At 37.6% G+C, this 121,896-nt stretch overlaps 14 protein-coding genes across 23 annotated transcripts; 7 read left to right on the forward strand and 7 right to left on the reverse strand.

Moving 5' to 3' along the window:
- Positions 1 to 2,113: 2,113 nt before the first annotated feature.
- LOC133983683 (uncharacterized) lies at positions 2,114 to 6,979 on the forward strand. Its single transcript, XM_062422844.1, has 4 exons — positions 2,114 to 2,692; positions 4,356 to 4,622; positions 5,282 to 5,372; positions 5,824 to 6,979. Exons 1-4 carry the CDS (start codon positions 2,305 to 2,307, stop codon positions 6,242 to 6,244), a joined length of 1,167 nt encoding a protein of 388 aa, XP_062278828.1. The 5' UTR covers positions 2,114 to 2,304; the 3' UTR covers positions 6,245 to 6,979.
- Positions 6,980 to 9,974: 2,995 nt separating this feature from the next.
- LOC133983476 (protein rapunzel-like) lies at positions 9,975 to 16,410 on the forward strand. 2 transcript variants are annotated; one of them, XM_062422566.1, is made up of 3 exons: positions 9,985 to 10,033; positions 12,630 to 12,716; positions 13,610 to 16,410. In XM_062422566.1, exon 3 carries the CDS (start codon positions 13,666 to 13,668, stop codon positions 14,347 to 14,349), a length of 684 nt encoding a protein of 227 aa, XP_062278550.1. In that variant the 5' UTR covers positions 9,985 to 10,033; positions 12,630 to 12,716; positions 13,610 to 13,665; the 3' UTR covers positions 14,350 to 16,410. The 2 variants fall into 2 exon arrangements, with proteins under 2 accessions (XP_062278551.1, XP_062278550.1); XM_062422567.1 differs by lacking the exon at positions 12,630 to 12,716 and having other exon boundaries at positions 9,975 to 10,033.
- Positions 16,411 to 20,459: 4,049 nt separating this feature from the next.
- Positions 20,460 to 21,755, forward strand: LOC133984140 (protein rapunzel-like). The gene is made up of 2 exons (XM_062423422.1): positions 20,460 to 20,953; positions 21,065 to 21,755. The coding sequence occupies exons 1-2, from the start codon at positions 20,460 to 20,462 to the stop codon at positions 21,753 to 21,755; spliced, it is 1,185 nt and encodes a 394-aa protein (XP_062279406.1).
- Positions 21,756 to 33,186: 11,431 nt separating this feature from the next.
- LOC133983649 (protein rapunzel-like) lies at positions 33,187 to 44,993 on the forward strand. Of its 4 annotated transcripts, XR_009925379.1 has the most exons (4): positions 33,187 to 33,261; positions 34,876 to 37,812; positions 42,155 to 42,218; positions 42,374 to 42,404. XR_009925379.1 is itself a non-coding variant. In XM_062422804.1 (3 exons), the coding sequence occupies exon 3, from the start codon at positions 42,400 to 42,402 to the stop codon at positions 43,573 to 43,575; it is 1,176 nt and encodes a 391-aa protein (XP_062278788.1). In that variant the 5' UTR covers positions 33,222 to 33,261; positions 42,155 to 42,218; positions 42,374 to 42,399; the 3' UTR covers positions 43,576 to 44,993. The 4 variants fall into 4 exon arrangements, 3 of the variants coding, with proteins under 3 accessions (XP_062278786.1, XP_062278788.1, XP_062278787.1); XM_062422804.1 differs by lacking the exon at positions 34,876 to 37,812 and having other exon boundaries at positions 33,222 to 33,261; positions 42,374 to 44,993; XM_062422803.1 differs by lacking the exon at positions 33,187 to 33,261 and having other exon boundaries at positions 36,150 to 37,812; positions 42,374 to 44,993.
- An 8,309-nt stretch (positions 44,994 to 53,302) lies between these two features.
- LOC133983770 (uncharacterized) lies at positions 53,303 to 56,885 on the reverse strand. Of its 2 annotated transcripts, none has more exons than XM_062422950.1 (7): positions 56,832 to 56,885; positions 55,656 to 55,852; positions 55,195 to 55,305; positions 54,945 to 55,001; positions 54,652 to 54,822; positions 54,164 to 54,280; positions 53,303 to 53,818 (listed from the first exon to the last, which is right to left on the reverse strand). In XM_062422950.1, the coding sequence occupies exons 2-7, from the start codon at positions 55,827 to 55,829 to the stop codon at positions 53,750 to 53,752; spliced, it is 699 nt and encodes a 232-aa protein (XP_062278934.1). In that variant the 5' UTR covers positions 55,830 to 55,852; positions 56,832 to 56,885; the 3' UTR covers positions 53,303 to 53,749. The 2 variants fall into 2 exon arrangements, with proteins under 2 accessions (XP_062278934.1, XP_062278933.1); XM_062422949.1 differs by having other exon boundaries at positions 53,303 to 53,821.
- Positions 56,886 to 57,661: 776 nt separating this feature from the next.
- On the reverse strand, positions 57,662 to 63,220 carry LOC133983695 (membrane-spanning 4-domains subfamily A member 4A-like). The gene is made up of 7 exons (XM_062422863.1): positions 63,132 to 63,220; positions 60,251 to 60,419; positions 60,037 to 60,147; positions 59,723 to 59,779; positions 59,399 to 59,569; positions 58,559 to 58,672; positions 57,662 to 58,298 (listed from the first exon to the last, which is right to left on the reverse strand). The coding sequence occupies exons 2-7, from the start codon at positions 60,353 to 60,355 to the stop codon at positions 58,221 to 58,223; spliced, it is 636 nt and encodes a 211-aa protein (XP_062278847.1). The 5' UTR covers positions 60,356 to 60,419; positions 63,132 to 63,220; the 3' UTR covers positions 57,662 to 58,220.
- A 719-nt stretch (positions 63,221 to 63,939) lies between these two features.
- LOC133982852 (transmembrane protein 176B-like) lies at positions 63,940 to 68,947 on the reverse strand. Of its 2 annotated transcripts, none has more exons than XM_062421696.1 (7): positions 68,801 to 68,947; positions 67,167 to 67,361; positions 66,608 to 66,724; positions 66,045 to 66,101; positions 65,628 to 65,852; positions 65,135 to 65,260; positions 63,940 to 64,684 (listed from the first exon to the last, which is right to left on the reverse strand). In XM_062421696.1, the coding sequence occupies exons 2-7, from the start codon at positions 67,341 to 67,343 to the stop codon at positions 64,619 to 64,621; spliced, it is 768 nt and encodes a 255-aa protein (XP_062277680.1). In that variant the 5' UTR covers positions 67,344 to 67,361; positions 68,801 to 68,947; the 3' UTR covers positions 63,940 to 64,618. The 2 variants fall into 2 exon arrangements, with proteins under 2 accessions (XP_062277680.1, XP_062277679.1); XM_062421695.1 differs by having other exon boundaries at positions 65,140 to 65,260; positions 68,801 to 68,943.
- A 276-nt stretch (positions 68,948 to 69,223) lies between these two features.
- Positions 69,224 to 74,630, forward strand: LOC133982853 (uncharacterized). Of its 3 annotated transcripts, none has more exons than XM_062421699.1 (7): positions 69,224 to 69,340; positions 70,374 to 70,568; positions 70,724 to 70,837; positions 71,788 to 71,844; positions 72,086 to 72,310; positions 72,678 to 72,805; positions 73,355 to 74,630. In XM_062421699.1, exons 2-7 carry the CDS (start codon positions 70,392 to 70,394, stop codon positions 73,416 to 73,418), a joined length of 765 nt encoding a protein of 254 aa, XP_062277683.1. In that variant the 5' UTR covers positions 69,224 to 69,340; positions 70,374 to 70,391; the 3' UTR covers positions 73,419 to 74,630. The 3 variants fall into 3 exon arrangements, with proteins under 3 accessions (XP_062277683.1, XP_062277681.1, XP_062277682.1); XM_062421697.1 differs by having other exon boundaries at positions 72,678 to 72,800; XM_062421698.1 differs by lacking the exon at positions 69,224 to 69,340 and adding an exon at positions 69,638 to 69,758 and having other exon boundaries at positions 72,678 to 72,800.
- Positions 74,631 to 76,499: 1,869 nt separating this feature from the next.
- On the reverse strand, positions 76,500 to 82,896 carry LOC133982849 (membrane-spanning 4-domains subfamily A member 4D-like). The gene is made up of 7 exons (XM_062421691.1): positions 82,770 to 82,896; positions 81,376 to 81,570; positions 80,817 to 80,933; positions 79,106 to 79,162; positions 78,637 to 78,867; positions 78,150 to 78,272; positions 76,500 to 77,201 (listed from the first exon to the last, which is right to left on the reverse strand). Exons 2-7 carry the CDS (start codon positions 81,550 to 81,552, stop codon positions 77,136 to 77,138), a joined length of 771 nt encoding a protein of 256 aa, XP_062277675.1. The 5' UTR covers positions 81,553 to 81,570; positions 82,770 to 82,896; the 3' UTR covers positions 76,500 to 77,135.
- A 2,157-nt stretch (positions 82,897 to 85,053) lies between these two features.
- On the reverse strand, positions 85,054 to 91,332 carry LOC133982850 (membrane-spanning 4-domains subfamily A member 4D-like). The gene is made up of 7 exons (XM_062421692.1): positions 91,224 to 91,332; positions 89,830 to 90,024; positions 89,272 to 89,388; positions 87,492 to 87,548; positions 87,023 to 87,253; positions 86,536 to 86,658; positions 85,054 to 85,587 (listed from the first exon to the last, which is right to left on the reverse strand). The coding sequence occupies exons 2-7, from the start codon at positions 90,004 to 90,006 to the stop codon at positions 85,522 to 85,524; spliced, it is 771 nt and encodes a 256-aa protein (XP_062277676.1). The 5' UTR covers positions 90,007 to 90,024; positions 91,224 to 91,332; the 3' UTR covers positions 85,054 to 85,521.
- A 2,185-nt stretch (positions 91,333 to 93,517) lies between these two features.
- LOC133982851 (membrane-spanning 4-domains subfamily A member 4D-like) lies at positions 93,518 to 99,233 on the reverse strand. 2 transcript variants are annotated; one of them, XM_062421693.1, is made up of 7 exons: positions 99,154 to 99,233; positions 97,872 to 98,066; positions 97,313 to 97,429; positions 95,951 to 96,007; positions 95,489 to 95,710; positions 95,001 to 95,123; positions 93,518 to 94,052 (listed from the first exon to the last, which is right to left on the reverse strand). In XM_062421693.1, the coding sequence occupies exons 2-7, from the start codon at positions 98,046 to 98,048 to the stop codon at positions 93,987 to 93,989; spliced, it is 762 nt and encodes a 253-aa protein (XP_062277677.1). In that variant the 5' UTR covers positions 98,049 to 98,066; positions 99,154 to 99,233; the 3' UTR covers positions 93,518 to 93,986. The 2 variants fall into 2 exon arrangements, with proteins under 2 accessions (XP_062277677.1, XP_062277678.1); XM_062421694.1 differs by having other exon boundaries at positions 97,872 to 98,092; positions 99,186 to 99,210.
- A 2,200-nt stretch (positions 99,234 to 101,433) lies between these two features.
- On the reverse strand, positions 101,434 to 102,453 carry LOC133983936 (1-phosphatidylinositol phosphodiesterase-like). Its single transcript, XM_062423151.1, has 2 exons — positions 102,401 to 102,453; positions 101,434 to 102,277 (listed from the first exon to the last, which is right to left on the reverse strand). The coding sequence occupies exons 1-2, from the start codon at positions 102,451 to 102,453 to the stop codon at positions 101,434 to 101,436; spliced, it is 897 nt and encodes a 298-aa protein (XP_062279135.1).
- Positions 102,454 to 105,475: 3,022 nt separating this feature from the next.
- lamtor2 (late endosomal/lysosomal adaptor, MAPK and MTOR activator 2) lies at positions 105,476 to 110,077 on the forward strand. Its single transcript, XM_062422548.1, has 4 exons — positions 105,476 to 105,677; positions 107,864 to 108,026; positions 108,146 to 108,235; positions 109,603 to 110,077. Exons 1-4 carry the CDS (start codon positions 105,610 to 105,612, stop codon positions 109,657 to 109,659), a joined length of 378 nt encoding a protein of 125 aa, XP_062278532.1. The 5' UTR covers positions 105,476 to 105,609; the 3' UTR covers positions 109,660 to 110,077.
- Positions 110,078 to 112,120: 2,043 nt separating this feature from the next.
- rab25b (RAB25, member RAS oncogene family b) lies at positions 112,121 to 121,391 on the forward strand. The gene is made up of 5 exons (XM_062422299.1): positions 112,121 to 112,375; positions 117,010 to 117,205; positions 119,400 to 119,593; positions 119,818 to 119,898; positions 120,659 to 121,391. Exons 1-5 carry the CDS (start codon positions 112,339 to 112,341, stop codon positions 120,775 to 120,777), a joined length of 627 nt encoding a protein of 208 aa, XP_062278283.1. The 5' UTR covers positions 112,121 to 112,338; the 3' UTR covers positions 120,778 to 121,391.
- The last annotated feature ends 505 nt before the right edge of the window (positions 121,392 to 121,896 follow it).

Genomic DNA, 121,896 nt, shown 5'->3' on the forward strand with positions numbered 1-121,896 from the left:
ATATTGAATGCTTAAGTCGGCTTTATAGCAGGGAGAAAATGAGGTATTTAATGGTCAATGATGCATCTTTTCAGCAGGAGAAAAGATATTCTGAATTCAATATTCTGAATAGCTACTGCTAGAATTACAGAAATTACAATGCTGTAATAAATTATGTAGTTGCTGTCAACTAAGCAGCTTAAATAATATGGTCTGCACTATTCTACTTCATCATCAACAAATCCTACTAAAAGACCAAATCAAACAATGTATTAGTCCGTCTTTCAACATTCACTGCTACAGAAGGCACAAAAATAAAGTTTAGTGCCTGTATTAATGGTAGTGAAAGTCTGTCACCTCATGCCACAGTGTGACTAATTGATGTTATTTTTGTGGCACAGAGGAGTAAGAATCAGACAAGGGATGAATTAAAAGAAGAAACGGGTGTGTCTTAGTAAGATGTTGGGCCACCACGTACTGCCAGAACAACTTCCATGCTCCTGGGCATTGATTCTTCAAGTCTCTTATCTGTACTGGAGGGACAAACACCATTCTTCCAAAAGATATTCCCTCATTTGGTATTTTGATGATGGTGGTGGCTGCAAAGGCCATAGCATATGATTCACATCATTTTCATCATAAATCATTCAGTGACCCCTCGTGCCCTATGGATAGGGGCACTAACATCCTGGAAGAGACCACTCCCATCATGATAGAAATGTCTCATCATAGGATAAAGGTGATCACACAGAACAACTTTTTATTGATTTGCAGAGATCCTTACCTCTAAAGGGGACAAGACGGACCCAAACATGTGAGTAAAATACCCCCCACAGCATAACAGAGCCACTCAGGCATTGAGGCTTGTACCATTAGCTTAATGTATGTGCCTTCACCCACTTGTCAAAAATATGAAGGATCACTCATCTGACCATATCACTTTTCTCCACATCTCTGTAGAACAGTGCTGATGGTTTTTGCACCACTAAACTCTCAAATGTACATTCATCTTTGTAGTGAGGACTTTATGCACTGCAGCCCTACTATAATATCCCTCTCTATGTAATTGTTGACTGTTCTTGCTGACACAGTCTGATCATTTGCTTTTCTGTTTTTCCTTACATATTGCACTAATGCACAGGTATTACAGTAATCACATGTGCACTGTAGACAACAATTTCTGGTATTTCTCCCATAGACCTAAATTCAGATGTCACTTTAGACACTGTTCTTACTGAAACACTGGCCAGCTGTGCAAACTTTGTGACATAAGCTCCTGCCTCAACAATCAACCCTCATTCAAAGTCACTTAGATATTTTCCTCTTGCCATCTTGATACAATTCAGAGTCAAGTGGGCCTGCTCAGTATTTTTATCTATGCCACAGTGCATGACTTACAATTCAAGTAGTATGTTGCCATTTCCTGTGTGTATTTGAAGTAAGTACAAACCACTGCCTTAGAAGCACCTGCTACTGAGACCTTGTAAAGACATCATCTCCAAATTTAGATACTCATGATTGTGGCTCAATATCCGGCCCTGTTGTTAATTTGGCCCTGTTCTTTTTCCACCCAGGTGTGGACTTAAAGGTCCGCTGTGGAGTTTCTGACCAATAGTGGAGCTAAGGCTTTCATTAATGGTCCCTGATTGGCTGATTTGAATATAACACAATTTCTGTTTTCCTACTCATTTCACACTGTTCGACAAATTTATTTCTGCATATTTTGTACAACAAAATTAAATATGTTTCTAATATATATATATTGGATCCCATTTACTTTAAGTCTTATTTTGTTTGCTCTTCAACACTCTTTCTTATCTGTTTTCATTGTTTTCATGAGAATTTCCCCTTTGAGGAAAAAAAGTCTTATCTTAAAATCATTACTGAGTAAAGGTCAAGACTTCAAGGAATCAGAAGGGGGGTTGGTTGACTGTGTAATGCAGGAGGAGTTATAAAAAAGGATGGGGGGCGGAGGGGTTCTGTAGAAAAATCTGGTTTCTGATGATTTAATGCCATGAGTCTACACACATACAGTAGGTGGCGGTATGAACCTTTGCGGTCTGACAATAAACACAGAGAAGAAGAAGAAGAAGACGCAGGAAGCATCTCTGGGTCTACATGGTGGAAACAACATTAGCAAAAATACATGAGTTTGATTTAACTTGTTTAGACTGTCGTGTTTTACATTACCGAAAAGGCGCAACTTCGTGCATTAAATGTGACTACACTGTTTTAACGAGCCTGTGTGCTGTCTAATAGCCAAGCGTCCTCGTAGCTTGCCTGAGGCTTTCCATAAGGCGTGTAAAAACACTTAGATTTTTGAGGATGAATTTGGTCAAAACCAGGTCTTTGCACCCTCACCTGCGCGACGAAGAAGCTCTGGTGGTGGAAAACGCCATCCGGCTGGCGATAGACTCGATAATAAACGTGCTATACGGCGTCAACAGTGCCAGGACTCATGAGTACCAGCGGATGGTGGTAGACAGGGACAAAGAGATCCAGCGGCTGGAGTGCAGGCTGACGGAGATCGAGCAGGAGCTGCAGGTGCTGCACCGGCAGGGATGCACCTGCGGGCTGCTGGGAAACGAGCACAGCCTGGTGGGGTCACAGACCTCCGGTGAGAGGCAGGAGGGAGAGCAGAGGGGTTTCCAGACGGGCTGCATTGACACCGAGATGCCAGCAGGGCAGCAGGAGTGTGAAATGAGCATCTCCTGTAAGTAAACACGAGTGCAAAGATTATTAGAGCAGAGATGCATCCTCTCTAGTTAAAGATCTGTCACTTAACCTTTTGTTTTAGTTGACATGCTAGGATATGACCTCATTTAACCATTTAATTTATTGTTGCATTTCATTACACAAGTATAACAGAGTAAACATTTTAGGGTACAGCACCTTGACAACGCAGTAAGGAGGTAAATACATATTTGAAGGACCAGTGCGTAGTATTTAGTGACATCTAGTTGTGAGGTTGCAGATTGCAACCAATTTAAGAATAGTGAAAGCAATAGTAATAGAACAAAAATAGTATAAAATCCAAGAGTGTATGTATGTATGTATGTATGTATGTATGTATGTATGTATGTATGTATGTATGTATGTATGTATGTATGTATGTATGTATGTAAAGTGTGGTGTGTGTCTTACTTATTATTATTATTACTGATGTTATTTATTATTATTGTATATGAATAAATGTCTATATGATAAATTTATATATATGTAGTGTACTTATGTATGTAGCCTCTGTGTGACATCAGGCAGGCTGCAGGCTGTTGTGTGTTTGTTGGCCTGGTGGAAAATTAACCAACCCTATTTTCCCCCTTTAATCAGTGGTGGAAGAATTACTCAGGTCCTTTACTTCAAGTATGAACTACTTCATAAACGGTTAGCTAGTTTAGTCCAGTTGTTTCAAACCTAGGGGTCGGGCCCCCCCAAAGGGTCACCAGAAAAATTTGAGGGGTCGTGAGATGATTAATGGGAGAGGAAAGAAGAAAAAAACAAGTTCTGATACACAAATCAGAACTGAATGTTTTCATTTTTTTGGCTTTTTCTCTAATCTTTGGTTTTTGATGAAATATTGGATAATTTTAACATTTATTGAAATTAAAGCCATGTGAGAAGCTTAGAGGGCAAAATCACTATTTAGTGGAGCTGTTAACAACTCATAGACATCTAAGATGTAACCCTGACTAAACACTGCTTTTTGTAAGATGTTAAAAGACAAAAAGGTTGGAAACCACTGGTTTCATCTTTAACAGTCTGTTGTATTTTAAAAGCTTGTTATATTATCCATTGTGTCAAATCTTCATCTGAAAAGTAATGAAAATAAATGTTAAATATAGTACAGTAGAAAGTATAATATATCCCTCTGAAATGTAGTAGACTGGAAGTATGAAGTACCAGACTATGGAGATACTCAAGTAAAGTACAAGTCAGTCAACATTGTACTTAAATACAGCACTTGAGTAAATGTACTTAGTTACTTTCCACCACTGCCGTTGAATATATTTTAAGCGTATTAAAGGTATTAGTTAAGCATTAAAAGCTTTGCCCTCCCTCTATATCACAAACTGGGCTTGCACATTTAAAGAAAAGTTACTAAGTATGAAATTGGCAATAAAGCATCGTTATTAAACCAAATCAAAATAGTTAATGTTTTATATGATATATGGGATATGCATGAACCAGTCCTTTTGTTTAATGGACTGACAAAAAATGTAAAGTATGCTGTCATATATATATATATATATAGATAGATCATATTTGAAAATCCTTTTTAAACATCAGAGACTCATGCAGGCATCTGTGTACAGTAATGAGTCTAAATGTAATGTGTTGCTTCCACCTCTGAGATTTTCTGCCTTCTCCTTCCACAGTAGGTCTTTTTGCAAGACCCCACTCACACGTCTCCTCCCAAAGCCATGAGTCAGCTCTCCCTTCATCCCCGAGCAGAATGGGTCTGGACCAGACCTGCACCTCCCACTCCTCAGATACTTCGAGCGTATCAGAGGTAGTCAGGAATCTGCCAAAGTCTCCCAGCAGCATCATTGTCAAAGAAGAGCCATGTGATATCGACACAGTTTTAATCAAGTGGGAAATGAGTGAGGAGAGATACGAGGATCATCAGGAAAGCGCAGATCCAGGTCAGTGCTGTAGTGTCCACAGCACAGAGTTTTGAAAACGTAAAGTTTCAACATTGACTTGTTTCCTTATTCTTGGACCATATTGTTTGTGTCAGTTCTAGGGCTATAATGATTATTTTCATTAACTATAAATCTGTTGATTACTTTTTTGATTAATCAATTACTTAGTGGGTCTATAAAATGTCGGACAATGGTGAAAAATTGTGATCACTGTTTCTCAAAATCCAAGGTGCAACCAAAAATGTCTTGTTTTGTCTCTGTCAACAATTTAGAATTCAGAGATATTTAGCTTATGGTCATAGAGGACAAAAGTAACAAGAAAATATTCACATTTAAGAAATTGAAATCAGAGAAAAGATGAATCAATTATCAAAATAGTTGTCAATTAATTTTTTGTTGTAGTTATAGTCCATGAAAAAGTGAATCCTTGTTGCATAGCATGTTTATATTTAACAAAGGGGGGTATTGAGAAATCTGTCATTTTGGTATCAGTGCTGAAACTCATTGGCACCAGTATCAAAAATCTTCAAACAGCATCCGACACTATGCAGCAGCCTTATGAGGAAAGGAGCCTTGACTAAATACCATCACTGTAAAGATGTGTTTGATTGGTTTGTAGGGTTGCATGACTAAGAAGATTTCCCTTCTTATCCTGTTAGAAAACGTGGAGAACAGAGAGAGAGAAAGATTGAGGGAGAAACCTCAAGCAGACCCAGGCGGACTCCGAATGGCTGAGGGAGAACACCTGAGGTGGGTTATTTCATAAGTACAGATGAGTTAAATAATTGTGGCCTACAGTCACTTTATTAAAGTTGCTACCTGTTTATCAAAAGGAAGATCTACAATAAAATCCCGCATTTATATTTTCTGTGAGTAATGTGATGTTATACTGAAACATTTTCACTACACCTGTTAACAACTGGACAACTTTGACTATCAGCAATCAAGGTGTTGTTAGGTAATAGTCCTCCAACAAAAGATCTCTTTCACTAATTCACCTGGGGTTTTTTTGTTAATAAGTGATTAATCATTAAGTATTAATCATTTTATTTCATTATTTCAATTTTTAAAACAAAAAAGCAGCAGCACGTAAATAAAAATAATGCATTAACCTTTACAAAACAAAAAACAATCAGAATTTGGAGTGCTTAGTGAACTGCTTACCTCTGTGTGACCCCGTCTTACCTTTTGTCCTCTTCAGGAACAAGAAGAAGAGCGTCCCGATGTCTGAGTTGCCAGAAGAGGCCCAGAGACTGAAGAGAGCAGCCTGGCGAGCGGCTTCCAGACGTTATTATGCCCGAAAAATAGCCCGTCAGCAGACAAACCCCTTGCGCCCTGGCGCCTTTCCCCACATCATAGACTCTCAGTATTCACAACCCATCTCTTTTGTGGATAAGAGGAGGAGGACACTAATATCCGAGTTACCTCAAGAGACTCAGACGTTGCAGAGGGAGGCGTGGAGAGCGGCATCCAGGAGGTACTACGCACGAAAAATGGCTCGCCACCAGACAGAGCCAACACAGTATGGACACCTTATCCAGAACATGGAGACACCTGAGGAAACACAGGGACCTAACAGAGGAGGATCCCACACCAGCAGTGAAGGAATTATGTGCAGCTGATAAAATGATGCTGAGGCTGAGGTCATGCAGGGTTTTCTATTGAGCATATTTAAAGGTTCATTTCATCGTGTTATGTAGAACACTGGACTGTGTGAATGTTCGATTTTGTAATATTTTCAGTTTATGTGTACTGATGATATTGAGATTTCTCTCATGTCTGCTCATGATAGTTTGATCCCTGTGCTTTAAATGATTATTGGTGTTTCTTCATAGTTGAATTACACAGCTAAACTTCACTGCATTCACATCACTTTAGCTCTAAATTATCATCATTTTTTAATTTTCATCACATCCTTCTTTTCTGTTCTTAATTACATGCCTGTACAAAATGCTTATTGCAAATGAAGATTGAAGACATGTCATCTGAGGCAATGTAAAGCTGTTGCACAGCATTACTCATTTAACAGCTACTGTGTCAATGCAGCGCCCCCCGAGTACAGTGTCTGTAACTACAATCAAAGCATCTATAATTGTCAAATTATGAGCTCAACATCTTTTGTGTTTCTGGTAGATGAATGACCAGCTGAAGTTTTAATGGTAAGACTTTAAAATGTGTCTTTTGTTCTTTTTTTCTTCTCCGAACATAATAATAAAAACAATATGATTAAAATGCTGCTGTGGTATTGTTCTCTTGTAATCAAAGGATGTTTTCATGTATTCTCCCTTGATCATTAAATTGAGACAGTTTAATCTTCCGTTTTTTATCAGTATGCATTGAAGTGTCTGCAGCGCATGAAAACCTGAAGTAAAATGGACTTCCTAAAGAAATAAAATAAAGACAGCTTTTTTTTATTGTTATTTTTATTTCTTGAAATGATTCTCAATAAAAGAAAAAAAAAAGACAACATTCCTGTTTGTTAATTTATTGTTTGTTTTATTTAATTTATTGTTTTACACACTATGAAACCACAATGAGTGAAATCAGACATTCACAGTATCATGTAGGCTTGTTCGGGGTTACCTTAGGTGATATGTGCATTCGAGTGAAACTAAGCAGATTGTTTTATCCAAATAAACAGGCCTGCATGTGGAGGAACATACAATCCAAAGCACATAAAAGGAAAGCATGAATCCAAAATAATAAATAAAAAAGGGTCATGGATATACAGTACTGTGCAAAGTCTTAGGCCACCACCACCATCATACAAGCAGAAAATACAGGAAATATGTACACAAAACTTTACATTAATTATTCAATATTATTAATTGAGGCTCCATTCCATTTATGTTTAAGAGAACCAAGTTCCTGCTATTGCTCAAGTGTAAGGGGAAGTCTGAATACTTGGTTGTATTATAATTAAGAGACAGAAATAATTGTATATGGTCATTACAGCATTGCTAAAACAACGGTGGCCTAAGACTTGTCGGAGAGGACTGTGTGTTTTCGGCCCCCATTATCTGTAAATGGCAGGAAAATCTGTCAAATTCAGTTAAAAATCTGACATTTCCACATCATCTTTTTCAGCTGACACACCTCAAAGTCCCTCATCACTTTGCTTATAGTCTGCAGATATACAGAACTGTGCCACTATTAGATTTGTTGTTTTAGCAATGCTACTGTATAATGACCATATATCATTATTTTTCTCTTAATTAGAATACAGGAAAAGTGTATGCAGTATTAAAAAACAGGGGGAAAAATAGACAGCTTCTATTGGCTAAAGTGGCAAGTATTTAGTGTGACCTCCTCTTATACTTGAGCAATAGCAGGAACCTGCCTCATTTAAACCTAAATGGAATGGAACCTTAATTCATAATAATAATTCATAATTAATGTTAAATTTTTGTGTACATATTTGTACTTGTATTTTCTGTTTGTATGATGGTGGTGGCCTAAAACTTTTGCACAGTACTGTATTACGTACATGATTGGTGCCGATCTCTGGCTCTTACTTTTGTTTACTGCCTACAGACGTTAACACTGTGGCTTTCAGACCGAACATAGCGTTCCGGCCCCCCCCCCCCCCCCTCCCCACACACACACACACACACACACACACACACAAACACTTTAATAATCACAAGTACATTTTGCAACAATGGTTGTTTGTCACCTATGAGTCTAAATATTACACCTATTAACCACCACCCCACGTACATCTGAGGTTGCACAAGCGCGGTTTTCACAATTATCTGTAGGACTGTGAGAATTTATCATTTCACAGACTGAAACGTGATCTGCTTGACAGCTGCAGCAGCAAATGCACGATGGGAACAGGTGCGCGTCCGGCTGCAGCTCCGGCTGTGCTGCATTAATCCACATGCGCCTGTTCAACCAACAATAAAAGGTCTAAGCGTTGATGTGGAGAGCTCATGAGCACATAACGAAGGCATTGTCATGTCTAACCGATATTCCTCCAATCATTTCCATTTGTGTCTCCCACTTTCCACCAAAAGCTGTGCAGGGAGGACAGGGCTTCTCTTGTGTTGCTGTTGCCTGAGGCTTGACGTCTCAGAGAGGGGATGAGGGGTCTTTAACCTGCTGGGGAATCAGGTCCGGACACGCAGGGAGGCAAACGCCCATCGTATTTGTGACTATGTGCTGTTATAATTTACGGCATACATAGACATTATAGACATGAGCTTTGAGGGGAACAGGGTTGTCCTTTAACGCTTTGCTGGCAGCTGCCAACACAATTTGCATAGGGGCTTATTTTGGGGATAACAGCTTTAACCGCCGGTACAGTCGCATACCCAACAACGACTTCTTAGGATTTGTCTGCAGGATTTTACGAACAATAAAGTTTGGACTGAATTTATGCTTTTTCAAGCCTGGGTAAAGAAACAGATTAAGGCTCACTGCAGGACTACTCTGGCGCACTAACTGGGTGCGTTTACAGCTCAGGTTTTCGCCTACCTGATAGCTACCGTTGGTAATTTAGACGGTAATTTTAATTTGAGGGCTGTACCACAGTGCTGTCAGCATTACTACATATATATTTAAGGGAAATATATGTATTAATTTGTGACCTTTATAACTTTACTGTATGCAATCCCAGTTGCGCAATTTGGTACATTTGCCGCTGCGCTTTACTTTCAAAAGGACTTTAAATTCTGCATTTTTTTGAGCGTAGCGTTTAATTGTACGGTAAAATTCGTAAATTCAAAACATAATTATTATTATATCTATTTTTTTAAGTGGATTAACTTCTCTTTTTTTCTCCTGGAGTCTTTGGAGCACCCTCTGTGCCTTTGGATACACCTGTGCTCTTTTGGAGAGGTCCATTTGGATCCATAGCTGTCCTTTTACTTTGTCGGATTCTACTCTCATAAAAATATTGTCTTTTCGGTCTTTTTGGTCTAGTCCACAAGAAAAGGGTCTCTTGAACTCATAAAACCAACCAATGGGCTATTTGCAGTCTCCCAGTGATGCTCCAGGCCTTGGCAAATGCACAAAAGGCAGCTGAAAGTCTCTGAGAGCTCAGCTGCGCACTGACAGACAATCGCTTCTCAGTATCAACTGTATGACTAGTGTATGGACCAGAATAAGTTGAAAGCATGGGGGTAGGACATAGTGTATTTGAGGAGTGGGTTTTGCTGTATAAGGGCACTGAAATGACATTATAAATGGCATTTTGGATCTTATACATATTTGAGGCCTAAATGGCCATTTTTCGGGTTTCTGGGGCTCTCTGAACTCTTTATAAATGGTTTAGTCCAATTTGATCACCCCTACATATTCAACATACATGGAAGTGTCCTTTTTTGCAGGGATTGCTGGGAAGAAGAAGGAGGCTGTCGGGGTTGGGACTGTGGAGAGGGAAGTATAAGCAGAGCCATTCTCAAAAGGTAAGAAATCCTATGTTCAGCTATGGCCAATGGAGCCCAATGTTGGCTGGGAGGCAGATGGAGACTGTATATTCAACATTTAGACAGAGAAATAGAGGTTTTCAGGTGTATTTTGGTGTATCTTTGGTGAGAGAGAGCAGGGAGGGTCAGGGCATTATGGTGTGCATTAACAAGGAAACATGGAGGGACGGCTAGGGGGAGCCAGAGCTGGGCAGGAAGGCAGCTGCCTGGTCCTGAGCTGTTAGTGAGGGGATGTTTTGCCTGTCAAAGTACTTACAAACACAGAAGCCCTCCGGAAGACCCTTCATTGTTGTACTTTAGTCTTCATTAGAACAGTTATTGTTGGAACTGCCTCAAGGGTGTACTTCCTCAGAAGTCCCCTAACTACCACACAGGCTGACTTCTGTAAAACAAGAGAGCAAACTGTCATGTCACAGGAGCAAGTGGCTGAAAGTCAGCCAAATAAGTCATAACAATGTTAATCATTTACTTTTATAGCGATTATAATGCAATATAAGATGTTAATTTTGGTTAGCTTAGCACTGCTGTGATTATAGAAAACATTCAAGATGGCCACTCCACTGCAGGGAAACAGGTGAGAGTAGCATGACACTTCCTGATTAGCCAGACAGAGCTACTTTGTTTACAACCAAAACATAGCTGAAGGTTTTTGTCTAGAAATAACCAAAAATATATATATTTCTATAGCTTGATTTTATATAAATGTTTATTATTGAAGAAGCTGAGTCACTGAGCCTTAACTTTAGGCCAGGACTGTCTGACAGAGAAGTGGGAGTGTTGTGTCTTCAGCTTTAAAGGCCATGCTGCCACACAGCAGTGATTGGTTAACCCACAGAGGACACTTTAACTCAGCAGCTGTAATTGACTTCATTAATTGGGCCATAATGACAATTATTATTAGTATATTAACCAATTTGATTATAAGTCAACCCTTATTTATCTCCAAATTGATTAAAAATGCAACAAAATAATGAATCCTTTCACTTAAGAAATGTCCTTGCATGTGAAGTCTTCATTTAGGAATAATTTCAATTGCGCAAATGGTTAATTTTTCTTTTTGCAGACAGAAATGCTGCAGTCAGCGGCACCAAAATAATCCAATTTGTGATAAATATAGCTCAGAATATTCCTCCCAATTTAAAAAATGATACATTTTACAATGATAATGTTTCAGAGAAGTGCTTTGGGTCAAAACATTGTAATTAACCCTTTCATTACCTGCATCTCATCTTGCAGTTTGCAGTATTGTCTCGATACGAGGCCCGACTTCTCTTGAAGAACATAATCTGTGAAGTAAAAACAGACATATAGCACATTAAAATGTCATTTGTTGATTATTTAATTTCTATCCACCTCTAAATATGAAACAAAAACACTTCTTATTGGGTGACCTAATCATTATTTGTTTTATTTTTTTTAAAGCCAGTTAAGGGAGGAGCAGATGACTTTATGGACAAAGGCTGAAAAGATTTACCATTAAAAAGGCCTTAAGGAATCATTTTATAGGTTTTTTTTATCTGCTCTTACAATATTTTTCAATTGTAAATTTTGCAAGTATTTAATTAAGATAAATATTTGAATAGTTTTTGTTGATTTGATGCATTTAAACACATCATTTTAAAGTGAATCTGAAACTAAAGGGTTAAATCCTGCTCCTGAGCGTCACTGCTGTCAGTCCACAGTAGTGGTGCTGAAATCAGAGGGTGGATATTGTGGGTGTCTTTTCTCATTATTGGTCATTTACTGCCCCCTCTGGTGGACACAAGTAGTTAAAAAGCAAAGAAAGCCAAACACACACATGCACACGTCTGTTCATTATGTGTATTTGTGTCTCAGGGGCTTGTTTGAACTTACTCGGCCTTGTGGTCATCAGCACAACACGACTATTTTTGTAACAGTATCAATCTGTGAGTGGTGTTTGTCAGTAGCACCATAACACACATTCTGAGCTATTAAGTGGAAGTCATTGAGCTGTATTGATAGATAAGAGCACACTGAACACTCACCCTTTCTTTCCTCTCTTTTGTCAATGCTTTAAGTCCTTGAGCCCTCTGTGACAGTCATATATTGTGCTTTTATTGGTGGGAAAAAAAACCTTATATTGTCCTTCTTTGACCCTTATTTGGTTCTTTTTGTCCCTCTAGATAGCAGCTCCTGTTATGTAACAAACAAGTCTTACAGCTCAGTCAGCCTTAGCATACTTGTTTTCTAACTCAGCTATGGCTGAGCTGAGAGTTGAGTTTCTCTGTCCCGCCCATTTAGCAGCTGCTAGCTCTCAGCATGCCTTCCTCATTCAGATCGTTGTCGCTGCTGCTGAGGAGCTATCAGCTCGGCCCATAGAAATACATTGGGAGCAGCCTGGTGCTGAAAGGCTCCAGTGCTGAATGGAGCTCTGTCAGGGAGAAGGAAAGAGGCTGTTAACTCCTTCATTGCTGAAAGCTGCAACTAGCAATGTACAAAAATCTGCTCACTTCCTGGTTCAGACCCACACAATGAACCAAAATCAATCCTGTGCAGCTTCTTCTGTGCTGGATTGTTTTCTTGTTTCTGAATCTATGTTTGTGTTTTGTTTCAGCAATCATCCTCGATTATCAGGATCCCTTTCTCACTTTAACAACACGGTGCAGGGTTCCTGTGTGAGCTCGAAGGGAAAACATTGGATGTAAGATGATTCTCTTTTCTCCTCCTACACTCCAACCAGCACATTTCCGTCACAATCATTTGTCTATCCTGCCGGGATATTCCATGAAAGAGCTATAATAATTGGTTAAGTGATGACTGCTCAGTGTTAGCAGCACAGTGTAAATGTTACTATTAGATTAGTTTTGCTTGTATTTAAGCTTATTTATTGAGTGAAATGACTCATTTTCCTTTATCATGGCTGTCAAATGAGTTCTATACATTACTTTGTACCTGAATCTTATAGTTAGGACTGCAACTAACAATTACAATAGTTGATTAATCTGACTACTTCACTTTCTCACTTCTAAAAATGTCAGGAAATATTAGTTTAAAATTTACATTAGCCCAAGTTGTTTTATCCTACTAGATTCAGTTTAATATCATATGTAAAAAATAAATAAAAAAAAAATACAATTTAAAAAGGCAGATTATTATTATTGTTAAGGTTATAAAGAACATGGATTGATGGTTTGAATGGCATGTCCTCAAATTACTGATGCCATCTCATGTTGTCCGTCTTTAAGATATTTTCTTTTATGGTTGCTCATTATGGGACTGATTGTCCTGAATTGTCATGTATTTTGAGGCACACTCTTTTTGAAGGTATATTCCAGAAAAATGAATAAAATAAACAGTAAAAAACAAAACTAATCATATAACTTAAAAAAACAAACATGTTTGGTTACTGTTCATGCAGCAACTAATACAATCTAACCACAGTTTGTTTTACAGCTTCTACAGTAAAATTATCCAGTTGTTCTAATTACTGCTTTAGTGCCAGAATGCCTTTATAATATTATAAATGTGTCAACAGTATCCTGAACACCATCAGTTCGAGTAAACTGTGATCTCTCTCTCCCCCATCTCTCACAGACATACGTATTGATCTTCACATCGTGACTTCATCCTCTGCACCACCTGGAAAAACCATGATGGAAGAGGAGATCGTCGAGGACCGGGCCAAACTGAAGCAGGGCCTCATCAAAGTGCTAGAGTGTGTGGCCACCATCTCCTCAGCAGCAGCCGTGGTTAACCCCATTTTTGGCGTGGCTGGATCCCTGATCCGCGTGGTGCTGCACCACGTGGATGACGAGGACATCCGCACCCTGAAGCGCGAGTTTGGTTCAGTCAACCGGGCGCTGGATGAGCTGTCTCAGCAGAATCGCAACACGCTGGTGCAAATCAAGAAGGAAACGCTGGACGGTCAGTACTGTCAAGTGGAGGAGAACCTGAAGAACCAGTTCAGAAAGTTCATGGATATGGTGGAGGCACGGCCTGAGCTCCGCACCCGCAAAAGAGATGACTTTGAGGAGAGCTATGCCAATGACTTGGGCGACCAGAACCTGCACACGCTCTATGACGGCGTGGTGGGAAAACCAAAGCTCTTTAGTAAGCCCATCCTTGAAGTCTACCTGAAGCACTCGCAAGGCGACCGCCTCACAATGGAGCGACTCTGCACACGCCTCACCTACCTGTTCTGCATCGGGCTCATCGCCCTCATGGGCTACGCCGCCATCATCGGAGACGACGAGGAGGGGCTGAGCGAGGAGTGGGCCGAGAAGATGGAGCAGGTGCAAGAGAAGATGCAGGAGGCTCTTCGCAAGTGCAAATAAAGAAAAAGCATGAAAAGGAGCTTTTTTTCTCCACTGCTGCTTTTTCTTCATATTTGGGACTCATCCACATTCCTCCTATCTTTTTCTCTTCTTAGACGCTCTTTGTATGCATCTGTGTTTGCTAAATGAAAGTCTAGCGATAATATTGAGCCGCAATGTGGCTTGTTCTTTTCAAAAACACATAATTTGTCTGAACTTGCTGCATGTGAAAGTTGCAGGCATTTATTTTGTATCCAGACTGACGTTAAGACAACAGAATTACAATATGTGCCTGTCTTGTATTGGCTTCATATCACAATTGGCTCAAATGTACAGATTAATAATGTACATTCCTCCGATTAGCTGATCAATTTGGCTGTTGTGGTTTCAGCCAATATAAAAAAATACAGTGCAGTTCATCACAAATCTACTCTAAACACTAAATGTTAGCAATCAATGTAAGGAAATTGTACTGTTAGGGATTTTAACATAATCTATTAATCAAGCTTTGGCATAGATGTACCTTTCTTCCAGCTTTAGTGGCTGACATTGAAATTAATGTCTCCACATTATGCACTTTTTGAAAATACTTGTGTTGGGATGTGAAACAAACCAAAGTAAAACCTTTTAATTCGAGGCAAACAAGTTTAGGCTCCTGTCATACACATATAACACCACTAGAGGGTATCCTATGAGCTCTTTAAAATTTAAACCAACTGTTATTTCATGCCACTGATGTAGTAATTGCTACCTTTTGCCAAACAGGGAGTTGCTATGAGTTGCCTCGTATCTATAATTTAAAAAACCAAGAAACAAACATCTCAAAGTTTTCAGAGCTATGAATGTAACTAGAGCGATATAATCAATATACTACACATCCAATACTTCCATGTGAAAATTGGCAAGATATATTCTACAGGTATGTTATTGATGCTTGGAGCTCATGATACACTATGCATACTTGTTGTTTTCCAACACTAAATTAATCTTATTGTACACTAATATTTCTGATGCTGCTGTACTGAGATCTTTATTTTCTTTACTTCCAGAGTTTTTGTTAAGTAATTGAAAACACTACCATTACGATTAAAATCAAATTTGATGGAACACTACATCTGACAATATAAGCACTTCTCTATCAAAAGGATACACTAATCTAATGTAATTTGCCATTCATGAGGTGAAATTAGAAATGGCTTTAAATGTGCGTACACTTTCATCACCCAAAACTTTTTTTTAATGTTTATTTTATGACTTATGTGATAAATGTGAGGAACTGTTATATTATAGGAAGTTATAATGTCACTTCTACTCTCCTGTGCAATCACTCTTATTTTTTTTTATTTGGTGTGAACTACAGCCTAAATGCAATGCAGGAGGTGCACCAGGTGTTGCTGCAATATATAATATATAATATACATATTATCATGTATGGTCATTTAAGTGGATTTTGAACATATAACACATTATATTATGGCTCCCTTTCCCCCCTCATCTGACCAATAGTGCCTCGATCTGACATTAGTTTTTGTATTGTTTTGTTTTTTTCTTTTAAGGATTTTTGTATTAGTTTTTAAGTACATCATTGTATAAGGTTTTGAATAGTCTATATACTACAGCTCAGATTTAATTTAGTCCCTTTGTTTTGTGTTAGCAAACAGGCAGTATCAGTAGTAACAGATAGGTTTGGATCACTGTGTCAGGACAGTTCAGATTGTTGTCAGAATGTTTAGTTTAATTGACTAAATATGTGATTACCAAACTAAATCTGACTGTCATTGATGGTTTTAATTTCATCTACTTAAAGCAGTTTATATATCTGTTTATAATATTTTTAAGGTCGGTAAATTTGAGTCGGTCTTACTGCTCTCATCCTTTAAATAACCATGTCCTAAAGTGGTTAATGCGCCATTGTGCCGTATAGTAAATGCTACATAAACTACAGTCAAACTGCTCTGCGGAGGAACAATACACAAACCTCTTGATGCTTTTTTGAAATGTCATATATGTGAATATGTTACCTTTTTTTGTTATGGATCTTTGATGCCTGGTTGTATATGCACCATTATAAATAAACATCAGTGAATAATACTGGTTTGGAGGAGTAAATCTTTTATTATAGTAACAACTGCAATGGGGAATAATGATTCATTATAAATAAAACATATCTTACTGATTAGATACAGTATATAAGATATATAAGTTATATTCACACTTTCATATTAATTACGGGGACGTACAATTCTTGGCCAAACGTATGTGGACACGGGTTGCTTTTAATGGATTGGGCTATAGACTCCTAGAAAACATGAATACTACAGCACACAATAATATTTAGACAGTGCTTCTAACATTGCAGTTAGGGGGTGGTCCTATACTGTTTTGATATAATGTCCATAAACACAAAGCCAGATCCATAAAGAGATCGTTTTTCCACTTTGGTGTGGAAGAACTTGGCCTGCACAGAGCACTGACTTCAACCGCATCCAACATGTTTGGGATGAACTGCAACGCCAGCTGCTAGCCAGGCTTTAGCGCCTGACCACACCGATGCTCTTGTTGCTGAATGGGTCCAAATCATTTCAGCTAGACTCCAAAATGTTATGGGTAACTTTTATAAATAGCAATTTTTTTCTGTGAGACATTGAAAAAAAATCACATATAGTGTATTTGTCCTTTCCTGGCAAAATTAGATGTATGAAATGTCTAATAAATCGTTTTGAAAACACAGTGAAAGTCTCAGAAATACACTGCAAAAATGGGTAGAAAATACTTTGTATATAAATATATAATTGTAATCACTTGGTATGTACAATATTAGATAAAGATCAGAAATAGATTGGATTGAAAGTGTACTGTAGCTACGTCTTCAGAAAATGTACTTTCTCACCTTGGACATGACAATAGTTACACTAATAACCAAACAGGCTCTGATGTCTGACTGTAGAGGACTCACAGCACAATATATGTGTTGGAAAATAAGCATCTTCATCTAGAATATCAGATAATCAAATTCTGAAACAGAAAATTACTATACTGCACTACAACTATACAGGTAATATTGTTGAACAAATAAAAAGATTCAGAGTAATTAGTTTAATCCACAGTTTGGTGAGATATATTTAGTCTCTGCTGCTTGCACAGTACAATATTGCCTGTTTTTTAATGACTGTATCATTCCATGAAATAGACATATCCTGAGAGAGTTTCTCCAGATTTAGCCTGATGTATAGTAAGAGGTATATTTGGAAAACTGCATTAAAAGCGTAGAATTTAATATTAAATCCTCTCAGATTGTGCATTAGGAGGATCAGAGAAAGGTGCAATTTACTGATTTGTACGCAAGGGGGCGTCAGTACTCAACTGCTTCACTTGCACCTGTTTTCATTGAACCCCCCTGAGGGCCAACTGGACTGCAGCACCACATCTGCGCTTCTAAGCTTTTGAGCCAATGGAGCCTGTTTGTGTGTTTTTAGCACACAAACACATCTGCAACATGACCAGCGCGAAGACAACCCACATGAATCTTTACACGCTCAAAAGAGGGAACACTGAATTTGCCTCAGGTGTAGAGAAAACGGGCACATAGCAGAGGTTAAGCACCTGTGGTATGGCCCTCATGCATCATTATCCAGATGAACAGGTTTGACTTACGGCTCAGAGTTGGGGAACAAAAACTGGAAAATGTGCATTGCAGGCGTTTGAAATGCAGATTACTGAGACACAAAGATTTGAGGTGCTTACCTTCCTCTGCAGACAGACTGATGCGTGTCTTTGAGCCGCCGACGCACGTCCTCTGTCATGTGATGGAGCTCGTTTTTTCTCCCCATGACATGAGCTCGCCTCAGACAATCCATTTTCACCTGCAGAAATAATTTCAGAAATTCAAATAAAAGTTTTGGGCAAAGGCTACATCGAATAGAAATCTTCACACATGTCGTGTATGAAGTCTTTCATGGATCAGGAGGAGAAACGATTAACGCGTAATGATTTTTTTTGGTGAGGGAGGATCAGCTTGAGCGCTCACAGGGCGCGTCGTGTGCGCACAAATGAGGGGGATGTAAGGGTTAATTTGATCATCATAATTTGATCATTCTGACTGACAAAAAAAACAAACAAATTACGGTGTTTATTTCGGTTTTTCACGGGATGTTTTAATCCCTGGTGTTTAAATTTGTTGAAATCTAACAGGAGAGAGGTGAGGCTGAGCTGTGCAGGATTTATAAATAGCCTAAAGACTTTGTGGTTGACAAATTTGCTCCCTGCATATTAAAGTCTAATTTAATGTGATATAACCTATTTAAAACCGTATTACAAATACAAACATCTGATGATTTTTTATACCGCAGCTGCACAGCCGTTCATTAATTGAGATACGGTTGTGGTAAAAATGAAAATGATGATCAGGTTATCATAGTTAAACACTACAAAGACAATGAATAATAGTTTGTAGTCATCTTACCTTAAGTTTGGATGCTTTACCAGCTGAAGATCACGATGAAACATTTGCACCAAGTGCGCAAGAGACCTCCTTCAGGGGAACATACTGTATGGAACATAATTTACAGGAAAACGGTTTATTCATCTGCGTTTCGATTAAAAGAGACCGAATCTTCGTCTTTCATGCTAACAAGAGCACTGAAAAGAAAATGGAGTAGACCAGATATTTAACCTCTCTCTCTCTCTCTCTCTCTCTCTCTCTCTCTCTCTCTCTCTCTCTCTCTCTCTCTCTCTCTCTCTCTCTCTGGTTTCTCTCTCCTTTGCAGATATTGTGTGCGCGTCTCCTCTCCCTCTGTGGATCCTGGCTTTGGACCCTTTCCCAGCTCCACAGTGGACGAGAGAACCGTGAGAATTTTCACAAACTTGAAGGGGAAAAAAACTTGTTTGCAGCTGTCAAGGCTCATCAGGCGTGAAGGACCAGCATATCCGTGTCATTGAGGTAATAAAGAGAGAAAACGTTATTATTATAAGAATGGTATGAAGGTCCTTATCTCCAATCAGGAGGACTAAATATGCTGTAAGGTGTGTCCGATGCTCTCAGGGGACTTATGCGTAAAAATACCTCCAGTGCGCATTTCTTTTTGGTGCGCATGCCAGTTTGGACACATGACAAACCTTTTCCTCGTTTATTTACCTATAAGATGCTAATAAACTATCTGCTCAAATTATTATTATATACATATTATTCGCTTTTTAACGTTTTGACAAGTTCATGATTTTTTCATCTTTTCATATTAAACTCAGATAATCGCCGCTAATCAGATGCGCATAAAAAAAACAAATGTTAATTTGTCGAGGAGATGGGTGACGCAGCAGCTGGGGTCCATCCACAGACAAACGTCTGAACAGAGAGGACACAGTGATAAATGTATGTCAGGGTGTAGGCAAGGATGAAAGGGGATTTTTAAACATGGCTTAGCCTTGGTATGTTCTGCTCTGAAATCAGTCATTCAGACCCAAGGGCATCTCTGTCATTTTCTCATCCAAGTGTCTCAGGCCCCCATTTTGTTTATATGACATCATTACTTTTTTTTCTTCATCCCAAAAGATTGAAAGTAATCACTGTATAACTTATAGAGTAGTATATCCATCTTCCATTTCTTAAAATAATAAAACTTTTTACAAGATTTGAACTTAGTGTCATGTCTTTTTATAACAAACATCCTGATAACTTTTCTACAATGTGTTTTATAACCTGCTAGGCATCTGTAAATCATCTTCTCATTTCAATAATAGCGTAGCACTATGTGGAAAATTGTCTTTTTGAGGGGAAAAAGTGCAAATGTTAAAAAAACTGCTCTGTTGCACACATTTGTGACCTTTTTGTGTTGGCTTTTATTTAATATATGCCTTTCACTTGTAAAATAAAAGATATGAACCGCTTCTTATTAAAGGTAAACAATCAGAGTAATTTCAAATGAAAAATGTTCACAACTCATAAATCTACACAACCGGTGAGAAGCAGACGCATTCAGACCCAGCTTAATTTTCAGTGTTCACAAGCCAAAACACCCCTGTTGTAACTGGGAATGGCCCCAGAATAAAGAAAATAACAGACTAAAGACTGTAGCCCATTCTTCCCGAGGCTAATTTCTAGTTAACACCAGATTCTGTTCCCTATCTCATAGAAGATGAGCAGTTCACTGGAGAGGGTTGTCGCCCAGAAGAAGGAGGCCATCGAGGCAGTGATGGATATGTTCGAGAGGGGGGCCGAGGTGTTGGCCAGCGCTGTGGGGGAGCTCTTCCCCCTCTGTGAGGCTGCCGCTCCGGTTCTACGACTGGCCTTAGACAACGTCCAGAGCAAAGAGGTCTTCTATGTCAAAGAGCAATTCCTGACGGTGAGGAACAAACTTGACGTGCTCTCGACCCAACTGGAAGACATCGACTGCGAGATCAAAAAGGGGAGACAGGACTCCCAGTACTTTTCTGTAGAGGAGAACATCAGGAACCAGTTTAGGAAATATATGGACATCATAGAGGCAAAACAGCAGTTCCGGGAGGTGAAGACTCGGCTTTTTCTGGAGCATTTCACTAAAACTGGAGGAGATAAGAACCTGTTCGTGCTGTATGATGCTCTGATGGGGAATAACAGTTTTGGAGAGTCAGTTTTAGAGCTGGTAGAAAGGTAAATTGTTATATTTTGTTACATTTATGTTTTTCAATGCATTTCATATGCATGTTTCCAGATATGAGCACAAGATAAATTCATTAAATGTACATGGTTCTGGTTTTGCAGGTATGTTGCAAGGAACCGCCGTCTTCTGGAAGATTTCTGTGTCCGGATGAAGGAGCTCTTCTGCTTGGGCCTGATTGCTCTGCTGGGCCACTGTGCCTTAACCCAGGGCCAAGAGGAAGAACAAGACAAAATCCAAGAGTGGAGCAGCAAAATCGAAGAAGTAGAGTCCAAGATGAAGACAACCATTGAGTCCTGTGTTGCTGCTTTTCCTGAGCAAGCAAAACTAGATGCCCAGCGAATCCTGCAAGAAAAGGAAGAAGACAATCTGCAAGATGCAACTCAGCAGCTCTTAGATTTCTTGGTGAAAAAGTATGATTGGGTCAGCTGGTCAGTGCGGCTGATCAACCACTCAGGGAGCACCTACCGGAACTGGCGCGCAGGAGAACACTTTCACCACGTGGCTGGAAAGAACTGGTTCGAGGTGCTCCAGGTGAACAACATCAACCTGGTGGTGTCACACAGCGTCAAACCCCAGCCAGTGTCGCGTGACTGCATTCGGCAGGTGATGGAGGGCCAGGGAAAGAAAGGCAATGCTCCGGCTGTGGTGGAGGTGCTGGAGAAGCAGCTGAGCGGGTTTGTTGTTCACGCCGTGAGTCGCCACAAGGAGTCTGCAGCTGCATGGAGCTTTCCAGAAGACTGTCACTACTGGGAGAGACACAAGAATGTGGCGGTGTGTGTGCACTCAGAGTGAAGCTCACACTTATGTACGATTTTTGGGGATTATTTGGGAACAAGTATAACTACAGAACGATGTATTCAAATTCTGTGTTTCTTGTTAATCTGCAAGACCAAGCTGAGAATATCATTGAATCATTTAATCATATCATTTTGAACATACTGAATCTCACAAACAGCCTATTTCAGATCTTTTTTTGAAAGAATTTGAAATTTGAAATTTAAAGGATAAGGCTCTCAATTTTGTATATTTTTCTTATCTTCAACAAATCTCATGTGCAGAGCCAAACCAGAAATGAATTGATAACCTGATATATCTTATTCCTCTGTGCTGTGGACCTCTGTTGTTGTCCAAAAGCTATTAAAAACACATCGGTGAGCCACCCTGCTGCACCGGGTGACATGTTCTTTGGACCCAAAGAATTTTGGTGCGTTAGTTTAGATTTCAGGGTTGTGTCAAATATTTGATTTATAGACATTTCATGTTAATTTATTTTACATTGTTTGAATATTAACTGCTTGCATGTTATGAACTGTCACCATGTATCTGTTTTAATGTATGAGTTACTAACCAGTTTGTTTATAACTATAAGTTATTTCACACTAACAGTGTAAGAAGAGAGTCTATGCTTTTACCTCAGCTGCATACAGTAATAATCCAGTCTCCCATGAGAAACGGCTTCTGCACCTACAGTTCTAAAGAGAGATGGTTTTGCTGAGGCGGCATTTACTGAGCTGTGCTCCCATTTTGTCTCTGCACGGCAGGCTGGCCTACATAACTCTGACAGGGAGTGCAGAGGTTACTTTTTCAGGCGTGGAAAACAAGAGGCTCGGAGTTTGGCAGTGGAGACGCTACAATGTGCCTTGTGTTCTAAACACATTCAAAGCCCTCGATGCTGAACCAAACCGACTGAACCCCACTGCTTACCAGTGCTGTGCCTGTAATTATGTAATGGTTTGTGTTAGGTGGATGAGAAGAGATTTCATCAGCAATTTTCTTAATTTATTTATCTTATTTTTTGTTCTAAATTATGCACTTAAGTCAGCACTGCAGATAGTGTCTCCAGTGATGTGTTTCTTTTCTAATGTATGGTTTTCAAATGTTTTAAATGCAGCATTATTATACCCTGGCTCTTACTCTCTCAAACAAACCATCAACTTTAACCCTAACCCTAACCCATCCATCACAAACATCACTTTTATGAACATTTAAATCCATTATGTTATATTTGCTGATATAAATCAGTGAAATGGGCATTTATATATTAAAATATCTTGTGTAATTATTTAAACCGCATCAGCTTCTATATTCATTCCACAATATCTCAATAAAATCAATGCATGGTCAGTATTCAGCATAATTTTTATGACAATAAATGGCCAAATACAAATGGCTAATGGATGTGTAAACAAGTATAATCTAATATGCCTGTCTTTTCATGTATAAATGTGATTTACACAGCACTGTTAGTGTCTGCGCCCATTAAAACAATGCAGTGCACCCTCAGCAACAGGGACTCCGGCTAATTTAATTGATATTTACACATAAGTCAGCATTTCCTGACCACAGCTCTAGTTTGATGGTCTATGAATAACCCTTGGCTGAGCTAATATCCTGCAGACGAGCAGCAAAGTGCTTGGCTTAGCAGGATGGCATCATTATGCCTGGTGTAGGTGCAGAGCCTGCGGAGACGGTCGTCATTTCATATCTCATTGGATCTGGAGGGTCTTTAGCTGCTTGGCTTCTCTGTCGTAAATCAAGCCTGTCAGAATCCATCAAGTGCTATCTCTAACTTACAGTGCAGTGCAGGAAGAAGGCTGTGTTGATTCATCCAGAGGTTTCTCTGACACTCACAACCTCAGTGTCAATTATAAGATTTTTGGGTGACACATTGTATCCAGAAAAGATCACTTCATGTAATTTATTTGATATCCAAGAAATTAATTTTATGTATAATTACTGTGATCATAACTGACATATCAAGTGATTATAAAGTACTTTTTTTTTAGTGATGACCCCATGCTTCCAGCTTTCATGCTAAGCTAAGCTAAGCTAATCATCGCAGACATGAGATGTGATATCAATCTATTTCTAGCTCTCTGAAAGATAACAAATAAGCCTATTGTCCAAAGTGTTGACCTGTATCTCTGCAATTTATCAATGTCTATATTGGGTAAAGAATGTAGAAATGATAACCATGTCAATGCCTTTATTGCACTGTCAAAAACAGGGAACTCTATATTAAAACTGTTTAATATGGATGTAAACATCTTTAATCCTAAAATTCAACTCTTTGAACTCATCATCATTGTTTCATTTTAAATCAAATGTGCTTGAGTACAAAAGCAAAAGAAAAATGGAACATATGGCATTGTCCAAATACTTATGGACTGCACTGTAATGTGTAACACTGCACCTGCTACGTTGGCACAAAGCCTTTTTATAATTGAAATCCCAGACAGGTGACTAACACACTTTATCTTTTTCACCTTTGATATATCACTACTTTAATCCTACGCTGAAAAAGCAGAAAATGCGGCGCAGACAGACAGCTGGGCGTGCCAGACAACAGCTCAGTCTTCAAAACACACCACAGAACCAGTCCCAGAAAACAGAAACAATGCAACACAATGCCACAAACAAAACCAGAAAGTCTCTGATGTGACACTTGCACCTGCTGTTCACCTGATATGATACTTTTCTGTTTAAGGTTCATTTTAATAGTCATTTTTATTTGTTAATTCAATGTGGTGGATGCATTTAGATATTTTTTTTTACATCATTACCAAGTATTCCCAAGGTTCCTCTCCTGTGTACACATGGAGAAAAGCAGCAGCCTCTACTATAAGCCAAGTGGATTCATTAGTGGTTGTGTGGGCTTTGCCTAGGTAACAACTATTGATCCAAGAGCCTCTTCCCCTGCATAAAAGGCTCAGGCTGTGGTAGCCCGTCAATCTTGACTGTCGTTATGGGAAGACTAAAGCATCTGTTTACTGACAAGATCTACTGCTTCCATCTCATGCCGCAGCAGCCGGAGGCAGATCGTTTTGTGGTTGAGGGAAGGTTTAAAGTAAGATTTTCTGAGTGAAATAATGAAATCTGAAGAGGAAATGGTACCAGAGTGGGTTTACAGACAGAGGGCGCTGTCAACATACAGATGTGCATGCAATCATGTCTTTAACAAAAGCAACACAGGACATCTGTATGTTGTCTGTTGCTATGGGTCACCCTAATTGACCTTTGCAAAGTAAAGTTGTAAAGCACTTTTGCCAAGAGTAGATATTTTGCAATGTGAAAGTCTGTAGTCTTTTTGGCTGATCCATGGTTTCCTCATTCATTTCAGACTGACTCATTTTGGAATTTTACATGCAAAAGGGAGTTTTATGGGAATATCACATGGGACTGGTGACCCTGGTCCTGATTTTTATCATTACACAGAGATAAAAATTGATAAGAGGCAGATGTTGCCTTTTCTGCTGCTGGATGAATAAGATGTGGTCCAAACCAAACTAATTTCAAAAGCTGGATGGTTGTTCTGAAAATAATAAACTAATTACCCATTAAGTACACAAAAAACCCAACAAAACCTTTTTTTATCCAGTGTCCCCACGCACTCTCCTTTCCATCAAGCTGAATCTCCTCATCTCTAAGAGAAGATAGCAGTGAATATCAATATTTCATAAACAAATGAAAGACTGGGTGGAGGCTAGCATCAGAGTGGCCCTGCAGGGGAGAATCGATCAATGGTTGGATAGCTCTGCTCGCTAGTGTCTGCCAATCCCAGCTCAGGATAATGCTATTACCCATCAGTCCGAGTAGACCATCGACCAGTCTGCTGCTCTTTGAGTGGACTAATCCAATAAAAAGCATTAAAACATTTGTTCAGTGACACACTGGCTGCAGGTCCGAGCCCAGAGGCTTTTTTCAAGGTGTTGCCTGGTTTGAGATTCTGATGATAAAGTAGTAGTTGTGTACATTTTGTAGGCCTTTATAGTTGTATAATATACATGATATTACACATGTTCTGACCATCAGGAGGCCAGATGAAGGAAGTGAGTGTACAAGAGTTGTGTCAACATAAAGTATTAACTTCATAAAGTTTTCTATTACTTGGTATGAAACATCTTTCTCTTTCCAGAAAGAGTAATGAATGAGACTTTTAGCATAAGATCATATTTATATAGCAGCTTTGCAGTTTTTGCACTTAATCAGCAGTTTTTGGTATTGTAGGAAATATTTACTCAGGTATATTTACTTGTTTGATTGTATTATGTCACTTTTCGTGTGGTAGTTTTACTGTTTATGTAACAACAATGTACCATTAGTTAGTTTTCTGTTTTGGAGGGTGCAGCGTTTTTTAAATGCTGGTTTTTCATGAGTCAGGTTCTCACTGTAAAGTAAACTATGATTCAGCTGTCTTAAAGTGTTTTTCAATCTGAAAAACCACCCTGATAAAGCCTCTTTTCTGTGGACAGCACTTGTCCACTAGGCCAGTAATTTGTCTTGGGGTTATACATCATCTGAAAGGGAAAATATATAACATAGCATATGTATTGTACAGTATATGGCACCAACTTTTATTATATTACCATGACAGGATACCGTTTTTATGTTGTTCTATGCAGGGAAAATAAAATTACTTATCCCAACAGAAATCTGTACATTTTCAAACTACAGCAAATATGAAGGAGCATATAGTTGACCTAATTATAATGATACAGCTACTACTAAGAAGAAGAAGAAGAAGAATACTCAAAGTGCTGCATTATTAATAATGTAGAAACACACAACATAAAGAAAATAATCAGTTAGGTACAATGAAAAACCCTTCCTGAATAAAAAAGCTTTTAGGCCTGTAAAAAAAGAGAGACTTGGGTTTGTGCTGTTCTCAGATGGTTAGGTTGATACACAAGCGATCTGAGTATGTGGGTGGACGTTTGTGATATTATCAGCTCCTGGAGGTAGGTAGGTACATGTTTAGTGTTCGGGTTGGGTAGGGTTGTTTCTGAAGTTGTTGCAGCTAAAATGTCATCAATTGACAAGGTAACATGAAGGAAAATGTATTACTTGTAATGATGATATGATGTATCTGCAGCTTTGGAAAGGATCATGAGTGATAGATGTGGATGGATGGATATATACATTGAGTGAAAACAGCTTTACAGTTAGTGTGCCTGAATATGACTGGACTGTCTGGGGAATCCATCTGTCAATAAACCTTTTAAATGGAAATCCACTGGGTGGTAAACACATGTCTCGGCCATCTGAGTGCCTTAAAATTTCCTTCACGTTTTCCAACGCTTCCTTTTCTCCTCTGATGCCATCACCATCTGCACCCCCCCCCCCCCCCCCCTTCAAGGCCCCTTGTTGCTACACTCATCTGGTGCAGGAATGCTTTTACATTTTGAAATAAACATCTGTACCTCTTTGTTTAGTGAGATGAATAAGTGTTAGTTTAAAACCTAATATGCTTTCTTTCTGCTTCATCAATAACACTCACTAGTGAGTTAGGAGAGCCTGATTGTGCAACACTCATGGAGGAGGTGAATTTGAGCATAATGACCCCATGGGAGTGGGAGTGGTATGTGAGTAATAGCGTGAGAAAGAGGAAGTGAAAGAGAGGAAAACCAGAAAACGCCATGTCACTGGGTCATTGCCTTAAATGCGTTAATCCCTCAAAATCTACAACAGATCCTCATTAGATCATCAACAAATACAGAGGATCAGATGTAGGAGCAGACTTAATGAATTTGAGGGCCTGAGGCAAAGACCAGCGTGGACCGCCCTCAGAGTGGACCTGTAGGAGCAGACAAAAAGGTGGCAATCTGCAGACAATCTGTCCAGACCTGAGAAAAGTCGTCTCCCAAAAAGTCATCCAAGTTAACCACCAAAATGTATAGTTTGTAACCAACCTACAGAATGACACATAAAAGTTTTCTAAGATTAAGATTGGACTAGGCGTAAAAATTTGGTTTGGTTGGTTAGGTCTATGGAAAGATTGAGGAGTGGGTTAAAATAAATATGAAGTTAAAGCTATAATTTGTAACTATTCTGCATTAAAATATCTTTTAAAAAAAAGACTACACCTACGTCACATATTATTTGTTGTGTTGTGTATATTATCCCTAAAGTTTCAAACAATAAAATCTAATGTTATCAGAGAAAAAACTGAATAAAAGCTGGCAGCAGCTCAGCTCAATGTCCTGAATTAAAACCTGAAACTGCTTCATTCAGTGTTTTAATCCCAGTTGTAGTCACTGGGTCTCTTGTGTCAAGATCTGACGTTTTGTTGACCCGTCCAACCACTCCTCTGCCTCCTCCGGCTGCAACACAATTTCCGCCTTCGCTCCTGGTGTATGACTGATTTCTATACCTGATGGAGGGCTTTGAACCATGACCATAAACACATCATTTCGGGACATTTGTTTTGGGAAAAGAGTCTCCATTCACTATGTCCTGATACTGATCATCACTCTGTATTCACTGTTTCTTATTAGTGTTTCTTAAAGTATTTGCCTTTGGTTCTCGGCAATAGTTCAACCATAGCTAATATTTGCTTAGTACAATTAGATTTCATAGCTGCGATGGTTATAGTTATAGCAGCAGATGTGCAGCAGTGGATTCCTTGTTGAAAGCAAACTGAATATGAAGGGATCTTCATGTCAAATTGTTATATCATGTCTGAGTAGCGTATCTACGGAATAACCCAAGTGGGAAATTAATCTGAAAAAAACATTTTTGCAACAAAAAGATATGAAGCTTGTTTTCCTGTATCATTGTGCCATCTGGCTGCTATTACCAAAAACAGATGCCTTTGCCTAAATGTACAGCTGCTCATAATGAAATGTAACAAGTAACAAGTGTTTATTCATCTGAGATCTTAGATTTATGACTAAAATCTGAATTGAATGTCAGAGGAAAGTAAGTTAGAACAGGTATTTAGTTTTAAAGTAGCAATTTGATTCTGATTAGACCTTTACTTTAGTCTAATTTTGATTTCAAGCATATTAAAAGAGTGTGGGAGTCCACTCTGTAACTAACACAGAGTGGTTTCTTCTAGCAAAAGTATAATTTTAGCAGGAGGCTGTGTGATGACGATGTGTAACCTCAAAATTCAGGGAGTTTCTGGGAGTTTTCCCCCCAGCAAGTGTATAAATAGTCCCCAAGGCTTATTTGTCTGTCCACAAAACCATTAGTGAATTAAAGGTGTGACCCAAGAAAAAATACCATGAAATTTTTTCCCTGTGACTATCTATGGTCACTGCAAACATTTCTGCAGTCAGTGCTGTGATATCCTTTACAATTATAAAACTTAAACTAAATTGTGAACCAATCCACTGGATTTTACTGTATAAATAAACCAATTTATCATGAAGTTGATTAATATAATTAATTTAATTGAACTACTGTAGTGTGTACGTTTTTGGAGGCTTTCGGTAAATCAGGAGTACAACAATATGATTAAACAAAATGTCTGCCAGCAAGAGTAATTGGATTTCCAATTGACATGAGGCTTAAATGTGGTTTGACTCAGTTGTATAAGGGCAAAGATGGACTCGGGTGAATTTGCCTGAAATCAATAAGCCGCCTTCTCCCAGCCTCTAAACCTTTATCTGTTTCCTGAGATCCAACCTGAGTTTGTATTGATCTGCGTGAGTGATAGATGGGTTTGTACTGAGGTGATCGGTCGGGCCTTTGGCTGCTGCAGTCATTGTTGTGCATAGAGATCATTGGAGCGTGACTCAGGCTGGTCAAAGTTCAGTTGTGTTTTGCATCATTAGGAAACTGTACACAGAAACTCAATAAAGAACGGTAGATAAGTGACAAAGTGTTAGTCAATGGTACCATAAATATAAAACAATGATAGGGGTAACGACTATTGAAACTCATTTCTGCCAATAAAACAAAATAAAAAAGGGCCATAAATTATTAATAGTCAACTGCTGTGTGTAACAGTTTCTGTCTATAATCGTCAACTTTTTGAAAAGAATAGCACTGTAGTGAATTAAAGGGGAAATTGGGAGTTTTTCTGATGTTTGTCTTTCTTTTCCCTCAGAAATGCCCCCTTATTCTTACCCAAGTCAGGTTTCTTCAGGTTACAGAACTGAGATGGGTTGCCGTTTACAGTAAGCAAGGACTTTATAGCCATGCTTGAGTTGTTGCACAAGATAAGCAATGAATTATCTGCGAAAAGGAACTGATAAAAGGTCTGTAACTTTCATTTTCCATGAGACTGCCTTTGGAATTAACTAAGGAAGGACTTTACCTCTGTCCCTGCTGTCCTTTGACGTCTACATACCGAGTGATGCTTAAGTCTGTCACCATGTACGTCCTGTTCTCTGTGACCTGGAAACATCTGGAGAGGGGTGTGGAAAAGCCTGTGTTACTCAAAAAGAAAACTCCACTGTCAAATAAAAACTACAGAGGTATTCCATGAAAATGTAACTAGTAATTCCCGGTAAATGGGAACTGCTGGTAGTAACATCGTCAAAATGCGAGAATTTGACATGGCTGCTATGTTTATATTCAAGGAGAGTAAAAGCAGCAGAACCAAAAATAAAATCATCAAATATTCACAGCTGCAATTTTCCTCTCACTCTAAAAGCATTTTTATGTTGACATTTACATTTTGAGGGGATATTAATCTTTCCAGTTGGTTGCCTATGAGATTATAAAAAATATATATACACACTACACTGATATTATCTCAGTGTTTACAACTCAGCAGGTTTTCATCTCTGTTTTAGTTGTATGAAATCCCTTCCTGCCATTCAAACCAATGCAGCTTTAAGGGAAATGTTAACATGTGATAATGTTGGGACAAACCAACTTTCTGTCTGTTGTTTGGGGTCAGAGGCGATATCCCTCAATCATGCATCCTTTACACCAGGAAAACACTTTCATTTTTAAACAGAAATTGTATATAAAGAACCTCTTAGTCCTTCCAGTCCTGCCCACATTTAGTTTCCCATGGGAGTCATCGAAATCCAGCATGACTAGTTATGAAATCCAATTTTTCCCACCATCAACTTGACTATTTATGAAGTAATCTGTCGACACACTGACGTAATACCAAGGTGTAGATGACTACAACATGAAAGAAAACGTCTGTTAGCGGGTCGTTATTGCCAAACATTTCACCTTGTTTTACTGCAGCATCTTGATCAGTGACTACTTTGGATAGTGTGTTAAGATCCAAGATGGTTTAAAAAACGTATTCTATTATATACAAAGAACTATAAACTGGAACTGAATGAAATTTCCTGATCTCAGAGGGTCGTCAATATTTTGCATCTTTTACAACTCAACCGTTTTCTCAAACTCAATAGCTGAGTCTAGTATGTCAGCATCTTTATCTTCTATTGTGTTTTTTTTAATCTGAATCTCTTTGCATTATAATGCTCTCTATTTTCTAAGTAAATGATATGCAATTATAAAAAATCCTCTGATGTATAAGTGCTTTCTAATGTCTCACAGTTTGTGTAATTGACATTTTCAAACTCCAACCCCTTTCCAGAAAATGCTGCTCACAATCAGCCATCAGATGAGCAACTGGGGTCTTTTCCTGTGAGCTGAAGAGACATCTTGTGGTGAAGAGGAAACACTAGCCAGTGGCCAAGGTCAAAAAGATAAAAGGTGGTCAATAGCTTCCTCGGACAAGGAAATCGTTTATCATTTCAGCTTCCAGACACCAACAACAAACATGACACAACTCTCGGACACTAGTAGCCTACTAGATTAGTCTTACAACAGCAATATATGGAAAATTAGTTAAACACCTATTTTCATCATTTGTAATAGAAGTAAGGTTTGTAATACATCAGATCAATCACTTTTCTACTTCCAGTTTTGTTAAATATAAATCAGCAATAACATCCAATTTAACATACAATTTCCATTGTATTATTGTAAAATTAACACACATTTTCAATGAGGGCTCAAAATATTGGTAATATTTGTGTAATCCACTATCCTCAGAAAATAGTGCATCAAAACATGGACATAAAAAAACAAAATCATGCTGAGTAAAGGGAGACAGAACAGCAGCTAGATGCACTCAAAGCTGTATGCTCTTCTTTCCACAGCTGGTTATCATTATCTCACATATTTTACCCACATTTCCACCTGGTGAGCCTGGAACCACACACAACAAAGGCATTGCTTTTTTTTACAAATTCAACATTTTCCATTAATACCAGAGTGAGCGCTTTTTTTTTAATAGGCTGTGTGTTGTTTGTTCACTCTCAAGCTTCAAAAGTTGGTGCAGTATGTGTGTATGGTTTTTGCAGATAATGTTCTGCCATTATAAAAGAGCTTTGGTTCTTTAGAAAGATTTGTTTGGAAAACAAACACACAGCACAACAGCCATAGAAAGCGAGTGAGGACTTCCAACTGGGTGACGTCGTGCTCAGGCCTCGACAGTGTGTGTTTACCAGCGTCGACTTGTACCACCCATCCGGCTACATACTGTAGAGTCACCGCGAAAGCTCATCTCTATTTTCTGATGGTTGCAAACAAGTAAAGTGTGAGATGTGACAGTGGAATGACACAGGAAAAAGGCGGTGGCGGACATGCTCTGCCCAGCTAACCAGCATCAATTTGCAGTGAACGTCCCTCCCTGCTCTTCCTGTTGCTGCCTCTTTATGATCCATTAAACGGCATAGGCTAGTTGACTGTGACATCGGTCTGTGTGTGTGTGCTTTATTAAGCACAAAGGACATGAGTGAGCTCTGACTGTCATGGTGTGCACTCAGAAACACAGACTGTCTTTCACTGGACGGCACTGTGACTGACTGATTCTGAAAGTGCTGCCCCTGCAGGGCAAATGTCATCCCTCTTTGCAATGCTTGAATCCAGTGTCCAATAGCTTTCCATCACTAATTATCAGATTCAGAGTGAAGTAGGTCAACATTCAACAAAAGTAATTTCTGGTTATTTGGGAAACTAACTGTGCTGTGAATCTGAACTTGTTGTGAACAGAACGAGCTGAATTAGGCTTTCAAGTGTTCACAGTCTCACACAAGTTGGAGGAACCAGTGAAGTAGCCATGGCAACCTTGTTCGAGCCACAACAAGAGGGGTTTTGTCCTAATGGGTCACTTTGCTGAACCCTACTGTGACTGGCCTCTTTTTTAAATTCTCTTTCTCGTTGTTTATACTGTTTTTAATCTCTGTGCACTCCTCTCTCCCTCTCTATCATCTTTGTCACACATAAACACACACACACACAAACCAGTCCTCTTTTATTTAAATTTTTCCCAGGGTGCATGGTGTACAGGATGTTATCTGTGTCAGTGCCGGCCCGTCATCCATCTGAGTGGGTTTCTGAGGAATGCTGGAACGGGATGGAGGAGTTCCAAAGGGGGAGTGACGAGATAGAGAGAGAGAGAGGCAGAAACTGGGAGAGGGAGAGGGAGAGAGAGAGAGAGTGTATATATACATCCCAAGGAGCCTGGTGCTCACAGGCACAACTGGACTACTGGATAACTGGACTGTAGCCCACTGGATATTTACCTAAAACTGTGAGTTTTTTCTTATTTTCTGCTTTAATTGTTTATTCAGCATCTCTCTCATTAACTTCACTGCTTTAACATCTTCTTTTTTCTTGCTAAAATGAGAAATTGAAGATAGTGAGGAAGAAAGACAGACAGACATACAGACAAGAAAGAAAGAAAGAAAGAAAGAAAGAAAGAAAGAAAGAAAGAAAGAAAGAAAGAAAGAAAGAAAGAAAGAAAGAAAACAAAAGTCAATATTTCATTTTATTTATTCAGCTTTTCTGACCTTTATTGGAGTTGACCTGTCTTAAGAGCTTTGGGGGGATGTTTTTTGTAAAGTCCTCTATTTTTGCTTTATTTTTGTTTTTTTGCAACTTAAAAATGGCATTTCAGAAGTAGAAATGAGTCCTTTGGGGGATCTGGTCTTGTTAAGGACTTGTGTACGTGGTCTCTAGCATATCACACTGGAAAGGGAAGCCAGTGTCTGAGGTGCTGTCTGGGACTCGCCTTTTTTCCCTTTGACAAAAATATATTTCACCTTAAAAGAAGACCAACTTTTTTTTTTAATTGTTGTTTTACAAGGGAAGATATTTTCAAGCACAAACCCAACAAAATTACCCAGTAAGTATTTTTCTTTCAGTGCTTTTCCTCCTTTAGATTAGAATGATATTTCATTATTTTATGTAATTACAAATTCAAATTTGAATTGTGCACTTTTTGTTATTTTCAGCATCTGGTTCACATGGAAATGTAGAACAAAAATGTAAAAGACACTGATGGCATGTGACTGAATAAAGTCAATCTAATTAGTGTAGTGATAGGAAAGGCTGTAAAATGACACCACTGATCTCATAACTGCAGCAATTATCGGTAAGCCCATGTTTTGTGCTTACATGTAAACAAGTATTTGCCTCTTTTTCATGTAAAACCCCCTAAAAACATATTTGCATGTGTTTGGTTGAATTTACATTAAAGGCAGTAATGAGGAGGGAAGTGTTACTGCATTGTTGAACAAGTGCATTGGTGGGGATTTTCTTCTCTCAGACCTGGGTGTGCCTTTTTTTCTGAACTGGATACAGGCTCCAGGGGATGGGAATTACGTTAGCTCATGTCTCTTGAGTATTTTACATAGAAAATCATGCTATCGTTACCAAAGTAAATTCCCCTTTTCCCATGTTGTGAACATCTGTGTTTACTTAGGCTCTTGGCTATTGTTACAGCAGTAAAAAAGTGACATCCCAGAGGGCAGTACTGCAATATTGCACAATACGTCACGCCACAATTCATGAGTACACATTCTATGTTTGATATTTACTCTGAACTGCCATCATGTGTGCCACGTTTGTGAACTTTCTTGAGGTTTTTTAATATGTGTCATTGCCACCAAGGCTTAAAACAAGTCATTTACTGAAGCTCTGAGGGTGTGGCATGAAGCTGGATGCCTACATGTGATGACATGACCTGCTATTTGCTTTGTTGTAGTAGGGTTTTGTTTGCCAGGTAAATGTCCTGTGAGAAAAAAATGACTTTATGCCAGCTGATTATATCTGCTTTGCAAAATGTAACGGAAAAAGAAATTACCTGTCATATAATCACATGATAATGAACTTTACAAGGGTTTTATGTCTCTTCTTCTTTCAGGTACCAGCAAAGTGTCTGGCTGTGGAAAACCCCCCATTTTATTACTAAGTGTGAATTAGATAAAAAATAAAGATGAGCAGTGTGGCAAATTGGCTCGTGCAGAACAGGGACAAGATCGAGAAAGGTGTGGAGATCATGGGGCAAGCTTCTGAAGTGCTTGCTTCCACTGTGGGCCAGCTTCACCCTGTCTTGGAGGCTGTGTTCGTGGCTTCAGCTGAGCTACTCAGCAACCCGGACAGCAAAGAGTCTCGTTACATGCAGCAGCAGTTCGACAAGGTCAACCAGAAACTCGAGGGGATCCAAGATGAGATTGACAAAATTGCACTGGAGCTGCAGAGGACGTCGATGAACAAGCAGAACTTTGATCGAGAGGCGCAGATGCTCAGCCAGTATGAAAAGTTCCAGGACTTTGTCAACGCCAAGCCAAAGTTCAAGGAGAAGAAGATGGAGAAGTTCCTCAGCCATTACGAGAACACCGATGGCGATTTGAACTTGGACGCCCTTTACAATGCTGTCACTGGGGAGAATACCTCAGGAGACCCTATGCTGGAAACAGTAGTCACCACAGAGCAGAGAGGCAGAAGGGCAGTTGAAGATTTCTGCGCCCGGCTGAAAAAGCTCTTTGTGGTGGGCATTATCTCTGTCATGGGCCATGCTGCACTCAAGGAAGGAGCAGTCGGGGAGGAGATGGTGAAGAAGTGGCAAGACCGGATGGAGGATGTGGAGAAACGAATGAAAGCAGCTGTGGATGACTGCACAGATCATTTTGCAGATCAAGCCAAGCTGGATATGGAGCACCTAGTTCAGGAGAACCCCGGCACAGTCAGCTCCGACTTCACCAAATCCCTTCTGGATTCACTCGCTAAGAAATACGATTGGGTGAACTGGTCTGTCAGGGCCTTCAGCGACAGGGAGCGCATTTTCTTTTTCAACTGGCTGGCAGGAAAGAAATACCATGGAAGTCGTGGAGCCAACTGGTTTGACATTTTGACCAAGAACAAGATCAAAGTGGTGATCTCTTTCTGCAGTAACCCCAATCCCATTGACAAGAGTAAGATCAGGGAGCAGATTGAGCAGCAGAAGCTAAAGGGCAACATGATGGCAGTGGCTCTTAATTTGAACAAGGAATTCCCCAACTGCCTGGTCCACGCTGTCAGCCATTACAAGGACGTGGTGGAGACCAACAACTTTGATGTGGAATGTTATTACTATGGGAAACACAAAAGAGCCTACCTGTGTATTCACCCAGAGTAGGTTCAAAGAGTAATGTAAAGTGTAGCTGCGTGTGGGAGGATATGAGCTACAGATATGTTAATGAATGTCTTCACAGAATCCTGGAAATGCTTTTATAGAAATACAGAAAACTATTCATAAATATTGTCTGTGCTGATGCATAATCTGCTCTTTTTGGGTTCTGGTTTGTGAATCATTTTCTAACTCTTTTGATTTTTTATTCTTATTCTGTATCTTTCCTCAGCTGATGATGATACCACAGCTTGAGGGTGTTATAGAAGGTTCAGAGCCATACATACATCTCTATACAGCTTCTCTTTACTGTTATGAAACATATAATGATTTTTACCGGGGCTGGGTGATAGGACGATTGAGAGATGATATCAGAGTGTCAGTCTCCAGAGACTTTGCCATGCCGGGTACCCTTTACCAATCGGTGTGTAGGACCAATGTAATGTAATGCAATGTTGTTAATCAAACAGCAGGACTGATTGAAGGTGTCAATGGATTTGTAATGTGAGGACGTACCCTGATTTGTCCATTTGGATTTGAATTCTTTTTGGTTATTTTGACTTTCACAGCTCATCCTTGAACTTTGAAAGCTATAAAACAAGCAAGTAAATGGACCTTGAGCAGTAAGTCTTGACACATAACCCCATGAAATTGCAACTTCTTTATTTTACACTTTGGTTTTGTAAACATTAAACAAAAGATATCTTAGGTGTTAATAAGTGAGCTTCAGAGGTGCTGGTAACCCGGTTTTACCTTTACCTTTGGACAGTACCACACTAGCTGTTTCTCCATTGCTTTTAGGCTTTACGCCAAGCTAAGCTAACCATCTCCTGCCTCTAACTCCATATTTAAGGGACAGAAATGAGAGTGGTGTCAATCTTCTCATATAACTCTCTGCGAGTTAGTGAATAAGCTTAATTCCCAAAAATGACTCATTTAAATCAACATGGATCAGAAGACCTGAGGTACTCAGAATAGTGAAAAGCTGCTGATGAAGACTGTGTGATATGATCAAAAGCTCCAGAACAAGCGAGCAATTTGACTTTGAGTTGAAGTTGTTTTTTTTATTATTGTTTACTTGATTCTTTAATAGTTTCAATTGCTTTTCCAACAAAAAATGTACCATCTATACATCATATATATCAAAATAAATAATATACTATAGAAGGTTTTCTTCTTATTGCCCTCTCTTTCATATAAATGTGCATAAAGACATCTATTTTAATATTTGTGCTGCTTTTTGTGCAATACTTCACTGCCAATCTTCATCAAAATACTTATTTATATTTTACTTTTATTTGTAATAAACAACAACATATGAATATTTTTGTCATCATCATCATTAGGCTACTCCGTTTTTTTCAATTTCAGTAACAAAAAACTATTATATAAAAACAATCAAATTATGACTAAGAAAGGAGGCATAATAATCTGCTGACTGTATTTCTAGTCAGAACAAATTCAAATAACCTCCTGCAGCAGTTAATGCTTTAATAACGTGGCATTATTTGACAAATGGGTGGAGGTTGATCTGTAACAACCTATAATGGGTTTTTTTTTTCTACCACCCAAGTTTTTTTTTCTTTCTGTCTGACTGGGTGTGCCTCTTGTCTGTAATATGAGAGCCACATGACCAATAGGAAAGACAAACAGCCTGCAAGTTAGTGTGTTTCTTCCGCAAACTTTTTTAAGGTGAGTTCATTTCTGTTAAAATTATGTCTCATTGTGGACAGACACAGTTATGTTAACTACGTGGTAATGATAGGACACTTTAAAAGATAATGATCGATTCCTCTTTATCGACTTCACTCAAGTCTCTCGTTACATAATCGAGCATTTTTCCTCTTTGACGCAGCGTAATGGTATTTAATATCGAGTGCGCTTTCATATTTTTTTGTTAACGCAGCTTCATTTAATAAAGTGAAGTGGGTGATTAGAAGCATCTGCACATTTTAATGCAGATAAAACGAAAACAGTCTACTTTTATGGGCGTTGTTTGCCAAGTGTGGTGCCACCGCTGTACTTTTTTCCAGGAAGTGCCCAACTTTTTAAAAGGCGTGTTATCCACTTGTGTTGCGTTGTAATAAAAACCTAATCTGTGGTGTTAACCTGCGATGTTTGTTTGGCTTTCTGTCCTTTGGCTGTAAAATGATACAATTAGAGCCCTTGAACACGCACCGATCGATACATTTTCCATTAAGAGGGCGCATTAACAGAGCGTTTAGTTTTCCTCGGTCAGCTGTGGGAGGGAGGGTTTGGTCATCTCTCCAGTCAGAGGAAGCTCCAGCGTTAACATAAATGCAACCAACTTTTTCAGAGCCATTCTCTATTTTCTGTCTGAAATATATGGCAGCATGCACATGATGTGTTTCAATTCAGAGTTCTTTGGTTTTTTATCATAATCTCCAATGCTGTTAAACACAATTGTGCTCATAACATGTGATGCAATGATCATGTTGTCAGTGTGTGGATGCTGTTTGCAATCAGTACGTTTCATAAAACTGTATATTAACAGTGATATAAAGTGTATTCAGATTATTTATTTAAGTAAAAGTACTAATACCTTGTACCTTACTGTACAAGTAAAAGTCCTGCATTTAAAATGTTGCATAAGCAATCAGCAAAATGTATGTTATCAAAATTAAAAGTACTGCAGAAAGGTGTACACTTTGACTGATATTGTATTTTTATTATTATATGTTGTATTATTAGATTGTTACTGATGCATCTGTGTGTATTCATCATGTTACTGTTGTAGCTGCTTGAGATGGAGCTAGCCTTTAGGTAGTTTAGTCCAGTGGTTCCCAACCTAGGGGTCAGGCCCCCTCCAAAGAGTCACAACATAAATCTGATGGGGCGTGAGATGATTATTGGGGTAGGACTTTTTTTTAAATCCTTCTTCAGATCTTACATTTTTGTGAAATAATGGATTATTGTGCATATATGGTCCTCAAACCACTATTTAAATAACCATCTGAGAAGTAGAGGGAAATCTCTATTTGTTGGAAGTGCAAACATCTGAAATATGACAAGGAGCCCCAACTAGACAGGCCGGGCTTTTTGTAAGGGGTTACAATCCAAAATGGCTGGAATGTACAAGATTGACAGTGTAAAGTGTAAACATGACGTGGAAATACTCAGGTGAAGTACATGAAGCCTACCTCAAAACTGTACTGAACTTTGTACAACTATATGTCACTGAATATTGGCCGAAGTGGAAATCTGACTTTTTATGCTTGTGTGGGCATCCATATATCTGTTAAGCGAACTGTAGATGCACCTCCAGCTCTTTGTCTCTGAAAATGTGATTTCTTCTCTCACTTTTATGTTTGAATTGTCTGTGTGAAGGTGCTTCACATGCACTCAGAGTGCAGTTACACATCCCATGGGACCCAGAGAAAGAGAGAGACCAACAGAGGGAAAACAGGAATCACAGTTTTAACACATCAAATCAAATGAGATACAGTAACTGTAAAAGCTTTAACATCCAGCTTGAATTTCTTGTACTTTGTTGTTTTTATACTCAAGTCTTAGAAGGAAATGATTCGAATTTCACAACTATACCAGTTTTAAAGATATGTAGTTGAGATTCAAAGGCTTGTTTTAAAGGAATTGTTTGATATGTTGTGAAATACACTGATTGACTTCTGTTGCAGAAAGATGAGACGATTGATGCCACTCACTGTTATGCAAATATAAATCCAGGAGCTAGTTAGCTTAATTTAGCACAAAGATGCCTACCAGCACCTGTAAAGCTCCCTAATTAACATGTTACACCTCATTTGCTTAATCCATATTAAAACCGCAAGTGGGTGGTGGGGGGGGTCTCTGCCTCTAGCCAAGAAGCAGTCAGGCACACAAACCCCCCCAAAAAGACAAGATGTCATTTTTACTCTGACTTTTGTAAACAAGCAACAAATAAGGAATATATGTAGTCTTTATGCTAAGATAAGCTAATTGTCTCTCATTCATTTTTACTGTAATGACATGAGAGTCTTCTCCTCATCTGACCTCTCACCAAGAAAATGAATATGCATATTTCCTAAAATGTTTAACTATTCCTTTATTTGTGCACACACCTAAAACCGGATATCTTTAGTCCAACCTGTATATCAGTGTTGGAATTCAATCAATCTAGTCTAGTCTCCATTTTGTCTGTGGAGGCCTCCAGATGTGTCTGACAGCTGCAGAGGTGTGCGATACATCAAGCTATCCTCTGCAGTCTAGCGAGACAAACCCCCTTGGGACAGACCTGAGCAGGGAGAGGAATGAGCTGACTGATTATTTTCCATTGTCTTGTTGCTGTGGTAACTTGCTGAGTTACACTGGAAAATGCACCCTTGCCCAGCAAGTTTAACCTCTTCCACTTAATCACTTCCCACGCTCGCTGACTGGGCTAGCTGAAGGAGAAACTACTGCTTCTCCTTCAGTCAGCCAAAACAAACCACACAAAACAACACTGGACAACACTGTGAAGGTCAGAAACCTGTATTAAAACATGTGTAGACATGCCCCTTTTTTGTCAGTGGATGAGTGTATAGTGATTATGCACCAAAATTGGATTACCTGAATTTTCCATTTTTTCCTAAAGGACGTGTCTGAACATGCCCAAGAACACAGACTGTGATGCTCACACAGTCAACACAGTTTCAGATTGATTTCTCTGGCTTCTAGCCTTTGGAGGAAGATTAAGATTCCTCAAGTGAAGTGAATTCCAGGCAGGGAGACAGGAGGTCATGTCCTCCATATCAGCAATCACCCAGGATCACAGAAAACTTCTTTGTAATATTTTGTGTATTAGTATTTTGTATATTTCTACTACTGAGATCAATTATTTACCCTCCAAGTGAAAATGTAACATTGTCTTTATTAGGTAGTGTGTAGAGTAACAACACTTGGACAATCCAACTCAAACACCACTTATTGAAGAAGAATAGCTCTTCCTAGAGCTTTCACACAGTCGTCATTGTTATGGGGTTCCTCAGTTTTCATGGAAATAGACCTGTTGTTATGCATGATTTCATTCTAAGTGCTTTTACAACCACTCATCCCTTCAACTTAAATTTAAAGGACTACTTTGACATTTGGAGAAATAAAAAAAAGTTTATGAAGATAAATACCACTCCCATATTTGTGTGTTCAGGTAAAGTTGGAGTCAGTAGCCTGCTTAGCTTAGCTTAGCATACATATACAGTAAATTAAATTGGGGGAAAACAACTAGGGAAATCTTTTTACCAGCTCTTAAACAATAAATGTCACTAATTAACATGTAACATTCAGATTTTTCAGGTTTGGTACATATTAAAAAGCAAGATATAATGTGTTATTTAGTGACATTTTAAAGGCGTTAATTGGTGGATTTTGTTTGAACAGAGCCAGGTTGTTTTCCCTTGTTTCCAGTAGCCTGTTAGCTTAACATAGCATAAATAGACATGTAATCAGGGCGAAACAGCTAGCCTGGCTCTGTCCAAAGGAAACAAAAATCAGTTTACCAGCACTAAATCTCACTAATTAACACATAATATTTTTATGTCTCAGGTATATTACAGATTAAAAAGGAACATATAAGGGGTTCATTAGTGACCCTTAAAGGGGTTATCTTTAGCTTTTCCCTTAAGTTTATTATTGACATTATTAACAGACTGGTTGATGAGTGGCTCTAAATATTTCAAGCACATCATTTTCCTAATTTTAATCTACACATTTGTAATTTCTCTATTTTAAAAATGTGAGTCCAGTGAAAAAGTGATTTAAGCTTTGTTAGAAGCTGGACTGTGTTGTTCCATATTGTGTTGATATTACATAACAGAGTCAGTGCATTGTTAATTAACAGCTTTTTGCTATCCTCACTATGTCCACAATGTGTTTTTGGGATTTCCTCACAGTAAACATACACTTAACATTCATACAGTTCAACCCATACCTGTCATCCGTCAATGCTGAATTCCCTTTGCGTTGTTGACTCATTGCTAACTGGGTGTGACCAGCAGTCAGCACTGAAGCTCACTTGACTGTTTCTCTCTTTCCTTATCAGTTTCTGCTGTGTTGTAAGAGAAGCAAGAGAGCAGGCCACAGTTCAACGACACTGGAACAGAGCTGTAAGTATACCAAGGAAACATTTACTAAATTTTTAAGCTAAAATGGGTGACACTTTCTCCACTTTTTTTAAACCTCAGTTTGTATTGTGCTCTGAACTTAAAAGTAGCTTAAATATTAACACATGAATCATTTTGACTGTCTCTCCTCTTGTCAGAATAAGTCCGAGTAACATCAGCAAACATGGCAGACCAGCTACAAAAGCTTATAGCAGACAAGAAGAACGTGGTGGAGAACGTGATGGAAGTGTTTGAGCAGGGCGCTGAAGCAGTGGCCAGTATCGCCGGTGACCTCTTCCCCGTTTTCTCCATCGCTGCCCCCATTGTTAAACTGGCTCTGGACAACGTGGAGAGCAAAGAGGCTGCGTTCATGAAGGAGCAGTTCCAGAAAGTCCGTGAGCGTCTGGAGGTGGTCTCGGAGGAGATTCAGCGGATCAACGATGAGATCAAGAAAAGTGGGGTGGATGCTGCGTATTTCTCAGTGGAGGAAAACATCACAAATCAGTTCAGGAAGTACATGGACATCCTCAACGCCAAACCTAAGTTCAGGGAGGTCAAGAAGAAGCTTTTCTTGGAACATTTTGCCAAGACCGGGGGGGACAAAAACCTGAACACCCTCTACAACGCTGTGACGGGAGATAACTTCTCTGGGGAGTCTGTGCTCGAGATCACCCTGAACTACGAGGAGAAAAGTCGCCGGGCGATGGAAGACTTCTGCGCCAGGCTGAAGAAGCTGTTCTGCATCGGGCTCATCGCGCTGTTGGGTCACGCTGCTCTAAAGGAGTATGGCGAGGAGGAGGAGCTCCTGAAAGACTGGGGTGAGAAGATGAAGGCTGTCCAGGTTAAAATGAATGCTGTGATCGAAGACTGCATCGTCAGCTTCCCCAAACAGGCTGAGCTGGAGTCTCGTCGACTGGTGAGAGACCAGGCGGACTTAAGCAACCAGCAGCTAGCTGATGCTCTCATAGAGAAACTAAAGAAGAAGTATGACTGGGTGGGCTGGTCTGTGCGTGTTTTCAGGTCCCCTTCAGGTCTGTTCACAAACAAGAAGGATTTCCACTGCCCCACAGGGAAGAGTCGCTTCCACGTTTCTTCATCGGATGAGAAACTTAATGTTGTGGTGTCCTACAGCTCCTCCTCTGAGCCTGTGGATAAGAATCACATCCAGCAACTGATCGACAGTCAGAAGAAAGTCACAGTGGTGAGTGTCGCAGAGCTGTTGTTTGAGCAGCTGCCCGGCTCCTGCGTGGTCCACACAGTCAAAACCAGCAAAGACCTGGCCTGCTCCTGGAGCTTCTCCGATGAGCTTCACTACTGGGAGGAGCAAAAAAACTTCTACGTCTGCGTTCACTCTGCTTGAAGAGCATACACTCAAAAAGTTACTCATTCTATATGTATGGGAATCTTCATATTTGCACCAAAAAAGCACCACTGCTGCCTAATCTGCTTGCCTTTAGGAGTTAAAATTTTCCCAGAATGTGCCTTAACTGCACCTCATTGATAGTCTTTTATAACTGAGTTGGTGTCTTTTCCTCTTGCTTGCTCCTGCAGACATGAGGAGCATCCACAAGAAACCAACATAAACTATTATTTAACTAACAGTAATGTCTTTTCTGATCCCTGCAGCCATGCTTTGCTTATTTCTCAAAGCAGGTGTGCAGCACTTGTGTGCTCACCACTTGGTTTAGGCTGCTTTATGTTCTAATGTCTCTTTTTGTTAGGAAATTGATTGATTTTAAAATGAAATGTTGGCATAACATCTAAATCTTAATTTTATTTTGCATTTATAAATTTCAGAGGGAAGCAGTTGTTTTGTTACAAGGTGGACATGTCAAATTTGTTTATTTATAGAAACCGGCTGTCATATGGAGATTGTGCCTCTCTGGTAGTGATAAGCAGTGACCTCACCCTGAGGACGTGCACACCAAAGCCATGATAGAAACGGTCTCCAGACATTTACAGAGACTGAGACAGAAGCCTTAAAGTCCACATTTTGACTTATTTTCTTGTATTCATCTGACAAAAAATAGTAAACCCTGTTAATAGCTGCTGTACAGAACAAATTCAGTTCAAACATGGTGCAAATGGCAGTGCAGCACTCAGGGCTGAACAATCCTTTTTAGCCAAAAAATGAAGAATGGCAACAATAAAACTTTATTTACACAGCAGCACTTTGTTTACATACAGATATTTAGCATAGCTACTCCTGTGTTATATCTGTGTCTGTGCAACACAAACTGGAATCTTGTACCTTCTCAAAACCCTGAACTTCCTTATTATGTTTTTTTTGTTAGTTGGAATTTTATTTTAGACATTATAAATCGTAACATGTGGATTTGGGATCTTCTTACGATGTGATTTTGATCAAAGTTTGCATAATGTGACCATGACAGTTGTTTGGAGGTATGTTAACACAACGATGTGGGAGCAAAAATACAAATACATCATGGAAACACAGCACTTGTATATCACTGACATGTTTGTTTTTTTATATTTTGTGTGATATTGTAAACCACTGTAACCTGTTGTGTGTGTTTCTTCTTTGTTTGTCTTGTTCATATGTTATTGCCAAAGTTTGAGTTGCTAATTGAAAAATTATTTTATCATCTGACCAAAATATGCCCCATATTTACTGTATTAGTAAACTGATGGAAATGTTTATGTTGCACACCTGTTATATAATATTTGCATATCCACACAGCATATTAGATGGGTTATGAGTGTCTCTGATTCATATACTTTTGATACACCAAAGCAATGAATGTAGAAAAACTTTAAATAAAATCTACAGTGCATCATTTTTTGTTTGTTTGTTTATTTTTGTGAATAACTTTGGATGAGAATCACAGTTGCAGTGCGACTGTTTATTATAATCATATAATATAATTAGTTTTTGGATGATTTGTTATGGCTTTGTGGTGGCTGTTAAAAGTAAAATGAGACTAAAACTGCAGGAATTTAAATCCATATAAACTGCCTATCAACAACTAACAAAAACATCTGATATTAATTTAAAAATGTGCAACATGAGTGCTAATTTATGTATTTATTTTTCAAAATAAGCACATATGACAGATGCTGCTAATGTTTGTGGTTACTCTTTGAAAACATTTATTTATCTGCAGTAAATGTACAACAAAAAACACTTTTTTATCTCTTTTTTTAGTGTTTTATTGCTTCTTCCTTCATCCACAAAAAAGCCAGATGTCAACATCAGCGACAGAGTCACTTCAGTTGTAGTTGCTTAAAAACACATCAGATATTTAAATCTGAGCCCTTCAGGTTTTGTCTTTTCATCTTAGCTCACCAGATGTCCCAGTCGAGCATCACACCACCACTTAAAGTCAAATGTCACATATACAGTACAGATAAACTGCTGAGATTTCAATGAGTACTATATCACATGTGAGCCAAGTTACTGTAACAACAGAATTCTGCTAGAGACTTTTTTACAGCTTAGACAAAAAAAGCAAAAGGATATTATGGTGAACTAGTTTGGAAACACCCACAGTGCTCTATAATTATGTGGTTGTGGCTTTTTCTATCTTCGGCACATAAAGGCTCGTGTCCCTGCTGTACATTACAGTGGCAGGTCAAGAATGAACAAGTGCAAAGAAAAACAAGTGGGTCAAATATTTCTGTCCAGATGTGGTGAGATTTTCTTGGATTGGACATGAGCAGAAGGAAATTCTGGGTTAATAAAAGTAACAGCATGGATGTCACTGTTTAATAAATATTTGATATATAAGTCTGGATTCAAGATGTCATATACAGATTTTAATATGTTGTTTGTTTTTGTTTTTTATCAGAGGAGCTGCCTGTAATTTGATCATTTAACCTCTATAAAGACCAACACAATGTAGCCTACCTCAGCTACATGTGACCTTTGACCTTTTCATGACAACGTGGAAGCAAAAGCCAAATAAATCTAATTTACAAATACTGAGGGAATTATTCTGCTTAATCACTAAATTCTTAAGAAAAGAGGAAACTAATATTATATTATTATATAATTCAGGATGCAAAAAAAGGTTGGAAACCTCTGGTCAGGTGCTACAGTCTACTCTGTATCTGCATCTAATTATACATGTTCAAAGTCCTGTAATTTATTTATACAGCTGTTTATCACAAGCAAGCATCATCAGACTTTATTGAAATTAAGCAGGCAAAACAATACAGACATAGAGGAAAAGAAAAGACTAGAAAAGAAAAAACTGATAGCATTGTAAACCCTCCTGAAATTCAGGTGCAGAACAGTAATATGTACAACATGGAGCTAAAGTTTAGACTTTGGCCAGTGTCAGCATCTGGAAACATAATGACCTTTTTATAGATCATTATGTAATAACATCAGAGACTGTACATTTTGGGGGGTTCAGACTGTCTTTTGATGTCAGGAAATCTTAGAGAGGAAACAGACCTTGTCGTCTGGATACCTGTTTGCCAGTGGAACAAAACCGAGACAGAAGAAATTTCAACTTTCCTTTTACGTCTTAATGAACCAGATCTCTCAGTTTCAAGTTCTTTCCAAATTTCCACTGGCAAGGGACCCAGTTACATTGATGCTTTAGTGAGCTGAGGCACATGCAATGCTTCATCAGCAACTTTTAGAAAAAATGCTTACAGAAAATTAGTCTATTCCATGAAAGCAGTTACATTAACACTGCCAGACACTGAATCATTTTTAAACCTTTCAATTACTGCATTTTTTTAGCCATTTTTGGGCAGTAGAAACAGGCAGTGAACACACACACTGATATTTGTATCATCTTTTAAAGTGAAACCAAGACAGATAGCAGACACAGAACAACTTTGTCATTCATTTGGAGTCATGTTTCTGATGAATGTATATGTACGTATATTTATGTATATTTACCCTTTAGTGCAGGTCTGGTCTCCAATAACTCTTAAGGGAAATATCTAAATGCTCCACTGTGTTTGCCAGCTAGTCACTAACTTTGCCCAGTAGTGCACTGTGGGTTTTAGAGTGTTTTTTCGGATGCCTGCTACAGCTGAAAGTTACTAGAGCAGCGAGAGTGAATCAAAACAGTAAAACAATGAGTTGAAATACACTATAAAGTTAATTTCTGTGTAGATTCATTGCTACAAGCCACACTGCTGACATAACATACAGTTACTTGATCCCTTAGTGTTAAAAAAAAAAAATTGATTATAGCCGTTTTGTGTATCTGTGTGTGACAACATCCTGGAATGTGGTGGGAATGTCGGGAAAACTGATAAACAGAGAATAAATAAAGTATCCAGAGGAGCTGAGAGGCTGGCTGGAACACAAGAAAGGGCGTATATCCGTTTATTATGATCATCTGTTTACTGATTATGCAGGACGACGGACACTGTGAACTATTGTACCGAACATAGTGTTGGTACAATAGTTCACACACACTGAACAGCTAGGATGACATGAATGTTTGTTTTAGAGCTTTTTATTTGCAGCTTTTGTGGTTTGCTTTAATGGGTTTTTTTCTCTAACGTTGCAAGTATATATATTATGTTTTGGATAATTTACATGTGAGAGCTGAAATGTCCATTATATTCTTACTTGACTTTGACCTTGACCTCAAATAAATGGGATCCATAATATGAATAACACACAACAAGGCTTTGGCTTGTACGAAAGAACCATGAAATAACATGAGTAAACATAAAGATGCACAGATTTTAGTCAAAACCTCAACACACAATTGTGCAAATTGGCTAATAACGCTAAAAAATCCACATTTATCCAAATTTAAAAAAAATGGTCAATCTGAATAAGTATTGGTGTTAAATGTGTTCAGTGTCAGAAGATTTTGGTACTCCGTTCTCCTTCAGTGCGGAAAGGCTACAGGCCGGTTTCTGTGTACGCCGGGTTGGGTTAAGGGGGCTTCTCAAATAAAACTGTTGAATAGGTGAAGTGATGCTTTTAATCAGACCAGAATTACTCTTCCATGAATATGATTTGGCCACACAGCCTTGCATTGAGTCCGGCCCCATCAGGTGACCTCAGGAACGCAGAAAAACATCACGTGGCAACGAAAAGATTCGCCCGCCTTGCAGGAATACATTGTATTGCCACCCATCACCTCAGTGTAACCCTCAGCTCGGACTTAATTCATCCTAATTGGGAATAGCAGTCATTTTAGTAAAAAAAGAAAAAGAAAAGAAAAGGTCACATATTTTAATCAGATGGTGCAGCTTCCAGTGATTTGCTGGCTGCTCACTGATGGGAGGAGCTAAAGTCCTGATAGACATCCTGTGCTCAGAGCTCTGAATGCAGCCATGAATGCAGCTCACCTCAGTATTGGGAAATAAATATATTGGGTTTCAGTCATAAGGAAACTGAAGTAGTCTTTTGATGTGGAGCAAAGTGAAAACTTCAAAGAAAACCCAATAAAGTTAGTCAGTTACTAATAAGCTCCCAGAGTCTTTGAAAGACTTCATTGTGGGTCAGCCACTGTATCCTACATCCAAATCCAAGTTTAGTCATTTTTTAATAGCTTTCATTCAGTAATATAGCAGTGAGAGGGTTAGGGATGATTGTTTTTATAAAATATTTAACCCTTTATGATGTTTTATTGGACGTTCTCAAAGGTGACATATCATGCACATTTCCAGGTATATATTTAAATTAAGGCTCTCTACTGGAATATCTTTGCATGATTATCTTATACTGGCCATTTATGCAGCCCCTCAGTTTAGCCTCTATATGAAACAGGCAGTTTGAGGCTCCGCCCACGTCCAGTGAGCTCACTCCTTTGTGATTGGTTAGCTCCTTGAAATTGCTCCTTAGCCTAGGCAGTTTCAGAGGCTACCAAAAAAAAAACAGCGGTAGTCAGATTTCACTTCTTTTTCTCATTCATTACATAAAATATGAACTCGAGCCCAAATCCAATCAGAAATATATGAGTGGACAATGCAAAACAACCCGTGGAACAATGTTAGCAACAAAGGCTTAATGGACTTACTTAATGGACAGCTGTGGGTATGCCCTATCTGATGTCATTTCGACGCAAAGGTAGTGGTAACATTGTAAATGGAGTGCTCAGAGCAGACTGAAGCCCTGGCTTATATTCCTTCACCTCAAGTTTTACATAGACGCCTGACATTATAACATGAGAGAAAATCACAAAAATATGTTATGTCTGCTCTAAAAAGTTTACAGTGTAAAATAAATCAACTGATTTGTGTCAGGCCTTGAATATCACTGACAAGAAAGACGTTCATCTTGTAGTGAAGAAACTAAAGATTCATCTGAGAAATTTGCCAAATAAAATAAAAAAGGATGTAAGCGTTATCACAATAATTGACTGAGCACAGCTAGTCATTCTTGTGAGAGCTTGCATGTTGTGAAATTCATCTCTCCTGGATATTTAGTGTGTTTCTCATTAAGTGCTGTTTTAATGATGTTGTTTGACAGTAGAAAAGTGGAGTATCTGAGACTCAGACTTTAAGCTTTTTATTGGGTAATTCTACTGATAAAAAACAAAGATTTCTTCAGCCTCTGTGTGTGCTGCATGGATCACATGGTGCCAGTCATCTGTTCTGCTTTATTAATTATTTTTATTTCCATTTTTTTATGGATCAAATAACTATGTGTAATGACACTGCTGCTCCCCTGAGCTCTACTGAGCATTTTAAAGATTCTCAGTTCATTTCTTTTCATTTTTAGGTAGCTAGTAATGTGTCAAAGTTGAGCTGACCCGTAAACCAAAAAGTCTGCTTTACTGAACCATGTCAACAAGCACAGGAATTTGTGGGGGAGGGGAAAAAACAAACTTGTTGACTTTAAATCTCTGTCATCAAACACTATGTTTTCACTCAGCACCTTGTGGTCCCCTTCTTCAGCCCTGTTACTGCTATCATTTGTCCTCCCTCCTTACATACCGATGTCTGGGCAAGATCCAACAAGCTGATGTGGCACTGCTACCACATTATGTGTCAAAGAAAACGTCTCTACTGTGGAGCTTTAGGGGTGGTACCACAGTTTTATTTTCAAAATGTAACATGAGGCGTCTTTCTGATCCTTTCAGTAAGAGCAATGACTCCAATATGAGATCAGTTGATGAATCAAACAATGACACCAGCTCAAACTATCAAAACACTCAAGTCACCATCTTCACCTTTTTGGTTTTTAAGATTGGACTGGTCTCTTAAAATGTTGGAAAAGAAGTGCCGGGACTCTGGCTTGGTTTGATTTCCTTAAACAGCTCGAAAAAGCTGCATAGTAAAAACTTAAACACTGTCAACTGTGCTGATGTAATATATACGTCACCAACTGTTAAACAATGTTGTTCTGGGTAGTTGCAGTATTTTTTAACTTTATTTAAACAGAGAAGTATCACTGACAGCAATATTCTCCGCTTTTGCACCTTTAAAAAAAACACATCTATTATTTGGAGCTTAATTTATATAATAAATGGTAAATGGACTGTATTTGTATAGCGCTTTTCTAGTCATCATGACCACTTATCAAAGCGCTTTTACACTACATGTCTCATTCACCCATTCACACCCATTCATACACTGATGGCAGGGGCTACCACGCAGGGTGCCAACCTGCTCATCAGGAGGAAACTGACCATTCACACACCGTTGGCACAGCAATGGGAGCAATTTGGGGTTAAGTATGTTGCCCATAATAGGCACAATATTTTTGTACACTTCAAATTATTATTTCACATAATATCAGTACATGTGTAAGAAATCACGTGTTAAAACAACTATTTCAAATGTGAAACAACATTTCTCATGTGATAAGTTTTTAGTTTTTTAATTCCCATATTTGCATTTATGTGTTCTTTTGGACAGTTCATAGTAAAATACTGTGACATTTCATATGTAAATGTAAGGGGTTAAAGACATTACTCCAGGGCACCTTTTATCATGGGTGTCGAGGCATTATATGAGGGCGGGACAAGTCCCTTTGTTGTATGCCCCCCTTCCCCAGCCCCACAAGATCGTCCCACCCAAATGTTCAATGCTTCCGATGGCCATACCTTTAATACCTGTGAAGATAAGAAACAGTGTTTTCACCTCCTTAATTAGCACAATAGACTACAGACTATTGTGCTAATTAAGGAATCTCAAATCTCATGCAGATTTGTCCCACTGATCTGATCCAGGGCTTCAGGGCTGATCAGAAATCCCACATTCACAAGGCAAGGCAGCTTTATTTATATAGCACATTTCATACCCAGGGGCCACTCAATGTGCTTTACATAAAAACACACATTTAACAGTAAGAACTGGAAGCAGTGTGACAATAACGGAACTTCTGACCAACGCTCCTTAAAAGCCAGAAGCAACATGTGCTCAGTAACATTTTCCTGATAAAAAAACCTATTTTGTGTCCATAATAAGAATATAACGGAGGAGCTCAACCATTATTTATTGTACAGTGTATTGCAGTTGTAGCTGTTGCGTAGTGTTTAAAATGACTGGTCAGACAATTTGTGAGTGATATCTTATCCTGCATTTTGAATTTTGCCACATGGAGCTGTACCTTTGAATACAGGTTACGTAGACAGCTTGCACCTCACTGTTCAGGATTGATAATACATGAAAAACACAGACATACCTGTGGCTTTGCTACTCTGCGGGTTTGTAACTATATTGTGCAACAGGAATTCAGCATGAATCAACAGGTACATTTGAGGCACCTGATGTACTTAATTTTAATATTAGGATACTGCGGGCAGGTGCCTCTGTCACGTTAAGATATTTATTGGTCTACAACTTTCGAGAAAAAAAAAAGTTTGTTTTGATAAGTCTGACTCACATACTTGGCAGGAGTGTTTACACCTCTTTTAAGTGCTGTTAAAAACCAGGAACTGTGTATTTTAAAAACAGCTGGACAGACCAAAGCAGGACACCAAATCAATAGCTTGAAATATTATTTAATTTTAAGGAGATTAAAATGTCATTAAGGAATTAGTTTTGACAATAGTTGTTGGTCATATAATCATAGTTCAAATCACATTTTCAATAAATCCTAGATGGCGAACCTCAGTCAAAGTGTGAAGTATAGCCTTTCAATAATAAAAAATTTAATTAGCACTTTAAGAATACCTTTAAAGTAATTTCAGGTGACGAAAATGAAGGTTTGGGGCCAAACTGCACAGACTGAAACAACTCAATTCACCTGTTATAATACAGACTACAGCTACCATAAACTCAGACTTACTTACATGTTCAGCTAAACTGAATAGTTTAAGAATAACTTGTAAATGACAGTCTGCATCAGATTGGTTAAATAAATAAATCTTTAACCAGTGTAACACTTGCTGAAACTCAAGCATAGTCAATGTCAGTCTACAGTATGTGCATCAGGATGGTGGTCAAATTACTGTGAACACAATTAAGTGTTAATAAATTTAAAAGTGTTGACACTGATAATATGCAAGTCAGTCTGGTGCACTTCATCTGCACATAGACTCAACTAATCTGTCTCTCAGCCATAACAAACTGATAAGAGCTGTTTAAGTACAGACTGTCATAGGATAAATAAGATAATATGACCCTGTGTTCTTAATTATTTTACCATATATTTTGACCTGTATCCTATAATATTTGTTTTTAATAACCTCCCTTGCTTTGTCAACATCCTCTCAACTCACATTCCTCTAACACACATTTTTGAGTTGAAAGGGTGAGAATCTGAAAAGGCTAGAAGACATCAGGCTTTTTGTGCTTAGCTGTCACAAATATTGTATCTAAATGTATTATTTCCGACACTAATATTCAATATTCATTTTTCATGGATTAAAACCTCAATCATCAATATTAATCAAGCCAATATTCATATTGCAAGTTGAGCTTAAGTTTCTTAAATATTCTTGTAAATTTCTGTTCCCCTCTCAAAATAATCAAACAGTGTAAATGACAAAAAGTAAAAACCCACAATTCAGCAGGTAATGTTTGGGTATGTGTATGTGTATTTAAGGGAAAGAGCACCACCTAGTGGCTAACAGGCTCATCACAGGCTGAAGAAATACATGAAAATTAACAATGAAAATACATGACAAAACCAGAAGACCATTCATGAAGGCATGCATGTCACAAAGTGAGGGAATGTGAAAAGAAAAGAGTCAATGCAATATATTTTATTTTTAACAAGATAAATGAGATTCAAATTGCAACGCTGTTATAAATCATTTTAAAAAAATATATTGGACAGACAATTTTTATAACTGCTGCCTGATGGGAGAAGTTGGAGTGAGTTGAAGGGTCTCATGTGATGAGGGTTGTTTTGTGTCTAACTTTACACCATTACCATTAACATACATAACATACAAAGAACAATTAGTTCAAAAATCTTTTGTTTGTGCTTAAAAGATACAAACAATTAAAACTTATTGAGTTTACTCCCAGTGAAATCTTCTGATTCTAATATCCACATTCACAATTTGAAAAGTAAATATTTAAAAGAAAACACAGGTAATTTTTGTAATATAATGTGCTTTTGATTATTTTGTGATTACAGTGATGTGATGCTTATTCATACTCGTGCACACATGTGTTTTGTTGAAATGATTTTAAACATCAGGACTGGTCATGAGGACTTCCTTCAACTCTGGTTGGAGAACACCAACATCTTCATCAACCTGCTGCGAAAGAAGAAAGTGAAGCGACAATATGACAAAATTCAGATTTCTACAGTGTGAGTCTTGACTAAATCTATATTTGTTTATCTATTTAAATATGTTATACCTTATGATAGTGTTACTCTGCTTGTAGTAAACATTGCACTAGAAATCCACCTACACCTTCTACAACCAGCATTATTGATTACTTATACCACTATTGTCACTTGTGTTGGTTAGTAGTCTAGCTGCTACCAGGAATATTACTACAACTAATATTAAACATTATTTAACTTTACTATTCTCACACACACAACCTCCAGTTTGTGTAGATTGTGGATTTGTGTGTTTTGTGTTGGTTCATACCTCTTCCTTCTTCCTGTTGATCAAAGCTTTGACACCCAGAATAACAAAGCTGATGCTGGCACACAGCTGGAGAGCAGCCAGAGTAATTGATGTGATGTCAATGGCTGTCAACATATTCTGAGAGATGAAAAAGAAAAATGTAATAAGGTAACATTGTGATTAGTTCACTTTAAAATTAAATATGAATTGGTAAATCATATATTTGTAATTGTCCACAAATGCCATGAAAAGAACACAACCATCAATTGTTATTACTCACTAGAGCACCAAATGTACTGTATATTAATGCAGAGTTGAAAATAATTCATAACAAACACACAATTACTCTTAAAAATTAAACTATTTATTTGTGACTGATTAGTACAGGAATCAAAGGACTTAACACTGAGTGTGGACAAGAAATGGGTTCATTTCATAGAATTTGTTGACAATTAAAAATGAGATAAATATCAAATAGCAGCAGTCTTATCCTTTATAAGTATGCTTACCTGGGCATAGGATGCCACTCTTCTGCAGGCGTCATCGTCATTACCAGCATTGTACCCATAGCTGTCACATAAACTGAGGACAGAGGGACCTGCCAGGTCTCTGCCATGCAGAACAATGCTAATGATGGCAAAGACCGATCCGACAATGTTCAGAAACATGGCAAATCCCACCTAAGAGGAAAGATTCCTTCATTTAAAACTTAAATTCAAATACCATTTGATAGTGTTCTGCCAAAATATGTTTTTAAAAATGTGTTCTTTTTCACTTTTCGTCAATTTTAGCCTTTACTTACCAAGACAAGAGTGGGCACTTGGCCAGAAAAAATTGAGATGATGCCAACAGCGATGAACTGAAGAGAGAACACCAGACTGATCAGTGAAATTATAGCTAAAATACTATTTTAATAATAATAAATATCACGCGTCTTTCCTACATTTCTTAAGGTTTTTGGTATTGAATTACAAAAACATTGCTGCATTTGCAAAACAAGAGACATTACATTGATATGCTGTTATAGTAACATTAACATAATGTCCTCTTACCACTCCACCTAGCCAGAAAGCAACTTCAATATTAGCAAAATCCTCAGCTTGGATGCCCATTCGTCCTGGGCCAAGTCCAATGCTGAACAGGCCCACCATGATCTGAATAGTCTGTAAAAGATTGAAATTAATAAAAATCTTATTGTCTATTAATTTCTTTTACTGACAACAAATGTGCAGAATTAAACTAACAAAGAATTGAACATACTTGGAAGTATTGTTTGTATCCAAAGCCTGATATATCTTATTCCTCTGTGCTTAGTCCTTTTGGACATCCAATAGAGGAACAAGATACATCACTTTAGAGATTTAGATGCACACCCAAAGTTTATTAGTATAGGATGAGATCATTTGTAGTTTGACTCTGAACATGAGACTTGCTGACAATAAGAAAAATATAGAAAATCTCCAGCCTTATCCTTTAAAGGTGATGCTGTATGTGAATGAATACATTTTCTCACCCCAAGAGCAGCTGTAACATTTGTCTGCAGAAGCCCCTTGAGCACCAAGCAGCACGGAGGACCGCAGCAAATCATCTTCAAGATTTGACACAGCAGTGCCGGCGAGATTCTCATATTGTCAGCCGCCACATTGACCACGGTCACTTTCTTGTTTTTCAGGACAGTGGCAGTCATCTTTCACAGTGCTGATACCTCACCTGCAACATGACAGAGATTTTTTTGTAAATGTGAAAACTAATGTTTGTGTTCCATCCTTAATAAGTGTGTCCCGTTGATTTTCAGTTCAATTAAAGCTCTGTGTGAAGTGTATTTTGTGTCTTCTGGCCAATGAGTGTTTCTTTTTCCAGACAATTCCTGCCCCTTCAATTGTTGTAGCTTGTTACTGGCAGAAGAAATATTTTCACTGTTTGTCTTTTCATTGAAGATAAAGCTAAGTCTCTGGTATTTTGTGTGTGTGTGTTGAACAATGGCCCAGTGAAAGAAATATCACAAAACCTTGACATCTGTAAAAGTAAACAGTGAGTATAATGAACTCTTTCTAACCCAAATATGCAGCTGGGCAACCATATGCTTTGGGGGCAGTACAATTATGGACATGTATTGCTCCTTAATAAAACCAATAACCTTTGTAGTAAATTAACTCTAAATGTGCTTCAGAGTCAAAACAGAACATTATTCGCTTCAGTTTTTCTTAATAAGTTTCACAAGACTCATTCTCACATTCACAGCTTCATTAACCAGGACTTGACACATGTGAGAAGGTGTTTCAGCGTTCAGCTCAACCAGTATGACATTAATCAGCATCTTAAAAATAAGAGTGCTGCAAATTTAAGGTTCACATATAGGTTTTGTCTTCTGGATGGAGCGAGATCCGTTTCACAGGAAGGATCTGCACTTCCATGTGTTTGAGATCTCAACTCTCAAATTCTGACACAAAACAAGGGATGTCATAAAATTCACCAACATGAAGAATTAAGGTCTTGAATGTCATCCATCAACACACCTGTTCAAACTTATAAAAACTATACAATCACAGTTAGATAATCCCTCCATAATCCCCCTATATTTATCTGTTGTAGTCTGTAAAACATGATTATCATTTAAAAAGTTTGATGAACATGCTGTTGTAAAGTTGATGTGATCATGCATTATAGTGTGTTTGTTTAGAGCCCTTACCTGTTGCTGGTTCAGTGCCACAGACTCCCTCTAACTGTGAACGTCTGATTTGTGTGAGTTCAAGAAGCAGAGAGTTCAAGAAGCAGAAGCGAAGAAAATGATGCTTCCTGCTTGATTTCTTCAAAATAAAGGTACTGTTTCCACAAATCTGCTTCCACCCTCCTCACCCCTCTGCTTAGTTTCGTTCAATTTCTGGATGTCTATGAGATCATTATTATTTAATTTGATTCTATAGACACTCAACAAGACAGCCCAATAATGCGTCAGACTCTACAAAATACAATACAATTCCCCAAAACCAGTGTATCTCTACGTGATCTGAACTAATGTTATATTTGTTCTCTTTTCTCTGAAAATTTGAATTGTTACTTTGACATACTGAAGAGAGGATTTTGTTTCTTAGTTTTTGGTTCTGTGTTTTTCCTCTTCTGTCCCAAGCCGGCTTTTCCTTTCACACTTCACCAAATAACAGTTGACGGTAATTTGTACAATATGAATGTTCTCTCTCTCTCTGTACTTATAAACCGAGGAATGACACTTCTGTACAACAGAAATAAGATACCAAATACATTAATTTTACACATTTAACCCTCCTGTTGTCTTCCCGTTGACCGTGCAACTTTTGTCACAATTCATCACATTTTAATGATAGAAAACAGATTAAAAGAAATCAAAATGTGCAGTCCTGCTTGTGATCAATCCATAATCTATCCACCATGAGTTATGAATTAACATTAACAGAAAAATCAGAATAAGAATAATTTGTATACTCAATGACAGTTGTGTTATAGCTTCATTTAGAAATCATTTAGAAATATTCATCAAGTTCAGACATTGATTGTTTGAGCTTTATATTATTTTTTATTCCATGTTGATATACAATATTAAAACAGACAATAAGTAAAACAGATCATCAAAGGCACCATCATGACTTTTAATTTGAACAGTTTGTGTATAAACTCATGAAGTGATTTTTGAGACGGCGTACTTTAGGACGTGGAACGTGGTTTGTACATCCATCATGTTGTCTGGGATTACTTCCACAATTTAACTTGAATGGCCATGAAAGCTCAGGTGCAGAGAGACAGTCAGTACACACAAATAATTACAAATAACAGTTTTCCCAATTGGTATCCAACCATACAAATATTTCTGTTTTTAACATATTTCATCTCCCTCTACAGTTTAGATGAACAGAGTTTAATTTGTGATGAAAAATCCCATTTCAAAAACATAATTCACCTGCAAGAAAAATTACAAACACATACACAAAAAAGATATAGATTTGATATATATGTAATATAAAATTGTTTTGATTACTCTCAGCGAGTGCTTTAAAAGTATTACAGACGTGTTGCCTATATGTAGTCATTAATCCACATGTTGAAATTATGGAGCACCAGGACCAGGACTGATCAGAGGGACATCTTTCAACTCGGCCTGGTGATCTTCAACATATCTGCCACCCTGTTGACACAAAACAAAGGTAACGTTCATTAAAACAGATCGGCATTAATCGTTCTACACGTTTACTCTTTACTTCAGAAATTCAACTGTTGCAACTTTAATCTCTTACAACTATAGCATGTTTTCCTTCTGCTCCTACTGTTGCCACTCCAGTTGCTATTACAGCTCGTAATGCTTTGCTTTTTCTTTGTGAATATACCACCCAGCTGTCCTCTAATTAATGTGGACTGAGTGTATGTGTGCATTGCTGTGGTTCATACCTCTTCTTCCTTCTCACACAAAGCCTTGATGCCCAGAACAGAAAACCTAATGTTGACACACAGCTGAAGAACAGCGACGGCGATCAGCGTAATGTCCATGGATCTCAACAAACTCTGATGGATACAAAATGAAAACGTTTTTAATTGAATGTAATTCAAATACATATGAATTAATATTTAAAGGACTTTGCAGCTTAATCTAAGCATGCATGATTTAATCAGCACAAAATACAGCACAGTGCAGAGATGTTTACAATGTGGAGCTGCCAACGTCACTTCAAATCAAATTGTCAAGTTGGACAATGATACATTTTTAGGATTTTCATTTGAATTTTACACTGTAAAACATCATGTAGGAATTTAGTGGAATTAAGTCATCTTTTTTCATTAATTTAAATATCCAAGTTTATGTAAGTTGTATGAACTTCATGAGTTAAAACTCTCAGAGATCCTTTTTTTTTGTACTTTTGAGAAAACATACATGATGGAAGCCTGCTGTATAAGACACATTAAGCCATGGTTGTTTCTTTGCATTGTTATGAAAACAATGTGATGAAGGTTAGTATAATATTAATTCCCTTTCCCTGTAAAAGAAAAAACATCATACAAAGTGACTTCAGCAGTTCCAGCTGTAGCAGTGACACAAGTTATTTACTGTCAGTGTGACTGAATAGTTGTTGATTCAACTCAACACTTCTATTGAACTTTTTTAAAATCTCTAATTCAGTTAATTTAACCCAGTTTTTCATTACAGACCCTCAGGTAACTCGCATGTTTTAAGGCAGCTGGGAACTTTCATCTCTAAGTTATGTAATGTATTAGAGTGTAGATGATACTTACCTGGGCAAAAAGTGCCACATTTCTGCAGTTCTCTTGATAAGGATCAACATTGTACCTCGTGAGGTCACACAGCCAGAGGAAGGAGGAGTTGCTTAGGTCAATAGCATACAGCACAATGGCAGTAATGGCAAAGATAGCTCCACAAATGTTCATAAACACAGTGAAGCCCACCTGAGAAGATCATTTCATTCATTTAAAAGTTAAATTCAAACCCTATTTGATAGTATTTTGTATTTTAACTGAGACAGATCACACTTTATTGTACTGACAGTACACTGCACATTTCCTTCAATTAGTCAATGCAGTTTGGAGGATTTTACTTACCAAGCAGGAAGAAGGAAACTGTCCGGCCAACATCGTCATGATTCCAGTTACAATGAACTGATGAGAGGTCAGCAGAAAGCTCATATTAGAGAAATTCAAGCAAAAAAAATAGCGCATTTGTTTAGGAATTGTGCTCTAAGTTTTGCCATTCAAGTGACAAAACTTAAGCGTCACTTAAACAAAATATAATTTCAGGGAAACCTTTTTACAATCATTACATTTGTGTGGAACTTGCTGTATTTGTAAAGATTTTGATAGCATGGCTAAATATAGCATGGATACATATTTAATATAATCCAACAATATTATTTTACCACAGCACCAAGCCAGTAAGCAGCTCCCAAATTGGTCAAATCCCCAGGTTGTAGGCTTATCCGTCCTGGTCCTAGACCAATGTTGAACAGGCCCACCATGATCTGCAGAGTCTGTAATTGATTCGAAACATTCAAATCACTTCATCTTATTCTTAAACATTTTGAGACCACCAGTTAAAAGTTGTATGTGAATACATCTATTCTAATATCTCACCCCAAAAGCTGTTGTGACATCCGTCGTCATCAGCCTCTCGTACACTGAGCAGTGCTCTGCATGGCGACAAAGAGCCTTTGGGATTTGGTACAGTGGTGGAAACATGGTCTTACTGTCAGCCTTGTCTTTGACAGAGGTATGGACAACAATCACAGCCCTGCACAAACACCTGAAACAAGAAATGACTATTTCTCAGATTGATTCAGCAAAGGGAATGAGTCTCCCTTGAATTATGGGACTTTTGACTCAAAGCTGAAGCTCTTAAGTTTGTGCTCATATTTTGTGCTGCGTGTATGTTTGTAGAGGAGAGTGGGTCAGTGTATGAATGTCTTAAAGTCTCAGCACCTGCCAGAGTAAACAATGAGTCTAGGGTATCGATCAACAAGCCTATCAAATCCAAATATGCATGTGTATTATGGCTGTGGTCGCTATCTGGCAGTAAGATTGTACTTATTGTACAACTCACCAAAAAAACAAGACATTGCTTGAAGTTCTTTATTTAACCCCTTCAGTGCATACTGTTCATATTATGACCCTTCACAGTATCCTGTAATGAATAGTCTCTCTTTATTCCAAACTTCTGAACTACAAATCTTTTTTTATTCACTTTATCAGTCATTAATACATGGCTGATTAAGCCTCAAGCTTTCAGAGAGCAGAAAGTGTGTACTCTTTAGGTTTTAAACTATTTGTTTATGCAGAAAAAACACTCACAAGTTGAAATACCTATATTGTGGGTCATTTCTAATAGATTCCTTTATTGTCATTGTATAGAATACAACGAAATTCAAAACCTAAGGCAGAGAACGGAGCTCAATTAAAAGTTTTTTTTTTTTTTTTGAGACAAGTCATAGAAATTTAAGCTAAAAGAAATGTGTTAGGGTGTTTTAACTGCTCTAGGATTTAAAAAAAAAAAAAAACAGGTTTAATTGGACCTGAACAGTAACGTTAGTGTTAACTCTAATATATGATGCAGAGGTTTCAGATGGTCAAGTGAAAACAAGTTTGTTTCGGTTTTCCTTGAAAAGTGTCACTTTCTACGGAAGCTTATTGCATTCATTCAATAAAAAAAAATACAGATCCTGTTTTTCTGAGTAATTTTTTCTAAAAATAAGTTTTTCTGAGTAATTTTTTCTGTTTTTCTGAGTAATTTTTTTTTAAATCAGTTTTTCTGAGTAATTATTTCTGTTTTTCTGAGTAATTTTTTTGGATCAGTTTTTCTGAGTAATTTTTTTCCTGTTTTTCTGAGTAATTTTTTTTGGATCAGTTTTTCTGAGTAATTATTTCTGTTTTTCTGAGTAATTTTTTTTTTCCTGTTTTTCTGAGTAATTTTTTCCCCCCTGTTTTTCTGAGTAATTTCTTCCCCTTGTTTTTCTGAGTAATTTTTTCCCCTTGTTTTTCTGAGTAATTTTTTTCCCTGTTTTTTTGAGTAATTTTTTCTCTACTTCGAAATCTCGCGATAACACCTCACTTGCAAGTGACTCCTGCAGCTCCTGCTCCTGCTATGACCCGTCTTCAGCTCTCTACTCCACCGGGGTCAATTAAGGTGAGGCAAGTTACACACAGGGTATGATACACATGATTTCAGTTTAGTTAGCCGCGTTTGATTACATGTAGGACGATAGAGGGCACCGAGTGCTTTGTTGTTCTCTGTCTTTCAATTCAATGAAACTTTATTGATCGCTCAAATGTTGTGGGAACCATATATATCTATGGTGGGAACTGTGTGCCGTTGTAAAACCTCACCAGAACGAACGGAAAAGAACGGAGTAACGCAGCGTTCGGTAACGGAAACGTTATTAGTTACTGAAAAAAGTAACGGCGTTACTAGGCTAATAACGCGTTACTAACGCGTAATAACACTGCTCATAGCCTATGAGTCATAGGCTACGATTAGCATATAGCTTAATATTATGACGGCATGTGGGCTCGTTTTATTTGTGCCAAGCCAATAAAATGGAAGAAAGGCGATTCACTTTTGACAAAAGAAACTGTCCGGCATGATGGAAACAAAACTGTTAGCGGCTAACTAAACTGAAATCATGTGTAACATACCCTGTGTGTAACTTGCCTCACCTTAATTGACCCCGGTGGAGTAGAGAGCTGAAGACGGGTCATATCAGGAGCAGGAGCTGCAGGAGTCACTTGCAAGTGAGGTGTTATCGCGAGATTTCGAAGTAGAGAAAAAATTACTCAAAAAAACAGGGAAAAAAATTACTCAGAAAAACAAGGGGAAAAAAATTACTCAGAAAAACAAGGGGAAAAAATTACTCAGAAAAACAGGGGGAAAAAAATTACTCAGAAAAACAGGAAAAAAAAAATTACTCAGAAAAACTGATCCAAAAAAAATTACTCAGAAAAACAGGAAAAAAATTACTCAGAAAAACTGATCCAAAAAAATTACTCAGAAAAACTGATTTTAAAAAAAATTACTCTGAAAAACAGAAAAAATTACTCAGAAAAACTGATTTTAGAAAAAATTACTCAGAAAAACAGGATCTGTATTTTTTTTTATTGAATGAATGCAATAAGCTTCCGTAACTTTCAGTCAGTTTTATGAGAAAATTAAAACACTACATGGCATTCAGGACTACATTAAATCTCTTTTTATAAATCTGATGGGTTGTTTAGTTTCATTTTAGAGAAACTGCTTCCTTGTGTTAGTCATCATTAAACGTCTCTCTCTCTCTCTCTCTCTCTCTCTCTCTCTCTCTCTCTCTCTCTCTCTCTCTCTCTCTCTCTCTCTCTCTCTCTCTGGTAAAAGGTAGAAACACTATAACATAATTCAAATTTGTCTTAATTGACTTTGATCATGAAAATCGTAGCTGGTCACTCATCTGGTTTGCTTGTAAACTCCAAATTATTTATTCAGAGAACTCACCTGGTAGTAATGTGAGGCTGCTACAGTCTGGCTCCTCTGGTATCGGTCTGTTTGTCCAGCAGCAACAAAACCTGTAACTTCCTATTAACTGTTTGAGTTTTTCAGACTAAAAGCACCATTTCCACACAATGATAAATTTGGTCTGATAAGCAGAACCAGAAGAAGCTGTCTGCTCCTTCATTTATGTAGTATGTAGGAGGTTACGTTGTTTTTTAAAATAAAATATAAAGGACTAGTTTATATATAGTCAAAAATAAGAACTAAAAGTAGGTTGTTTTCTGATGGAGTTTTTGCAAATTACTATATTATAACTACATATGAAGCTAATTATATTGATTGGGTACTAACCAACTAAACCAAAGTAACAGTTTTTCCATAAAAAACAAAAAGCAAAAAATGATTTGCTACCAAAATGCAACACCCAGTCTGTAAAATGTAAAATTTACATTAAAATGTTAACATTTGTGAATTGTTTTCAAACTGTAATACATTTAATGTTGATGTAAACAGAATTACTCTCTTAAATTTGAGTTTTTAAAGAATTAAAAAACATTTGAATACATAATGTGTCATAAAGGCTGAACTGTGTATTAATTTGAGATGTGAAGTTCAATGACCTAATAAAAGTTCAACCAAATTTACTCCAGATTCACAGATTAACAGTCCAGCTGTGGGCAAACTGTAAAATAAGCAGGAGCAGGAGCAACAGCGTTTCATTCCCCTGCTGACATGATGATCAAGTCCAACCAGACATGATTGTGCAATTTACCAAAAACAGAACAGAAACCAACAACCAACAAAATGAAAAGATGTTGAAATATGACTTCATAAAAGCCAAATTTATTTCTTTCATACATTCAATCCATTTCCATCAAGTGGCACATCTTAACCCTCTCACAGTTGCAGAGGGGGAAAAGTAGATTACTTATAATTATGAGATTCCTAAACATTACACACATTGATTCAATTTGGAGATTTCACAACAACTCAGGAGTGAATAATGTGGGAATCACCGGCCTTTCGTAAGACCGGATGAACGTTGTCATTGAATCAGCGATATGAGGGTTTAGTTTAGTTTTATTAGGATCCCCATTAGCTGCAGCCTTGATGAAGCTATTCTTCCTGGGGTCCGACCATAAGCATAAAAGAACACAATGAATACAAAATATAACACAACATAATAGAGCAAAAAAGAAAAAAAGAAGGTATATGTATACCTATACATACACACATATATATATACTCATATATATACATACATACATACCTATACACATATATACATACACACACATACATTTGCATGTGTACACACACATACTTATACATACATATGTACACACATAACCACACAGAAATAATAATGAAAAATAAAAATGAATAAAATCAAAATCAATATACTGTAGTCTTTCAGTCGTCCATTTCTCTTGTCCTTAACAGACACTCAGATGCACAATTTGAAAATATTCTTTCATACAGATTTTCATTTAGACTACAGGGTAAGTGGGGACCTCCTCTACAGGTGGTTTGTAATGTTCTGGTTCATCAGTGCTCTAAAAGAGAATAAAGAACTTCAGTAAATCATACAACACATTCAAGTCTTTAAAATATGTTGCATACATTCATGAACTGTACCACTTTACTGTTTTCATACACAAGGGAATAATTCTTTTAACTTTAGTGTACATTGTTGGTAGACCACTTTTCTCTTTTGAATTTGGTCACATCTTAAACTTCACAACATTAAGAAAATCATTTACAACTTGGCAGCAAACTATACAAATATATATATATATATATAATATACAGCCATCAGCAACTTAACCACAAACTTCCAGCTACATGGAGATCTCCCCCCAGCCAGCTGCTTCCTTTTTTAGCTTATTGTGGTGAAATTTCAACTTAAATGAATCAGCTGTTCTGCATTCATGATGTGCTTTCAATTTTCATTTTGTTTTTCTTTGTAATTTGTTCTTTGTTTTTGTGTATGTAATTGTATTTACTCTACCTTGTTTTCCCTTCTGACTGCTCTTCAGGGCTTTGATCCCCATGACAACAGAGCTGATGACGAGGCAGAGCTCAAGGGCCGACAAGATGATCATCACAGCATTCATGCTTCTAATAAGCATCTGATGGGACACAAAAAGCAGCGTTACCTTTTAACTCTTTAAACAGGTTTTTCTGTTTTATTTAGACTTCAATACAATTGGAGAATTTGTTCTTACTTGATAAGTTTCTGTCACATGAGGTTTTCTTCTATATTCCTAACTGGGTTTTATTTAGTCTGCAACTAATGATCTATTTATCTGTTATCTATTCTTTCAGTTAACTGATCATATGGCACAGATTTTACTGATTATTTTCTATCCTTGTAATCTCATGTTAAGGAGTGATATGTTTTAAGACCGGTGAGATAATAAAAGCCTTTCATTTTCTTCTCATAACTTATACAACTGGGTCACATTTTGACTGCTAAGATGACTTTTCCACACTTACAAGTATCAGTGCTTGTGCCTCCAAGCATTTCTCCTGGATGATCAAGTCCTCGGGAGATGGACTTGCTGTTGTCCTTTCATGATGGCCATACCGGTAGTCATAATGGTCACGTGGGCACATCACCCACAAGTCCCAACCACGTTCTGCCACACTGATGGAAGAGAAAAAAATGGCTGTGATGGCAAAACCAACTCCTGTCAGATTCAGAATCACGTTGATGATGACCTAAAGAAAGAAAATAATACAAAATCAGACCAGGAAATTAACAGCACAAATTACAATCAAGAAAATGTGGGGCAGTAATCATGTGAAACAATGTGGGCATGTATATTCATGCTATTTGTCTTGAAATAAAAAAGAAAATAAATAAAGTCATTTTAAGATAATGTTAGGATGTTATAAACTTGGAATACTCACCAGACATCGACTGGGAAACTTCTCAGACAAAATGCACATGATGCCAAAAACTATGAACTACAAAAAAGACAAAAAACTTAATCTTTAACCTCCACGATTTCACACAAACCATAAATGAAAATTCACGTGAGAAAAAACAACTCATAATGTAACAGCAGTAGGTAGTACAGAAGCTATGGTGAATTTTAAAATCTCTTAAATAGTTGCTACAGATGATATAGCACCTTTTCCACTTGGATACAGCCACATGTGAAATGTGCATTTATTCGTCGGTATTGTTTATGATGTTGTTTTGTGCTGTATTATGTCCCATATTGGAGTAGAGTGGAAACAATGCCCAACCTACTCAATGATCCTGTTTGTGACATTTATGAATTTCGTGACATTTAACATTTCAGAGAGAGATCAGAGTGTGTCCCATTCAAGAAAGCCCATAGGTGTGTCCCCTTTGGAATCAACTGAACAGCTCCCATTAAGTTGTCTTTGTCCTCATGCCTTTGTTGGATTTTATGCCACTTAAGAACATATTTTGGTGGGAAGATATCCAGCATTAAGTTGCTTACCAGGCTTCCAAGCCAAAAAGGAAACATGCTCTCCATTATCCACCAAGGGCCACCATGACCGCTCCAGAGGATGGATCCAAAGACAATGTTGAGCAAGCCAACCATAATCTGCAGAGCCTGTGAAGGAAGAAACACAGTATGAAGAACAAACATCAATGTAACTGCAGTTATCAGGTGTCACTGTGGGTGTCAAACCGTACAGTTGTGTTGGACCACGTTCTCTTGAGGGTTTAAATGTAATTTTTTAGATTTTCCTACATAAACACAACAGCTGAAGCTCTAAGGCAGGTACAACTACCATGCAGAGCTGAGACAGTGACATGGAAAAACTCTCCTCAGCACAGTTCTTAGATATTGATATGTAGGAGAAACAAACATATTATGTGATTGAGAAAATGATGTGCAGCTTTAATGTGCAGTGCAATACATTTGGAGTAACAGCAATTATTCCACTAAACCACGTCTTACTCAAAGATGAAATCAGAATTCAAAGGAGAAAGAAAACTGCTGAGCAAAATATGTTAACTATAAAGTTGAAACACAGTAGATGGTAACTCACCCCCAATACTGACTGAGAAGTTTTCTGAACCCTCCTCAGCTGCTGAGACATAGAGCAGCACACGGGGCTGTAGCAAAGGGCCTTGAAGATTTGGCATAGAGGTGAACAAGCACTTTTGGGGTCGGGGGTCAAAGTCAATATAGTGACCCCATCCGCCTTGGTCATGCCCACAGACATCCTGCTTGCTCCTGGAGACTGAAAGAGACCAGATAGTATAGAAACTTGACATTTGCTGAATAGGCTTATGCTTGTTCCTGATTTCGACGAATTACGAATTCGAAGTACGGAATCATGCAATTTTTTACCAATCTGAAAAGTCAAATTACTCTCCCTAATCGACTGTTTCACATTGGCTATGAACTTATCTATAAAGGCCAAGTTTCCAAACCCTCCACTGTATGTCGAACTTGGCTTTCAACTGTTTCAACTAAGGCTGTTAAAATCAACAAGTACAATTATGTTTCATCAATGTGTAACTAATATTAAGAAGTGTGATATTTTTATGATGAAAAGTACTGGTTCTGTTCATTATAAACTAAAGACATGGTGTTCAAAATAACCAGGTAGGTACAATCTAATGACACATGAGTTCAAGCTGCATTACAGGAATTTTAGGATTCAGTCTTTTTTAGAGATTTACACACACTAAGAACAAAAAGTCAGGATATTTTCTGCTGCACTGATTTAGATTTTTCTTTTCTTTTAAATCCCACAACTTCATGGCTGCTCAATCCTAAATTGTTGGAGTGTCTCCTTTATTAAGAGGCAGGCTTGCTGGTGGGTTTTTAATAAAATGATTAATAACGTTAGTAGTTAGGGTTCACAATTTGTCAAGTCTGTTTTAAAAAGAACAGTCAGGAGCTAATATGAAGACTGAAAATGGTTTTCCTCACTGTAAACATTCCTCCTGTTCATACTGGCTATTAAAAGATCTGCTTTAAATGTGTTTCAATGTAAGTGATGAGGGGGGGCAAATCCACTGTTCCTTTTAAAAATCTGATTATATGATGTTTGAGTTCAATGACCAGGGGGAGAAAATTTGATGTCAGTCCTCTTCCTTACTCACAGTCCCAAGTGCTGGCAGGGTTGCCAGGTCTGTATGAAAAAAACAGCACAATGCCACTCAAATCTCATTAAAATCCAACAGCAATGCTATTATTGCCAAATTAGCCCAATTCTGCAGGATTATCGCTGACCTGGCAACCCTGAGTGCTGGTTGTTCTGCAACTTTGTGTTCAGTGCTGCCACCGGTGGTGGGAAGATATTAGTGAGGCGTGAAATCTTATTATTGACACTGGAAGCAATAGTTTGACACAAACATCTTAACTAAGAACTGACTTCAGAGATGTGTTCCCCCTTAAAATATCACAATTGCAATATGGTGAGCAGGAAAAGAAATTCTACGTCATTTTGGCCCATAATATTAACTACATGCTACAAATCATCCGCACATCGGTATACATTCTGTTTCTTATTGTTTTAAACCCGCTTGACACATTCACAAATGTAATGAATGCTTAAATGAATGTGTTCACTATAAAGCAACAGGACAGGAAAATACATATCACGAATCGACTACTATTTTAATAGTGAAATAGTAACTTTACAAACGGATTCAAGTATAGAAAACATACTTATATTTGTCTGTGTAAATAGAGGCAAACACCCCCCGAAAAAAAACTCCTGTTTTTGTTACGCAGTTGTTGTTTGGAGGATGGGAGAAGAGCCAAACTGTTGCCGGAAGAACTTCCTCCTCATGTGGCAGTATTAGCCTTTGCAGATCAGCCAGATCAACACAAGTAAAAGTGAACTCTGTTGTGAGCGCTTCTTAAAGGTAGACAGAGAAATGCAGAGCTGTAGGGACGAATTACCCTCACTGCTTAAGATCTTTTTTTTTTTTATCAGCCTCAAAAAAAAGTTTTATAATTATTTTACATTCATTTTCATAATTTGTGCGCGACTTACAGCTCCAGACTGACAGTATTATTATCAGTAATAACAGTCTTGGAGCAAGCCACGCATGCGCATTGAGCTGTATTATTGTGATGGCGCAGTAAAAGTTCAGTGAGCGTTATCACCGTTATCCTCATCAATATACCACAGTAGGCTTCACCAGGAGTAGGGGTGCTACTCACATTTTGTTTGTTTTACCTTCACCACTAGACGAGAGTTAGGTAGGTTTATTTTCATTGTTTTTCTTATTAGACAGACACTTACATTTATTTGTTGATTTGACCTTTTCCCCCTTTCCAACTTCCTCCGTTTTGTATTACTCTCAAAAACAGTGGCGAATAAATAATTTTATATTTCCACCATAACATCTGGTTTTATGTGTCTTCATTTTCCCCTTGCGACCTGGGTTGTAACAGAAACAAATTATGAAAATGAATGTGAAATAATAAGAACACTTTTTTTTTGGAGGCTGATAAAAAGAAAATCTAAAAAAAAAAGTCAGTCCTGAGTTAAGATGTTTGTGTCTAACTATTGTTTCCAGTATCAATAATAAGCTTTCACGCCTCACTAATATCTTCCCACCACAAGCGGCAGCACTGAACACACAGCTGCACAACAACCAGCACTCAGGGTTGCCAGGTCAGCGATAATCCTGCAGAATTGGGCTAATTTGGCATTGATAGCAGTGCTGTTGGATTTTAAATGCAGTGAATAAGGTTTGACAGAAGTATGTTTTGATATCTGGTAAATCTTTAAAAAAAGACTGAATCCTAAAATTCATGTAATGCAGCTTGAACTCATGTGTCATTAGATTGTACCTGCCTGGTTATTTTGAACACCATGTCTTTAGTTTATAAAGAACACAACCAGTACTTTTCATCATAAAAATATCACACTTCTTAATATTAGTTACACATTGATGAAACATAATTGTACGTGTTGATTTTAGCAGCCTAAATTGAAACAGTTGAAAGCCAAGTTCGATATACAGTGAAGGGTTTGGAAACTTGGCCTTCAGTTTACCTGCAAATCACTCCCACATTCACCACAAGAATATCCATTTCACACTGCTGTGGCTGCAAAATGGAGAAAGTTTATAGCCAATGTGAAACAGTCGATTAGGGAGAGAATTTGACTTTTCAGATTGCTAAAATATGATGGCACGATTCCGTACTTTACAATTCGTCGAAATCAGGAACAAGCTTAAGCCTATTCAGCAAATGTCAAGTTTCTATACTCTCTGGTCTCTTTCAGTCTCCAGGAGCAAGCAGGATGTCTGTGAGCATGACCAAGACGGACGGGGTCACTGTGATGACTTTGACCTCCGACCCCAAAAGTGCTTGTTCACCTCTATGCCAAATCTTCAAGGCCCTTTGCTACAGCCCCGTGTGCTGCTCTGTGTCTCAGCAGCTGAGGAGGGTGCAGAAAACTTCTCAGTCAGCACTGGGGGTGAGTTACCATCTACTGTGTTTTATGTAGGAATATTGGGAAGACATCAAGAGTACGTGGTGCAACACAACTGTATGGTTTGACACCCACAGTGACATTTGATAACTGCAGTTATATAGACGTTTGTTTTTCATAATGTATGTCTTCCTTCACAGGCTCTGCAGATTATGGTTGGCTGGCTCAACATTGTCTTTGCAGCCATCCTCTGGTGCGGTCATGGCCCTTGGTGGATAATGGATATCATGTTTCCTTTTTGGCTTGGAGGATCTGTAAGCAACTCAATGCTGGATATCTTCCCACCAAAATATGTTCTTAAGTGGCATAAAATCCAACAAAGGCATGAGGACTAATACAACTTAATTGGAGCTGTTCAGTTGATTCCAAAGGGGACACACCTATGGGCTTTCTTGAATGGGACACTCTGATCTCTCTCTGAAATGTTAAATGTCACGAAATTCATAAAAGTCACAAACAGGGTCATTGAGTAGGTTGGGCATTGTTTCCACTCTACTCCAATTTGGCACATAATACAGCACACAAATGCCTGTAGGTGCACATACCAGCAGCATCATAAACAGTACAGATGAATAAATGCACATTTCACATGTGGCTGTATCCAAGTGGAAAAGGTGCTATATCATCTGTACCAACTATTTAAGAGATGTTAAAATTCACCACAGCTTCTGCACTGCCTGCTGCTGTTTTATTATGAGTTGGTAGAGACTTAGTGCCTTACCACTTTTGCCTCCTCACACCCTGCCTTTACTGCATTTAAGCAGATTTTCAGAGAATTCATTTAAATGCTTATGGTGATTCGCTGACTGTTAGCACATATTTAGGGAAATAGCTTACTGGGATGGCTCAACATTTTGCAAAGACATTCACGGTTCCCTGACAAAAAAACACAATAAAACCCTGAATTTCATCTGGGGTCAGATTAGCAAATGTTAGCATGCAAACACCCCAAACTAATTCCCCAAATGAACATTGTGCTGCTACACCTGCTGAACATCAGCATCTCAACATTGTCATTTAACATTTAGCTGAAGTTCAAGGTGTTCTTCTGATCTAAACCTAAGCATCTTTTGTCATTGGACTTCTTTTTCTCTTTGTTCTCAGTTGAAATGAATAGATTCCAGTTGTTTTATCTCACATACATTTTCATTTATGGTTTGTGTGAAATTATGGAGGTTAAAGAAGTTTTTTGTCTTTTTTGTAGTTCATATTTTTTGGCATCATGTGCATTTTGTCTGAGAAATTTCCCAGTCGATGTCTGGTGAGTATTCCAAGTTTATAACATCCTAACATTATCTTAAAATGACTTCATTTATTTTCTTTTTTATTTCAAGACAAATAGCATGAATATATATGCCCACATTGTTTCACATGATTACTGCATATATTTCCATTGGACAGGACAGAATACAGGTTAAACATCCTGCCCCAAATTTTCTTGATTGTAATTTGTGCTGTTAATTTCCTGGTCTGATTTTGTATTGTTCTTTTTTCTTCTTTAGGTCATCATCAACGTGATTCTGAATCTGACAGGAGTTGGTTTTGCCATCACAGCCATTGTACTGTACTCCATCAGTGTGGCAGAAAGTGATTGGGAGTTGTGGGGAAAGTGCAGAGATTACAGTTATAACTACTGGTATGGTCATCATGCAAGTAGGACGGCAAGTCCATCTCCCGAGAAGCTGTTCATGAAGGAGAAATGCTTGGAGGCACAAGCTCTGATTCTTGTAAGTGTGGAAAAGTCATCTCGGCAGTCAAAATGTGACCCAGTTGTATAAGTTATGAGAAGAAAATGAAAGGCTTTTATTATCTCACAGGTCTTAAAACATATCACTCCTTAAAATGAGATTACAAGGATAGAAAATAATCAGTAAACTCTGTGCCAAAATGATCAGTTAACTGAAAAAATAGATAACAGATAAATAGATAATTAGTTGCAGACTAAATAAAACCCAGTTAGGAATATAGAAGAAAACCTCATGTGACAGAAACGTATTAAGTAAGAACAAATTCTCCAATTGTATTGAAGTCTAAATAAAACAGAAAACCTGTTTAAAGAGTTAAAAGGTAACGCTGCTTTTTGTGTCCCATCAGATGCTTATTAGAAGCATGAATGCTGTGATGATCATCTTGTCGGCCCTTGAGCTCTGCCTCGTCATCAGCTCTGTTGTCCTGGGGATCAAAGCCCTGAAGAGCAGTCAGAAGGGAGAAAACAAGGTAGAGTATGCAAAATTACATTTTATTGTTAACATGTTTCCCCATAAAAGATTGGCTCGATGAGGGGTCAAAAACAAAGAACAAATTACAAAGAAAAACAAAATGAAAATTGAAAGCACATCATGAATGCAGAACAGCTGATTCGTTAAAGTTGAAATTTCACCACAATAAGCTAAAAAAGGAAGCAGCTGGCTGGGGGGAGATCTCCATGTAGCTGGAAGTTTGTGGTTAAGTTGCTGTTCCCATGTAATGAGATGCAGCGTGATACTTGGACACTCGCTTGCTGTTAGGACACTGTTGAACACTTTTCTTCCTTTTTTTTCAAAACAAAAGTTGTTGCCAAGTTGTAAATGATTTTCTTAATGTTGTGAAGTTTAAAATGTGGCCAAATTCGAAAGAGAAAAGTGGTCTACAAAAATGTACACCAAAGTTAAAAGAATTATTCCCTTGTGTATGAAAACAGTAGAGTTGTACAGTTCACGAATGTATGCAACATATTTTAAAGACTTGAATGGGTTATATGATTTACTGAAGTTCTTTATTCTCTTTTATAGCACTGATGAACCAGAACACTACAAACCACTTCTGGAGGAGGTCACCACTTACCCTGTAGTCTAAATGAAAATCTGTAAGACTGTGCATTTACACCACTGACTGTAAACACAATCAGCCATAAGGTCTGGGGTATGTTTTCCATCAGGGGTTGCTTAAAAATATTTGCATTTATAATTTTGATTATAATCTATACTAGATTGTATGTGCTGCTCTCCATATTATCCTCCACTGCTGTTTTTTTAAAAACTCCTATTGGTTATGATTTTCTGTGCCAAGTGCCTTAGGTGACAGGAAGGTACCTGCATGTATAATGTGGTATTGTTTGACAGGGTTTTGGGCGTTTTTTCTCCATATAATTATTATTTTATGATATTAAGCCACATGTATTTCTATATATGAAACATTAAAGGGACATTTTATCAGTTTAATAACTATTTGTGCTCTTTAATCTCAAATTATAGCAATGGCAATAAAGAAATGCTGTCATGTGAAGTGAGAAATTAAATTAAAGCCACTTTTTGCTCAGTAGTGTCAATCCAGCTGATGTGAATGCAGTTTTATCTGTACCAGTATGAATACACTGTACTTTTTGATTGAGTTTTACCTTTTTTGGTATCAATCTGAAACCTGTATCAGAGGAAGATATTTGAATCATGTTATCTATCTATCAGTTTATTAAGAAGAGAAGTTTCAACAAGGAAATTGTACAAAGTCATCAGTTTCTTCTATATAAATCCCCTTATTGTGTTATTTGTCAGGTCAGTAATGTTGAGTTCAGTATATGTCACTGTTTCTTTAGTTGACCTCAGTTTGATTTAAAGGGTCCTAGTTTTGAAATAGTTTTTTCCTTGACACATACCGTGCCTGGTTGGACTTGATCATCAGGTAATGAAACACTGTGGCTCCTGCTTATTTACAGTTTTGCCACATCTGAACTGTTAGTCTGTTAATCTGCAGTACATTTGGTTAAACTTGTATTAATCACTTGTTAAACTAACTAAAACTAAACTGAAATTTAAAAAAAGCAAACTGAAAAACAAAATGAACTATGATAATAATAATAATACATAAACAAAACTATAGTGACCTTGGTATTCACAGAGGTCCAAAAAGCATAAACATGCAACAGCCACATGACAATGTGATCAATATACCACATCATCCCCCCTCAGCATAGAATGACATTTCACATAAAACATCCCATATAACAAATGGCAATGTTAATAAACATGTTCTCATAATTTTTCTTACCATTAATTGTCTTGTCATAAAAGATACAAGAATAAAAGATTACCTCTGTCAAACTTAAAGAACTTTTTTTCCTTCTTCATAACATTTTATAACAGTTCAACTCAGGTGATTAACGTGTCAGTGTTTAATGTGTGTAACGTGTAGAAACACAGTTTACAGTCTTATTCCTGGTATCGCTTTGGTGGTTTACACACTGGAGTAAAGCGCCTCAGAGTCACCGGTTCAGGCTCTAAAAGCACAGATGGCTGCAGGGTAGAGTCAACAGGTCCTTGGGGCTTATCGGCATTTTCACCATGAGCCCGTTCCGCCTGTGATTCAGTACCACCTGAATTAGGTTCAGCAATGACTCAAGCTCCAAACTGATCTCCATGGCGTCTGTGTACTGTGTCAGAGTCTTGCTCTTTGACTTCATAGGAGACTGGGCCCATCTGTCTCACCACCAGTCCAGGAATCCACTTGTGTACTCCTTCTACGCAGGTACACAGCATCATCCACAATGAAGGAACTGTCAGTGGCTGTGCAGTCATGGTGATGTTTTTGTTGATACTGTTTCTTGAAGTCTTTTTTGACATGCGACACACTTCCAACCACAATCATGAACGTGCTGTTCAGGAAAAGTCCTGCAAAGTCTCTGTGCAGTCTCTTCCAGGACTCACCTGGAAACTCCCATGGATGTAGTGGAACCTGCTGAGGCATTTTTTGTTCCAGCTGGTATATTTCACATTCTTTGCAGATTTGTTACACATCACAGTCAAGGTTGGGCCTCCAAACATATTTGTGAGCTAGGGCTTTTGATTTCACTATGCCTTGATGCCCTGAGTGAATCTCTTTTAACACCGCCTTTCTCATCTTTAAAGGTAAAATGACTCTGGTCCCCCAGAAGCAAGGCTGGATTAATACTCCCAGGGGCCCCTGGGCACTGATGCTCATGGACACCCCACACTGTCTCCCTGCACAAAGCATGTCCACCCCATGTTACCCACCCTGGCCATTAAAATCCACCTTACTTACTTCAATACTACTATTTTCACAGGACTTTTTTTTATTTATTGCAGTCGCTTCTTTCTCTTCTTGTTTTTTCTTTTCTTTTGGCTTCCCCACTGGTATTTTGGTTACAGCTGGCACCATCCATTTTCCACTAAGTGAACAATTTTCATCAGATGATGCAAACTAACCACAGTACCCAGCCATATCTTCTCATGAAAGCGACAATAATCAATATCATGAGCGAAAAAGAAAATAATATTTTTTTTCTCACATCATGGAGGGAGAGATTGCCCGTATGGTAGATCCAGGCCAGCCCAGAAGACAGAACCTTACTCTGTGGACAGCTCATTCTCTTTGTGAAAAACACCTTCAAGTTTTCCTCTAACTGTGTAGTAGGGCTGAACGATATATTGTTATTGTATCTTTATCTAGATATAAACGTGCAAGATATTCGCACCCGCTGAGAGAGAGGAGAGATTAGCAGCCTCTGCTGCAGTTTGCTGTCTCTTCTCGTCACTATGCTGTTCAATGTGGGAATACTGCAACTTTATTCTGCCTCGCTGTTCTGTATAAAAGGTCCGGACACTGAATGGGGGACAGAGTTGCTCAGTTAGTAAGTGGCTACAGAGGAAGCGGCTACAGGACGCTGTTGTGTTAGCTGTGGTCGAGTGAGGTAGAGAGTGATGAAGTGAGGGAGCGCTGACAGAAAGCCGGTGAATCAGATCAATAAAGCACAATATTTTCTCATTGTTTCTCAGTGGTTACGTTCAACAGCACAAATAACCTTTCCCACACACCTCCACTCAACGCTGATTCAGAGGTTTAAGGTGGAGCTTCAAACCTCTGAATCTGAAACGCTGACGTGCACATGCAGCATCTTTAGCTTCAGTGAAAAAAAACAAAGGCTTAATGAGAGATGTTCTTTATTTCCATCTGTAAAATAAATCAACTATGATCCTGATCCACTCCTAGTTAATTTAGTTACAATATAGTTTGGTTTATTAAGTCCAGTAAGTACTTCAAGGATTTGTTCTGTTACAGATAAAATGGCATTCACATCAGCTGGATTGATTATACTTTGTAAAGATTGGCTTTAATTCAATTTTTCACTTCACATGACAGCATTTCTTTATAGCCATTGCTATAATTTGTCATTAAAGAGCACAACTAGTCACTACATTTCCCTTTAAGGTTTCATATATAAAAATACATGTGGCTTAAAATCATAAAATAAAGATTAAATGGAACAAAATGCCCAAAACCCTGTCAAACAATACCACATTATGCATGCAGGTACCTTCCTGTCACCTGCACACATACTGACTCTAAGGCACATGGCACAGAAAATCACAACCAATAGGAACAGTTTAAAAAAGCAGATTATAATATGGAAAGCATCACATACAATCTAGTATAGATTATAATCAAAAATATAAGTGCAAATATTTTTAAGCAACCCCTGATGGAAAACATACCCCATGACCTTATGGCTGATTGTGTTTACAGTCAGTGGTGTAAATGCACAGTCTTACAGATTTTCATTTAGACTACAGGGTAAGTGGTGACCTCCTCCAGAAGTGGTTTGTAATGTTCTGGTTCATCAGTGCTCTAAAAGAGAATAAAGAACTTCAGTAAATCATACAACACATTCAAGTCTTTAAAATATGTTGCATACATTCATGAACTGTACCACTCTACTGTTTTCATACACAAGGGAATAATTCTTTTAACTTTAGTGTACATTGTTGGTAGACCACTTTTCTCTTTTGAATTTGGCCACATCTTAAACTTCACAACATTAAGAAATTCATTTACAACTTGGCAGCAAACTATACAAATTTTGTTTTAAAAAAACCAGTGTTCAACAGTGTCCTAACAGCAAGTGAGTGTCCGACTATCACGCTGCATCTCGTTACATGAGAACAGCAACTTAACCACAAACTTCCAGCTACATGACAATCTCCCTCCAGCCAGCTGCTTCTTTAGGTTATTGTGGTGAAATTTTAACTTTTTTTTTTTTATTGGAGAAAAAAAGACATGTAACAACACCTACAAAACCAATACCAATGACAGATGCAGGAATTCATATAACGTTGTTTCCCAAACCCCAAAGTAGTGACTGAAGACACATAACATACGAATAACATACTACAAGAGAGGTTCACATCCTTACAGCCTCATTCATGCATACAAACTCAAACAAGAAAAAACGTGGTTAAAAAAAGAGCACATGTGTACAGCCAATCTACTCTGTACAACGGAGTATTAGGGCCACATGAAGAAAAAACTCGACATGACGACTTTAAAGTCCGCACTTAAAACTTGAAATGTTGGGAATAAAGTTGGCATGTCAGGTAGACTTTAATCTTGACATGATATTTCAACTTTATTCTCGACATTTCAGGTTTAATGTCGAAGTGCTGACTTTAAAGTTGTCATGTTGAGTTTAATCTCGTCGCGGAAATTGTATTTATTTTTTCCTCATGTGGCCCTAATACTCTGTCGTATTTATGTGAAAACATGTTTAACAATAAAATGTAACTTTGCATACTCTACCTTGTTTTCTCCCTTCTGACTGCTCTTCAGGGCTTTGATACCCAGGACAACAGAGCTGATGACGAGGCAGAGCTCCAGGGCCGACATGACGATCATCACAGCATTAATGCTTTTAACAAGCGTCTGATGGGACAGAAAAAGCAGCGTTACCTTTTAACTCTTTAAACAGGTTTTCTGTTTTATTTAGACTTCAAAACAATTGGAGAATTTGTTCTTACTTATAAGTTTCTGTCATATGAGGTTTTCTTCTATATTCCTAACTGGGTTTTATTTAGTCTGCAACTAATGATCTATTTATCTGTTATATATTCTTTCAGTTAACTGATCATATGGCACCGATTTTACTGATTATTTTCTATCCTTGTAATCTCATTTTAAGGGGTGATTTCCTTAAGACCTGTGAGATAATAAAAGCCTTTCCTTTTCTTCTCATCACTTATACAACTGGGTCACATTTTGACAGCTGAGATGACTTTTCCACACTTACAAAAATCAGTGCTTGTGCCTCCAAGCATTTCTCCTGGATGATCAAGTCCTCGGAAGATGGAGTTGCCGTTGTCCTTTCATGATGGCCATACCAGTAGTTATAATGGTTATAACTGTCATCTTCGCACATCCCCCACATCCAGCCACTTTCTACCACATTGATGGAGTACAGTACAATGGCTGTGATGGCAAAACCAACTCCTGTCAGATTCAGAATCACGTTGATAATGACCTAAAGAAAGAAAACAATACAAAATCAGACCAGGAAATTAACAGCACAAATTAAAATCAAGAAAATTTGGGGCAGGATGTTTAACCTGTATTCTGTCCTGTCCAATGGAAATATATGCAGTAATCATGTGAAACAATGTGGGCATATATATTCATGCTATTTGTCTTGTAATAAAAAAAGAAAATAAATGAAGTCATTTTAAGGTAATGTTAGGATGTTATAAACTTGGAATACTCACCAGACATCGACTGGGAAACTTCTCAGACAAAATGCACGTGATGCCAAAAAATATGAACTACAAAAAAGACAAAAAAGACAAAAAACCTCTTTAACCTCCGTAATTTCACACAACCCCTAAATGAAAATTTAGGTGAGACAAAATAACTGGAATTTATTCATTTCAACTGAGAACAAAGAGGAAAAAGAAGTCAATGACAAAAGATGCTTAGGTTTAGATCAGAAGAACACCTTGAACTTCAGCTAAATGTTAAATGACAATGTTGAAATGCTGATGTTCAGCAGGTGTAGCAGCACAATGTTCATTTGAGGAATTAGTTTGGGGTGTTTGCATGCTAACATTTGCTAATCTGACCACAGATGAAATTCAGGGTTTTATTGTGTTTTTGTCAGGGAAACGTGAATGTCTTTACAAAATGTTCAGCCATCCCAGTAAGCTATTTCCCTAAATATGTGCTAACAGTCAGCGAATCACCATAAGCGTTTAAATTCATTCTCTGAAAACCTGCTTAAATGGAGAACAGGCAGGGTGTGAGGAGGCAAAAGTGGTAAGGCACTGAGGGCCTGATTTACTAAGATCCCAAATATCGGGTACTAAATTGCGTGCACGGTGCAATAGATTGCGCGTGCCGTTTGCGTGTGTTTTGCAGGTGATCTACTAAGAATAATTGCGTAAATGAAAACAGGTGCAGCAGGGTGGAGACAGCAGTATTTAAATGAGGGTTTTGCGTGTCTTTATGGGGAGTTTGGACGAGCAGAAAGCTGCAAGCGCAAAATGAAATGTGATCAGGTTCTAGTGGAAGAGGTTAACAAATATATTGAGTTACAAAAACAAGTATTACCAGAAAAACCGACATATGGGAGAGTATTTGTGACAAAGTCAATGCTGTTAGTAAAACCAAAAATATTCCACTCCAAAATTATTAACACAGGTAGAAAAACTATTTTGTCATTGTGCCTCCGTCTCCTCCTCTCCACACTGACAAAAGTCATCTGTGTGCAGTGCGCAGCCGGTTAATACCTGTCCTTCAAATGTATTATTTATAGACGCAGTTAGCGTCAGAAAAAATACCTTCAGGTTTGGTAAATCACAATGCGTGTGCTAAGTAACATATTTGCATTTTCTCCTCCCTGTATTTTGCACACTGGGGTTGAAACGCCCCATATTACATGGACAGCGCGTACTATGTTGCACGGTTGAAAGACGCAATCCTCAGTGTGCTGCGTTAGTAGATCAGTTTGCACATTTTTTGCGGGTGATGTCAAGTTTGCACACGTTTTTACACACGCAAACCTTTAGTAAATCAGGCCCTGAGTCTTTACCAACTCATAATGTAACAGCAGCAGGTAGTGCAGAAGCTGTGGTGAATTTTAACATATTTTAAATAGTTGGTACAGATGATATAGCACCTTTTCCACTTGGATACAGCCACATCGAGCGATGTGAAATGTGCATTTATTCATCTGTATTTTTTATTATGCTGCTGGTATGTGCACCTACAGGCATTTTTGTGCTGTATTATGTGCCAAATTGGAGTAGAGTGGAAACAAGAGTCAGAGTGTGTCCCATTCAAGAAAGCCCATAGGTGTGTCCCCTTTGGAATCAACTGAACAGCTCCCATTAAGTTGTATTTGTCCTCATGCCTTTGTTGGATTTTATGCCACTTAAGAACATATTTTGGTGGGAAGATATCCAGCATTAAGTTGCTTACCAGGCTTCCAAGCCAAAAAGGAAACATGCTCTCAATTATCCACCAAGGGCCCCTACGATCGCTCCAGAGGACGACTCCAAGGCCAATGTTGAGCAAGCCAACCATAATCTGCAGAGCCTGTGAAGGAAGAAACACAGTATGAAGAACAAACATCAATGTAACTGCAGTTATCAGGTGTCACTGTGGGTGTCAAACCGTACAGTTGTGTTGGACCATGTTCTCTTGAGGGTTTAAATTTAATTTTCTAGATTTTCCTACATAAACACAACAGCTGAAGCTCTAAGACAGGTACAACTACCATGCAGAGCTGAGACAGTGACATGGAAAAACTCTCCTCAGCACAGTTCTTAGATATTGATATGTAGGGGAAACAAACATATTATGTGATTGAGAAAATGATGTGCAGCTTTAATGTGCAGTGCAATACATTTGGAGTAACAGCAATTATTCCACTAAACCACGTCTTACTCAAAGATGAAATCAGAATTCAAAGGAGAAAGAAAACTGCTGAGCAAAATATGTTAACTATAAAGTTGAAACACAGTAGATGGTAACTCACCCCCAATACTGACTGAGAAGTTTTCTGAACCCTCCTCAGCTGCTGAGACACAGAGCAGCACACGGGGCTGTAGCAAAGGGCCTTGAAGATTTGGCATAGAGGTGGACAAGCACTATTGGGGTCGGTGGTCAAAGTCAACACAGTGACCCCATCCGCCTTGGTCATGCCCACAGACATCCTGCTTGCTCCTGGAGACTGAAAGAGACCAGAGAGTATAGAAACTTGAAATTTGCTCAATAGGCCTAAGCTTGCTGTTACTGATTTCAACAAATTGTAAAGTACAGGATCGTGCCATATTTTAGCAATCTGAAAAGTCAAATTACTCTCCCTAATCGACTGTTTCACATTGGCTATAAACGTTCTTCATTTTACAGCCACAGCAGTGTTAAATGGATATTCCTGTGGTGAATGTGGGAGTGATTTACAGGTAAACAAGTCTGTTTTAAAAAGAACAGTCAGGAGCTGATACAAACACTGAAAGAGGATTTCATCACTGTAAACATTCCTCCTGTTCATACTGGCTATTAAAAGATCTGCTTTAAATGTGCTTTCAATGTAAGTAAACCCACAGTTATTTCATGAACAATTGCTTTTAAAAATCTGAAGTTTATATGAGGTTTCAGTAGTCTGAGTTAGATGACCAGGGAGAGGAAATCTGATGTCAGGCTGTTGTAAAGTGTAAAGTCCTCTTCCTTACTCACAGTCCCAAGTGCTGGCAGGGTTGCCAGGTATGTGTGAAAAAAACAGCACAATCGCCAATCCAAGTCATCCCAAAAAACACCAGCACAATACCAAAACTCAAAACATGTTTCGGTCAAACTTTATTCACTGGTTAAAATCTAACAGCACTGCTATCGTTGCAAAATTAGCCCAATTCTGCAGGATTATCGCTAACCTGGCAACCCGGAGTGCTGGTTGTTCTTCAGCTTTGTGTTCAATACTGCTACCGGTGGTGGGAAGATATGAGTGAGGACACTGGAAACAATAGTTTGAGACAAACATCTTAACTGAGGACTGACTTTAGAGATGTGTCCCCCTTAAAATATCACAATTGCAATAATATGTAGCTCCCAGACAACAGTGGCAGCGCTGCGTCATTGTGGCCCATAATACTTAATGTGTTCAGATTGAAAGTAAATCATCCGCCCACCATCGGTATTAACTGTGTTTGTTATTGTTTTAAACCCTCCTGATGCACACGTTTTCTACCCTGATATGTTGCTATAACGTAATATTCAATCATTCACAATTTTAAATTGATTACATTATTAAATTAATGTGTTCAATATGAAGCAGCAGTACAGGATAATAGCTATATCACGGATCGACTACTATTTTAATAGTTAACTAATAGTTACTTTACAAACTGATTCGAGTATAGAAAATATACTTACCTGTCTGTATTTGTGTAAATAGAGGCAAACACCCCTCAAAAAACCTGTTTTTATTACGCAGTTGTTGTTTCGAGGATGGGAGCAGAGCCAAACTGTTGCCGGAAGAACTTCCTCCTCACTGACGATATTGCTGATCAGCCAGATCAGCACAAATAAAAGGGAACTATGCTGTGAGCTTTTCTTAAAGGTTTTTTTCCCCCACTTTATTTCACATTTCAATTTACAAAACTCCTTGGAGGAAACATTTAACTTGCATACTAAAAGGATATATATACATATACATTTCCATTTAAGCTTGTCGACAAACATCATTTGCAACATATTTAAATAAACATAAACATAGGGGTTGACATTTTAACACAAATTCTTTAAGAGTATTAAAACAAAACAGGATTGTAACTTAAAGAGCAAGAGACTTTGACATAGTTTCATATAAATCATTTATGGACTGATTTTCTTCCGTAAGTACCTTTAAAGATGTCATATAGTTGTTATTGATTTTTTGATATCAGGAAATAGCTTCTCTTTTAGCACACTTCCACGTACTTTTTTCCCCTCAATTTTCAATTCACCTATTTTTAAATCAGGCAGTTTGACAAACACATTTGAGTGTGTAAGGATATTTTTTTATCATGAACTTTAAGGGAAGTGGAATAGCTTTACAAATTTGATTAAACTCTCTATTAGAACATTTTAAGCTAAACTTTTCTACAAAGCTTTTCTTAAAGGTTAAAAACAGAGAAATACAGAGCTGTAGGGAGGAATTCCTTCACTGCTTGAGAATATTTTATTATATTTTTTATCAGCCTCCAAAAAAAGTTTTCTAATTATTTTACATTCATTTTCATAATTGTTCAATTAGGCCTCTATAATCTATACATTGTACCTCATTACATATTTATTAAAATGCTGTGACTACAGATTGTGCCATAAATCTGCAAATGGCGAGTTAAACATACAAGGAAAATAAAGATGAGGTAAGCTGATGGGTTGTTAAGTTTTGTTTTCGAGAAACTGCTTGCAGGCTTGTTTTTGACATCCTTTAAACTTATCTCTCTCTCTAATGAAAAGGGTAGAAACACTAAAGCATCATTCAAATTTGTCAAACTTGTCACTCATTCTCAGTTTACAAGGGACATTGGTGCAATTATGTCATCTGCCATGATGTCAAGTAGGCAAATTTGGTTGGCACAGACAACTCTGCCAGATAATATTAGAAAAGAGCTCACAAGCATGCTGATTGTGCCAGCACAAGTCTTTCAGCCAGACTCTCAGGGTTTGCTGGATGGGGCTGAACAGTCTCGGCATACGAGAGATTGTGAGCAAACCCACCGCTTCCAGTTATAGTTTTTGCAAATGAACAACATATAAAACAAATTATATTGATTGGGCACGTACTAACTAAACCAATGTAACACCTTTTCAATTTCTTTCAATAATGTGCACAGAATTGCAAGATTGTGTCTATAAAGTTTTCTAAAAATCAATTTTTGTATTTGTATAAAATACAAAAGACTTGTAAATTGAACCAAATAATCTTAAGTAAATACATATACTTTTTATACATTATTTGTAGTTATTTAGGACACTTATTTGGAAGTAAAAAGTGACCAGGGTTTGTAAAAACAGTTAACAGTCTGCATTATAATGTTAATGTGTGACTTGTTTAAAACTGTTTGGTTTGATGTGAGCAGATTTACTCCCTTTGAGTTTTTTTTAAATTAAAAGCCAGGTGATATAAATAATGTTTGAATACTCCTCACACAGAATGAATTATGCTTTCATTTGAGATCTGAAGTTCAATGACCTAATAAAAGTTTAACCAAATTTCCTCCAGATTAACAGACTAACAGTTCAGATGTGGCAAAACTGTAAATAAGCAGGAGCCACAGCGTTTCATTACCTGATGATCAAGTCCAACCAGGCACGGTATGTGTCAAGGACAAAACTATTTCAAAACTAGGACCCTTTAAATCAAACTGAGGTCAACTAAAGAAACAGTGACATATACTGAACTCAACATAAATGACCTGACTAATGACACAATAAGGGGATTTATATAGAAGAAATTGATGACTTTGTACAATTTCCTCGTTGAAATTTCTCCTCTTAATAAACTGATATATTTCCTGGCCAGAATACTTTCTGTGTGATAACATGATTAAAACATCTTCCTCTGATACAGGTTCTCAGATTGATACCAAAAAAGGTAAAACTCAATCAAAAAGTACAGTGTATTCATACTGGTAGAGATAAAATGACATTCACGCCAGCTGGATTGACATTAGTTTGCAAAAAGTGGCTTTAATTCAATTTTTCACTTCACATGACAGCATTTCTTTATTGCCATTGCTATAATTTGTCATTAAAGAGCACAACTAGTCATTAAATTTCCCTTTAAGGTTTCATATATAGAAATACATGTGGCTTAAAATCATAAAATAAAGATTAAATGGAACAAAATGCCCAAAACCCTGTCAAACAATACCACATTATGCATGCAGGTACCTTCCTGTCACCTGCACACATACTGACTCTAAGGCACATGGCACAGAAAATCATAACCAATAGGAACAGTTTAAAAAAGCAGATGATAATATGGAAAGCATCACATACAATCTAGTATAGATTATAATCAAAAATATAAGTGCAAATATTTTTAAGCAACCCCTGATGGAAAACATACCCCTGACCTTATGGCTGATTGTGTTTACAGTCAGTGGTGTAAATGCACAGTCTTACAGATTTTCATTTAGACTACAGGGTAAGTGGTGACCTCCTCCAGAAGTGGTTTGTAATGTTCTGGTTCATCAGTGCTCTAAAAGAGAATAAAGAACTTCAGTAAATCATACAACACATTCAAGTCTTTAAAATATGTTGCATACATTCATGAACTGTACCACTCTACTGTTTTCATACACAAGGGAATAATTCTTTTAACTTTAGTGTACATTGTTGGTAGACCACTTTTCTCTTTTGAATTTGGCCACATCTTAAACTTCACAACATTAAGAAATTCATTTACAACTTGGCAGCAAACTATACAAATTTTGTTTTAAAAAAACCAGTGTTCAACAGTGTCCTAACAGCAAGTGAGTGTCCGACTATCACGCTGCATCTCGTTACATGAGAACAGCAACTTAACCACAAACTTCCAGCTACATGACAATCTCCCTCCAGCCAGCTGCTTCTTTAGGTTATTGTGGTGAAATTTTAACTTTTTTTTTTTTATTGGAGAAAAAAAGACATGTAACAACACCTACAAAACCAATACCAATGACAGATGCAGGAATTCATATAACGTTGTTTCCCAAACCCCAAAGTAGTGACTGAAGACACATAACATACGAATAACATACTACAAGAGAGGTTCACATCCTTACAGCCTCATTCATGCATACAAACTTAAACAAGAAAAAACATGGTTAAAAAAAGAGCACATGTGTACAGTCAATCCACTCTGTACAACGGAGTATTAGGGCCACATGAAGAAAAAACTCGACATGACGACTTTAAAGTCCGCACTTAAAACTTGAAATGTTGGGAATAAAGTTGGCATGTCAGGTAGACTTTAATCTTGACATGATATTTCAACTTTATTCTCGACATTTCAGGTTTAATGTCGAAGTGCTGACTTTAAAGTTGTCATGTTGAGTTTAATCTCGTCGCGGAAATTGTATTTATTTTTTCCTCATGTGGCCCTAATACTCTGTCGTATTTATGTGAAAACATGTTTAACAATAAAATGTAATTTTGCATACTCTACCTTGTTTTCTCCCTTCTGACTGCTCTTCAGGGCTTTGATACCCAGGACAACAGAGCTGATGACGAGGCAGAGCTCCAGGGCCGACATGACGATCATCACAGCATTAATGCTTTTAACAAGCGTCTGATGGGACAGAAAAAGCAGCGTTACCTTTTAACTCTTTAAACAGGTTTTCTGTTTTATTTAGACTTCAATACAATCGGAGAATTTGTTCTTACTTATAAGTTTCTGTCATATGAGGTTTTCTTCTATATTCCTAACTGGGTTTTATTTAGTCTGCAACTAATTATCTATTTATCTGTTATATATTCTTTCAGTTAACTGATCATATGGCACCGATTTTACTGATTATTTTCTATCCTTGTAATCTCATTTTAAGGGGTGATTTCCTTAAGACCTGTGAGATAATAAAAGCCTTTCCTTTTCTTCTCATCACTTATACAACTGGGTCACATTTTGACAGCTGAGATGACTTTTCCACACTTACAAAAATCAGTGCTTGTGCCTCCAAGCATTTCTCCTGGATGATCAAGTCCTCGGAAGATGGAGTTGCCGTTGTCCTTTCATGATGGCCATACCAGTAGTTATAATGGTTATAACTGTCATCTTCGCACATCCCCCACATCCAGCCACTTTCTACCACATTGATGGAGTACAGTACAATGGCTGTGATGGCAAAACCAACTCCTGTCAGATTCAGAATCACGTTGATAATGACCTAAAGAAAGAAAACAATACAAAATCAGACCAGGAAATTAACAGCACAAATTAAAATCAAGAAAATTTGGGGCAGGATGTTTAACCTGTATTCTGTCCTGTCCAATGGAAATATATGCAGTAATCATGTGAAACAATGTGGGCATATATATTCATGCTATTTGTCTTGTAATAAAAAAAGAAAATAAATGAAGTCATTTTAAGGTAATGTTAGGATGTTATAAACTTGGAATACTCACCAGACATCGACTGGGAAACTTCTCAGACAAAATGCACGTGATGCCAAAAAATATGAACTACAAAAAAGACAAAAAAGACAAAAAACTTCTTTAACCTCCGTAATTTCACACAACCCCTAAATGAAAATTTAGGTGAGACAAAATAACTGGAATTTATTCATTTCAACTGAGAACAAAGAGGAAAAAGAAGTCAATGACAAAAGATGCTTAGGTTTAGATCAGAAGAACACCTTGAACTTCAGCTAAATGTTAAATGACAATGTTGAAATGCTGATGTTCAGCAGGTGTAGCAGCACAATGTTCATTTGAGGAATTAGTTTGGGGTGTTTGCATGCTAACATTTGCTAATCTGACCACAGATGAAATTCAGGGTTTTATTGTGTTTTTGTCAGGGAAACGTGAATGTCTTTACAAAATGTTCAGCCATCCCAGTAAGCTATTTCCCTAAATATGTGCTAACAGTCAGCGAATCACCATAAGCGTTTAAATTCATTCTCTGAAAACCTGCTTAAATGGAGAACAGGCAGGGTGTGAGGAGGCAAAAGTGGTAAGGCACTGAGGGCCTGATTTACTAAGATCCCAAATAGTGGGTACTAAATTGCGTGCACGGTGCAATAGATTGCGCGTGCCGTTTGCGTGTGTTTTGCAGGTGATCTACTAAGAATAATTGCGTAAATGAAAACAGGTGCAGCAGGGTGGAGACAGCAGTATTTAAATGAGGGTTTTGCGTGTCTTTATGGGGAGTTTGGACGAGCAGAAAGCTGCAAGCGCAAAATGAAATGTGATCAGGTTCTAGTGGAAGAGGTTAACAAATATATTGAGTTACAAAAACAAGTATTACCAGAAAAACCGACATATGGGAGAGTATTTGTGACAAAGTCAATGCTGTTAGTAAAACCAAAAATATTCCACTCCAAAATTATTAACACAGGTAGAAAAACTATTTTGTCATTGTGCCTCCGTCTCCTCCTCTCCACACTGACAAAAGTCATCTCAGTGCAGTGCGCAGCCGGTTAATACCTGTCCTTCAAATGTATTATTTATAGACGCAGTTAGCGTCAGAAAAAATACCTTCAGGTTTGGTAAATCACAATGCGTGTGCTAAGTAACATATTTGCATTTTCTCCTCCCTGTATTTTGCACACTGGGGTTGAAATGCCCCATATTACATAGTCATCTTGGCAAACGTACTAAATGGACAGCGCGTACTATCTTGCACAGTTGAAAGAGTAGATAAGCTTGCACATTTTTTGCGGGTGATGTCAAGTTTGCACACGTTTTTACACACGCAAACCTTTAGTAAATCAGGCCCTGAGTCTCTACCAACTCATAATGTAACAGCAGCAGGTAGTGCAGAAGCTGTGGTGAATTTTAACATCTCTTAAATAGTTGCTACAGATGATATAGCAACTTTTCCACTTGGATACAGCCACATCGAGCGATGTGAAATGTGCATTTATTCATCTGTATTGTTTATGATGCTGCTGGTATGTGCACCTACAGGCATTTTTGTGCTGTATAATTTGCCAAATTGGAGGACAGTGGAAACAATGCCCAATCTACTCAATGACCCTGTTTGTGACTTTTATGAATTTCGTGACATTTAACATTTCAGAGTGAGATCAGAGTATGTCCCATTCAAGAAAGCCCATAGGTGTGTCCCCTTTGGAATCAACTGAACAGTTCCCATCAAGTTGTCTTTGTCCTCATTCCTTTGTTGGATTTTATGCCACTTAAGAACATATTTTGGTGGGAAGATATCCAGCATTAAGTTGCTTACCAGGCTTCCAAGCCAAAAAGGAAACATGCTCTCAATTATCCACCAAGGGCCCCTACGATCGCTCCAGAGGACGACTCCAAGGCCAATGTTGAGCAAGCCAATCATAATCTGCAGAGCCTGTGAAGGAAGAAACACAGTATGAAGAACAAACATCAATGTAACTGCAGTTATCAGGTGTCACTGTGGGTGTCAAACCGTACAGTTGTGTTGGACCAGTTCTCTTGAGGGTTTAAATTTAATTTTCTAGATTTTCCTACATAAACACAACAGCTGAAGCTCTAAGACAGGTACAACTACCATGCAGAGCTGAGACAGTGACATGGAAAAACTCTCCTCAGCACAGTTCTTAGATATTGATATGTAGGAGAAACAAACATATTATGTGATTGAGAAAATGAGGTGCAGCTTTAATGTGCAGTGCAATACATTTGGAGTAACAGCAATTATTCCACTAAACCACGTCTTACTCAAAGATGAAATCAGAATTCAAAGGAGAAAGAAAACTGCTGAGCAAAATATGTTAACTATAAAGTTGAAACACAGTAGATGGTAACTCACCCCCAATACTGACTGAGAAGTTTTCTGAACCCTCCTCAGCTGCTGAGACACAGAGCAGCACACGGGGCTGTAGCAAAGGGCCTTGAAGATTTGGCATAGAGGTGGACAAGCACTATTGGGGTCGGTGGTCAAAGTCAACACAGTGACCCCATCCGCCTTGGTCATGCCCACAGACATCCTGCTTGCTCCTGGAGACTGAAAGAGACCAGAGAGTATAGAAACTTGAAATTTGCTCAATAGGCCTAAGCTGGCTGTTACTGATTTCGACAAATTGTAAAGTACAGGATCGTGCCATATTTTAGCAATCTGAAAAGTCAAATTACTCTCCCTAATCGACTGTTTCACATTGGCTATAAACTTTCTTCATTTTACAGCCACAGCAGTGTGAAATGGATATTCCTGTGGTGAATGTGGGAGTAATTTACAGGTAAACAAGTCTGTTTTAAAAAGAACAGTCAGGAGCTGATACGAACACTGAAAGAGGATTTCATCACTGTAAACATTCCTCCTGTTCATACTGGCTATTAAAAGATCTGCTTTAAATGTGCTTTCAATGTAAGTAAACCCACAGTTATTTCATGAACAATTGCTTTTAAAAATCTGAAGTTTATATGAGGTTTCAGTAGTCTGAGTTAGATGACCAGGGAGAGGAAATCTGATGTCAGGCTGTTGTAAAGTGTAAAGTCCTCTTCCTTACTCACAGTCCCAAGTGCTGGCAGGGTTGCCAGGTATGTGTGAAAAAAACAGCACAATCGCCAATCCAAGTCATCCCAAAAAACACCAGCACAATACCAAAACTCAAAACATGTTTCGGTCAAACTTTATTCACTGGTTAAAATCTAACAGCACTGCTATCGTTGCAAAATTAGCCCAATTCTGCAGGATTATCGCTAACCTGGCAACCCGGAGTGCTGGTTGTTCTTCAGTTTTGTGTTCAATACTGCTACCGGTGGTGGGTACATATGAGTGAGGACACTGGAAACAATAGTTTGACACAAACATCTTAACTGAGGACTGACTTTAGAGATGTGTCCCCCTTAAAATATCACAATTGCTTTAATATGTAGCTCCCAGACAACAGTGGCAGCGCTGCGTCATTGTGGCCCATAATACTTAATGTGTTCAGATTGAAAGTAAATCATCCGCCCACCATCGGTATTAACTGTGTTTGTTATTGTTTTAAACCCGCCTGATGCACACGTTTTCTACCCTGATATGTTGCTATAACGTAATATTCAATCATTCACAATTTTAAATTGATTACATTATTAAATTAATGTGTTCAATATGAAGCAGCAGTACAGGATAATAGCTATATCACGGATCGACTACTATTTTAATAGTTAACTAATAGTTACTTTACAAACTGATTCGAGTATAGAAAATATACTTACCTGTCTGTATTTGTGTAAATAGAGGCAAACACCCCTCAAAAAACCTGTTTTTATTACGCAGTTGTTGTTTCGAGGATGGGAGCAGAGCCAAACTGTTGCCGGAAGAACTTCCTCCTCACTGACGATAATGCTGATCAGCCAGATCAGCACAAATAAAAGGGAACTATGCTGTGAGCTTTTCTTAAAGGTTTTTTTCCCCACTTTATTTCACATTTCAATTTACAAAACTCCTTGGAGGAAACGTTTAACTTGCATACTAAAAGGATATATATACATATACATTTCCATTTAAGCTTGTCGACAAACAACATTTGCAACATATTTACATAAACATAAACATAGGGGTTGACATTTTAACACAAATTCTTTAAGAGTATTAAAACAAAACAGGATTGTAACTTAAAGAGCAAGAGACTTTGACATAGTTTCATATAAATCATTTATGGACTGATTTTCTTCCGTAAGTACCTTTAAAGATGTCATATAGTTTTTATTGATTTTTTGATATCAGGAAATAGCTTCTCTTTTAGCACACTTCCACGTACTTTGTTATTACATTTTTTCCCCTCAATTTTCAATTCACCTATTTTTAAATCAGGCAGTTTGACAAACACATTTGAGTGTGTAAGGATATTTTTTATCATGAACTTTAAGGGAAGTGGAATAGCTTTACAAATTTGATTAAACTCTCTATTAGAACATTTTAAGCTAAACTTTTCTACAAAGCTTTTCTTAAAGGTTAAAAACAGAGAAATACAGAGCTGTAGGGAGGAATTCCTTCACTGCTTGAGAATATTTTATTATATTTTTTATCAGCCTCCAAAAAAAGTTTTCTAATTATTTTACATTCATTTTCATAATTGTTCAATTAGGCCTCTATAATCTATACATTGTACCTCATTACATATTTATTAAAATGCTGTGACTACAGATTGTGCCATAAATCTGCAAATGGCGAGTTAAACATACAAGGAAAATAAAGATGAGGTAAGCTGATGGGTTGTTAAGTTTTGTTTTCGAGAAACTGCTTGCAGGCTTGTTTTTGACATCCTTTAAACTTATCTCTCTCTCTCATGAAGAGGGTAGAAACACTAAAGCATCATTCAAATTTGTCAAACTTGTCACTCATTCTCAGTTTACAAGGGACATTGGTGCAATTATGTCATCTGCCATGATGTCAAGTAGGCAAATTTGGTTGGCACAGACAACTCTGCCAGATAATATTAGAAAAGAGCTCACAAGCATGCTGATTGTGCCAGCACAAGTCTTCCAGCCAGACTCTCAGGGTTTGCTGGATGGGGCTGAACAGTCTCGGCATACGAGAGATTGTGAGCAAACCCACCGCTTCCAGTTATAGTTTTTGCAAATGAACAACATATAAAACAAATTATATTGATTGGGCACGTACTAACTAAACCAATGTAACACCTTTTCAATTTCTTTCAATAATGTGCACAGAATTGCAAGATTGTGTCTATAAAGTTTTCTAAAAATCAATTTTTGTATTTGTATAAAATACAAAAGACTTGTAAATTGAACCAAATAATCTTAAGTAAATACATATACTTTTTATACATTATTTGTAGTTATTTAGGACACTTATTTGGAAGTAAAAAGTGACCAGGGTTTGTAAAAACAGTTAACAGTCTGCATTATAATGTTAATGTGTGACTTGTTTAAAACTGTTTGGTTTGATGTGAGCAGATTTACTCCCTTTGAGTTTTTTTTAAATTAAAAGCCAGGTGATATAAATAATGTTTGAATACTCCTCACACAGAATGAATTATGCTTTCATTTGAGATCTGAAGTTCAATGACCTAATAAAAGTTTAACCAAATTTCCTCCAGATTAACAGACTAACAGTTCAGATGTGGCAAAACTGTAAATAAGCAGGAGCCACAGCGTTTCATTACCTGATGATCAAGTCCAACCAGGCACGGTATGTGTCAAGGACAAAACTATTTCAAAACTAGGACCCTTTAAATCAAACTGAGGTCAACTAAAGAAACAGTGACATATACTGAACTCAACATAAATGACCTGACTAATGACACAATAAGGGGATTTATATAGAAGAAATTGATGACTTTGTACAATTTCCTCGTTGAAATTTCTCCTCTTAATAAACTGATATATTTCCTGGCCAGAATACTTTCTGTGTGATAACATGATTAAAACATCTTCCTCTGATACAGGTTCTCAGATTGATACCAAAAAAGGTAAAACTCAATCAAAAAGTACAGTGTATTCATACTGGTAGAGATAAAATGACATTCACGCCAGCTGGATTGACATTAGTTTGCAAAAAGTGGCTTTAATTCAATTTTTCACTTCACATGACAGCATTTCTTTATTGCCATTGCTATAATTTGTCATTAAAGAGCACAACTAGTCATTAAATTTCCCTTTAAGGTTTCATATATAGAAATACATGTGGCTTAAAATCATAAAATAAAGATTAAATGGAACAAAATGCCCAAAACCCTGTCAAACAATACCACATTATACATGCAGGTACCTTCCTGTCACCTGCACACATACTGACTCTAAGGCACATGGCACAGAAAATCATAACCAATAGGAACAGTTTAAAAAAGCAGATGATAATATGGAAAGCATCACATACAATCTAGTATAGATTATAATCAAAAATATAAGTGCAAATATTTTTAAGCAACCCCTGATGGAAAACATACCCCATGACCTTATGGCTGATTGTGTTTACAGTCAGTGGTGTAAATGCACAGTCTTACAGATTTTCATTTAGACTACAGGGTAAGTGGTGACCTCCTCCAGAAGTGGTTTGTAATGTTCTGGTTCATCAGTGCTCTAAAAGAGAATAAAGAACTTCAGTAAATCATACAACACATTCAAGTCTTTAAAATATGTTGCATACATTCATGAACTGTACCACTCTACTATTTTCATACACAAGGGAATAATTCTTTTAACTTTAGTGTACATTGTTGGTAGACCACTTTTCTCTTTTGAATTTGGCCACATCTTAAACTTCACAACATTAAGAAATTCATTTACAACTTGGCAGCAAACTATACAAATTTTGTTTTAAAAAAACCAGTGTTCAACAGTGTCCTAACAGCAAGTGAGTGTCCGACTATCACGCTGCATCTCGTTACATGAGAACAGCAACTTAACCACAAACTTCCAGCTACATGACAATCTCCCTCCAGCCAGCTGCTTCTTTAGGTTATTGTGGTGAAATTTTAACTTTTTTTTTTTTATTGGAGAAAAAAAGACATGTAACAACACCTACAAAACCAATACCAATGACAGATGCAGGAATTCATATAACGTTGTTTCCCAAACCCCAAAGTAGTGACTGAAGACACATAACATACGGATAACATACTACAAGAGAGGTTCACATCCTTACAGCCTCATTCATGCATACAAACTCAAACAAGAAAAAACATGGTTAAAAAAAGAGCACATGTGTACAGTCAATCTACTCTGTACAACGGAGTATTAGGGCCACATGAAGAAAAAACTCGACATGACGACTTTAAAGTCCGCACTTAAAACTTGAAATGTTGGGAATAAAGTTGGCATGTCAGGTAGACTTTAATCTTGACATGATATTTCAACTTTATTCTCGACATTTCAGGTTTAATGTCGAAGTGCTGACTTTAAAGTTGTCATGTTGAGTTTAATCTCGTCGCGGAAATTGTATTTATTTTTTCCTCATGTGGCCCTAATACTCTGTCGTATTTATGTGAAAACATGTTTAACAATAAAATGTAATTTTGCATACTCTACCTTGTTTTCTCCCTTCTGACTGCTCTTCAGGGCTTTGATACCCAGGACAACAGAGCTGATGACGAGGCAGAGCTCCAGAGCCGACATGACGATCATCACAGCATTCACGCTTCTATTAAGCATCTGATGGGACACAAAAAGCAGCGTTACCTTTTAACTCTTTAAACAGGTTTTCTGTTTTATTTAGACTTCAAAACAATTGGAGAATTTGTTCTTACTTAATACGTTTCTGTCACATGAGGTTTTCTTCTATATTCCTAACTGGGTTTTATTTAGTCTGCAACTAATTTTCTATTTATTTGTTATCTATTCTTTCAGTTAACTGATCATATGGCACAGAGTTTACTGATTGTTTGTTATCCTTGTAATCTCATTTTAAGGGTTGATTTCCTTAAGACCTGTGAGATAATAAAAGCCTTTCATTTTTTTCTCATCACTTATACAACTGGGTCACATTTTGACTGCTGAGATGTCTTTTCCACACTTACAAGAATCAGTGCTTTTGCCTCCAAGCATTTCTCCTGCATGATCGCCTTCTCGGGAGATGGACTTGCCGTTATCCTTTCATGACGGCCATACCAGTAGTCATAACGGTCATCACACATACTCCACAAATCCCAGCCACTTTCTACCACATTGATGGAGTACAGTACAATGGCTGTGATGGCAAAACAAACTCCTGTCAGATTCAGAATCACGTTGATAATGACCTAAAGAAGAAAAAAAACAATACAAAATCAGACCAGGAAATTAACAGCACAAATTACAATCAAGAAAATTTGGGGCAGGATGTTTAACCTGTATTCTGTCCTGTCCAATGGAAATATATGCAGTAATCATGTGAAACAATGTGGGCATATATATTCATGCTATTTGTCTTGAAATAAAAAAGAAAATAAATGAAGTCATTTTAAGATAATGTTAGGATGTTATAAACTTGGAATACTCACCAGACATCGACTGGGAAACTTCTCAGACAAAATGCACATGATGCCAAAAACTATGAACTACAAAAAAGAGAAAAAACATAATCTTTAACCTCCATAATTTCCCACAAACCCTGAATAAAAATGTATGTGAGACAAAACAACTGGAATTTATTCATTTCAACTGAGAACAAAGAGAAAAAGAAGTCCAATGACAAAAGATGCTTAGGTTTAGATCAGAAGAACACCTTGAACTTTAGCTAAATGTTAAATGACAATGTTGAGATGCTGATGTTCAGCAGGTGTAGCAGCACAATGTTCATTTGGGGAATTAGTTTGGGGTGTTTGCATGCTAACATTTGCTAATCTGACCACAGATGAAATTCAGGGTTATATTGTGTTTTTGTCAGGGAACCGTGAATGTCTTTGCAAAATGTTGAGCCATCCCAGTAAGCTATTTCCCTAAATATGTGCTAACAGTCAGCGAATCACCATAAGCGTTAAAATTCATTCTCTGAAAACCTGATTAAATGGAGTAAAGGAAGGGTGTGAGGAGGCAAAAGGCACTGAGTCTCTACCAACTCATAATATAACAGTACATATAGCAGCAGGTAGTGTGGTGAATTTTAACATCTCTTAAATAGTTGGTACAGATGATATAGCACCTTTTCCACTTGGATACAGCCACATTGAGCGATGTGAAATGTGCATTTATTCATCTGTATTGTTTGTTATGCTGCTGGTATGTGCACCTACAGGCATTTTTGTGTCCCATTCAAGAAAGCCCATAGGTGTGTCCCCTTTGGAATCAACTGAACAGCTCCAATTAAAGCGATGGTTCGGCGTAATTTCGACCTAGCGACATCTCGCGGGATCACTGAAATCCTGTGTGGTCGCACGAGATCCTGCACAGCACATCTAGAGATCTGTGCGGGGTCTCGCGCGACCACACGGGATTTCACGAGATGTTTACAGCTTTAGCAGTAGCAGCAGAGTAAAAGCCATCAACTAAGTGTTTATTTTAATAAACTCCTGGTGTACTTACAAACGTTCCAATGCATCGATTTATGAGTAAAGACCCTATTTGTACTACTGTAGAAGTTTGATAACAATCCAGGCATTATTAGTGGAATAATTTACGAGATACACTGGTGGCTCCGTTAGCGCCTGTACTAAGCCATTCGGCTGATGGCTCTAACTCCACTATTTTGCTACCAAATGAAAAAAAAGGGCTGAGGCGGTGATTAGATAGTGGTGCATATGACGCTAGGTCGAAATTAAGCCGAACCATCGCTTTAAGTTGTATTTGTCCTCATTCCTTTGTTGGATTTTATGCCACTAAAGAACATATTTTGGTGGGGAGATATCCAGCATTAAGTTGCTTACCAGGCTTCCAAGCCAAAAAGGAAACATGCTATCCATTATCCACCAAGGGCCACCACGACCGCCCTTGAGGACTAGTCCAAGGCCAATGTTGAGGAAGCCAACCATAATCTGCAGAGCCTGTGAAGGAAGAAACACAGTATGAAGAACAAACATCAATGTAACTGCAGTTATCAGGTGTCACTGTGGGTGTCAAACCGTACAGTTGTGTTGGACCATGTTCTCTTGAGGGTTTAAATGTAATTTTTTAGATTTTCCTACATAAACACAACAGCTGAAGCTCTAAGACAGGTACAACTACCATGCAGAGCTGAGACAGTGTAATGGAAAAACTCTCCTCAGCACAGTTCTTAGATATTGATATGTAGGGGAAACAAACATATTATGTGATTGAGAAAGTGAGGTGCAGCTTTAATGTGCAGTGCAATACATTTGGAGTAACAGCATTTATTCGACTAAACCACGTCTTACTCAATGATTAAATCAGAATTCAAAGGAGAAAGAAAACTGCTGAGCAAAATATGTTAACTTTAAAGTTGAAACACAGTAGATGGTAACTCACCCCCAATACTGACTGAGAAGTTTTCTGAACCCTCCTCAGCTGCTGAGACACAGAGCAGCACACGGGGCTGTAGCAAAGGGCCTTGAAGATTTGGCATAGAGGTGGACAAGCACTATTGGGGTCGGAGGTCAAAGTCAACACAGTGACCCCATCCGCCTTGGTCATGCCCACAGACATCCTGCTTGCTCCTGGAGACTGAAAGAGACCAGAGAGTATAGAAACTTGAAATTTGCTCAATAGGCTTAAGCTTGTTCCTGATTTCGACGAATTGTATATTGATATTCTGGTGAATGTGGGAGTGATTTACAGGTAAACAAGTCTGTTTTAAAAAGAACAGTCAGGAGCTGATACGAACACTGAAAGAGGATTTCATCACTGTAAACATTCCTCCTGTTCATACTGGCTATTAAAAGATCTGCTTTAAATGTGCTTTCAATGTAAGTAAACCCACAGTTATTTCATGAACAATTGCTTTTAAAAATCTGAAGTTTATATGAGGTTTCAGTAGTCTGAGTTAGATGACCAGGGAGAGGAAATCTGATGTCAGGCTGTTGTAAAGTGTAAAGTCCTCTTCCTTACTCACAGTCCCAAGTGCTGGCAGGGTTGCCAGGTATGTGTGAAAAAAACAGCACAATCGCCAATCCAAGTCATCCCAAAAAACACCAGCACAATACCAAAACTCAAAACATGTTTCGGTCAAACTTTATTCACTGGTTAAAGTCTAACAGCACTGCTATCGTTGCAAAATTAGCCCAATTCTGCAGGATTATCGCCGACTTGGCAACCCGGAGTGCTGGTTGTTCTTCAGTTTTGTGTTCAGTGCTGCCGCCGGTGGTGGGAAGATATTAGTGAGGCGTGAAATCTTATTATTGACACTGGAAACAATAGTTTGACACAAACATCTTAACTGAGGACTGACTTCAGAGATGTGTCCCCCTTAAAATATCACAATTGCATTAATATGTAGCTCCCAAACAACAGTGGCAGCGCTGCGTCATTTTGGCCCATAATAAACTGTGTTATCAAGATTGAAAGTAAATCATCTGTCCAACAATTGTTATTAACTGTGTTTCTTATTGTTTTAAACCCGCCTGATGCACACGTTTTTTGTACCCTGATATGTTGCTAAAACGTAATATTCAACCATTCACAATTTTAATGAGCGCTTAAATGAATGTGTTCACTATGAAGCAGCAGGACAGGACAATATAAATAACAAGGATTGACCACAATTTTAATAGGTTACTTTACAAACTGATTCAAGTATAGAAAATATACGTACCTTTCTCTGTCTGATTAAATAGAGGCCAAAACACTTCCCGATTGCGTTACGCAGTTGTTATTTGTAGAATGGGAACAGAGCCAACCTGTTACAGGAAGAACCTCCTCCCCATCTGGATGTGTAACCCTTTATTGACCAGTCAGATCAATACAGATTAAAGTGAGTTTAAAGGCTAAAAACAAAGAAATGCAGGACTGTAGCGAGGAAGAATGCATTTTTATTAGCCTCCAAAAATTGTTTCTAATGATTTGACTTTCATTTTCTCAACGTGTTTCCATCATTCATTATTGTAAAAATGTAACTGTTCAATTAGGCCTATATTGTCTGTATATTTTATCTCATTACATGTTTATCAAAATGCTGATTCAAGGACTTTCCCACACTGCCAGGAAAAGACGGCAAGTGAAGATAATTATACTTAGGCTAATCCCTGTTATAGTAATTTATTAACTTTTCTGCTTAAAAATAGTTAAATTGTGAAGTCTGAGGGCTACAGACAGTGTCTTAAATCTCCAAATGGTGAGTTAAACACACAAGGAAAATAAAGAAGAGGTTATTGTGCAATGTTAATAGATGACTGCTAAGAAACTACAGTCAGTATATTAGATGTCATTGTTTAGATATTAGATTGTTATAATAATATAATATTATAAAATAATATTAATAATTAATATTTATAAATTGCAATAAATCCATCAACGCTCATTTAAAAAATATGTATACTGTGATAAGTGTACAGCACCATACCGTAATTTTTCTGTAAAATATAATTTTACAGTAATTTTGTGCTTGTTTTAATGTGGAAATACAATACGTTGCTGTTATATTGCTGTGAATTGTTGTGAATTTACAGTAATTTCAGACAATGACAGTATCATATTGCAATTTTACATTAAATTACTGTATTTCCACAGTAATGTTGTGTCTGGCTTGCTGTAGAAATACACTACATCACTATAATATACAATATAATATAAATACAATATACAATAAAATAATTACAGAATAATACTGTAAATTTACTGCAATTATTATCAAGTAACTTACTGTGAAGTTACAGTATTTTTTTTTTTTTTTTTACAGTGTATTAACTATTATAACTAATATTCAATATTGATTTGTACTAAGCAGTTTTAAAAAATGACCTGTGAAGCCTCTCTGGTGGGAAAATAAGTCATCAGGCCTTTACTGCATATACTGTAGCTAAACTTATCTTAAACTTCTCTTACATAGTTGATATAGTTAGGCTGACATGTTGAAGGCTTTTTAACTGTGACGTGCAGATCATATAACAATGTGTATAAAATGTTGGTTTTTATGTTCTGGATAGCTTCTCTTTTTTATTACAACGTGAATACAACTGTAAGATTGACATATACTTAAACAATATAAAAGCTTTTAGGTAACAGCTTCTTAATAATATAGTTTGGAAATCTGTGTTTTATCCCCACTGTGATACTTTCTTTTGGCGTAAAAGAGGCAACAGCTGCAGCTCCCGTGGCTCACATTAATATGTATTGCTGAAACACCTTCAAGACTAATACAGATAGACTAACTACATAACAACTTATTATGGAGTTTTTATGTAAGTAATTGTATGCAGCTGCTGCAATAACACAAATATCCTTTTGTTAAACTTCATTATGGTAATCATTGTGATCAGTTGGTATAGATTAAACTACCCAACAGCATATACACTAGTTAAAAAAAGTCTTAGCTAGCTAGCTACAATATTAATATGCTTCTTACACAGCAATTCTAATCTAATAATCTGATATACTGTATATTACAGAAACTCCGCTGCTTATTGAGTACTTTTACTTACTGTACTTTAAATATATTTACGCTGATAATAATTTCACACTTTTATTGAAATAACATTTTAAATTTGGTACTTTTACTTCTATTTTTACCTTTTTGTATTGCGACTTTTACACAAGTAAAAGATTTGAATACTTCTTCCAACTGTGTATTAAAATGTAAGCAGCATTATATTACATACAAAGTCACTTAGATGCAACATCAATTAGCAGAACAGTAATGAGGATGCAGTGAATTTTTTTTTATTTTTGTTATGACCGGAAAATGTTACTCGACTTTGATTCCAAGATTACACAGTTCACGACACAATTGACAAAATCAGACAGAGTATCAGTTTTGGATAATTCCTGCTTCATCAGAGTGTGTACAGTGACATGTGATGGGAAAAATGTAGGAACAATTTATAGTAATGCATCAGATTTAAGCTCTGAACCTCTTGACACAGTGTGTATCAAATCTCTACCACTTGTTAAAACCGATAACAGTTTGAATGAGGTCAAAGCCAGGGAAGTCCATGGCAATGACACCAAACCATGGTCTGGGCTTATTGGGGTAAAATTGCCTCAGGTATTGATTGAGCCATGGATTCACCTTTTCAGCCACTCTTTTTGGAGTCAGAAACATACCCCAGAAAGTACCAAAGCCGGTACCGCTAGTGTAAGTCAAGACTACATTATCACCTCCACTAGCTTCAGCGGCTGCGTTCAGCTGATTGATTATTGTGTTGTCTTTATCTTTAATGTTGGTAACCTTTTTGACACGTTTGCCATATGTATCTATGAGGGGAATTCCAAGTGTGAAGGTGCTTTTCTGCAAAAAGACAATTTTCCCTCTAACCTGACCCATATTTGGCATTCCAGAGCTCACCCAGACATGTTGGTCATTGCCAATCAGACTCTGGACCATTTCATTGACCATTTTCTTCTCAAAAAATTCAGGTTCCACTCTAATGAGCACAGCCTCACTCTTAAACTCAGACAGGAAGGCTCTGACAGTGTCTAGGACCTCCTTGAAAGTGCTGTGCTGGTACATCACCCCGTGCATGACGTAGAGGGTGTCACCGAGTGCAAAGACTTTGAGATCAAGGTAACGAATGCCAGCCCTCAGCTGATCCTTCAGTGACAAGGCCTGGCATTTTTCCACCGGGCCTCCATACAGGGCCATGCTGTGATGGGTGCCAGGAATGGTGATGAGAGAGAGGGTGCGGAAATCCTGAACGCTCGCCATCCAAGCAATGTTGTAGGAGCCCGGAAGTATGACGTTTCCATTGTCATTGAAAAGGTCGTTGCCATGGCACAAAATACTGTTGATTCAGAGCAAGATTTTGTGATGTTACAGTAACTCCAATGCCACTAAGTTGAAGCCTAAAAATGATGTACTTTGTATTTTACTTGCAAAACTTTACCTATACTCATATTATACTTACATGACAGAAAGCACAATATGGGTGAAAAGCAGATTCTTGTAACCAGCCTTCATTCTTGCAGAAATATGAGCAATCTAGTAAAGGATTTGCAAAATGTATTTACCACACAAAATCTGACAGTGAAGACATGCATGAATAAATGACTAATTAAATATCCAAGAATAGGCAGACATACACTTAGAAGGTTTTAATTAACGGTGTTAGCTAAAATGTACTAATATTTCATACCGTATCTCACAGCCAAGCGGATCTCACAGCAAACCACTCCGATGGTTGGGAAATGCATAGCTCCACAACAGATGCATAATTTATATTGCTTGATTATCTGAACATTTCTAGGTGTGGACCACATGATAAGAGTCAAACCAATTGTTCTTGATGCAGAACAATCAAACATGTTTGGACAGATTGTGGCATTTCTTTCCAGATTGTTTGAGAAGGTGGGTCCTCTCACTAGAACAAGAAATTGGGTCAGATTAGATTAGATTATTTAAATATGCTATTGACGTATAACAGGAATTATCTTGAATGCATACAGCCACACCAGTGCATAAAAATTATGACTTTGCAATAACAGCCAAAGGAACACAATTAAACAAAACCTAATAACCAATGGAAAAAGGGCAGAACTGCAGAAATTTCAATAAAATAGGCTAAATGTACTGATGTACATTTTAAATAGAAAGTGAGAATTATCCAAGGTCATTGGAACATATTAAGGACTGAATGGAAATCAGATTATCTGCAACTTTTGTTACTACATCCATCTGGGAGATGAGTATCATATTTTGTTTGAACGCAAGAGTGTATGCATGAATATAGAGAAAAGTACTTGCCAAAAATTATAGTCAGATAGGTTTCAAGGTATGTTGGCAAACGATGTACCTGACCCAATAAACCAAATCAGAAATTGTAGTAATTCATTGATAGATTTCAAAATTGTCTCCATGAGATTACGAGAATAATAAAAATGGGTAAGGCAGTACCAAACCTTAACTTAGATACTTTAGATAGATAACTTTCTCCATGATAAACGACTTTATTCCAAAACTCAGAGCTGTTGTTTAACTAATGAGCGATGTGAAACAGCAACACTTGAACACAGCGTCTGCTATGCTTGGAAAGAATTGGAGCACTGTTCACACTTGGGATGCCAATAACTAACCCCAAAAGCTAATGTTATAGCCAACAGCAATAGGCATGAACCACTATAAAAGTAACAGCCATAGTCACAGCCACAATAGCCACAAACATGGCAATTTTCACAGCAGACGTTGGTTTGTAAAAGCAGGAAACGCACAGGTATAAACAATAATGTTAAAAATTACTGTTACAATTACATTAATTGTAACAGTGAGTCATGTCGGTGAGGGAGCATACACAATCCCTGAGTCCTGGAAATGGCTGACCTAAGTGCAATACAGCCACCATTAATGTTGTCCCATTTGTGCTTTCCCCTGCTTTGACAAGTCAAAAGGTCGCCTGTAAAAAGTTTTTAGCCAAAGAAAAGGGCGTACCCACTCGTGCTATTGTCACAGTCGCTGGCTATGGTTACAGTCAGATCTCAGCTTCCCTCGATAGCTGAACATATCTCTGTGACTGGGTGGGGTGCTGTTGAACAACATTAGCTAACAAATCTAGGTGCTGATAATGACCACCCACGCTTTGATACTAAGCCAAAAAAATAACATATATCTTGACAGAAGGTTTCGGCTACAATGCACACCCTTAGAATTGATTTTTCCAAAATTCCCAGCTGACTAACAGTGTAAAAATAAACAAACTTGAACCCATTGTTTGTCCTAACTATGAAATGGTCTCTCTCTCTCTCTCTCTCTCTCTCTCTCTCTCTCTCTCTCTCTCTCTCTCTCTCTCTCTCTCTCTCTCTCTCTCTCTCTCTATGAAAAGGGTTGCTATATGTCAATATAGATTAATAGTGTAATCAAAAGTGTGACTTTTATTCAATCCAATACATTTTTGCAATATTTCTTGTCTCTTCTAAGTATATGTAAATAAATTACAGTGCACTTTTGGAAGTTTAAGCTAAATTTAAGCTTTGATTAGAATATTAATTTGATTTTTAAAATGGGAATATTTTGATCACATTTATGTGGCAGAATAGGAACATTTAAAAGCATCACTATGTAATGGCAGCACAGTTTTTATATCAGAAATACTGATTTATTTCTTCTAATTGCCTGTAAATCACATGGATGGTTCCAAACTACATTCTTAACAAGTATAATCATCACTACTTTCATTGAATTGGGTGATAATTCGTACTTTATGCTTTCTAAAAAAAACTCAAACCAGACCAGGTCAATTTTGACCCAGGAAGACAGCAGGTGTGATTATGTGCTTTCATGCAAATGGTTTCAAAACTGTATCCTGCCTAAACTTTAAGACATATATCAGTTTTCTCTGATCTTAAATTTAGTTAAAATAATTAATAATTTCTGCATTTTTTAACTCAGAAATGAGGTATGAGCTTATTTAAATGAGGCCTTATTGACCATAAAATCCAAAACTAGAAAAAAAGTTGGGAATGAAGTTGGCTAAAAAGGTCTGACACAGAATTGGGTGATCATTTATATTAATTTATTTATTAATAGTCAAAATTGAACTGGGAGGGTAAAAGTTGCGTGGTTGACAGGAGGAAAACAGGAAGGATACAAGGCAAAAATCCCTCAGGTTTCTGAGCACTGCTAAAAAAAAAAAAAAAAGAAGAGGAATCAGTGGAGCATGTAAATTGTCACTGACAAAAATACTGTGGAGAAATAGAAACAAAGAGGGAAATAAGCTTAGTGGAAGAACTGAGTCTGAAAGGGGTATTTACCATTGGGTTGGTATTCCTTTATTTGAGAGCAAACCCTTAATTTCTCTCTTTCTTTTCTTGTTTAGTTTGTTTAATGGTGTGGAAAACTTTGATCCACCAATCCAACATAGCCCACTATGTGGCGGTAATGCACCTTAACGCTGGTTGCCATCTACCATTTAAAAAAAAAAAACATAAAAGAAGAGCAACAAAAGAAAAAGACTACAATTCCTACAATGCATTGCGAGGTCACCCGGAAATAGAAGAAGAAAAACATCACAATCACCTGACTTGACTTGCGTGTTGATGTGTAGTTAAGAGACAGTTTAAAGCCAGGCATTTACTCAATTTAAAATATAGAGTAAATAATTTTGCGTTAGTGATTAAGTTAGCCATGTTACGACCGAAAGCATTAACGCAGGTCCTCAGTCAGGCCAACACCAACGGAGTCCAAAGCACACTGTGAGTACACTGAGCCACCAGCATGCTATCCAGATGCTATTTATGTGACTTCAGCAGCTTTAACTGTGATTTTTAAGGATTATAACGTTACAATTGAGGGATTTGTACACTGATATAACGATATGAATAATGTCGTAAAGAATAGATAATAGGGTGGATTAGAGTAATGTGGGACATTAACCAATGTGGGACAACCAGGCTCCAGTGCATTTTTCTCTTTTTCTCTTAAATTATTTTAAAGTTTACTAGTATATGCAAACTGTGTAAGTTACATTGTTTGACATTAAACATGTAAACATACAGGCTTCTAGTTTTTTAACCTATCTGATGCAGAAAGCAAAAATAAACATGTAGGCCGACACAATTAAATGACCAAATATGGGTACATTTCAGAGAGTTTTGGCAGATAAGGCTGCTTTGTATATATCAAAGTATTTCTAAGCCTAAAAATTAGTCTCCCAGATTACAAAATCTACAAATTGTGCAACGATTTGACACAAGGAACATTAGTATATGTGCCATTTTCCAATACAGTATAATATCTAAAAATTGTCTTCTGATTTAACAAGGAAACATCTTAGTGCATTCATAATTAGTATGTTAGGTGTTATAATGTGTTGGATTCATATGTAAATGTGGTGAACAAGTCAGAATTGCAAAACGTGATATACCATATTACCCTGATCCACACTAATAGCTCCCTGAAATGCCCCTTAAGAAAAAGGTAAAGCAACAACCCTTCCGATAATTTGATATTGTAAGTGATAATAAAATGTGCAAATTAACTCATGTACACCTACTCAAGTAAAATTATGAGCTACTTGAGTATTTCTATGTGATGCTATTTTAGACTTCCACTCTATTACATTTCAGAATGATTTTTTTTTTTAACTTTCTACTTCACTAACCTATATTTATTTGACAGCGTTGGTTACTGTCAGATGAAGATTTGACACAATAGATAATAAAAACAAGGTTTTAAAATACAACACATTGTTAAAGATGAAACCAGTGGTTTCCAACCTTGTTTGTCTTTTGATGTCGTACAAAAAGCACTGTGTAGTCGGGCTCACATTTCAGATGTCTATGTGTTGTTAACAGCTCCAACGAATAGTGCTTTTTCACATGATTTCATTTCAATACAAATGATCCAATATTTCACCAAAAATCAAACAAGAAAGGACAAGTCCCAAAAATGTAATCAAGATTTCTGTATCATCACAGTCAGGACCCCTCAGATTTATCTGGTGACCCTTTGGAGGAACTAGACCCTTAGGTTGGGAACCACTGGCCTAAACTAGCTAACTGTATATAAAGTGCACTTCCAGCAGCTACAATAGTAACTTACTGCTATAACACTAATGCTTCAGTATTAATAATCCAATAATGTCTTATATAGTAATATGTCAGTCAGAGGGACTAAACCACTACTTTTATTATACTTTAAGCACATTTGTCTTCCACTGCAGGCGTGAGCTAAGTCTTAAAATTGTCTGAAATGTAGGGCTGCAACAAATAGTTGTTTAAGCGTTACATGCATAAAAGTTAGATGTCGAGACACCATCAAACTACAGCTTCTTTTATCCAGTCAACTTTCTATTTGCTGAAGATATATGTATATTAATATCATATGTAACAAATGCATTAAATCTTCCCTTTGAAGAAGCTGAAACAATAAATGAAATGATCAAAAGAGCTGATGAATTTGATGGCTTCTAACCTCTACTGAAATTATAATGTGTAAATGTACATATGGATTTTGGTGGGTTTAGTCTTTTTAAGTGAATTTGAACTATTTATGCATGTCTACAGATACTTTTTTTTTCTTTGCATAAAATTGGTGAAGGTGGCATTCAAATGGTCTTTAAAGGCTTATAAATATAGTGTAATTAAGCCTAAAAGCACCTTGGATGAATTGTGACTACAACATGATCATTTTAACAAACAAGTAACATGATTCATAACAATATACTACATTCCTGTAGAGGAGCATTTCTATTTTATACACACTTTGAGCAGCTTAACATGCCTAACCTTGTGTTTACTGCATGTGTTGCCCCAATTGCAGATATTTCTAATAATATTTCCTCATTGAGATCTCTAAAGTTATATTAATAGACTGTAGAGTCCGGTGTAAAACCCTAATCTGCTGGATACTGAAACGTGTAACTTTGCATTTTCATCAGTTTACTGAACAATGAAGGTTCCCTGCTGGCTTACTCTGGGTACGGGGACACCGACGCTCGGGTCACAGCCGCCATCGCTAGCAACATCTGGGCAGCCTACGACAAGAATGGCCACCAAGCTTTCAACGAAGACAAACTCAAATTCATCCTCATGGATTGTATGGTAAGAAGAGAAATGTTCCCAAAGCCATACTTTTAGTTATGCATGATGAGATGATACATTTGTGAATTTGTGAATGTGGTCACCTGACACTTCGGCACTTCTCTTGTTTTGTCTCTCAGGAGGGAAGAGTGGCCATTACACGTGTAGCCAACCTGCTCCTGTGTATGTACGCCAAAGAGACGGTGGGCTTTGGTATGCTTAAGGCCAAGGTGAGAGTTTTAACACAACAGTCGGGTTATAGCTGCAGCACTAGCACGTGATAGGACCTTCTCCAGCTTGATTGATTGTCCCCGCTCTCTGACCTGTAATAGTCGACACAGCTGATTAATTCGACATGAGTGGTCATTAAGGTGTGCCACTTTTAACCACTGGAAGGGTTTTTAATGCTCCTTAATTTAATCAGCAAAGTTGGCGACACACTGCCAGCTCCTTATTCAATGAAATATTGCTCAGCATTTCAATTTAGGCTTCTTTTTTTTGCGCACACTTTATCACAGCAGAATATAAATGGTAAATATTATGTGGAAGATATGCAGGTGACAGGTGTATATTTCAGTTTGTGAGCCACAAACACCCTGCGTGTGATCAATGTACGCAATGTTTTTACCACCTTTTTGATATGGTGAATGATTGGTAACATTTCCTCAACATGAAGTATTATTACATTTGCTCACAAGTTGCTGCAGAGCCAGTTTCAGCCCTTGACGAAATCGAGTTAAATTTGCTTATCTTTTATTTTCAAACTCAGCAGAATGTCTTAATTAATGTATTTACACATGCTGACTCTTAGTGAATCTGTAAATAGATCAACACTGAATTTACTGTCCAGAAGTTCCCAGGATTCAAGTTTTTGTTCCCTTTCATATTAAAAAAAAAATCAGATTACAGTCAGACAAATTAGTTTAGTCAAAGTTTGAATGATGGACTGGGAAAGTAGTCGGGTTCACACCTGCAGTTTCTTCATGTGGTAGATTTCAGTTTGAATATGTGTGTTGCTGAGAAGCATCACCGCAGATAACAGTGACAGACAATGTTGTTTTGAGGCTGGCGTGGCAGTGTACTGGCTCGATCCCAAATAGATTAGTCTTCAGTGTTGACTTGGAGGAGGACTCACAGCTGCATGAGAAACCAACACTTTGCAAAGATGTGCACATTTTAAAAGGTCTTGCTACATTATGGCAGCGCCAAAGTAACCTGATTATCCAGTAGATGGTCTACAACAGGGGTATTCAATTAAAATTCACTGAGGTCCAATTTGTGAAAAAGTGAAGGTCCAATAATCATAATGTCCGTGTTAGGGCCGCTCCACTTTTACTTTTTTTTTAATAGCTGGAGAAGCGGCGCCCGTTAAAATAGAAACGCTCAGAAAAAATGTAACTGTCGACAATATTTCATCAGTTACAGGTCCGGGTCTATATAGGATGGAGTCTGGGTCCGGATCCAGACCGCGGTCCGCCTATTAGCGACCTCTGGTCTACAATGAGACACAATACATGAGGGTGATGCTTCAACCAGTGCAGCATTATTCCTCTGTCTGAATGCAGCTTTTGTTAACACAGTGTTGTTGTGTTTACAGGCAGAAGCCCTGGTGCAGTACCTGGAGGAACCATTAACTCAAGTGGCTGCATCGTAGGGGAAATGAGATTGAAATGATGCCTGGAAAGGAAAGCATCTTATGATCCAGGTCATTCATGAACTACTATAATATTCTGTTTGTTCATAAAGTGTACATGAATGTCTCTATGAGTGAGTGAGTGAATGTTTGTTGGGGGGGAGGGGAGGACAGTGTATTTATAATTATGGTATCAAATCTAATCATTTGTTTGTTTGCCCTTGCTTGTGAGTCTTTTAATCTTATGGTCTGCTCTTTGCTGATTATTCTAACTACAAAAGTTAATATTTTAAATCCTATCAGGCGACTAAAATGCATATTATGTCAAAGGTTCATGGAAAGTTTCATAAGAATTTTTGTCTCACAAAAAGCAGTGAGGATTATTTGTGTGTATATGTGTTTTATTTCAAAGCTGTAAAATAAAGTGGATTTTTATTCACACTGTCTTCTTTATTTAAAACTTTTTTTTTTGCGCTGTGAACCGAGAGCTCGGTGTGACACAAGTCGGCGCGGAGACGGCAGTTAGATGAGTTCAAATCCAATCGGTGTTCTTAATATAAGAATAGAAACGTTCTTTGAAGGAAAGCTTCAAATATTGTCATTATATAACAAAGTGAAGCAGTTTAGATGTTTTTTTTAATCAGTTATGTTATTTGTAAGTGTTAATATCACTGTTACTGAGTCAGGAAATCTGTATGTTTGATATTACCCTTACTGAAGAACAATGTATTATTTTATTCCATCATATTTAATATTTAATTATTTTTGTGTGTTCAGTTCTCCATTTATTACAGCGTGCCTATTTTATCCCTGAACAACCTTAACTCACAAATGTTTCCAGTAAATAATGACAGAATTTGACAGAAAAGTCCTTTCTTGCTCACTTGCCTTAACACCTGAAACAAATATTAATAATGTCATTTGAATACTAAAAAACCTAGTGTGAGATTATTGTCACTCAAAATGCAGTTTAATCAATTTAATGCACAAGGCTCACACAAAACAGTTTTTTTTAAAACTTCATTTAAAATCAGATGGAGATTCAAACTAGGTTTTAATAAAACAAGATTTTTCTTTCTTTGAGCACATTTTATAGTGTGTGTCTGTGTTGCTGAGCCAAGCATGGATGACATCATAAATTAATGGTATAAATTTAAGATCAGAAGCTCGTGATTCCAAATCGAAAAGATCATTTTCTCTTGATAACACTCTGAGACACACAGCTGGGTTACTGCATGGCAAAAAAAAAAAAAAAAAGGAGGCCAATCAATATGTTGTAAAAGTGCATTTATGGCTCAGCATGTAAAGTCTAGACGGATTATGTGCCCAGGGTGTTGCCTTGCAGTTTAAATGACCGTGACCTCTTATGCCAGGAGAAATGAGAAAATCATGAATATGTGTGATTAAATTAATCTAAATAGCAGGTTTTAAACTAATAGGAAAAATGAAAGCATCCTTTGAAAGCGATATTACCAAATACTATAAATGTACAGGGACAGTCTTTGTGACCACATATTTTTAGAAACAGGAGGGCAGCAGACAAGTGGATCCAATAGAAACATCAGACCTGTATTTAAAAAAGCAATATGACAATTAAGAAGAAAGTCAGATGCGTTTGTAAGCAGAAGGAGACTGAAATAGCAACCGAGCATCCATGTGGGTATGTTCCAGTAAATTCAGCGTGCATGGTTTCAGTGTCCACAGTCCCTGTTCTGTTACTCTCTATGCTGTTGGGCTTAACTCTTACATACTGTTCTTATTCTGACTCATAATTAGTCTCTACACCAATTCACATTCATAAATAAATTCATAAATGATAAAAAGTCATAAATAAATGTTTGATTAATCTCATGGAAAGACATTCACAATCACTATTGTATACAATATGATGAATACAACAAATGTTTGAATGCTGATATATATATTTTTTTATTATTTAATAAATACAGGTCAAACTTGTATATTTGCATGTATAACAGTGTGTATCAGCTGCACTAAAATAAAAAAGGTATTTTATTTTCATTTTTGTAAACTGGGGGTCATATTAGGAAAGTCAGGCTAAAATAAATGTGTATAGGGTGTTTTTACAGCTCTCAAATTTAAAAGTGGGTCAAATTTAACCTGAACAGTATGTAAGGGTTAAAGACTGACTCTTGAAATTCACAGATCAAAACTTTGCAGTACATATATATAGATATATTACAGATTTCTGGGTGATTTTCCTTTAAGTAATGAAGCAAAAACCTTTGCTTCCTGCTTCCTGCTTCCTGCATGCAATCATTTCATTAGTCCAGCAGGAGGCACCTGACAGTCTCCTCTCAGCTGGACCTGCTAGTTGCCCTACCTGTCCAACCTGCCCTGCACTGACTCCATTACTAAGACACACCTCCATCTCTGCCCCACCACTCCCCGACACTAAACCCCGCCCGCCGCAGCAGAATAACCTGGATACACTCATCATGCCTTGTTCAAACAAGCCAGCTTTCTGGTAACTCAGACTGAGAAGGGTAGTGAAGGGCAGAAAGCTGGTGACTGGCATTTATGTGCCAAAACAGCATTGCAGCCATTTTCTTTCCTGAAGCTTGAGGATCTGAGAGGTAGGTTGTGTTGAGTCAGTGTCATCTTACATCCTGCTATCAGTCTGTGAGTGCTGGAGACAGAGCAGCAAACTCTGGGACGGCAGCATTGAATGGACACAACATGGGGTCAGATGAGGCCTACAATTTTGTCTTTAAGGGTGAGTCATATATTCTCCTTTTGATTTAATTTGATGCACAAACAGGTAAGTTCCTAAATGTCATAATGTCCCCTTGTCTTTCAATAATACTTCCTTGTTTATTATCAGCTTGGCAATAACAGCTTACTATAAACCACAGCAGTTAGTAATACTCAGATTAAGTAACTAAAAGCCTGAATGTGTGCCACTGGTTGTCAGGTTACTCAGCTGTGTGAGTAAATATTATCATTTAGGTATTTATCTCAAAGCCTATAAGTGTCACAACTCTTCAGGTACAAGAGTTGTTATGAGTGAAACTGCAATCACGTGAAAGCAGGACATGCCTAATACAGGCTATTGTTGAAACCAGGATGTGTACTTCAATGTCCTGCTTGTCTGTAGCATTGCTTGCAGGACAACATTGTAATATTCAGTGTAGGATTTAAAGCATTATGTTGACACCAAAAAGAGAAGCAATCAAAAGATGAACATTTAAATATATCACTCATTTTATTTCCAAATATAACATCAAGTCTGCACAGGGGATTGTCAGCACATGAGCACTGGACCTGCATCATGCACTATTTTAAGCAGCATCTTGGAATAGTCACTTAATTTTACATTTAACCAACACAGAAACACACAGCATCTTTTACTACTTGACATATCTATTTCACTATTACATCATGATACCAGATGACTCTTAACAGATGTAAGAGGGAAGTTGAAGTCATTCAGGGAGGTGATTTAGTTCAGTGATTTGACATTTAGTTATAAAAATCCCATGTTGATGAAAAGACACAGCAGGTGGGTGGAGACACCAAAGAAACTGTGTCCAAACAATAGCATCACTTATCCGATTAAAGGGTTCCACTACAAAATAAGATCAAGTCAAGTAAACTTTATTAAAATGGCAAAATTGAAAATTTGCCTCAAAGAGCTTTGGAGGCACCCCAAAAGCCTAATGGTTAAGACTCATACCTCTTAACCCTGATGTTTCTTTAACACAGTTAGCAATCAAATGAAGGCAAAAAGAAAAGCCAAAACAAAAAACTAAATCCCCTCCAGACATATTTTAAGATGTAAGAAAATAATCTGCTTGGAATAATAATAATAATAATATAATGATATGTTTATTCCACAATAAACCTTAAAAGGCCATTTTCAGTGTATGAATTCTGGAGGTTTGTAGTTTCAACATCACACTTGTGAACCACAGTTAGCTTCCAAGCTAGTTGTACTATTTTACTTTTTTGGGGAGTACTGACAAACTTTCCACATTCATTCACTCTTAAACTCTACACATATAGGCTATAATTTAGTTCAAACATTCAAATGAAGTAACAAATAAGCAAAACAGCCCTAACCTTAACCTTAACCCAGTAGAGGGGGACTTTTAAAAGAATAGTTTGACATTTTTTTGAATATACAGGATATGCTTAGATGAGAAATTGATACCACTCTCAGCCATCAGCTGGTTAGCTTAGCTTAGCATAAAGACTGGAAGCAGGGGTGAAAACAGCTAGCTTGGATCTACCTAAAGGCAATTTAAACACCATTCCACCTGCTAACACCTCTAAGATCACTAATTAATCAATTAATGAATTATTCTTAACCCATACAAAAAGTGGAGTGTAAAAAGTCCCAATTTCACAATGATGACAAAACTTCAGGATATCACTGTTCCTGGATAGCTAGGTTAACCAGCTGCAGCTTTGTCATTTAACTCCAATAAGGTAATTATCAAAATGTCGAACTATTACTTTAATATGGAAAAAATAGATGAAACCCCACTAGCAACAGAGGAGGGAGCCTTCTTCTGGCCCATGACAACGTTGACAAGATGATTGTTATCATATAATAAACATAATTCAGTACTGAAGAGTTTCTAACAGCGTGTGCTATAACACCTCATGTTTTCATTCCACCCAGCCATTCACCGATAGCTTCGAGAAACTAATCAGTAAAATCAGATTCTACAGTGTTTGCCTGGAATGTGAACCTGCGTAGTCTCGGTCCACCACATGCATCAGCAGCACATAGTTGAAGAACACTGCAAGAATGTATTGCTACTAGATATTTAATTTTGCTTATGTAATATTACATTGAGTTTCATGATCAGGTCATTAAAGGATATCTTCACAATTTTTTAAAAAATAGCTGAAAAAAAGATCCCCTTCAATGCCAGTGATGACCACATTTTGTGCAATAATGCATTTAAAAGTTTATCTGAAGATAATATGAGGCATCAGGAGTCTGAGTTAGTCATATCAAGTGGATATCGGCCAAAAAGACTGTAAATGAGGGACTTTGGCACTAAATATGCACTTGATTTGACTAATTTGGATGGTTGAAGCTTCATATTAGCTTTAAATAAACTATAAAAATAAATTTTCTTTGCACAGAAACGCTTGTGGCCCCATCCCTTACATTGTAGGTGTATTATGAATGGATCTTCTAATGGTCAGTATGAACAGGAGGACTATTGTATTAAGGAAGATATAAATTGGTGAGACACATACAGTACATTTAGAAACTATATTTTTCATTGTTTAAATATTAACCATCCCTGTTGAATATATAACCCTGAGGTGTTTCAGGTTTCCGTGAGGATTTCAGGGCTGCAAGTATAGCATCAATACTGTGAGCAGTACTGTAGTTGCATTTACAATCATGAAGGTCATGAAAACAAATAAAAAGAAAAATGTAATCCTCATGTTCAAGTTCCTCTCGGCTTCATCCGAATTGACAAACCAGGCCAACAGAGAGCCTGGCATGTATTGTCATAGAGACCAGGGTGTTATTTGTTTAAGAAGTTACTCAGTAGCAGAGTAGAAGAAGAGAAAATTCTCATCCCACCCACTTGGGAAAAGAGGCAGTAGAGGGATGTGGCTGCAGAGTGAACAATTACCTAAAACGAGCCCAAAGTAGAGAAACTTGTAAAACATTCTTTGCCCTAACTTCAGACTTCAGGTTATTCAGTCATTTCTGCTTTCAGAGTGTACTACAGGAATCAACAGGTGTCCAGGAACAAAGTGCTATAGTGTTTTCTTTTGTTTTTGTCAAATGACTCAAAGCTCAAAAGGTCACTTTTGCAGCTGAATTGATGTGAATCACCTATCTTGTCAGGCAGGTTGTGTTGTAGGAAGAACTGAATCCAAACTGGCACATTTTTATCATGTTTATCATTCAGTTTTATTAACCGCTTGCTAGCTGTAGCTTAGCAAGTGTTGGTCTTCTCATCTAACTCTCAGTAAAACAACCAATAAACATATTTCCCAAAATGTTGAGGCATTATTTTAACACCCATCTCATCCTAACTCCATATTTAATGGCTTAGGAAGTAAGAACATGGATTATTATCTTAGTGTTCACAGGGTCAAATGCCTCCGCAATAAGATAGGACTGTAAGCAGAGATCCCAGTTCCTGCTGTGTCTTCACAGTGTGGTCATACTTTCCTATCTGGGCCAATTAAGCCAAACCTTTTTTCTCTCTGAGTCAGCTGAAACCCAAACATTAGTCACTGAAACGCACAGAGGGGGTGTCTGTGTTATTTCTTGTCCTGTTTACTCAGTAGGTAGGTTACTCTGACCAAGATAAGATGAAGTAGCAGCTTAACTTGTTCCACCTGATTTGGAGTCACTTTATACTCTACGAGACGGTTTTATTTCCAGAAACAAAGGTTTGCCTGTGAGAGGTTTTCAGTTTTATAGAGGAGGAAGTGTGTGTCTTCTCCAAAGAGTTGACACATGTGGGGAAGAAAAAACAAATTATGGTACTTCAGTTTTGCTAAAATAAGTTGCTTGAACATTAATCACTAACACCACAAGCATGACAGATCAAAGTGTTTGAGATTGTTGTGTTGTATGGCTTCAATAGTGAACACAACTGAGAATACCACCACCCACCATCCTAATCTCATAAGTGCACAGTGTGAGAAAACAAGCGGCAAAGCTTCAAAATGTATGATGTGAAGTGTTTCCACTTCTGAAACCACATCTCTTCCCCCGACTGCTGAAGTTTGTCATCTTCTTTTGCATGTCACCCTCACTACCGCCCTGCCTCAAGTAATTTGACACATGGATGAACGTTACAATTTCACATTTCCTCTTTACTAATCAATAATTTGGTGATTCTGTTACTGACAATCATTCTGCATCTCCGCCCAGTGTTTTACACAACATGTCGCCTCTCTGCATTATTTGCTCTGTATGTTTGCGTTAAAATAATTAAGTAATTTACCATGAGGGTGTGGTGCTGCTTTTAAAATAAATAGGACACCATATCCCTCATGCTGTAATTTACCTTGGTCTCAGACACCTAAGACTGGGGATTTATGGTGTAATCAAGAAATGTAGACTTAGACTAAAAGTTTCAATTTTAAGGACTGTTAAGGATGAAGTGGACGTTGTAGGATTGTCTCATATAAGGCTCTTTGACTCTTAACTTTGTCTTTTTTTATCCATATATAACTTAAGAAATACTGTGTTTAGTCTTTTACCGTCCAATATACTACAAAACATCAAAATACTTGATATTCTTGCAGTACTTGTCTGGAAGGGTGTGTCTTGGACACAATTAAAATGTAACGTTATAAAAACATGAACTTTATCTACTATATCTAAAATACCTCTGGGTTTTGTGTCCAATGCAGTTGTTCTAATAGGAGAATCTGGAGTAGGCAAGAGCAACATGCTGTCCCGTTTCACCAAAAACGAGTTCAACCATGACAGTCGCACAACCATCGGGGTGGAGTTCAGCACACGGACAGTACAGCTCAACAGCTTCACCATCAAAGCTCAGATCTGGGACACGGCCGGACTGGAGCGATACCGAGCCATCACTTCTGCGTGAGTACCAAGACTCATCACAGCTTTTGTACATTATTAGTATAACTACAGTATTTACTTTTTTGCAGATTTTCAAGGCATTCCTGCAGTTATTTTATAATTAAAAAATGAGATTTTTCGTGCACCTCCTTTGTGTTAAACTGTCTCCCCTACATGGACTTCGGTTACTTATTAACTTTAAGATCATTCCTAACATTTAGTAACCCAAAGAGAGGGAAAACTTCGGAAGAGGGACCAAGTGTGCGCATATCCAGGCAAATTATTCAGGTGCAAGAAAAATAAATCATTGCAGGGTGCAAAATAGTGAGGTTTGCACACTGTTATCCTCCCAATAAACAATTATATTCTCTTTTTTGAGGCAACATTTCAATCTGTGCCTGAAGATCTTACTGATTGAAATTGAACAGAATAAAATTATTTATTGGGAGTTTATCAGTGTACAGACTCCTTTGAGCCCAAAGAGAGGGGTCATGACCCTGGTACTTTCAGTCCAAGGAGGACAGAGGAGCATGTAAAGAGGCAGGGTGCTCCTTATACAAAATGCAATGTATTTTTTTGGTTGTATTATTATGCAGTCTCACTGTCAAAAATAATTTGACATCCCTTTGTACTCTAGGATGATTTCTGGCTGTATTAATGTTGAACTATTTTTTATACTATTAAGCTGGATTGTGGCTGTGCAGAACACACAAGTTAAGGAAAAAACATACCTAAATTTGAGTAAATGTATTAAAGAAATTGTTTAACATTGGAAAATATATTTATGAATTTTTCTGCTGAGAGTTAGATGAAACAATTGATACGACCGTCATGTAAGTATGGTAACAATGCCAGCAACTGGTTATCTTATCTTAGCTCTTGGCTGGATCTTGCTGGAATTTATGCTGGTTGCCTTGCAACTAATTCCTGCCAAGAAATAGTCCTGCATATAAATTGTTATTTATACACCTTTGTTTTGTATGGATTAAAGAAACAAGATATAAGGTGTTGATTTAGAGGTGCTGGTAGACATATTTTGTTAACTTCGGACAGACCCAGACTAGCTGTTTCCAATCTTTATGCTGAACTAAGTTAATCTAAATGGTTTGCCACAGTTTTATATTTACCATACAAACATTAGTGTAGTATCAATCTTTTAATCTTTTAGATGAAAAAGTCCTTTAAGTTACAGGTATAAAGTCAACATGCTTGTTTTATTACTCCATACTTTAATTGTTGAGCAACCTGTATGTCAGCATCTTAAAGTGATGCTGTTATCACCTAAAACACATGCAAGTACAGGGACTGATCATCAGTTTCCTCCCACATCCCACACAAAACCACCAGCACATTCTCGTCTCCAGTCGGTGTTCAACTGGCACACTTTGGTTCCAAAATCCAATTGGTTAGAGCACGTTTGAGCGCTCAACTCTCAGCGGGTCTCCGTTCTATTCGAGTGTGCCCCGATTCATTCTTTTTTAAATTAAACTAGAAGGATTAACAGTGTGAAAACTGGTTTTAAAACAATAGAACCATGTCATTTTTATTTTTAAGACATGGAAAAATCTGAGGATATGCTACACCACTGGATTAGCTCTTTTCTGACAGCTTGGCTTTTTGAGTAATTACTTGCCGACTTATTCCAGTATGCAAATTCTCACTCCCATGGAATTTCCCATTTGTGCTCTAACAAGCAGCTAAAACCTATTAAAGTGGAATTAATTATGCTGCTGGAAGAGGGGAGCAGCAATGTAACTGTGGATGAAGTATTGATTGGTTCATGACTTCAGAGCAATTGTCAGTCATTAATTTTTATTTCAATTGACAGCAGGAGAAACTGCTCATTCTCAATTAATATAAAGCAGCTATAATCAATATTTTTCATAATAACAATGGATAAAATTACTTTGTATAATGAGAAAAGGGGTTGCTTGATGAACCCACAGAGAATTATCATATGAAATGGAGCAACAACAAGAGAGGATATTGAACGTACTATCATCATTGTGGCTGAAAACACAACTCCAAATAGATGTCAATGCTGTGTTTATAGCGTGAAAAAACAGAACTTTTCAATTTTAATTCATATCACAGTAATTTAACTATACAGGCAGCTTCACTCTGGCCCTACAATAGCGACACAAAAATAATGAAATAAAGGAGACACCTACATTTTACCTAAGAAGTAAGTGTGAGGTCAATTTCTTTCAAACAGGTATTACAGAGGGGCTGTTGGAGCCCTGCTGGTCTACGACATCACCAAACACCTCACTTATGAGAGCGTGGACCGCTGGCTGAAGGAGCTGTACGACCATGCTGACCCCCACATTGTGGTCATGCTGGTGGGAAACAAGACTGACCTGGAGTCAGAGAGATCTGTGGCCACTGAAGAAGCCAAAGAATTTGCAGGTACAAAGTCAAAAACTATTACATCTGTGCTGAAAATGATTACATGTGATTGTTTTAAGCTCAATATAGTGAATTTATTGGAAATGTTATGATTGTAGAGAATGTAAAGATGTTCATTGCTGGCATCTTTAAAATGACACAAAATATAATAATGAATATGTATTCTATAAGAATGTACAGTAACAATATTATCTGTGTTGTTTGATTTGTTTGTTTTTATTTAGAAAAGAAAGGTCTTTTGTTTCTGGAGACTTCGGCTTTGGCCTCAACTAATGTGGAAGCGGCGTTCAACAATGTCCTTGCAGGTAATTCATTTTTAACGTCTTTTTTGTTCTTCTGCTTTTAAAGCAGTGTGAAAATCTGTTGTTAATGTCAAAATCTCGAGAGATCCAAAGAGAGGCGCAGTCTGTTTAAACACACAGTATGATTGTTCCAGTTTAAGAACAGTGAAGGTGGAACGATGGATTGCCTAACAGCAAGAGGGAGGTAGATTTAATTCTCTGACCTTTCTGTGTGGAATTTACATTTGGGTTTCCTTCAGTTTGCTCTGCTGGATCTTTTTTTACTTCCTGTCCTTCCACTCCGAAGACATATAAATCATGTGGTCTGGATACACAAAATTGTTTTTCCCACAGATGTGCTGGGACAATACTCCATCCTGTAACCCTGAATTTAACCTCATATAACACAGACCACCATCTTCTCAGCTCATGGAGGTCTGGAAAAAGTCATGATCTGGAGAAGGTTAGAATAACATGACCTTTGGCAGTCAAGGGGCAGCCATTTGATTTGCTTTGAGCTTAAAAATAACCACATCCGGAAACAGCACCTCTGATTGGTGTTTGCTTGGAAAGGATCAACTTCACCATAGTGAAATTATTTACATTTGTTTAAAAGTTGCTGGTTTTTCCAATCAGTTTTTGTGTAGTATGGAAGTTGTGGTATTCTTTGTTGTGGTACTAGAAAGCTGTCTGCTACTTTTCCCATCAAAGCATGAGAACGGTGCAGCTTCTTTCTATACTAGCAAAATATAAATGCATAATATACCTCAATTTCCTGTCTCAGAGATTCACAGAAAGGTGAGCAGTAAGGAAGTGGTGCGGGGCTCTATCAGTGCCGTAAGTTTAAACAGCTCCAGAGCAGAGACCACAGAGGAGAATAAACCCTGCTGCAGAAACCTCTGATTACATCGTCCTCCTGGAGCACAGAGGCCTCAGAATGGGTGTCAGGGAAACTCCTCTTTCACCCACAACCCTGAGAAAGAGCTCAACGAGAGGCGGGCAACACGGCAACCTTGGGAACCACTATTAACGGTCCTGGCTTAAGTGATGGCACTTTGAAATGACTGTTGCATGTACAAGTTGCAGATGAATGTACAAGTTACATGGTGGCATAGTGTATTCAAGATGATTAATAAATGTGAATGAATGTAGCTCGAAACCAACATCAATTTTTTAAGAGTCCTTGCTGACTATTGAACATATATAGGTCATGTAGGTCATCGGTAAAACACAAAACTGTGTTACCTGTATAATAATATATTTATGAATTATGCAAAAAATAGGAAGAACTGAGATGCATCATTGCATGTACGTCGATATAAATGACACACATTTAATGTTATTTCTGAAAATGTTTGGTTGATGGCGGATATTGTAAGTGCTGACTGAGTCTTTTTTGTCACTGCTGTGCTCAAAATGATGATATTGTATGAGACTGATTACATTTCTGTTCATAAATAAATGCTTTACAGCCTACTGTATGTTATTTATGTTTTTTTATAACAAAAGATGGGCATTTTTTCACTGAAGACATTTTATAAGTCGGTGTAGGAAAAGAAGGGTATAAATAATAAAATGAATGTCATTTAGCTGCTTCAGTTTCAGGGTACTGGTATTGTGCATGCTGGCTCACTGTCACACTGTCATGGCTTACTGGGACACTCGAATAGAATGGAGCCATTGTTAATTGTCATTAGTAACACCTTTGCTGCTGTGAAAAAGACTGTCAATTTTTACATTTACATAATTAGAAATACTGAATTAATTTAATTTAGCACCATAGATTGCAAGTTTCCAATCACAACAACTCACACTATACCAAACTGATGTTAATCTCAACAATGGAAAGTCCACTCTGAACACATTATTTATCCCTGGGTTGTTTCTAGCTCCATCAGAGGGTCATAACCTCACAGGAACTCCATAATGAGACCTGAAAATTCTGGACACATTAAAAGATGCAGAAAAAGTTCTGAGACACGAATTTTAGACGTATGCTAGCATCTCCGTCTGACAGAATAG

This window comes from Scomber scombrus, chromosome 7 (genome assembly GCF_963691925.1).
Source record: "Scomber scombrus chromosome 7, fScoSco1.1, whole genome shotgun sequence".
NCBI lineage: Eukaryota > Metazoa > Chordata > Actinopteri > Scombriformes > Scombridae > Scomber > Scomber scombrus.

Bases quoted from the DNA above. Each gene is read 5' to 3' on its own strand.
- LOC133982853 (XM_062421699.1), top strand. From the start codon at position 70,392: ATGTCTGTGAGCATGACCAAGACGGACGGGGTCACTGTGATGACTTTG. The intron at 70,569-70,723 runs GTGAGTTACCAT...CTTCCTTCACAG, and splicing joins CTTCTCAGTCAGCACTGGGG to GCTCTGCAGATTATGGTTGG. The intron at 72,806-73,354 runs GTATGCAAAATT...TCTCTTTTATAG, and splicing joins AAGGGAGAAAACAAGGTAGA to CACTGATGAACCAGAACACT.
- LOC133983649 (XM_062422802.1), top strand. From the start codon at position 34,948: ATGAGCAGTGTGGCAAATTGGCTCGTGCAGAACAGGGACAAGATCGAG.
- rab25b (XM_062422299.1), top strand. From the start codon at position 112,339: ATGGGGTCAGATGAGGCCTACAATTTTGTCTTTAAGG. The intron at 112,376-117,009 runs GTGAGTCATATA...TGTCCAATGCAG, and splicing joins CTACAATTTTGTCTTTAAGG to TTGTTCTAATAGGAGAATCT. The intron at 119,899-120,658 runs GTAATTCATTTT...TTCCTGTCTCAG, and splicing joins GTTCAACAATGTCCTTGCAG to AGATTCACAGAAAGGTGAGC.
- LOC133983695 (XM_062422863.1), bottom strand. From the start codon at position 60,355: ATGTTTCCACCACTGTACCAAATCCCAAAGGCTCTTTGTCGCCATGCA. The intron at 59,570-59,722 runs GTAAGTAAAATC...TGATCTTCTCAG, and splicing joins AGTTTCCTTCTTCCTGCTTG to GTGGGCTTCACTGTGTTTAT. The intron at 58,673-59,398 runs GTAAGTATCATC...TGTATCCATCAG, and splicing joins ATGTGGCACTTTTTGCCCAG to AGTTTGTTGAGATCCATGGA.
- LOC133983936 (XM_062423151.1), bottom strand. From the start codon at position 102,453: ATGAAGGCTGGTTACAAGAATCTGCTTTTCACCCATATTGTGCTTTCT. The intron at 102,278-102,400 runs GTAAGTATAATA...CTGAATCAACAG, and splicing joins CATATTGTGCTTTCTGTCAT to TATTTTGTGCCATGGCAACG.
- LOC133982851 (XM_062421693.1), bottom strand. From the start codon at position 98,048: ATGTCTGTGGGCATGACCAAGGCGGATGGGGTCACTGTGTTGACTTTG. The intron at 96,008-97,312 runs GTAAGCAACTTA...TCTTTTTTGTAG, and splicing joins CTTTTTGGCTTGGAAGCCTG to TTCATAGTTTTTGGCATCAT. The intron at 95,711-95,950 runs GTGAGTATTCCA...TTTCTTCTTTAG, and splicing joins AGTTTCCCAGTCGATGTCTG to GTCATTATCAACGTGATTCT.
- LOC133983683 (XM_062422844.1), top strand. From the start codon at position 2,305: ATGAATTTGGTCAAAACCAGGTCTTTGCACCCTCACCTGCGCGACGAA. The intron at 2,693-4,355 runs GTAAGTAAACAC...CTCCTTCCACAG, and splicing joins GTGTGAAATGAGCATCTCCT to TAGGTCTTTTTGCAAGACCC. The intron at 5,373-5,823 runs GTGGGTTATTTC...TGTCCTCTTCAG, and splicing joins GCTGAGGGAGAACACCTGAG to GAACAAGAAGAAGAGCGTCC.
- LOC133982852 (XM_062421696.1), bottom strand. From the start codon at position 67,343: ATGTCTGTGGGCATGACCAAGGCGGATGGGGTCACTATATTGACTTTG. The intron at 66,725-67,166 runs GTGAGTTACCAT...CTTCCTTCACAG, and splicing joins CTTCTCAGTCAGTATTGGGG to GCTCTGCAGATTATGGTTGG. The intron at 64,685-65,134 runs GTAAATACAATT...ATTCTCTTTTAG, and splicing joins AGAAGGGAAAACAAGGTAGA to AGCACTGATGAACCAGAACA.
- LOC133982849 (XM_062421691.1), bottom strand. From the start codon at position 81,552: ATGTCTGTGGGCATGACCAAGGCGGATGGGGTCACTGTGTTGACTTTG. The intron at 78,868-79,105 runs GTGAGTATTCCA...TTCTTTCTTTAG, and splicing joins AGTTTCCCAGTCGATGTCTG to GTCATTATCAACGTGATTCT. The intron at 78,273-78,636 runs GTAAGTGTGGAA...CTGTCCCATCAG, and splicing joins AGGCACAAGCACTGATTTTT to ACGCTTGTTAAAAGCATTAA.
- LOC133982850 (XM_062421692.1), bottom strand. From the start codon at position 90,006: ATGTCTGTGGGCATGACCAAGGCGGATGGGGTCACTGTGTTGACTTTG. The intron at 87,549-89,271 runs GTAAGCAACTTA...TCTTTTTTGTAG, and splicing joins CTTTTTGGCTTGGAAGCCTG to TTCATATTTTTTGGCATCAC. The intron at 87,254-87,491 runs GTGAGTATTCCA...TTCTTTCTTTAG, and splicing joins AGTTTCCCAGTCGATGTCTG to GTCATTATCAACGTGATTCT.
- lamtor2 (XM_062422548.1), top strand. From the start codon at position 105,610: ATGTTACGACCGAAAGCATTAACGCAGGTCCTCAGTCAGGCCAACACC. The intron at 105,678-107,863 runs GTGAGTACACTG...CATTTTCATCAG, and splicing joins AACGGAGTCCAAAGCACACT to TTTACTGAACAATGAAGGTT. The intron at 108,027-108,145 runs GTAAGAAGAGAA...TTTGTCTCTCAG, and splicing joins TCATCCTCATGGATTGTATG to GAGGGAAGAGTGGCCATTAC.
- LOC133983770 (XM_062422949.1), bottom strand. From the start codon at position 55,829: ATGACTGCCACTGTCCTGAAAAACAAGAAAGTGACCGTGGTCAATGTG. The intron at 54,823-54,944 runs GTAAGTAAAGGC...CTTTCCTCTTAG, and splicing joins AAGTGCCCACTCTTGTCTTG to GTGGGATTTGCCATGTTTCT. The intron at 54,281-54,651 runs GTAAGCATACTT...TTCATCTCTCAG, and splicing joins GAGTGGCATCCTATGCCCAG to AATATGTTGACAGCCATTGA.
- LOC133983476 (XM_062422567.1), top strand. From the start codon at position 13,666: ATGATGGAAGAGGAGATCGTCGAGGACCGGGCCAAACTGAAGCAGGGC.
- LOC133984140 (XM_062423422.1), top strand. From the start codon at position 20,460: ATGAGCAGTTCACTGGAGAGGGTTGTCGCCCAGAAGAAGGAGGCCATC. The intron at 20,954-21,064 runs GTAAATTGTTAT...CTGGTTTTGCAG, and splicing joins GTTTTAGAGCTGGTAGAAAG to GTATGTTGCAAGGAACCGCC.